Below are 144,179 nucleotides of genomic sequence, written 5' to 3'. Positions count from 1 at the left end.
CTAAAAGGTTCGCCATCACTGTCCTAGGAGAATGTGTAGACTTCAATTTCCAGACTCCCCCAGCCAGCCATGTCGATACATCCTCAAGTTGCCAAGGTGACAAACACTGGCTTTTGGGGATGGCCTGGTTCACCAAAGAAGACAATAAAAGTGCCATCCACAACTACCAAGCCTCATTTTTATCCTAACCTAACATGATGTGCAAGCTACTCAAAAGCTACGCAATCCTTATAGCTAGTTTAGAACCAAGCAGGTGTGCAGGGAGGCTTGTTTGACATCCCTTAAACAGAGATGGCTTTTCCTGGGAGAAGGCGGGTTGCTTTCAAATCCAAAATGTGGCACTATCATTTCAAATACCAGCTTCTCTTTCTATAGAGGGAAGGACTTTTAAAGCCGACAAGCACAGCCGGAGTTTCAGCCACTCCCCAGAATTCTTGAACAACCCCAAGCCATCCCAGAAGAGGGCCCCAAAGGATGATGGTCAAGATAACGCCTTGTGGCAAGATGGGAGGCAAACAAATTTAATAAATAAATAACTGAAAGAGGAAAATGAATGTTTGATGGTTCATTGTCAGGCACAAAGAATCAGGACCATTCATAAGGTTGCAGCCTAGCAGATTTATTCAAGCCTGTACAGAAGAATCTAGTCAACTAAGGCTCAACACTAAATTGGCACCAGAGAAAGGTCAACGGAATTCAGGAGACGTTGGACTTGTGGCTACGCAAGGACTCTAAACTGACGGCGCCTTTAACTCCACCCCCCCCCAGCTCTGCCTGCCCCTCTCCTACATTTATTCCACTTTAGCCTGCTGCCATCAAGGAGATTCCTTTCAAGAAGATGCCCAGAGCAAGTCCTACATTCCACGATTCTCTAAGAATCATACCACTTGGTTCTTCAGAAATTTGGGAAGAATTTAGCCATAGGATCTGATTTTTTTTCTCACTGCTGTGAGTTGATCATCATGGATGCTAGAGCCAAACACGAGGAGCAGTTGCATCAATGGCATTTATTTTAATGTTAGTGAAATTGTAATGTGCTGTAACTGAAATCAAAACACATTTGATTTTCATCTGCTTTGCTCTGATCCAAATTTCTTTGAAGGTGCAGCCACTGGCATATTTCTCAAACACTCATCTCTGTCTGTCTGTCTGTCTGTCTGTCTGTCTGTCTCTGTCTCTCTCTCTCTTTCTTGCACGCACATACAAACACACCCACATATACACAGAGACATATGCACACACACACACATACATACATACATACAGAGAGACATATGCACACAACACACACATATCACCATTCCCACCACGAAGCAAAGAATTCAAATCTCAGAATAACATGACTGAAGGCACTTAATTCATTATTCTGTTAGAAATGTTTAAATTTCCAAATATCCAGATCTTATCCAACTCAACATTTGGAGGCCATGCAATTGAGGGGATCATTCCAGTTTTGAAAAGAGCCACAAAACCCCCCACCTCCTGCCTGATTCTGTCTCCCTCTGCCATTCCCCTCTCTCCTGGGTAGATCTCATGCATTGACTGCTTCAGGCAGTGAGATCTCTCAGCCTTGGCTATTTTGCCGTGTATGGACTTCAACTCCTAGAATTCCCTGGCCAGCATGACTGAGGAATTCTGGGAGTTGAAGTCCATGCTGACTGGGATCTTCTGAGAGTTGAAGTCCAGATTCCTGAGGTTGGGGAACACTGCCTGAAGGGATGTGCAGATTACCCCTTTGTGCTGTAAAGGTCTGCATTCTTAGCAGACATAAAAATTGGATGCTAGAAAGCATCTCAGTCATACAGATGCTGGCCTTGAAAGGTTGGAAAATGAGGGCAAATGAAAGATGTTGGCCTACCTATCTGATCCCAGCTAAAGCTCCCCCATTTCTCAACCCCTCTTGGGATCAGAGACCTTTTCAGGTCCTTCATTTGCTTAATAACAGAGGCAGCTGAACAAACCAACAAACCAGAATCTTCAAGAAAGACCATCCATAAGAGTAAGTCCGTTTTACCCACTAAAGAGAAAGGGCGATGTGGCTGAATTCATGTAACATGCTGAATCAGACCCATGACTAAGATTAGCTAACAGTAACCATAGTTAGTTTTTCTGACTTGGGCAAATCCAGGCCATTTGGTTAGATCTTCTAGATCAAGACATTCTGTAGAACCACATTCAACGTAGTGCGGGAACTTAGCATATCCTACTTCCTACCAGCTTCATCCCTGCCGATGCTTTGATCTAACAGAACTTTAGAAAGTGCCTGGTGAGTTGTGATGAGTTGTATTTATGATAAGGGTTCAAGCTCTAAAAATTCCCAGCTAAGTGCATGTTTGATAAGCATCACAGTGGTTTCTCCCCTGCTCTAATTCACCACTGTTAATATTATCAGAGTCCATGAATCTCCTAAAGATCCTCAATCACAAATCACTCTTGATTTGCTTGGGCAAGCCACCTGAAAGATGTCATTTGGCTCACGTGAAACACAAAGAAAACCCCACACTGCCACCTGACTTGTTTCAGGCGGCATTTTCAAATCTATCCTAGCCAGAATGGCCAATGCTGAGAATTCTGGAGATTGAAGTCCATGCGTCTGGCTATTGCTAGTTGGGAAACTGGGGAAATTTAAGATATGTGAAGTTCAGGTTTGTTTTCAAGGGCATAACAGCAGTTGGAAAGAGGTAGATGGATACTCACCCCACTTCTGCCCCTGAGAGGCAGCTCTAGCAGAATTTCAAAGTCCTTCAGAGCTGCCAAACTTGTTTGACCAGAGGAATGCAGTATAAACAGCATCTCCCAAGATGGACAGCAAGTCCGAAAATGCTAGAGAATTCCTGGAGGCCTGGCATTCTGACACATTGGCAATCAACAGGTACATAGAGATAAACAACATCTACACGCCGTTCAAAAGAGACAATCAAAAAGCCAGAAAGGGAACAAATATGACTAAAACGCTTCCTTATTTGCAATCAACACCCAGATGAACAGAGATTGACACCAAGATTAACACTAGACCAACAATCAAGAAGCAAACAATAGAGAGAGAGGTTCTCTGAGGATGGGCTCCAGCACAAGTCCAAAAGCTTGGAAGACTAAATCTATGGTCTCAATGACCAACTCAGATTAGCTCCTGCAACATTATCCTGGGTCACGCATATTTGCCTTCATTCAAAGCAAACAATATTCCAGTCGAGGAACTGCCAAACAGGCTAACCATAAACAACAGTCTAATCAAGGAACCGCCAAGATCACTCCCACCAATATTGACAGGGTAAGCCACTAGAACATAAAATGAGAGCAAACTCTACTCTTACCAGCACTGATGATGTTATCTAGTTAGGTGATGAAATGTCTGCAAGAAAACAATCAAGCTCAGAGAACACCAAGAACCCCACAGAGCACCTCCAGCTTCTCTTTTGGATTTGTTTCAGTGCCAGGTTGACCTGCTTCCACCCATTCTCAGGTCAGAAGGAAACTCTACCGACACAAGATTAGCAGACCCTGTTTTTAATTCCTGTTGAAGTCTCTATTCTCTTCCCAGTCGCTTTTACTCCTTTATCTTCCCTCCAAGGTAACAGGAGACAATGCCTACAGGTAGTTCACACTGTACAACCATTCCTTTAGCAACTGTTCAGAGTGACAATGGTATTGAATGTGACCTACAGCCAGTCCTTGCACTTACGACCATCACAGCATCCCCATAGACACGTGATCAAAATTCATGTTCAAAGTCAAATGACATTACATCGATGCATCTGTTCCCCTGAACTGAGTAACCCCTCTAAACCAATAAAAACACCCCCTATCAATTCACTCCTACGTAGCATTCTGCTTTACTTGTTTCAGGAGGAGTGGTTGAGCTTTGGGTAAACACAAAGACACAAATAAAAGTGTTGCCCTGCCAGGGGATGTCACCCTACACAGGATGAGATGGGCAGACGTCAGCTCCAGGCCTGTTTTAAGGATGTGAAATGCGCACTGGTTAATTCTTAGCGTTGCTGTGTTGAAAGAGCCAAGCTTCGGGGCAGAGAGTGTCTAACTGACCTCTCTTTCGGAGGTGGCGCATTCAGTGAGGCTGTGCCAAGCCTTGAGACAAATTGGAAAGCTCTCAAAGAAAAGCTGCAGAAATGATTAAAACGTCTAGAAGGCATTGTCCTAGGAAGGAGGAGAGGAGGGGTTCGGCCTAAGGGTGTGAAAGAAATGGCGGGTGGCAGCTCTGAGAAGAAAGAAGTGCCCCAGTGAGAATGATGAAATGTTTAAACGCGTGCCAGGAAGAAGAACTGTCTTTTGCCATCTCCACTGGGTATCACAGGACACGTGTGGTGATGAGTTCAGGAGGGTATTAAAAGGGGGAAATGGGCTCTCTCCGAGCTACAACGTGGCTGGGAAAATTGCTAAAAAAGCCTTTAAAAATGAGCGGGGCAGAGATGCAACATATGAGACCGAGAGAAAATGCTTTGTGCTGTAAATAAATTGCATGGCACCTTCTTGCAAGAGAGCAAACCAAGCTGGAGAACACAAGGGTCAGATTGCATTTTTTTAGACCAGAGGCATCCAACCTGGGGATTTTAAGACCTGTGGACTTCAACTCCCAGAATCCCTCAGCCAGCATGAAGTTGGCAGTTGAAGTACACAGGTCTTAAAGTCCCCAAGCTTGGGATTTTCTATGCAACAATATTTGTAATCAAAAGTAACAAGTTTGGAATGTACCATTTAAAAAAAACAAAGGCAATTTGAGCAGAGAGGTTAACATAATCCTCCCTTCATAATTATACAAGCATTATACAACCCTCTTTGCATTTATAAAAAAAAAGACTGCTGATGTGTGTAGCTTTTTTTTCATGGAACAACAGACCCGCTGAATCTTTCAACAGTGTCCCAAGAAGAGACACAGCCAGATAAAAATGAGATAACACCAGGACTAAGATAGAATTGTCTGAAGTACAAATAGAATCTAAACTAAATCAACAAAGTCCTCAAAAATATAATAATTGCCCCCATTTTGCCGTAATGACATTTATTTGATGTACCCAAAGATTTCTGGAGTCTCAGATTGTGAATTTCCCTTCCCATTGTATTTATATTGTGATTGATTGCACCATCAGACAGATGTTTAGACTGGATTTGCCATTTTAACCACCTATCAATCCTTCTCAAGGACCTGAGATAGGCAGTTGTTGTTTCATATTGATAAAAGTATCATCGCGGCTTGTAAGATGTTCCAAATAAAGCTGCCTTTTGTGATTGACTGATGGTAGTTTTGTCAATGTCGATAATGTTCAAGTGGTGTTCCAGATGTTTTGCGAGGTACCCAAGGTGCCTATTGCTGTTGATGGTATCTTTACTTTCTTTTGCCACAGCCATTCTACTTACCGTATATTTATTGTCTTTATATTTTGTTATTTCCCCCCCCCCCAGTTCTTTCTCTTCTATTCTGCTGTCTCCAAGTAATGCCAAGTCCACAATCCAGACTTTTTTGCCTTTCTTATTGACAATTGTTAAGTCTGGGGGTGTTATGTGGCAGGTGCCTGTTTAAATTCTAAGGCCCCAGGGCACTTTAGCTTCTTTGTTTCCTAATTCTATTATTATTATTATTATTATTATTATTATTATTATTATTATTATTATTATTATTATTATTATTGTTGTTGTTGTTGTTATTGTTATTGTTATTGTTATTGTTATTGTTATTGTTATTGTTATTGTTATTGTTATTATTATTATTAAACTTTTATTCATAAAACATGAAACTCAGTCTACTGAACACCCAAACTGACTGGCACTAATGGTTGACACGGCTTGCTGCCAGCATCCTAGGTATCAAACAAGTATCTCCTTAAAATGTAAGATGTTCCGAGTAGCACAGTTTTTTGTAGCTTTGCTGGCGTTATTGCAGGAAGCTGCAATTTCTTGATCTATTTTGCAAAGTTTTTGGACATAGTTCCCAGTGCCCCGATGACAATGGGTATCCCTGTTACATGTTTCATCCATAACCACGCAGTTTCGATGGCCAGGTCGCGGTATTTCATAATTTTTTCCAGTTCTTTTTATCATCATCATCATCATCATCATCATCATTATTATTATTATTATTATTATTATTATTATTATTATTATTATTATTATTATTATTATTATTGTCATCATTGTTATCATTATCATTTCAAATTGTTTTTGCAATCACCTAATCTCCACATATAATAAAGCACCAAGAGAGCATTATGCATTCCTAGAAATGAGGTGTAAGCATTTGCAAAGGGCAAGTTTTCTTCATTTTCCTATTTTTGTAAAAAAATAAAAATAAGACATTAGAAGTGAATATCGGGGAAGCGAGTCCTCCTTAGACTGCCCACAAATTGCATCTGCCATTGTAATGTAGCAGCAACAGACTTTCCCCACAACCTTTTGTCTTTTACCTCTTCTGATTTGTAACTCCTGCCATCTCCAGCCAGTGCCTCCTTACAGGACAGCCAACTCGTCATGGGACAAGAGTTACACGAATATCAAAGAAATCGTGGAATAGACTCATTAAAGAAAGGATGCCAAAGGAGTGGCAAAATGAAATGTGAATGACAAAATAATTTTGTAATTATTTTAAATAATCAAATTGAATTGTTGAGTTGGCCCGTGGCGAGTTGGCCATGGCGAGTTGGCCCAATTCAGATTAAGAATGTCACTGTTGGACTTCAAGAAGAAGCAGCTTCAGTCCTTCTTCTGCCTATTCTCTTTCTTTGCAATATTGTGCTGATAAAAGTGTGTATGAAGCAACATATGTAAAAAAAAGGGGGGGTCAGTGAGACAGTTGTAGTCACTATCTTGGCCTTGTTTAATCTCCTGCCATAAGGTCCCTGTTGTTGACACTTTATTTTACAATAATTTTCCTCAAGCTGCTCATTGCCCAGACCTTAATTATGTGCTGAAGTCTTACCAAAATATGGCGAGCAGTCCTGACCTCTACCTGCCCACCTGAGTCACGGAATGTATGTCGTTTACTCCAGAGGAGAGGCTTGCAAGGCCTCTCTGAGCTTGCCTGGGGTTTTCAGATGGTGAATCCCGGCTGTATAAATTAGATTAGGAACTCGGAAAAGATCTAGGAAGACAGTAATCACCCTTTGCTATTGCTGCCTAAATATCCACACCCGACATCTACTGTACATGGAGAGTCAAAAAACTCAAGATGGCATCCATGGCCACAAGATCCATATCCATGAATTACAGACCAACAATCAAGCAGCAAACAATGCCCCAATCAAGGAACTACCAGCTGAGACAAACCGTGAATAAGAGCCTAATCTGGGAACTATCAGAACATTCCCACCAACAGTGACAGGAAGGGCCTGGCCTATAAACAGAGATTAAACCAGTAAAAGAGAATATTTGTAGCTGAAATATTGAAATGAGGGCTCTTGATGCTCACTGAGTTTGGTGGTTTTCTTGCAAATATTTCATTATCGAAACTAGGTACCACCACCACCATCATCATCCCTCAGAGAGAAACTCCTGCTTTCTCATAACACTGATGACGTTACCTAGTTGGGTATTGAAACATCTGGAAGAAAAAACAACCAAACTCAGATCCATATTTTTTTCCTTCCGTTCAACGCAGATAGTCCTTGGCTACCAACAGTTCATTTGGTGACTATTTGAAGTTATAATGGCACTGAAAAAAAGCGACTTGTGACCATTTTTCACACTTATAACTGTCGCAGCATCCCCACGGTTGCGTGATGTACATTCAGACGCTTGGCAACTGACTCATATTTATAACGGCTGCAGTACCCCGGGGTCACGTGATCCCCTTCTGCGACCTTCTGACAAGAAAGTCAGTGGGGAAGCCAGATTCGCCTAACAGCTGTGTTACCGATCTAACAACGGCAGTGGTGCACTTAACAAATGTGGCAAGAAAAGCCGTGAAATGGGGCAAAACTCACTTCATGAATTTCTCACTTAGCAACATAAATTCTGGGCTCAGTTGAGGACTACTTGTAGTGTCTGATTCTTGGAGATTGCTTGGACAAGCCCCTGCAGTTTTCTTGGCAAGGTTTTTCAGAAGTGGTTTGCGTCACCTACCTCCTTAGGCTGAGAAAAAGTGACTGGCCCAAGGCCATTCAGCCACCTTTATACCCAAGGCAGAACTAGAACTCTCAGTCTCCCAGCTTCCAGCCTGATGCCTTCACCACTACTTGTCAAAAAGAGTCAGGGCTTTGACCGTGTGGTTGAGGGGTGGGGAGCAACTTCAATTTCCTTTACCACCCTCTGCAGTCAGCCCTGGGCGGGGAGACTTCATCTCCTTTCATCATGCAAGTTTCCAAATCTGGAAGATCAGCCACATGCTTAATTTGTCCCGCCCATGTATGAGTTATTTTTAAAACATCACACAAAGATAAATATTGTTTGTGTGTGTTTTTTTTTAAAAAAACCCCACCATGTTAATAGCTTCACAGTTGCATTCTGAATTGTCGATGCAGGCCAACTTCCCCCACCCTCAGTAGATACACCCATTCCTTCCCAACAGCCAGTCATCTGGCAGCTATGCAAAAGTAGTTAAGCATGAGCTGATTGAGATGGTTAACCACCTAAGGACGCCTTTCTTTTAGTGACACGGAAAACTAGTCCCTGCAGGAATCCTACTTCTACGGGAAGGCGGGAATGTTTTTAAAAATAATTTCACCCCATCTAAAGCAGCTCAAATCAAGGAAAAACAATTATATAACACATCTTTCTGGCCAGATGTTCTGTTTTGTCCCATATTAGTACTGGTGTTTTTTGGGGGTTTGTTTGTTTTTTAGTCTCTGGGGAGAACATATGTTCCTTATTTCAATTTGGGGTGAGGACAGATCAACATTTTTGAAAGAAAAAAAAACCTAGTGGTTTGAATGTTTTTAAAAGGTTGCTCTGCATAGAGGAAGGAAGATAGCACGGAACTCATTATATTCCGTGATTATTTCTGGAGAATGAATGTATATTTATTCAAGGAAGGAGGTGGAGCTCCTATGAAACAGACACTCCATCCCAAAACTAACATTGATAGAATTTACATCAGATGGCTGTGGCTGCTGCCTCATCTCACTTATTTTGGCTTCAGAGAGAAATTCAACTAGCTTTAAGTCCACTTTCTTCCTGAGTGGGTGAAGTGTGACCCATCACACCTGGAGAGAATTAGGAAGAGCAGGACAGGGACAGGCTTTGCCATGTTTCTTAACCTTAGGAACTTTAAGAGGCATGGACTTCAACTTCAAAGCAGGCTGGGGAATTCTGGGAGTTGAAGTCCATACCTCTTCCCAAGTGCCACTATAGAGGAGCATCCCCACCCTTTTTGGCACCAGGGACCAGTTTTGTGAAAGACAATTTTTCTGTGGACCAGGGTGGTGGGGCGGAAGAGGAGTGTGCAACCTAAATCCCATGCATGCACAATTTTGCTCGTCCTCCACTCACTTCCAGCTATGTGGACCAGTTCCTAACCGTCTATGGGCCAGTACCGGTCTGCAGCCTGGAGGTTGGGGACCCCTACCATAGAGAGTACAGTGGGGCTAACAGTGACCTACTGATGGGAGACAGCCTCCCACTGAATTCAATAGCCCTTAAATCCAGAAAAGAGAGCCAGTTTGGGGTAGGAGTTAAGGGTATTAGATTAGAAACTGGGAGACTGAGATTTCCAGTCTTGCCTTAGGGCGGGAATCGATCTGGGTGACTTTAGGCCAGTCACTCTCTCTCGGCCCTTAGGAAGAAGGCAATGACAAAAACCTGCACGAACCTATCCGGGCAATCATCAGGAGTCAAGATGGACTTGAAGGACCTCTCCCTCTCTTTCTCGTTCCCCAAAATATGAATAGGGTCACAGAATCCCATCTCAGAGATGGATTTGGTGTCACTGACAGTGATGCGCTCTCTAAAGTCCAGGCTCTTACTCAGAAGAACTAGTCTGCTCACCAGCCTTTCCCAAATCAAGAAACCTTTGGAGATGCTCTTCAGACTCAGACTGAATTTTAGAGAAGCTAAAGGGGAAGGGAGTGAAAAAGAGCCTTGGTGGAGCAGTGGGCTAATGCCTCCTTAAGTAACACCAGCTGCCTGCAATTAGTGCAGGTTCGAGTCCCACCAGGCTCAAGGTTGACTCAGCCTTCCATCCTTCCCAGGTAGGTAAAATGAGGACCCAGATTGTTGGGGGCAATAAACTGACTTTGTAATAATGCTGCTTGGGGGGTGTATGAAAGCCCTAATAAGCAGGCATATACATAGAATGAAGGCTACTGCTAAGTTTGTAAAGCCGCCCTGAGTCTTCGGAGAAGGGCGGGATATAAATGGAATTTTTTAAAAAAAGACATTCCGTCTTAGACACCTTTGAGGGAGGATATGTCTGAGGTCAAACTCTTAGGTCTATATCTGCCACTTCCAAAGAGAAGGCAGACAGTCTGGCAAGATTCTTGCAACATAGGTGATCAACAATAAAATATCTACTTGGGCCTATCCACTAGTTTTTCTAGTTGCCCCTAGTTGCTTGCGCCTGACATTAGCAGTAGAAGCAATTGTTCAAAGAGAGAGTGGACATCCCTTCATTTGAGAGATGCTTTCTTCACGGGGACTCAGGGCTGAATAGCACCTCCCAATACTACCGGCCCTCCATCTGCCATGGTTGCCAATCACCTTGGCTGACTATTCAGGTTGAGAATGAAGGAGGTTGCAGACTAACCCTTCTAGAGGGCCCATTGGGGTTGTGGTAGAAGGCTGATGAAGATGAAGGTGATGTTGATTAGGATGGTTAAAATGGAAGAATTAAAGATGGAGAGAGAGGAAAAGAAAACTGGAATACAATCTCCACTCATTTGGGTAGAAATCAATGAAAATCTCAAATCTTCTCTGATTTGAGAATCCTAGCCTGGTTCCCAGGACACATTTAGCTTGATTACTTAGTTAGGACCATTTGCAAAACTAAATTCTAACCAAGGAGACTAGGCTCACAACAATACCCGAGCCACACTATCTAACCACAGTTCAACCAAAGCAAAATGCCCTTAAATTTTCACACACACACACACACACACACACACACACACTGAACTGCTGAGAGCCCTAACTGGTGGGCATCTTTGTTAGCATCTCTGTTTAATCAAAGGTGCTCTTTCAAAAAGCAACTGGACTTTTTTTTTTCCTTGAGGAAGAAGTACAAAACATTTCGTTTCTCATCCAAGAAGCTCCATTGGTTGTGATGTCAGGGAGGGTGGAAGGATAGGTAGAACAGTTGAAATTGGATGGCAAGAGGGATAGGAAGGATTGTCTTTTTTAAAAAAAATAATATTTTATTGATTTTTTTTAACATAAACACCTTGGTATTTGATAAACAGCGTGTTGTCTGGGTTTATATTTACAAAGTAATCACTAACGGTTAGTTTTTATATTCCAAAATCCACATAATAGCTTGCATTGTATTTCTTGGTAGTCATCTGGTCATTCACACTCTCCCTGAGAGCTCATGAGGCCATTTGGGGATTTATCTTTGCCCTCTGGGTCACCTGAATCAGAGTGCAATTGGTTGTGGAATCTTCTTGGAAGCGCTGCAAGGACTGCATTGTAGACTGGAGATACTGTAGGTGGTATCTTATCCCTCCCCCCTTGTTGAGAAAGGGCTGCTCAATGTTAGCATAAACAGTCTCTTTTACCCCTCTTTCAAACCAATGATCCTCTCTATCCAAAATGTGGACTTTGTTGTCTTCAAAAGAGTGACCCTTGTCTTTCCAAAGAGACGGCTGGATCTTATCCCCATGGGTTTGATCTCCTATGTTGTGCCATCGCAACTCATGAAGTTCTTTGGATGAGAAAAGAAAGATTTTGTGCTTCTTCCTCAAAGAAAAAAAAAACAGTCCAGCTGCCTTTTGAAAGAGCGCCTTTGAGACAACCACCGGTATGGTCTTGATGACTGAGAATCTCCGCAAACATCTCCGTTTACATTTATAGACCAGACCGGGCCCCTTCCAAGAGATTGGGGTGGGGGGGAATTGGGGAAATAATAGTCCCAATTTACAAAAAGGCTGACAGGAACGAGCCAGGTAACTGTAGGCCTATTGGTCTTCTGTGCGTTGTCAGCAAACTGTGTGCTAAAAGTTGGAACGGAGCTCGGACCGACCTGAGCCGCCTCGCTTCGCAACTATTCGCCTTTCTCGCCCGTCTTCCCAGGAAGAAGCCACCGCGACGAAGGAGCTTAGGGGGGGGGGTGAGACAAGGGGGTGGCGAATTAAACTCTTCCAGATTTTTTTTGGGCGATCTCCCCCCTCCGAGACCAGGTGTGGGGGCTGGAAAAGCCGCAAAATGCAGCGGCGCCAGGGCGCCTTGCGCCCCCCACGCGCGTTTTTGCAGAATTCATTTTTCGCGGCTTCCGTGTCCAAAAGCAGGAGAAAAAGCAAGCCGAGAGGGCCGCTTCCTCCGATCACATTTCCCCGGGAGGAAGCGCCCTGAAGTCCACGAGACCTCTTCCTGCCGAGATCTAGGTCGATTTTATCCGAAAAAAGGCGCAGGTATTTATTTCACGTTTTCCTTGGAGAGATTCTCTCTTAGTTTTGCTCAAGGGCTGGATTCCGAGTCCCCTAAGCGCCCAGGGCTGGAATTCACCTTCATCGTCAGTCCCATGCGGGTTGAGGATGACGGGAGAGCGGAATAGATATTGGGAAAGATTGCCAACAAGAAAGTTTTCTTTAAAAAAAAAAGTCCTATTTTGATCTAAGTGATTTTTCCATTTTGCTTTCTTGTCCACGTTGGCTCCCTTTTCTTCTCACCTGAAGTAGACCCAGACCCCTTCTCCAAGGGAAAACCTTGAAAACATCTGAAATTATTCTCTGAACTTGAAATTATCCCTTCAGCTATTGTCATTTTCCAATTTTCCCCAACACACAAACCCTAAATAATAGATTTTTTTAAAAAAAGAACCAGCATGCACAGCCACTTCTAGTTTTAAGTAAAATCTCTAAAAATTTTACTTCTCCAGATCTTTTCATCATTAATTCTCCAGATCTTTTCATCATTCCAAAGAGAAACATCCTTGAATGCTCCACCCTCAATTTTCTGTATAGGAACTTTTCCATTTTTGTTTTTAACTTGAAGCAAGGCTGTCCCCTCTGCCATCCACATACGGCTAGGAAAGTCACATGAGTCCTGCAGACTGACAGAATGGAGCTCCAATTCTCATCCATTCAGAGGGAAACAGCTACAAACCAACGAACAGCCCTTGGGAAGCAGCTCTCTTTAACTGTGTTTCTCAATCTAGCAACATTAAGACGTTGTGGACTTCAACTCTCAGAATTCCCTATGCTCACTGGGGGATTCTGGGAGTTGACCTCCACACATCTTAAAGCTGAGAAACACTGCCCTTTAAGTAGGGCTGACCTCCAGGTAGCAACCTCCTCAGGCACATTTTTGCTCTAGCAAGCATATACATAACAAGTGTGTAGGGCATTTGTCACATTTATTGGGCTGTGAGTTTTGTGGTTTACTGTTTTCTCTTTTAGGAGCCCGATAGGCTATGATCTTTTTATGATGAAATACTAAGAATCCTTTTTTAAAAATATATCTCCTAGGAAGATGTTTAAAATAGCACACATAATTTTATCAATGGCTAGAAAAATGAGCGAGAGAGAAAGGAATGCAATATGTACTATGTAACATCAAATATATAGTAGTAAGAAGAAGACTATCGGGTGAAGAGAAGATTTAAGAAATATATTATTAACTAACATATTGATTATGCAAATATAGAAACTGTATATATATACTAAGTGTGTGTGTGTGTGTGTGTGTAAGTTTTTTCCGGTCAGACCAGTTTGATTGATGTCCCTTAGGTTTTTTGAACTTGCTATATTGCAGTTCTATTGTTAGGATTTCTTTTGCCTTGCAGCTCCAACCTAGGAGCGTTAAGCAGGGCTCATGTATCACAGTAGCATATATATACATATATATATATATATACATAGAGTGTGTGTGTGTGTGTGTGTGTGTGTGTGTTCTAAAATAAATAAATCAAATAAATGTGGCTATTGTGAGGAATGTGAAGACTTGGTATAAATGTGGGATGGATGGATGGGTGGAAGGATGGAAGGAAGGCACTGAATGGGAGGGAGAAATGAGATGGATACAGAAAGAAAGAAAGAAAGAAAGAAAGAAAGAAAGAAAGAAAGAAAGAAAGAAAGAAAGAAAGAAAGAAAGAAAGAAAGAAAGAAAGAAAGAAAGAAAGAAAGAAAATCCTAGATGAAAGCTGGGGCAAATTTCACAGAGAATCTGAAGAGAATTGCTCATCCTAAAACCTCCTTTCAAACTACTGGATTTAATCCACACACTCTCCTCTCCAATGCCAGTTTTTTCTTCTCTACTATCCTTGCTGCACTATTGAAATTGAAGTCCCTCCCTGGGCTTAAGCATTTGGAAGCCCTCATTTCTCTCAAAGGCTCCCTCCAGAAGGGTCTGAAAATGTCTGAGACACTGACGTGGACCGCATGGGCGGCCTAGGCTGGAGCTCTGCCTTCAATATATATATATATATTTTTCTCTGTAGTTTTCATAGCTGAGACTTTGACAAATATCTGAAACGCACGTGTGACGAAATGGCACTTTTGAAAAAAAGCTATGACAAGTCTAATGCTAAGCTGGATTCTGCTTTCCAACGCATAAATGGCTGTGCTCAGCAGACCTGGGAGCTATCTCACTGCGGATCAAAAGGACTTTCATAAGCTGTACAGGAAGTCCTCAATTTGCGACCACAATTGGATGCAAAGTTTCCACCGCAAAGCAAGACCGTTAAGTGAGTTTTGCCCCATTTTACAGCCTTTCTTGCCACAGCTGTTAAGTGAATCACTGTAGTTGTTAAGTCAGTAACATGTTGTTAAGTGAATCTGGCTTGCCCATTGTCAGAAGGTCGCAAAAGGTGACCCTGGGACACAGCAACCGTCATAAGTACATGCCAGTTGTCAAGTGTCTGAATTTTGATCACATGACCATGAGGATGCTGCAATACAGTAGTCATAAGTGTGAAAAATGGTCATACTGTAAGTCACTTTTTTCAGTGCCATTGTAACTTCAAACGGTCGCTAAATGAACTGTCCTTTAGGACTGCCTGTACTTTTGAGTAATCTCTACCTGGCAGGCATCACCATAAACCCAGTTTGCTCTCTTCCGGCAATGAAGAAAGAACGATTGGCAACTGAAATAATAATAGTTTTATAACTTAGCAAACACAGCTAAGCCTTATCCCCAAGCACAGCAACTTCAGCTCCCATCTCCCACAGCCAACATGCCTTTTAGAAGTGGAGTCTGGCACAACTGAAGGAAACTAGATTGAAGAAATCTACTACTTTCACTTTGCGGGAACATGGAAGTATTTTTATTTATTTATTTATTTTAATTCCATTTATATCCCACCCTTCTCCGAAGACTCAGGGCGGCTTACAAGCTTAGCAGTAGCCTTCATTCTATGTATATGCCTGCTTATTAGGGCTTCCACACACACCCCAAGCGGCATTATTACAAAGTCAGCTTAATTGCCCCCAACAATCTGGGTCTATAGGTTGTATAATGGTACTGTAGAACTGTGGGCAGGATTGTCAATTGATTGAAATCCCGAGCCCCTTCCATAAAACAAAGACTTGTAGCTTAAGCTTTAAAGCATCATTTGTAGACATGGTAATATAAATCAGGGATAGGCAGTCTGAAAATTCCACGTTTGGGACTTCAGCTCCCATCGGCCCTAGTAAACGCGACCAGTGATAGTGGATAATAGGACCTGTTGTTCATATTCCTTGCCCCTGAGGTACATTAAATGGTAGTACTAAAGATACTATCATATGAACAGCCATGGGTATTCATAAGAGATGATATCATAAGCATTAGGGTGTCATTCTGCAAGCCTTGTGATCTGCCTCTTTGCAACGAGGTCAGGTCGGTGATGTATATTGTCATGCCCTCCCCTCCTGCAGTTGCCCATGTTCATAACAATGATCTAATCTACATTAGGCTTAGGGCAAGGGAGATCCTGAATCTGGGCTATTTTAAAGTTGGGGTCATTGTCTAAGGCCATCATGGAGGTGAGGATGTCAACAAAGCATTGGAATCCAGGTGCCCCCAACTCAACCTGTTTACATGAGATTTAACTGGAGTCAGACTGCAGGCGAATCCATCAGGCTCTGAGGTCCTGATGAGTAGATGGTGTCTTGGACCACGCACAGTTTGTGCCCTTTCTCCTCTCCTCTACAATCTAACTGTCAGCCACAGGAGTCCAAGGAGGAGATAGACAGGGATGGAGAGCTTCTGAGATAGAGCTACTGTATCTGGAATGAAACATTAGAGACAGGCCATGGGAGGCCACTGTAATGCTATGTGGGACCTTTGGAGACTGCCCAAAGAGATGCTGTCAAGGGAACAATCAGTTAAGAGACAGGATGGCCCAGAGCTAGCTAACAGGAGGGCTGAAAGGTTCAGAAGAGACCCTCCCTAGCTTCTCAAGCTGTAAAGGGGAGAATTGCACTTTCATATTTGCAAGAGTCTGTCAACAAAGTGGAATTAGCTCATCTGGTTGTGACTTCCGTCTGGTTTGCCCCACGGAGCCAGCAGCCACAAAGAAAACTTTTGTAGGGCAAACGTTATCTCCATGAGAGATAAGAAAGCCAAAATGCAGGACAGAGGTGTCCGGGTGAAGGAAATGTGAGTTCAAAAAGTGAAGAGGGTGACTGCAACTGTAGGGCTGAAGCATTTATAAATGGGCAGGGCACCATGCCTCTTAACGGAGAAGGGCTGGGTGAGGAATTCTGGGAGTTGAAGTCCACATATCTTAAAGCTGCCAAGATTGAGAAACACCGTGTTTAAGGTGTTTGAAACAAACAAACAAACAAACAAATTGGTATGAATTGTAACTTTCTTTTTGTTTTTATTTGACTCTCTACCCAGAGCCATCTAGCTGTGGATGGACAGTCATATGAAGGCATAAAATCATTTTTTAAAAATATGGTTAAATTCTATGCATGAGAGTGAACTTAACAACGTCCCCCTGCTCCTCACACCCGGTTGCCATCCGACTGAAAGCCTTAATGTTTTGGTTTTGGTTCACAGCAAAACAAAGAATCCAAAGCTGGCTCCTGGTGCACCCTATTATAAAGGGCTCTAACCAATCAATCAGCCTGGGCCATGGTTGATTAATGTGGCAATTTAAGCTATTGAGGCTTGCACGACCCAAACTGGGCAGCTGCCATTTCTCATTTTCTCATATAAACCAAGATTTTTGTGCTTTTTTTAAAGCAGGAATTTAATTTTTATTTAATTTTATATTTAATATTCACTCTTATTTTATGCAGTGCTACTTAAAACCTCTCTCTCTCTCTCTCTCTCACACACACACACACGCACACACACATGTTCCTATCTACACAGCAACTATAGTATTTGTATTTGTGTAAAAGTAACAGAAAATATGCCCACTATAATGACAGCATATTATAAAACTCACTTAGAGACCTAAACATCAGTGTTACTTTTTAAAAGACACTCAGTGGGACAAGAATGTTTGTTCCCTCCACAGAAAAGCACACCGGTGATTCCCTCATTGGGAATGGCCACAAAACTCTCTGAAAGCTGATACCAATTTTTTTTTAAGTGAGAAAAGGGAAAGAATATTAAATGCTAAGACTCTGCAGTGCCTCAGATAGGGATCCCCAAAAAATGCTTTAGGAATGTGAATGCAACACTGTCTGCAACTCTTTAAAACGGCTGCATCTTTCTCCAGTATTGCAGCAGTCCCATCCTCAGCAGAAAAACAGCAGCTGGCAACTATATTCATGTGCCAAAGGATTTTCCTGGAATCACATCTCAGGGGCTCCACAAAGCCATTCAGTACAAAAATGAAAAGTAACAATAGTACCGCCCACTGCCTTGAACTGCATGTAAATGAAATCTAGCTTTGATTTTCCCTTGGCACCACCCTTGACTTATTGATATGTGCTGCTGACTCACGTCACTCAAATGCCAAATGTGATAATAGGATAGGATAGGATAGGATAGGATAGGATAGGATAGGATAGGATAGGATAGGATAGGATAGGATAGGATAGGATAGGATGGGATGGGATGGGATGGGAGGGGATGGGAGGGGAGGGGAGGGGAGGGGAGGGGAGGGGAGGGGAGGGGAGTTGGAAGGGACCTTTGAGGTCTTCTATTCCAACCCCCTGCTCAAGCAGGAGACCTTACACCATTCTGGACAAATAGCTTTCCAAACTCTTCTTAAAAGCTTCTAGTGATGGAGCACCCACAACTTCTGAAGGCAAGCCGTTCCACTGGTTAATTGTCAGGAAAACTGAATGTCATTGCATTCCACTAACCTCTGTGCATTTTTATACATTATGCCCCCATATAGGAATGTTGGCCTTGGATTTTACAAGTACAAGAATATTTGGGGGAACCTAGAGAGGAAGAAGAGTTGTTTGCCTCCTGAGAGTTCGGCACAGATTGAGCAATATTCCATTATCCCTACTGGTTGAGTTTCCTGGAAATAGCAGAAATCACAGAGTAATTCTGACATCAGGCTGAGGTTTTCTTGGAGTAGGAAGCTTCCAGGTTGGCATGACCACAAGAGGGAGGTCACATTCTTGTGAGACATTCCTGGTGACCGGCAACTGGACCTTTTATTTCAGGACCTTTTAGGAACTGTATGCAGCTTTAGAAAAGCAAACGCCCAGCCCAATTTGGGATAGTGGTTAGAAGGTTGGGTGAGGAAAGACGGGGTCAAGTCCATGCCCAAGGGCAGGGGTAGGCAACCTTGGCTCTTTTAGGACTCGTGGACTTCAACTCCCAGAATTCCTGAGCCAGCCACGCTGAGGGGAAAGGGAGAGGTTTCTAAGCTGAGCCAGGCTGGCTCAGGGATTCTGGGAGTTGAAGTCCACGAGTCCTAAAAGAGCCAAGATGGCCTACCCCTCCCTGCCCAAGGGTCTCCCCTCACCCTATTTTACAAGACGTGGGGAGAAAATGAAGGGAGATTCAGTCCCATCTAAGCTGCTCTGAACTTCTGGAGAAAAGGCAGGACATCAGTCTAACGCAACAAGAAATAACACACCTCCCCCCCAAAAAAAATAACAAGGAAAGCTTGTTGAGATTTACAAATTTCAGATGCTCTGCTTCTTCCTCCTCCTTCCCAGTTCCCTTTTTTTCCTCTCCCCCCCCCATCTCCTCCCTTCTCGTTCTGCCTGATTTTCTGGAAAGCATTCAGTAGGCTTCGCTCCCAGACAAATTATCTCCACATTACAAGAAAACAAATAACATTCACCTCAGTCTTAGAAAAATCGTAAATTTGATCTGACAGCAGAGAGGAAGCAATCGGATGCCACCCCAAAGTTGGGAGGGCAGTGTCCATCATCCCTTGCCAAGTTAGCTACGGCAGCCAGCGCAGTGGGAAGTGTAGCCTAATGTTTTTGGGTGGCCCTGGATAGTGAAATCCTGAAATAGTTTTTTAACTGGTGGGTCAAGGACTCCTCACAACTGGCTCCATACCCTGCCTGTAGTTACCTTTATTTAACTGTGTTTCTTAAGTGAGCCTTTGGGCCACATTAAGACACAAATCATGATTTCACAACCTAAATGGTTAGTTTTACACAACCTGCTAAACTCAAACCAAGATAAATTATGCTTAATGTGGTGCAGGACCTCAGCCTTCGATTTTTCACGGACACGGCTTCAAAAGAGACCCCCGGCAAAACGGAGTTTTGGCTTCCTGCAAATCCACTTGGCTAAAAAGCAGGGAGGCCAAGATAAAGTTCCTGAAAGTATCAGGCAGGTTCCTAAGAACTGATACCAACTTCCTGTTCTGGCAAGGATGCTGGCACAAGCTGTAGCAATTCACATCTAGGTTTCTCCAAAGTCAGCCACTAAGTTCAGAACGCAGAGAGGGAAGAGATACAAAGCCGAAGGGAGATCAAGGGCTCAGAGGCCGAGCTCAGTCGCCGGGATTTCTCTTTTACGAACACTTCAGACTTTCGGATTCCAGACCGAAGCTGTTCCCCACACCAAATGCTCCACACCGTGGACGTTCCCTTACCTTTCTTGATCACCGACTGGTCCAAAAGGTTCATATTGGCCTCATCCACCGCCTGCAAGAACAACGGGCATAGATAATCGCTCAGCTCCACCACACGGAGTTCTGGTGAGGATTATGAGCTTAATCCATCTGAAGGGCTTTTGGCCCTCCAGACATTTCAAATGCAGCTAAAAATGAAAGTAATGCAGGGCTGGTTACGGGAGATCATCTTAGTCTAGATCTTCAAAGGTGGGGCTTCTAAAGAGGGTTTCTTAGAAGAAGACAAAAGTTTTTTAAATAAATAATAATAACAACATAACCAACTTCCTCAAACCTGGGGCTTCCTTGCAGAGGGCTTTCCCCCCCCCCAAAAAAAGAGTGAAAAATGGCCTCTTCCATTTCTCAAGCAAGTACCAAATAATTTGGCACTGCGCGATGGGCATTTTGAGGGAGTCATAGAAGTCAGTGACTGAACTGACCCATTCTCTGATTTCAGCTGAAACATCACTCCTAAACCCAACGGTTGAGAGAGAGAGAAAGAGAGAGAGAGAGAGAGAGAGAGAGAGAGAGAGAGAGAGAGAGAGAGAGAGAGAGAGAGAGAGAGAGAGAGAGAGAGAGAGAGAGATTTTTTTTAAAAAAAATCCTCCTCTATTTCTTTAAATGACTTGTTACAAAAATCCAAACTGTATTTTCTAGAAAGGCGGAAGAGGCAATCTGGCCTCGTCTAATTGTTTCTCCCAACAACAAACAAACACCTAAGGCTTCTGAGGGGAAATAAAGCCCTTGAGAGATTTCAAAATGGCAGAATTCAACTAAAGGCATTTTTAAGCTTCCTTCATTCCCCCAAAGGAAAAAGATTCCTCCATCTGTTTAACCCTAGCACCGAAGCCACTGGGAACCGATCTTGCCATTGCACCGTTTTAGGAACAGTGAAGTCCTACCGACTGAAAGAGGATTTAGTCAAATGCTCACAGACTTTGCCAAAGCAGGAGTGTAATTTTTAAGGCATGTTAGTCGTGTGTGTGTGTAGAGATCCCAATACTCTAATTGTATGAAGCATGGGCGAAAAAAGTCTGTATGGGTTTTTTTTTTGGAGGGTGGGGGATGAATTCCCCAATAAGTTTCGCTTTCTAGATTTTTATTATTATTATTATTATTTTAAAAAATCTAGCTCCGTTCCTGGAATTCGAGTAGGATTTTTACTACGGTCACAGATTACAGGTAGAATTTATTCTTGGTAGAATTCCACGTTGTGCATTAAAAGTTTGCTGCAGAAAACGTACCGCGATGGGAAGTTTTGCCTTCCCCCCCCCCATCCTCCCCTGGCCCGCTTTCCTAGCCAGCATTTTTTTTTTTAGTTTTCTCACATGTACCCGTCAGTTTTTGTTTTATTTTTTTTCAAAATGGGATTCTTAAATGGACCAATTGCCTTTTCATTTGAATAAATATTATTCCTTGCAACCAGCCATATTTTCAAGTAATTTTTTTTTTTGCCTTTGGGGAAATTGTTCCAGGGGAGGAGAGCATACAGCAGCTGCTCAGAAAATGCAAAGGCAACTGCAAACCAGCGTTATTTGCTAGAAGAGATTTATGAGTTTTATTGCCCAAAAGGGGCTTCGGGTCTATCAACAGGACAAAATGCGTTGCTGTCACGTCTGTTCTTGTTTTTTTGTTTTGTTTTTTTGCGGGGGGGGGGGATCCAGGATGGAGAGGCTAATTCGGAGTAAAACCCTAAAATTGAAGAGAGGGGATCGGGCCAAGGAAGAGAAAGATTTAAAGGAAGGGCAGATGGAAAGTATTTCTCGATTTGAAACAAGTACATTCGAAATCACAGAACATTCTAACTCTGTAATTACAGACATCATAGAACGCAGAATAGATTATGTAATTATCTATTCATCTATCAATGGATAGATCTATGGATGGATAGAGACAAATGAGATAGATAGATAGATAGATAGATAGATAGATAGATAGATAGATAGATAGATAGATAGATAGATAGATAGATAGATAGATAGATAGATGGATGGATGGATGGATGGATGGATGGATGGATGGATGGATGGATATAGAATTTAAAAATGCCAAAAACTATACAAACGTACACAATCCCTGCCCCAAGGAACAAGTTCCACAGGGAATAATGGGAGTTTATTTAGGATCAGATAGCAATTTAAGGACAATTTAACGCAGGGTGATCCACAAGTCCCACTGAGTTAAATAGAAATGGCACTGCAGCTTTTATTTTTTAAAACGAAACAGGAAACTGAGTTCATGGAGATGGGGTCGCGGATCAATCAGCCTGTTAAAATCTCATAGAGTTCAGCGAGAGAGGGATCTTGTATTTCTTCTGATCTTGACTAAAACTTCCGCTGAGGTCCATTTAACTGAAAACGGCTCGGACTTTGGCAGGAGTTTGCCTCCTCGTTCGAAACAGTCGCCTCCCGAGAGAACCGGGCGATATAAGCACCCACTTTCCTTGCCTCGCTCCCCGCGCTCCGACCACGTCGGGATACAATTGCCATTCCCCGTAAGGGGGTGGGATATGTATTTATGTATTTGCAACCCAGTTTATCGTCACTGCGAAACACTGCTTAATCGGACAGAAAGGAACACCAGTCAGGAAGTTTGGGGATATGATTTACACGGGAGTAAATATGGGGCAATTTAGAAAACGAAGTACTAATTCAAAGGCATCGGCTTTGGCCCAGGGCTCGCGTTCCCGGGTCAAGAAAGCAAAATAAATAAAATAAAAATAAAAATTAAGCCACGGTTAGATTAAACCAGGGCCTAGTTCGTCCGCGAGCAAACTCTTAATTGCTTCGAAGCGCGGAAAGCCGAAAGCTGCTGGCCGGGCCTTCGTTCTCCTGGATCGGGGCTCCTTCCCGCGGCTTCTGATTTCCTGAAAACTGGCGAGTTTTAAAGTTTGTTTGCCTGGGAAGGGAAAGGGCTGGTTTGGAACCTAGACCAAGAGAGGGGCGAGAGAGGGCGCGGGGGGGGGGGGAGAGAAGAAACGGGCGCGCTGGGGAAGAAAGCGAAAGAAGGAAAAGGCGAACGAGACAAAAGAAACGGCACTGCGCGCCACCCTCCTGACGACCTTGCCTCCTCGGGAGTCAGCTTCGCCGACTTTTAAGCAAACTTTATCCTTTCGCCCCAGAAACAGGCGTAAAAAATTAGCCTCCCCAACTCACGCCAGCTTATTCACACACACACACACACACACACACCTTTACCCTTTCTTAATTTGGTTTACGCGGTGGAAATAAGCAGATCGAAGTTGAACGAGTTGCTGGATTCGGTTTGGGGAAAGTATCGCAATCGAACGGTTAAGGGGCTTTACGGGGGGGGGGGTTTGTTCCAGCTCTGGTGCTCTCTCTTTTTAAGACGGAAAGGGCGCTTTCTCTGGAACGGCAGGAACGGCGGGCGCTGGTCCCGAAGGCTGCTGCGGTCACCCAGTTTTTTTTCCCCTGCGTTCGCCTACTTGTGGCGGAGTGGGAGCAAACGGCAGGATCCCCCAGGAATCCCCAAGGAATCCGTAACTGACCCGCCAGAAAAATGCCACTGGACCGATTAGGAATTCTTGCTGGGTGAATAGAGATACCCGGAGAAATCTTTTAAAACGGGGCCGCCGAAGAGCCCCGAGTATTCTCTCCTTCCCCGCCCCCCCCGTCCCCCCCCCCGGTTTTCCCTTCCAGTCCGCCGCGTTTGGCGAGGCCCGGTACCTGGATGTCCTCGAGGCTGGGGTGAGCCAGAGCGTGGAGTCCCAGCGGCCCGTCGGCCAAGGCGTGCGCTCCGTCGGCCAAGCCGTGGAGCAAGCGCGGCATGCCCGGGTAGTCCCTGCGCGGGTCCAGGCCGAGGGCGCGGTGCGTCTGCGAGAGAAGGCCCGCCGCCGCCGCCGCCGCCGCCGCTTCTTCCTGGCGCGCCCGCTGCGAGGGCCAGCCGCTCTGCTGCTGCTGGTGGATGGGGTTGAGGCCTCCATAGGGGTCCCCCAGGTGAGGGAAGGCGCTCTCCTGGCTCTGCGCGTAGGGCAGCGGCGGCTGCGGATAAGGCGGCGGGAAGTAGGGCGGCTGGAAGTCCGAGGCCGGCGTGTGGCACAGCGGAGGAGCCGAGGAGTACGCCGCCGCCTGGTTGAGGGACGACAGCTGGGAGAGGCGGCCGCCGGCGGTGGTCCCGTTCAGCCCATCCGAGCGGTCCTGGTGGGGGACATCAAGGGGAGGGAAAGGTCACCACGCAGCCACTCGCGCTCGGGCGCAAGTCGCCGGTTTCCCCTGGCTCCAAGCAGCGCGCGTCGCCAGGGCTCCCGGTGGCTGCGATGGCTCCCTGAGGCCCCGGCTCGCAACACCTGAGCCTCAAGGCAAGGCGCAGCCTTCTTCTCTGCCCAGCCGAGCCCCGCTCCTCGCCTTCTCCCCCGGGCGAGCAAGCGAGCCGAAGAGCGCGGCGCGCTTCGGGGCTTGGCGCGGCCGAGCCTTCCTCAGGGCGAGCCTTTTGCTTCCTTCCCTGTTCGCCTGTCTACCCCGGAGCCGGAGCAGGCAAACTTTGCCGCTGAAAAAGAGCCGAGGCGCAAGCGAGCAAAACAAAACAAGGCGCCGTTTGTAGTCTCGCCTTGCCGGCCTTGCCGCGCTTTGGGGACCGTTGGGGAGCCCGTCTGGAGTCCTTCTCTCCCCCTCCCTCGTTCTGCCTTCAGTAAGGGAGGCCAGCAGAGACCCGCAGGCAGGAGTCCCTTCCCCCATGCCCAGACATAGCCCGGCTTTTGCGAATAAGAACGGCGGGAGGGATCCCTGTATTTTCGCTCAGCCTCCGTGCGCCGCAAATAATCCGAATTACCCTGCCAGAGTTTCTTTCGTTCCTTCGGCCCCCTTTTCCCACACCCTTCCACTTTTGCGACCGATTCTCTGCGCTTTCCTCCTTCCCAACCTGGAGGGAGGCGCGGGGGGGGGGGAGGTTGAACCACCAGCTAGGTCACGGTTACCGGGATCCGACATCTGGGACATATTAAAAGACGGAGCCTCTCTGAATCTGGAGCTGTAAAGGGGCTCTCTAAGTTGCTTTTCGAAGGATCCCGCCCGGGAGAGGCAAACTTCATTCTCCTCTTCCTCGCTTCTTCCTTCCAAACGCGTCCCCGCACACCTCACCAAGGAAGCCCCCAAATCTAACTCACCATCGCGGAATACGTGTGCACCAACATCTGCGCGGTAGCCCAACCCCCAGATCGTTTTAGGGGAAAGCCTCCAAACGGGGGGCGAGAGGGAGAGGCGCCGCTAGCAACCCCGACAGCTACCAGAATCTGCGCCCCCGTTCCACCCCCAAGAAAAGTATCCGTTAAAGACGAGCGGCGAGCGACGGCGCGTTCATCGAGGATTCTTCCAGCGCGTAACCAACGGAGCTCTGGGCAGGCAGAGCGGCTCCTCCTTTTCAACCCCCCCCCCGACCTTTCCCCCTTCGAAGCCTGCGCTTGGCTCTCAGCTCTTCCTCCCTCTGAACTCAATACAACTCCATGGACTCCAGTTATAGAGGCGGGGGCGCGCGCCGAGCGTCGGGAGCGCGCCTTAAAGAGACAGAGAGCGCTCCGGGGGTGGACTTCAAAGCGAAAGCGCCACTGCGCGTGCCTTGTGCGTGTTGGGTGGGGGGGGAGGGCGGAAGAGCGCTCCCACTCCGCTGCCACGCGCGCCGGATTAGTCTTCCGAGTGCCCCCAAGGTGTGCGGCGCCTGCAGCCCCCACGATCCGCTCCGAAAGCAACCCAGAGCGCAAAGGGGCCGACGGCCCCGTTTCCCCCACACACACACACACACTGCCTTCCCCTCTGAGCGCAGCGCTGCGGGAGGCTACGCTCATTTATTTGCAATTGATTTGGGACGCCGCGAGATTTAACGCGCAGGAAGCAAGGCGGGTGCTTGCAAAGAGGAAGGCGTCGGCTGCCGCGGCCTTCTCTCCGGTAGACACACGCTGGGCTCCCAGCTGCAGCTTTCGGACCAGGTGGGGAAACGAAAGGAAGCCTTGACTGCACGCTAAAACAAGAACCCGAAGGGACAATTTGCAGATCGGCTTTGGCTATAAATCAGCCAGCGGTGGCGGAGAATTGCCCGCAGCTTTCTTTTGCCGGGGTCCGCAACAACAGAAAAAAAAGAAGACGGAACTGGCTGAGGAACAAGCTCTCCTGCCTCCCCCGCACTTAGGAGGAGCGTTTCTTCCCCTCCGATTCCCCTCCCCGGCCGAGCCCCCCCCCCCTTCCTCGCTTCGCTCTGGCAGTGCGAGAACGTGGTGTTTCCAAACGGGGACAGCTCCTTTCCCGGGATCTGAAAAGTACGTCGATTGCTGGCCACTTTCCTTCAGTTTGACAGCGCATTAATTCCCCCGCACCCTCCTCTTTCTCCCCCCCCCCGCGCGTGCCACCGCCCCCCCCTTCTTTTGCCAGTCACTCGTATGAAGGACAAAGCACCTCTCGGTCTGCGCCTGTTTCTCAGTTTCTCAATTATTTCGCCGGCAAGAAAAGAAACGCGGGGCTGAGCCGGGAGAGAAACGTCCCCTTTTGCCCGCAGATCCCGCTGGATTCATATCCGGGAAGCGCGTCCCGCCTTGGGAACCAGCCTTCGGCAGGTAGACCCCGAGGTTCGGCCGTGGGATTGGGGGACAAGCGAGGGGGGAGAGAGGCACAAGAGGAACAACTCCCCCCCCACGCCAATCCTTCTGCTTCTTCTTCCGTGGCGAAGAAAAGATCTCGGGGGGGGGGGGTTGCGTGTGTGTGTGTGTGTGTGTCACGGCTAGAGGGAAGCGAAGGCTCTGCAGCCAGCGGCGAACAAGCCTCGATTCTGCCCGCTTGGCTCAGAGCGACTCTGGGACAAAGCCGGCTCCCAGCGCGAAGGTGACACCGACAAGCTATTGGCTGCTCTGCCTCTCACCCGTGGCTGGGGTTGATGGGTCGCACCATTTTAGGGAACTTGAGGCCTTTCTCAAACTCGGGCTGGGTTCACACGACCCGCTATTTACTGTCTGAACTTTTTAATGATGTTTTTAAGCGGAATCAGCGGCCGATAGTCCGGTAAGGAAATGGCAAATATATTAGAAATAAAATAAACTTGGTTTGAGAATTAACCCGATGTGTGGATTGGCAAGATACACGAAAGAATAGTTATTACAAACGGGCTGGGTTAGGGCAACACACCCTTCCCCAAAACAACCAAGGTTAAAAATATGCGTGCTTATCACCAACTTGCGCGAATGTGGCCTCTAGCTTTGCCTGGGGAGTCTTTCCCCCCCCCCTTCTTATCTCAGTATTAATGGTCACCCCTCCCCCCCTTCCTCCCACCATTGAATTCAATGGCTTGTCAACGAAGAAATTGTCCCTGGAAAATTCCCGACATCATTGGTGGGACTTGGGTTTCCTACCTTGACTGAAAAATACCCCGTCCATTTAATCATTGCTATCGTCGGCAGCGACTAGCGGAGTAAAATCCCCAAGGATTCCTTTCCTTCCTTAATCCTTTCTGGTGCCGAAGAAACTTTGGAGAAAGTTCCATTTATTTCTGGGACTCGTTATTCTACCGCCCCAGAAAAGCCCCGAATTGTGTCGAGAGGTGCAATAGTCTTAATCCCTCACCGCGGAAACGCTCAAGCTGCTATTTTTTTCAGTTACTGAACATCCTTTGGGATTTAAAAGTTTCTCCCGTTCCCAACTCCCTCGCCACGGGTTATTAAAAAAAAAAAAGGAACCGAGACAGTATTTCTAATTTGCGGTGGTGTGTGGGAAGCAGCGATCCACTGTCCGGGGAATCTGCTTTCCAGTGGAACTAAACATTGTTATTCGGGGTGGGCATCGGGTCAAGCCATCCTAGTGGCGAGTGGTGTGTCTTGGTTGACTGTATGAGTTTTGCTATTGTGCTTTCTACATTACCAGTATATGGCTATCCCACTAAGTTAAGACAAAACACTGTAGCTTATTCAACAAACTTAAGTAAACCCTGATCTAGAGCTGTATGTGCTTTGGGTAATTGTTGCTAAAGAGTTTTGGGGAAGGAGAGAGAGCTTATTCAAGACAAAATATACAAAAAAAGCCCTGGCCTCGGTTCAATTCAAACTCAATTCGCCTTTCAGAACCACGTGATTCCTGGTTATTTTAGCCACATGGTGGTGTGTGTGTGGGGGGGTGATACTCAAAGAAGGTGCAATTCACACATTACTCAGTGCCCGGAAGGGTCGAAGCACAATGCACAGAATCAAACACAGCTGGCTTCAGGCTACACACCTAACATTGCAAAGAACTGGAGATCTGTGCCATGCGTGATGCCCGATCACAAAATGCCTTTTGTTTCTATTGCAATTGACTAGCAAGGCGAAGGAAGGAAGGAAGGAAGGAAGGAAGGAAGGAAGGAAGGAAGGAAGGAAAGGAAGGAAGGAAGGAAGGAAAGGAAGGAAGGAAGGAAGGAAGGAAGGAAGGAAGGAAGGAAGGAAGGAAGGAAATAATAAATGAATGAATGAATGAATGAATGAATGAATGAATGAATGAATGACAGGTAGGAAATGACAGGTAGGAAAGGAAGGAAGGAAAGTTGACTGGCGACAATGTTGGGAAACTAGAAACAAGGAAACCCAACTCCTGACCTGGAATGTGTCTTTTCCTTCTTTATTCTCTCTCCTGATCCACTCTCACAGGAAATCCAAGTCTGTCTAATGGGTAAAATCAGCTAGAGGGTCAGAAAGTTTTTAAGAGCTTCTGAGCACTAGGACAAAGGCTCCAAGATTTAATTTTAAAAGGGGTAAGATTTTGATTGGATGTTTCATTTTTTTTAACTGCTGGAAAACAATCTATATGAAGACAACTCAGACCATACTTTGTTGACAGCTGAAGGAAGGAAGTGTTTAAAAACCACAATTTGCATTAAGAATGATTTTTCATACAAAACAGCCTGATTCCTGAGGCTGGCTGCGTTGTCGGTTGAATCTTCAGCATACCAATGCAACAACTTTTCAACTGCATTTGCACGTACAGACGTGTACATAATTGTACATGCGTGTGATCTGCTGGCTAGGAGGCAGCCAGTGGTAGGTTGAGCCAGCGCAAGAGGCTCCTGTATCCCACACGGGAGGGGGATAATCTCTCCTCCCTTACTGGTGAAGATACAGGGATGATGTTCATGCTGCAGGAATTGACACGCATACAGCGTGTAGCCTAGTTCCAGAATTTAATCATTTTCTGGAATTGCACAATACATGAAGCCATAAACTAGAGGGGCTGGTCTTACCTAACGCAGAGAAATGTAAAAGTTAAACTAGCCAAAATTAGCCTTTGATGGGAAGTCATCTGCTACTATTTTAGCTGAATGAGCCACGCATTCTCTCTGTCTGCACAAAATGGAGTGGGTTTTACCCACCCACCTACCTATCCATGTGTTTTTCCAAAGATTCAAAACTAATCCTCCTAGCCCTCAGCAAAACAGGCTCCAAATCTACAAAGAAGGAGATACAAAGATATTTTGGCCCAGTCATTACCAACCGGAATTGCTTTGAATTATATAAATTGGTGTGCCTGCTGGAGTCCAACACATCTGGAAGATCAAGAGATAACTCCCTTCTGCAAATAATAATAATAATAATCATACTGAGGTGTAGTATTTGCAATGTATATTCCTCCATACCCTTGGATAAATGACGCATTACAAACTCTAGCTGGCCAGAATACTTTAGACCAGGGGTCTTCAAACTGGGCCCTTTTATGACTTGTGGAGTTTAAGTCCCAGAATTCCTCAGCCAGCCAACTCTGGGAGTTGAAGTCCACAAGTCATAAAAGGGCCCAGTTTGAAGACCCCTGCTTTAGAAGACCACTGCTATACACCATTAAAAGATGGTTATTGGTCTTTGTTCACAAGCAGCTGTGGGACACTCTGATCATTGTATGATTCACCTTGTACCTGTTTACAGACAAAGGCTTAAAAACCACAAAACTGACAATGAAATCGGTGAAGTCTTGGGCTGAGGAGGCAAAGCTAAAACTACAGGCTGGCTTTGACTGCACTGATTGGAAAGTTTTTGAAGATACCTCTGGAGACATGGATGGACTCACAGATACTTTAACATCCTACGTTAGTTTTTGTGAAGACCTCTGTGTGCCGGCTGGCCAGAAACCTGCAAATACACAGTAATAATAAGCCTTGGCTCACAGCTAAACTCAAGCAGCTACGGGGCGGCGCTACAGAGGATACAGAATGCTGTACAGTCAGGCCAGAAATGTATTGACAAGGGAGATCAGAGCAGCTGACCTGAATGTGTTTCCTTGAAGGTTTGAGAGGAAACCACTGTCAGCTATGGCCACCATCTCCATCTCAGATGCACCAGCAACAGCTAAGCCTCCTACAACTGACCTCATCTCTTTGCCTCCCCCCCCCCTCCCCACACCTCTGGTGATCACAGAAAAAGATCTAATTCACAGACAAAAGTTTGGAAAGGCTCCAGGCCCAGACAAAATAACTCCTTTTTGCTTGAAAGCTTGTGCTGACCAACTGACACCCCCCCCCATCTTTAACAAATCCCTAGAGATGTGCTACCTTCCTTCTTGCTTCAAGTGCTCTACTGTCATCCCAGTGCCAAAGAAAGCCTCCGTCAAGGAGCTGGATGACTACAGACCGGTTTCTCTGACATCCAGAGTTATGAAAACCTTGGAAAGGCCAGTGCTGGCCCACCTGAAAACCGTCACAGACCCACCACTGTTAGATCCCCTGGCAATTTGCCTACCCAGCAAATAGATCAGCAGATGATGCTGTTAATATGGCTCTGTACTACATCCTACAACATCTTGAATCTCCAAGGACCTATGCAAGGGTCCTTTGTGTAGACTTCAGCTTGGCATTCTTTACCATCCTTCCAGATATTCTTCTAATTAAACTGATTCAGCCAGCCGTGCCTGACCACCGTTGTAAGTGGATTGTAAGTTTTCTAACAGACAGGAAGCAGCAGGTGAAACTAGGCAAAATCACATCAGATACCTGTACAATTCGCACAGGGCACCCCCAGGGCTGTGTGCTCTCTCCACTTCTCTTCTCTCTCTATACCAACGACTGCATCTCAAAGGATCCCCCTGTTAAAGTACTGAAGTTTGCAGATGATACAACAGTGATTGGCCTCATTCGAGACAGTGACAAATCTGCATACAGACGGGAGGTTGAACAACTATAGCCTTGTGGTGCGGCCGGAACAATCTTGAATTGAACACACTCAAAACTGTAGAAATGATAGATTTTAGGAGAAGCCTTCCTATTCTACCACCTCTTACAATGCTAGACAACACAGCATCAACAGTAGGGACCTTCAGGTTTCTAGGTTCTATAATATCTTAAGATGTAAAATGGACACCTAACATCAAAAATGTCATCAAGAAAGCATAAGAAAGGATGTTATTCCTGTGCCTACTCAGAAAGCTCAGACTGGCCAGGGAGCTGCTGATACGGTTCTACAGAGGAATTATTGAGTCTGTCATTTGCACCTCTGCAACTGCCTGGTTTGTCACGGCAACCAAACAAGACACAAACTTCAATGGATAGTTAGAACTGCAGGAAAAAAAAATTGCTATCCGCCTGCCTTCCATTGAGGACCTGTGTACTGCCAGAAAGAGGGCTGTGAAAATATCTACAGACCCCTCACGTCCTGGACATAAACTGTTTCAACTTCTTCCCTCAAGATGACGCTGTAGAGTAGGAGTCCTCAAACCTGGCCACTTTAAGACTTGTGGACTTCAACTCCCAGAATTCCCCAGCCAGCATGTTTGAGGACCCATGCTAATAGAGCATGGCACACCAAAACAACTAGACACAAGGGTGGTTCCCTCCCCTCCCCCATGCCATCACTCTGCTAAACAACTAATTCCCACAACACTGTCAAACTACCTAATAGGGCTGTATTATTATTATCCTTCTCATCTTTCCCATTACCTATTTCCTTACATTCTTATGACTATAACTTTGTTGCTTGTATCTTACAATTTATATTGTTTTATTTAGTATCCTAGTATGATTTTTCTTGACTGCTTATTTAGTCTCCTATGACTATCACTAAGTGTTGTATCTTATGATTTAAGATGATGTATTTTATGATTATGATCGTGATTTTTCACTTGTTGCTTATATGTACACTGAGAGCTCATGCACTGGAGACAAATTCCTTCTGTGTCCAATCACACTTGGCCAGGGGTAGGTAACCTTGGCTCTTTTATGACTCGTGGACTTCAACTCCCAGAATTCCTAAGCCAGCATGGCTCAGCATGGAAACCTCTCCCATTCCCCTCAGCTTGGCTGTCTCAGGAATGCTGGGAGTTGAAGTCCACGAGTCATAAAAGAGCCAAGGTTGCCTACCCCTGCACTTGGCCAATAAAGAATTCTATTCCTGTTCCTATTCCTAGTGCCTCTTAACATGGAGGTTCCCTTAGTAGGCAGGGAAACGAAGCATGGCTGGATTGCAAAGAACCCAGCCAGGCTAAGAAACAATGGCAGTTATACACCACGAGGCTTCTTTCTCTCTTAGGTCTTAGGTACCCACCATTTCCTTTAAACAGGGAGCCTCATAAATTTAATTCTGCTTAGCATATGAATTAAAAGCCATTGGGGACCTTGCAGGAACAGTCTTCAAATTTCAAGCAGTGATTTCCGGATTGGAAGACGGAGAAAAAAGTCCATGCTCTCCCAGAAGCCTTTTATAAAATTATCCAGTGGAAACGGAAGTCCCGATGAATGTAATGGGGTGCAGGCTTATGCAGAGAGGTGTTTACTTCTCAGGAGATAGAGCAGAGCAGAGGTCTTCAAACTTGGCCCTTTTATGACTTGTGGACTTCAACTCCCAGAATTCATCAGCCAGCATGGCTGGCTGAGGAATTCTGGGAGTTGAAGTCCACAAATCATAAAAGAGCCAAGTTTGAAACCCCTGTAGTAGAATTCAATGCAGCCTTTCCCTGTAGTAGAGTTTAATGCAGCCTTTCGTCATTCACTTCCTTGAATTTGGTACAGCGGGCTTTCAATTCGGCACCACACCGATAGACTGCGTCTGCGCTACATGCTTAAGCAGACCTGTCAAAGTCCTAGTAGTCAGTGGATGGATTCTTACAATACTCACGTCTTGGTTAGTTTTGACCTTGGCATGTTTGGGTGAGTTAATGTGTTGAACCCAGCTAATAATTAACTTCGGACCTGACGAATGGCATCAGACTCAGAAACAAGCGTGGCATTATTAAGTGAGCTTGGTTTAAACCAAGATGAGCATGGCTAGTTTGGACGAAGTTCTCCAAAAGTCTTTCCAAAGTGGACTGGGGGCCCTACAGTTATTGTAGTCTTCTCGGCGCTTCGGCTGGCTAGCAAAAAATAAATTGTCCTGACGGTGAAAAGGGAGAGAAAAACTGAAGGATCTGATTGGGTGATAAGTAGCCAATGGTTTGTATTTCCTCCTCCACCCCCCTCAGGGACGGGCACATCCCCCAGGAATCCACCAATGGCGGATCAATGCTGAGTCGTCACGTGAGGAGTTATTGGAAAGCAGAATGAAGTTTGCGGCGCATTTAAGTACGAAACCTGCTTCCTTGTGGGGGGGGGGAGTTTGAAAAATCTGCTTAAGTCTTGTTTCGGGGGTACCAAAAGACCAGGGGTTGGCGGTATATAAATTTAATAAAATAAATAAATAAATAAATTAAGACGGAATAAGACTGTACTGGCGAGTCAAATGTAAACTTGGCCTCGATTTCCACATTTCCTCCTTATGCTGAACAGCACCTAAGACTTTACAATAATTGTTTTTGTCTTTCTCTGTGTGTGTGTGTGTGTGTGTGTGTTAAATAATTTTTTATCCCTGGGTCTTTTGATGGCTTTTCTTTGTACCTTTCCCGGCCTTATAATGTTTTTCAGTGTCAATGGGTTGGTGGGCTAAGTCATCAGCCATTTCAATTAGATCCACACCTGGGGAGGGGAGGGGACTCCTGCATCGGAGAAAGCGTAATCCAGATTTCTCAGTCACGGAAAGGAAATAAAGCAGGGTAATGGTACCAACAACGGTCGTCAGCCGGAGATCTCCTCGGAGAAAGCGCCCAAAATACACTAAAAGGCGCACAGCAGCTGATTGATAAGTCCAAATTAAGCTTGTCCTGAACAAGACGCGGGAAAAAGAAAACTTAAGTTCGGAAAAGCTTCGAAAGTTCTTTCAGGCCTCCGGAATAACCCGAAGGAGAAGCTCAGTTTCCATTCCAAGCGGAGTCCCTTTTGAAATCAGCGGATTCCTTTCGGGTTGGCGCTATCTGTCCATTTACGCACCGGCACGCGTTTGCGTGTCAAGATGCCGGATGATCAGACGTTGTTTGGGAATCAGCGGGTGAAAACGAAGGGTTTCCCTCGCAAGTTTAAAAAATAAATAAATCCCATTCTCTTTCTATCGGCACAAACACCACGCAGCGATCCCCGGGGCTCGCAATCCGGAACCGCGCAGACTCCCGAGCAATCCCCACCGAAGCCAGCGAGCCTGGCGCTTTTTCTGCCAGTCGTCCCAAAGGCACTTTTTTTTTCAAAAGGCAACTGGACTTTCTTGGTTTTGCTTTAAGACGTTTCGCTTCTCATCCAAGAAGCTTCCTCAGTTCTGAAGTTCAGAACCGAAGAAGCTTCAGCAAAACCAAGATAGTCCGGTTGGCTTTTGAAAAAGCGCCTTTGGGACAATAACCAGGATGACTGAGAATCTCCATAGACCAGGGGTCTTCAAACTTGGCCCTTTTATGACTTGTGGACTTCAACTCCCAGAATTCCTCAGCCAGCAAAGCTGGCTGAGGAATTCTGGGAGTTGAAGTCCACAAGTCATAAAAGGGCCAAGTTTGAAGACCCCTGCCATAGACTTTCTGCCGGTCGGCTGCCCTCAGCAACTCCTCCCCGATCCTTCCTTAGTTTTTCGCCCCGTCTCAATAAATCAGCACCGCGCTCGGGACCGGGTCGCCAGGCGCTTCTCACAGCCGGGCCTTTTCTTGCGGCGGGCTTAGAGAGAGGCAGGTGGCCGGGAGACGGCGGGTTGAATGGGGTGGGGGGGTGGGGAGTGGGGGTATCACCTCCCGACTACTCGTTTCCCTTCATTTCTGTTATCTTTATTACCCACATTAATGGCACAGGTTAGTGTTGGTAGCACAGCCCACCTCAGTAGCCCAAAATAATACAACAGTAATCGCGAGATGTGAAAATTCGGCACAACGGCAAGGAGGTTGTAAGTTGAAGACAACTTAGGTCGAAAAACGAGGCACGGAGGAGGGGGGACGGAACGGACGTTTCGGTTACTCTCTGCATTTCTCTGGGCCCCTTTTGAAAGGAGAAGAGCGACTAAAAGACTCGCGGAAGGCTCCGGGCCAAGCTCGGGAGAAAAGTAGCTCGGACGATGTCCAGAAGGAGGTGAGAACCCGCCACCCCCTACACACACACACACACACACACACACACACACACACACACACACTTTAGAAAATGTTGACCTTGGGCCCGCTGCGTCGCCAGGAGGGTGGAGGGCAAGCAAGTCCCTCCGGGGGAATTTTCAAGGGCTCAAAGGCAGAAAGCCACCCAGCCCCCTTTACTGGGGGGGGGGAGAGGGAGGGCAGTTTCAGCAGGGTGAGGGCGGAGGGGCAAAAGGCGCCGGCGAGCGGTTGCGAACGTCCTGGAGGTTGGAGGCGTTTCGGCGCAGGGGATCTGCGCGATTTCCCAGATGTTCCTTTTTGTCCGCTGGGCTCCCGAACTCAGCACAAAACAGTTCTTATTTCGTCGAGTGTTTGACCTTGAAGACAAACCTGGTTTTCATATCAGTTCACTGGAGAAATGTTTTCTCAGCTGGAGAAATCCTGACCCAGAAACTCTGTAGGAAGGAGATTTTGGCGGATAAAGCGAGTAAAGGAAGGAAAGCGCCTCTTAACGGCATGATAGAAGCTTTGTTTCCTTCCTGTTCGTAACACTGTCAAGAAAGAAAGAAAGAAAGAAAGAAAGAAAGAAAGAAAGAAAGAAAGAAAGAAAGAAAGAAAGAAAGAAAGAAAGAAAGAAAGAGACAGAAAGAGAGAAAGAAAGAAAAAGAGAGAGAGAGAGAGAAAGAAAGAAAGAAAGAAAGAGAAAGAAAGAGACAGAAAGAGAGAGAGAAAGAAAGAAAAAGAAAGAAAGAAAGAAAGAGACAGAAAGAGACAGAGAGAAAGAAAGAAAGAGACAGAAAGAAAGAGACAGAAAGAGACAGAGAGAGAAAGAAAGAAAGAAAGAAAGAAAGAAAGAAAAAAAGAAAGAAAGAAAAAGAAAGAAAGAGAAAGAAAGAAAGAAAGGAGAGAGAGAGAAAGAAAGAAAAAGAAAGAAAGAAAGAGAGAGAAAGAAAGAAAGAAAAGAGACAGAAAGAAAGAGAGAGAAAGAAAGAGAGAGAAAGAAAGAAAAAGAAAGAAAGAAAGAAAGAAAGAAAGAAAGAAAGAAAGAAAGAAAGAAAGAAAGAAAGAAAGAAAGAAAGAAAGAAAGATCATTTCGTCCAAGTTAAATGGCTGTTCCATTACGGCAGACCGTGTCTTTTCAAACGGCGCCCTGGCACCCTCCACAAGTCGTGGATTTCAAAGCCCATCATGCACGGCTTGAGGGCAGCTGCAGCCCCAGACAACCGGGGCAGTGTCCTGCCTTGGAAGGCTTCTGAGCCCGAGCAAAATACTGTAATAGCTAATACCGTAATATTAATGTGCCCGGTTTTTTTGAGACCCAGGATAACCAAAAACTGGGAAAGAGTTTCTACCATCCGGTCCCTACCCTTGCACCCTCCAACCTTCACTCCTTCCTACCCGAAGAAAATTTGGGGGGGAGCACGGGCGTAAAATCCCCTGGCTGGGAAGAAACCCCTCTTAACACCCGCCCAGCCAGACCCCTGACTCTCACTGCAAGAGGGGGGAGGGGGCAGGCAGGCAGGGGGCGCCCCCGGATTAAGCGCCCCGATTCTGCCCCTGGACCGGGGGTGGGGAAGAACACCCCCCCACACCCCCAGGCAGAGGCGTCCGCAAGCGCGAACCTCGCCCGGCTCACCGCAAGCAAAAGCCGCGGAGTCTTTCTCGAGATGGGCCGGCGCAGCTTCGCTTCGGCCCTTGGACGCGCAGCGCTGGCAAGGCCGAGCGGCCGGCGAGCCTCGCTGAAGCTCCCCGTTTCGCAGCGCAGCCCCCGGCGCCGGCCGGAGAAAAGATGCCACTTCGCGGCCGTTCCGCGAAACTCTTCCGCAGCTGCCGCCGGAATTTAACAGCAGCTGGTCGGTCTGCCGTCGGCGGGGCCGTCCGAAGCAACACCGGCGGTGGCGGCTGCTGTGGGGCGGGTGTGCGGGGGTGTCTGCGCGGCGGTGGATGGAGGAGGAGGTTCACTCCGGGCGCCCCGTCCCAGCCAGATAAGCCCTTCTCTTCCTGGCGTCGTTGCACCCCGTCGGGCGGGCCGAAGCAGAAGAACAGAAGGATGCTGGGCCGTCTCCCTGGGGCGGGCGGGGTCGCCTTTAGAGACCCTCTACGGGGGAGGGTGGGGTCCCAGAGGGTCATTTCCCTTCTTGTCCATGCTAGCGGAGCTTTGGGGGGGGGGGCAAAGGCGGTGGGGCTGAAGGCACCTGTTTCAGCCCTTCATTTCGCCCTCCGGTGCGGGGTGGCCCCCAGGTGCAAAGCAGAGCGCCTAGAAACGCCCCGTTAGGTAGAAGACAGTTGTGCATTGAAACCTGAGCTTTGTCTTTTTTCCTTCCTTCCTTCCTTCCTTCCTTCCTTCCTTCCTTCCTTCCTTCCTTCCTTCCTTCCTTCCTTCTTTCTTTTCTTTTCTTTTCTTTTTTTCTTTTCTTTTCTTTTCTTTTCTTTTCTTTTCTTTTCTTTTCTTTTCTTTTCTTTTCTTTTCTTTTCTGGCTCACACCAAACACTGGACTGGCCAGGGCAGATGGAAACTTTCTTTCAGGAAAGACAGAAGAGATTTTTTTTCCCCACCACCACCTTCTCTCTTTCTCTCCAAAGTGGAAAAATGGATTCCTTTGGAGTGAAAGGTCTCTAGGGGACTTCTGAAGAAAGTGCCTAATCTTGAAAAAGTGGGACAATTGTAGGAGTTCAGGCTGTATAGTGTGACAGCAAGGGGATCTTGGCGGCATCTAAATCTGACGGAGGAAAGGATGGGGAGGGCAGGGGAGGGCAGAGCAGACGGAGAGGGAGAGCCTCTAACTTCTTAAGCAAAAGTGGTTGTACATGAGGTATTTTTTTATATTTTGCGACCTTTTTTGCCACTCTTATTAAGCAAATTGCTGCAGTTGTTAACTGAATCCAGCTGTCACTCTCAGCGAATTTGGGTTCTCCCGTTGACTGTGCTTGTCAGAAGGCTGGGAAGGGGGCAGACTGCAATCGCATGAGGATGCTGGGACCCCTGCAGAAACACTTCAGTTGCTAGGTGCCCAAAATCTGATCGTGTGACTGAGAGGGTGCTGCGACAATCAGAAACATGAGAGCCAGGTGTAAGCCACTTTTTTTGTTGTAACGTGGAGCGGCCGCTGAATGAATGGTTATGTTGCTAAGTGAGACATTTGTTACATGAATTTTGCCCCATTTGACGACCTTTCTCGCCCCAGTTGCTAAGTGAATCACTGCAGCCGATAAGTGAATAACTTGGTTGCTAAGTGAACCCGGCTTCCCCACGGAGGTCGCAAAAGGGGATCACGTGACCCTGGGACACTGCGACCCGTCGTAAGTAGGAGCCTGTTGCCCAGTGTCTGAATTTCGATCACGTGACCCTGGGGATGCTACGAAGGTCGCAAGGGTGAAAAAAGGTGACAAGTCCCTTTTTCCCGTGCTGTCGTAACTTTGAACGGTCAGTAAACGAACTTTGTAAGTCGAGGACCAGCTGTGCTGTGCTGTTATCCAAGCCCGGGTTGAATTGGTGGCTGATGGGAGATCCCTTTCCCCTGAAGCATTTCCTTCTGGGTTGGGATGTCTTTAGACTTCCCGCCGTCTCCGTTTGAGAAAACAACCGTGGTGTTTCCTTCCTTTCATGCAGTCGGCGGCGTAGGTGCGAGTAAGAACCGCTTTATCCTCAGCTGTAATGCTGCAGGATGTGCGACAGACATTAGCAAATAGGATCCCACATTAAATTTAATTTCATTCCACTCTGCCTGCCTGGAGCAACGCTTCCCTTCATTTTCATTTTTTCCCCCCCTCTGAATTCCCACATCTCCAGCCTCTTTGAATTCCAGGTTTAATTAACAGTGCTCATTAAATGAATTTCATTCCTTTCTTTTAATATTACTCTGCCACCTGTCTTTAGACATGGAGGGACGGCTGTTTATTCTAATTTATTTCTATTAAATATGGTGTTATAAGGAACCAACGAAAGCATGGGGGGGGAGGAGAGGAGGGGGGAGACAGCCACACCAGGGAGAGGGGGGGCCCTTCAGAAGAGGCTTTGCTCTGTTCCTAACACCCGTCTCTTCTCTTCCTCTGACAAAGAAAGCTAAAACGCCTTTTCAAGGAAGGCCTGTGGAAGTCTATTTTCCAGCAGACCCCTTTCATTTGCTAAAATTAGATCAGGCATGCTGTATTTTGCAGTGATTTTCCACATCATTCTTAAAACCTGTTACCCACTTAGGCTGCGTAAAGGCTGATCTTTATTCACTGGGAAAGAGCTGGAATGAGCTTGACAGGGATGGGGCTAACACGAGGGGGGGGGTCCTTGGGAAAGTCAAGATGGCATCCTCTGTAAGCCGCTAAGCCACAAAGGAGGCATCCCTGCAATTTTGCTTGAAAAAGAGAAAGATGGACTACGGAAGCAAGAATAAGGAACAATTACACCTTCCTCTACTTGTTCCAGGTTGCCTTACATTCCCGCACAGAGCCTCCATATGCAAAAGCAATATTCTCCAAATACAGGTAGTCCTCAGCTTACAACAGCTCATGTAGTGACCGTTCAAAGTTACAACAGCACTGAGAAAAGGGACTTATGACCGTTTTCCACACTCACAACCATTGCAGCAACCCCATGGTCACCTGATCAGAATTCAGACACTTGGCAACTGACTCATATTTATGACCGTTGCAGTGTCCCGGGGTCACATGATCCACTTTTGCAACTTTCTGAGAAGCCAAGTCAATGTGGAAGCCAGATTCACTTAACAACCAGGTTACTGACTAAACAACTGCAGTGATCCACTTAACAACTGTGGCAGGAGAGGTCGTAAAATGGGGTAAAACTCACTTAACAAATGTTTCACTTAGCAACATAAATTTTGGGCTGAACTGTGGTCGTCAGTCGAGGCCTACCTGTATCAGGTTCTGGAGCAGAAAAATTTGGAGATTGTATCCAAATCAGCAGACATTTATACGCATTTATAGTGGTTTCCAAGGGAATTCTTCCAGTTGGATGCTCTGGAAAGGATTCCTTGATGTGTTTCCAGTTTGCTGCACCTGGTGGGCAGAATCAGACAGTCCATGATCTGGTAAAGTTACTGCACTAAAACTCCCAGCATCTTGAATTATTGGCCATGCTGGTTGGGGACATGGGGAATTATAGTTTGACAACACCTGGAAGACTGTATGTCTCACATCCTGAACTGTGCAACTCAGGGGTACCTGCAGGGTATGGTCAAAAAAATGAAGCTCTTTTTAAAAAAATGTATGTTATTGTCAGGCCCTGAGGAATCAAGAAAGCTATGTGGAATTACTTCTGAGCAGTTTCCTTTATTGTTCCTCACCTACAGACAGAAATCTTACCAATCTAAAGCAACTATTTGCATCTCTGTAGATACGCTCTGAGCATTGTTAGGGAGGAGCCTTCATAACTCTCTAACTCCCAACCAAATTATTGAAGCTTGGCTGTCTCTTTGCCCTCTGGAATTCGGGCTTTCCTTCCGGAATCCAGACTACATCCCATCACAGTTATGTAAGGTTTGTTAGAATGGGTGGAAGTGACTTAATGACACTGGAGATGATCTCTGCTCCAGAGGTTCGAGTCCTAACACTGTATGTCAGGGTAAGCCCCTGTCACTCCCACAGCTTTTGTCCACCTAACAGTTTGAAAGCATGTTCTATGCAAGTAGATAAATAGGTACCACTTTGGTGGGGAGACAAGCTGGTGCTCCGTGCAGTCAGTCTGATTCCTGACGGGCTTTGAACCTTTCTCCTGTATGTGAGGTGGCTCCAGGAAGGGAGAGGGCCTTGGAGAGAGAGGGCCTGCAGGAAGAATTGCTCCTCTTTCTTTCTGGTGCTAAGCTAGCTCGCCTTCCTGTGGCGCACCTTGGGAAGCAGCACGAGCATTTCTTACAACAGCCAAACTACGACTCTGCAATAGCATTGTGGCATCCTGGCTAATGTAGCAATCCGTATGCTGCTAATAATAATTGGAATGGGTGGAGCTTCACTCCTACCATTGCAAAACACGTTCTTGCCTTTTTTGACTATACCCTGCAGACATCTTTGGTGCAAATGAAGAAAAAAAAAGTACCCAGCACTCTTTAAATAACCTTTCCCCAAGATATGTGCTATTCTGCTATATGGATATGCATGGCTGGCATTTTGCCTACTAGAGTCTAACATTTGCAAGATGGAATGTTGGAGCAAATTGCTTTTGAAGGCATTTTAACTCTGGGGCTGGCTTAGATTCCCAGACCCAAAAGACGATGCAGCCCAGAAGCTGACTCTCAAATTCTGCTGTATTCAAGCTGTTCATTCTTCGATATGTTATTTACCAGCATGATGCTTTCCACAAAGGTCATTACTGTGTGTTTTCCTGGAAAGGCAACCGTGTTTATACTTTTTAGGAAGTCAAATTTGGCATTTTCATTTCAGTTGAGTTGTGTCACCACAGCCCAGTAGGGATTATTCATTAACCATGATTTCACAAACTATGGCTTAGAGCTGTGTTTCTCAACCTCGGCAACTTTAAGATGTGTGGACTTCAATTCCTAGAATTTCCTAGCCAACACTAGCGGGGGGAAATGTATAAGAGTTGAAGTCCACACATCTTAAAGTTGTTGGGCTTGAGAAATACTGGCCTCGCTGTGGATATCCATGCTATCTCCTAGGAACTGGTGCCTTAGGACAGGGGTCCCCAACCTTGGCAACTTTAAGACTTGTGGACTTCAACTCCCAGAATTCCTCAGCCAGCAAAGCTGGCTGGGGAATTCTGGAAGTTGAAGTCCACAAGTCTTAAAGTTGCCAAGGTTGGAGACTCCTACCTTAGGACACCCATGCTGTGGCTCTGCCTTCAAGCCCCCCAGTTTGCCTGTGTGTTTATTTGTGTGGTGTTAAGTTAGTCCTCGCCACCCGGAAGTGGACTAAACTGCAAATTATAGTTTTCAGACCACAATAGCAAGGTGTCTGCAATGCAGGTAGTCCCCAAACTCAAAATTTATGTTGCTAAGTGAGAAATTTGTTAAGTGAACTTTGCCCCATTGTATGACTTTTCTTACCACATTTGTTAAGTAAATCACTGCAGTGGTTTTGTTAGTAACACGGTTGTTAAGTGAGTCTGGTTTCCCCATTGATTTTGCTTGACAGAAGGTTGCAAAAGGGGATCACGTGACCTTGGGACCCTGCCATCCATCATAAATAAGGGTCAGTTGTCAAGCATCCGAATGTAAACCCCATGACCATGGGATGCTGCAATGGTCATCAATGTGAAAAACGGTCACTTTTTTCAGTGCCGTTGTAACTTTGGTCACTAAGTGAACTGTGGTTATGTCAAGGGCTGCTTGTATATTGAGCCATAAATCACGTTGTGGCTGATGGCATGTGCGATTCCATCTTGAGCCCTGGTACAGAAATTGGAATAAGCCATTGTTTACTTAGGTAGGATAGGTTAGCAGTCAGAGTTAGGCAACCTCGGCTCTTTTATGACTCGTGAACCTCAACTCCCAGAATTCCTGAGCCAGCATGGCTTAGCTTGGAAACCTCTCCCTTTCCCCTCAGCATGGCTGGCTCAGGAATTCTGGGAGTTGAAGTCCATGAGTCATAAAGCGGCCTAGGCCTAGGCCAGGGGCAGGCAACCTTGGCTCTTTTATGACTCGTGGACTTCAACTCCTAGAATTCCTCAGCCAGCATGGCTTAGCTTGGAAACCTCTCCCTTTCCCCTCAGCATGGTTGGCTCAGGAATTCTGGGAGTTGAAGTCCATGAGTCATAAAGCGGCCTAGGCCTAGGCCAGGGGCAGGCAACCTTGGCTCTTTTATAACTCGTGGACTTCAACTCCTAGAATTCCTCAGCCAGCATGGCTTAGCTTGGAAACCTCTCCCTTTCCCCTCAGCATGGTTGGCTCAGGAATTCTGGGAGTTGAAGTCCATGAGTCATAAAGCGGCCTAGGCCTAGGCCAGGGGCAGGCAACCTTGGCTCTTTTATGACTCGTGGACTTCAACTCCTAGAATTCCTCAGCCAGCATGGCTTAGCTTGGAAACCTCTCCCTTTCCCCTCAGCATGGCTGGCTCAGGAATTCTGGGAGTTGAAGTCCATGAGTCATAAAAGAGCCGAGGTTGCCTACCCCTGGAACCGTTAGCTCTATGGCAATCAACTTTGTATATTCTACTTAGCCAGAAGCCGTGCCTTATACACAGCACAGGGGTTCGGTTCACACAACCTGCTCAGCCAAAATAAAGCAAGTTTTGAGCAGGCAGGCCCACCATAGATGCAAAGGGTTCAGCTGTGCCACAGGCCAATGTCAGGGCAGCCTTCACAGTTCTCTCCCTTCCTTCTCTCTAAACCTCTGAACAGGGAAGATGCTGCAACTGAAGAAATCCACAGAAAGTCCGGGGCAGCCTTTCCCGACCAGATGTGAATTATGGCAGCTGTCCTCCCTTTGAATGACTGAATGGGCCAATGGCTTAGAACAGGGGTCCCTAACCCCAGGTCTGTGGGCCGGTACCGGGCCGCAGCATGCCAGCAACCGGTCCGCACAAACAAGCAAAGCCCCATCCGTCAGATGCAGGCAGCACGCGCACCCTCCGGTCCGTGGAAAAACCTCTCTTCGCGGATCTGGTCCCTGGTGCCCAAAAGATTGGGGACCTCTGGCTTAGAAAGGAAGATTTTGCGTTTACTTAACATCAGAGTGACCTCTTGTGGTAAATGTTGGTAATGAACTTATTTATCCCACCTTGAGTTTTACAAATAACTCAAGGTGGCAAAAGTATTTAATACTCCTTCCTCCTCCTCCTCCTCTTTCCCCCACAACAACAAACCTATGAGGTGGGTTGGGCGGAGAGAGGGTGACTAGCTTGAAGGTCACCAGGCTGGCTTTCATGGCTAAGGAAGTAGAACTCACAATCTCCCGGTTTCTAGCCTAGTGCAGGGCTAGGCAACCTCAGCTGACTCAGGAATTCTGGGAGTTGAAGTCCATGAGTCGTAAAAGAGCCGAGGTTGCCTACCCCTGGCCTAGTGCCTTTAACCGCTAGTCCAAACTGTCTCTCCTGAGCTTTCTTTCTTTCTTTTTCTTTCAGGGCTTTTCAACCTTTTCACCCACTGTACCACTTTTAAGATAGGGCAACATCCGAGTGCCACCAGTCGCCTAGCAAGGTGTCAAAAACTTGATGACAAAAAATAAAATAAACAAATAAAAGGAAAAAAGTGATGAAGTACAGGTGGTCCTCAACTTACAACAGTTCACTTAGTGACTGAAGTTACAATGGCACTGAGAAAAGTGCCCCCCAAGCCACAGCCAAGCAAGACACCTGCCTGCCCCCCCCCCCCCGGTGGCGCTCTTCCTCCTGTCTGAGGTTTTCATTGTGAGCATTTCTGTTGAGGATTGGCAGCAGGGGTGGGGTGGGGGGTGTTTGGTTTTTATTTCCCCCCCTCTGCTGGGTGGTTGCTGCAGGTTTTGGTCACTTCACATGACCCTGGGACACTGTGACCATCATAAATAGGAATCAGTTAGCAAGCATCTGAATGTAAATCACAAGACCCTGGAGATGCTGCAACATTCCAGCTGATCGGCGCTTCTTCTGGCTCAGCAAAAGCGCCAGGATCAGCGCCGAACTCCAGCTGGAGCCTGGTGCTGATCCTGGGGCTTCCACTGAGCCCTGACAGCCCTGCAGCTCCAGCCGTCTCTCGCTCAGGCTTGTGCGGTGCTGCCACCGGTTCAGCTCATTCCCTTCCCCCGCTACCACTTTTCTAGGATGGTTACGTACCACCTGCCAGGTGGCAATGTACCACAGATGGTACCCGTACCACTAGTTGAAAAGCCCTGGCCTAGAAACCAGGAGACAGTTGAGTTCTAGTCCTGCTTTAGGCATGAAGGCTACCTGGATGACTTTAAGCCAATCTCTTTCAGCCCAACACACCTCAAAGGGCTGCTCTTGTGGGGAAAATGGGAAGAGGAAGATGTATCATGTATGTTGCCACCTTGAGTTACTTAGGAAGTAATAAAGGTGAGGAAAAAAATTAATAAATATATAAATAAAATAAAGATCAGAGGGGAACTATAGGAAGATGCTCTTTCCGATTGTCCTGTGTCCTTACAAGGCTGGACCAATTAAAACTAAGGATCTGTCTTTTTCCACTGCTGCTTTAATGCAGATGTTCGTACCATTCTTATTTTCCTTCTACTTTTCAGGGTATAGAGACAAATTTTATATTCATTTAGTTTTTGAGGACGATGTCTTCACAAGGTTGCTAACTTCTGGCTGCATTCAGGCAAAATCCAGCAGAAATGGATGATGGAAAGTATTAATCAAACCTGATATATTTTATACCTGCCATCTGATACTATCTGTTATTAGTGTCATAGTTCTTAATGGTATATCCTGCTGGTTTTAGCTTTGAGGTACTCTTATTGTTTTTATTACAATTATTGTTTTAGATTAAGTGTTGGTTTACAGTAGTTTTCATTTTCTATAATTGGAAATTTATAACTTTTATTGTTTTGTGCTCCACAGTAACTGAGATTTTTATGTTCTATGCCACTGTTGTACAATGTTGCACTTACTGCCTACATAGTTTAGAGGCCAATAACAGGCCCACGTAGTTGTTAATTTGCTACTTGGGTAGCCAGCCTACATTTTTATCAAGCTTGTCAAGGATAAAATAAACTTGGTTGCAGAATCACTGCTTCTCTTCTCATTTCTAGCCAGGTATGTTGGTTCCTCCAGTTGTAGTAACTTTGGCTAGCTACCGAGAACAGGCTTGCAAATCTCTGATTTCTTTCGCAGTATCCTTTTACTATTTTATTTATTTATTTCATCTTCATCATATGCAGGCAGACACTCCTGAGTTTGTCTGCTTGGTCTAGGACAGGGGTAGGCATCCTCGGCTCTTTTATGACTTATGGACTTCAACTCCCAGAATTCCTGAGCCAGCATGGCTCAGCTTGGAAACCTCTCCCTCTCCCCTCAGCATGGCTGGCTCAAGAATTCTGGGAGTTGAAGTCCACGAGTCTTAAAAGAGCCAAGGTTGCCTACCCCTGATATAGTGATTAAGGCCTAGAAACAAGGAGACTGGGAGTTCTAGTCCCACCTTAGGTGTGTAAGCTGGCTGGCTGGCATCCGGCCAGTCCTTCTCTCTCTGCCCAACCTGCCTCACAAGGTGGTGGTTGTGGGAAAAAGAGGAGGAGCAAGGAGCATTGCGTCTGTTCGCCACCTGGAGTTACAAATGGGATAAAAAGAAAAATCTAACGAATCCCTTTAAACTTTCAAGTTTGGAGTGGTGGATCAGCGGTGATGCCCCCCCCCCCCGCCGCCCCCAATGAACAAGAGGAGGACAGTCAGGCGTTCATAACAAGACAAACCACTTTTATTTATTGAACTGGAAAACACCAGGAGAACAACTCAAGGCCAGTTTCACAGGCTGAACCATTCTCCAACTCAAGAACACAGTACCGCAAGAGTTACCAGCTGCATGCAAGAGCCCACATGCTGAAGAACACGAAGAAGCAAACATCCACAATCCAGAGAGTCTAAATCCCCGCTTTGATATGTTGGCCCTAGGAAACCCCCGCCCCTTTCTTCTTTTGACAGGAATGCTGCTTCAATCCTCTTTAGTGCCCAACCTCCCTCCTCCACCTGCCCCTTATGACTGGGGCAGGAGAGGGAGGGGAAAAAAAACGGGTGTTTGCCCACCTCCCCGGACTGCTCACCATTTCTCTGTAGGAGGATTTCTTCAGGGGAAACCCACCCCCCCAAGCTCTTCTCCTACTTTTCGTGGATAGAACAGTCCCAAGCAGGGAAGGGACATCAGGATTGCTTTCAATGCATTTTCATGATTGTTCTTGGTTCAGATCAGGGCTTTTCGAGCTAAGCAACTTTAAGGAGGGTGGAGTTTGTCTCCCAGAATTCCCCAGCCAGCATGGCTGGCTGGGGAATTCTGGGAGTCAAAGTCCTCCCACCTTAAACTTGCCTAGTTTGAAAAACACAAGTTTTAAAAATTGTTGTAAGCTGCTGGGTGTAAGTTATTATTATAAACATCTGAGAAACCACCCCCTTCCCCCGCTCCCCCACCCCACCCCCCAGCCCGTGCCCTGCCGCAACCCAAACAAAATATTAATTTGGCACCAGCTGCCTTTTGAGAAAGTATCATTCTTGGTCATTTGATTTTTCCCTGCAGATTATTTTGGGAAGATTTGTACCGTTCAAGGTGGGATAGACATAATTACATTCAAATAAAGGTGTGCCAGCATTTCCTCTCTTCTCGAAGAGGAAAGCTTCAACCATGGAAGAGTCCTGAGACAAGAATTGGTTTGTTTTTGAGGCATTTCCAGACTTAAGGAAATTCTTGGAGCCTATCCAGTTATGAGAGAGGTTAGCAAAGGACACTTGGGGTTCAAACATTATGCCGAGGTCATCTTTACATCTTCAGGCTAGGGAAAAAAATAAAAGAAAATCCAGACTCCCTTTAGCATCTGTTGAATCTCTCTCCAGAGAAGAATCTATCTTACTTCACAGTGCGTTAAGAGTCAACGGAGTAGCACTAATGTGCATTGCAATACATTAGGCTTGATGCTTTTTTTTTTTACTGCCAGCAAGTTAAAACTTTTGCTTCATATTACTCTACGAGATCACAGAGAGCTACAAAAACATGCATGGAGACATCATTGGCCTTTTTTTTTTAAAGTGGTGGTCCCGTCTTCATGGAACTCCGAGCCACAAATATTTGGCACCTCTTCAGCTATTTATTCTTTTTCTTTTTCTTTTTTTTTAAAAAAAGGGCTTTAAAGATTCCCCCTCCCCTCCCAACTTGCCCCAATCTTTGAATTAACACCATGTTGGGGGCTGGATAATTCAATCGTTGCATGATCTTCGTCGTCATTAGCCCTATCATAGATTTTGAGTCGCTTCATGATAATCTTTAAACTTTGCAAGAGTTTGCCTCTGTTTGTGTTTGTGTGTGTCTGTGTGTGTGTGTGTGTGTGTCTGTGTGTAATATATATCATATCTGCCTTGGGAGTAGTCCTCTGCCACCTGGAAAGAAGGCAGAAAGAACCCCCTGCCCCAATAAATAAATTAAATAAATACAAAGAATGGCAAAGAAATAAACCGACCTCTATTACATGGGATAACTTTGTGCAAGCTACTAGGGAAGAAGAGAGGCCCGACATACACTATCTCCCCTACCACAGAGCTGCCCCCTGCAGGACACAGAGGGAAGCTGCAACTTCTGGGAGAACGCACCTTTCTCCCACCAGCACTTCCCGAGCATGCTCACTGCTCGGAGATACACTGTTCTAAGGCGGCCATGCCATACAGACTGGCCAGCTCCAAACCCCGGTGTTGCTGGATACTCTCCAGGCATGGCTGGCTGGCTCTGGCCAGCTCCACCAAGACCCCCTGGTAAGCCCTCACCACCTCCATATCCACGGAGGACGGGACGACGCGGCCCAGCAAGGCCAGGAGGTCCTGCAGCCAGCCGGAACGCAGGACGTCCTGGGGCAGCCACAGGAAGAGAGGCACGCAGCTAGCGAAAGCCTGCATCCCCAAAAACCACAACTCGCGGATGGCCGGCCAGGCGGCCTTGTAGCTGGGCGAAACGCCGAGGGTCACGATCCCCCCCTCGGTGCTGGCTTGGGCCATGTAAGCTTCAGCAAGGAAACGGATGGCAGCGCCAAAGAAACTCTCCGCTTCAGGGGTCCCCTGGAGACCTGCGAGGGAAAATTCCAAGAATCAATTCAAATCTGGATGGCTGGGAAGAAGTTGGACCCTTTGCTATGCAAAGCAGAGAAATAGTTTGCTGTTTCTGCTTTGGTAAAATACTTCTCAGATCATGGCTGGCTTCCTTTCCATAGCACTGAATAACAGAGTTGGAAGGGACCTTGGAGGTCTTCTAGTCCAACCCTCTGCTCAAGCAAGAAACCCTATACCATTTCAGACAAACAGCTGTCCAATCTCTTCTTAAAGAGAAGAACGCTAAGCACTGTGCCTGCACTAAGGCAATCAATCAACTCCCAATTTGCAATGGGGAAAAACCCAGAGGGCATCATTAAAGTGTATAATTGTTAATTTCTTCACTGATCGGCAGGTCTCATTAAAGCACATAAACCCGGAACTGTGAACAGTTCAAACTGCTATCGAAGTAGTCCTCAACTTACAACTACCATTGGAACCAGATAGTTCCGTGAGTCACATCTAATTTTACAACCTTTTCCCCCCTGGTTGTTAAGGAAATCATTGCAGTTGTTAAAGCCGTTAAGCAAATTTGACATCCTGCATTGATTTTGCTTGTTGGAAACTGGCTGGACAGGTCATAAACGGTGATCACGTGATCCTGGGATGCCGCAACTGTGGTGTATACAATCCAGTTGCCAAGTGCCTGTATTTTTATTATGTAACCATGGGGACGTTGCAATGGTTGTTAAGTGCAAGGACCAATCATAAGTCACTTTTTTCAGGGTCGCCGTAACCTTAAAATGGTCACTAAATGAGTGGCTGTAAGCCGAGGACTACCTGCACAGGTACAATTATATTTGCTGAGGCATGGGAAAAAATGCAACTGGCTAAGATGAAATCTGAGGCACCACACTTGTCTGGCACTGCCTTGGTGATCTACGCACTATTTTAAATACAAGGAATGTGTACTGGTTGTGCAAGCGCCCACCCACATTAATGGGAGCCCAGCCAACCACCACCGAAGCAAGATTAAAACCGCCACTGCTTTGGCCTCTTCTCTGCTTCCAATGGTTTAGTTCAGTCAATAGAACTTGAGGTATCACCACTTGCCTGGATAAGCAAAGAGTTTCCGGGCCATCATTAACCCCAGCGTAGCCAGGTTGGCACTCAAAATGAGATGTTCTCTCTGTGGCAGCAGAGACGGAAGAGATTTCAGCACCGTATCCATCAGGGCTGAGAAACAATCTTCTCGGCTATGGAAGGGAAGAGCAGAAGAGGTGGTATTTTCTGAGTTATTTGCAATTCCTCCTTCTTGCGCGATATTCTTAGGACTTCTAAATTTTGCTCTCTGCTTCAGCAGCACTAGGAGGATTTGGTATAAAGGTTAAAACAAAGGAAAGGCAAACCCAAAGCCAGTTCTTGCTCGAACTTCATCAGCAGCAATCCAAATTGCAATCTCTTGAGTTGGTTTTTCACACTTTTTATTTTATCTATATATTGAAATCCTGCCTAATTCTGGACCGCACATAGTTCAACTCATGCCAAGAGCGACAAGGGAAAGAACATCAGGAACATGGGATTTTAGAAGCAACCCAAATACAGTGGCATTTCCCCCAATGGACCGCATTTCAGTAGACTCTCACAAATTCAAACACATCCACAGAAAAACCAACAGGACACAGGGTGAGGGTAGAAACCAAGTCCTATAAAAGACAGGGCAGTTATGGCTCAGGCATGATAAGGCTTCAAATACTTAGAATATTTTAAAGGCCCTTGTGCAGAATACAGAATAACTGAATTGGAAGGGACCTTGGTGGTCTTCTAATACCACCCCCAGCCGAGCTGGAGAGCCTATACCATTCTGGGCTGAGTTGGACAAGTTGATCTCAATGTTCCTTCCTAGCCTACGATTCTATGTTTGGGAATGGAGGTGTTTGCAGGAACACATCAAGATGCTTTCAGCGCAAAGGGAGCTGATGGGGCTTACAGAACTGCCTGCTGTCAGAAACTCTGCAAAACATCAGCCCCAAACACAGTTTCATAATCACAGCAGCTGAATGTGCTACAAATGCTTTTTAGATCTCTGTGTTCAATGTGCAAAGATCGCTAAGAGCAGCCAGGCACATGGGGAGTCGTGTGCCCACTAGCTCTCACGGATTGCTGGCAAACGCCTACGCAGGAGCAATTAGCATCAACTGCCTGCAGAGTGCTTCGCTTAAGCAACAAACCGAAGCGGACCTTTCTAACAAGGAAAGGAGTTGCTTACACCTCCACCTCCATACATTACCTGATTAAATCGGGAGCGGTGACAACGAAATTCAGGAAAATCTCGCAGGAGGTTTGAAGACTGGCTTCAATAACTTTTGAAGCAGACTGGGATTCAGTGTTTGAAACAAAGGTCTCCCAACGGTGCAGGAAATATTGGCACAAGAGAACAGGCGCCCCCTCCGAAATTAGGATCTCACGGGGGCGATCTTCTGCAGTCAGGTGGCTCAAACCAGGTAACAGGAATCTAGAAGGGGAAATACAAGGCCCTGGCAATGAGTTTAAAGCCAGAGAGTTTTGAACTAATTGTTCAGTCAAAAAGCCTACAAACAGCCTTCCATATGGACTTTCCTTCTGGATTTAAAAGGCAGAACTAAAAGATCTTTGAGGAAACGTTTCCGTGTTGCAAAACAAGGTGTGTGGGTAACCTGCTCAGTCAAATTATGGTACCTGCATCTCAGGGGTTTGAGGATAATAAAGTACTGAAGAATTGCTCAATTGCAATAGAACAGAAAAACTAGCAAGAACAGAAAAACTAGCAGGAGTTGAAGGTAAACGAATCCAAAGATAGTGGAGTCGTTACAGACGTGGTTTCTCCAATCCAGTTCAGGCACAGTGGCAAGAAATTATATGGAGGGTACAGAAAGAAGTGGACAACCATTTCTTTATATGCGGGCCTAGAATCATCATTACAAATTGCTGTACACTCCTCTTGATGCTTGCTGCCTTTATAATATAACCACAGCTAGTGATTGCAAGCTGTTGTAATTAACAAAAGCAAGAGTATTAGATATCTTAAAATACAGTGTTTCTCAACCTTGGCAGCTTTCAGTTGTGTGGACTTCAACTCCCAGAATTCCTTAGCCAGTCTTGCTGCCTGAACCCAAGGAGCCCAATAGCTTAGTATGAAGAATATACTAGTGACAAGGAATGCTGGGAGCTGTAGGTCAGCATGAGGCAGGGTGAGACATAATCCTCATCCTGCATTTAGAAGAGGAACTAGGCACATAAGAATTCATTTACAACATTAATAGGAGGAAGGTTCTCCATAAAAGTCAACGTCAGCCTAACAATCTGCCCTGGGATTGGCTGAGAAATCTGAGTACTGGGCATACAAAACTGGACATCCAATAAAATATCCACGGCATTTAAATGTCACAGCAACTCTCCCACGAGAGTCAAGCAAATGACTCTGTAAAAGATGGCTGTGTGGCTTCCCTAGTGGACAGCCAAATCTCTCAGATCACCTCTCTGGGCATCCTACAAGCCCAGGATGGAACCAGTCCAAGGCAAGGCAAATCATCCACAATTAACATTCTAAAACAGGGGTGGCAAACTCGCAGCGTCACGTGACGTGTCGCGATGGGGTGGGTGCGGTTTCGGCATGACAGATCCGGCCCATGGACCGGCAGTTTGACACCCCTGTTCTAAAAAGAAACTTGACTTTACTCCCCTCAAGAAGCAAACCTTGGTCAAAACATTTGGGAAAGTTTTCAAAAACAGAAGAGCAGGTAGCTTTATCGTGTTATAACGGATGCAACTGAGGCTGGGAAGTGGTACGTTTATGCTGCAAATTTGAACTAGGGTTTGTTTTTTTTTTGCCTTTCGGACGATCCATTTGATCTTCAGTTGCAAACAAGACAGAACTCCGGGTGACCCTCAACTTACAGTCCTCAATTGTCCCAGGATGATGTCATCCCCTTTTGCCACCTTCTGACAAGCAAAGTCAATGGGGAAGCCGGATTCATTCAACAACCATGTGACTAAGTGAACGACTGCAGTGATTCACTTAACAACTGTGGCAAGAAAGTTCAACTGGGGCAAAATTCACTTAACAGCTGTCTCACTTAGCAACGTAAACGTTGGGCTCCATTGTGGCCGTAAGTCGAGGACTACCTGTATTTCCGTTCTAACCCTGGGAACAAGGGGGTCCTGAGCCAAAAGGACAGGAGACGTACTGATCTGCGGGAGAGATATCCTATCCATTATTGTCTTTCAGCAAGCATCAGGATTTTTCACCTCAGAGCGTCTCCCCGCCACAGAGGCTCAGCGATGGGGCCTTGTCCAGCCTGCTCCTTTTCAGACTGCGAAGCACTGCGCCGGCTTCTCCTCTCTTCTTCAAACTGCACCTTGGCGTAATAAATGAGGAACGGGAGGAGGTTGCAGATCTCCTGCTTGAGGAAAGAGGTCTCCTCAGCCAGCCAGGCGCCCAGGATTCGAACAGAGGCAAAGATGAAAGGATCCTCCAGCTTCTTCTGCCCAACCTGAGTTGCAGAAGAAAAAACAACAACACACGCCTTCAAATGCCACGTTCACAAGGCAGGAAAGGGCCGAGGCAAGAAGGGTGAAAGAGCAGGCACCTGTCGGGCCATAAATGTCACACCTGCCCCAACTTAGGCCTTTAGGAAAGAAAGACACCCCCCCCGACTCCGTTTGGTTGAAGTGACAGGTTCTTTTACTAAAATTAAGTGGCTGCGGCGAAAGCACTGAGTTTTTTTGAACGGACAGGTACTCAGGCACTCAGCTGAGAAAAACAACTGAACTTTCCTACCTTTGTGTTGTAACTAAAATGATTTCTCAGGGCCCAAAGGGCTTCTGACAACTCAACTGAAACAGAAGCCCTAACGGGACACATTTGGGAAGAACTGCCCCTTAAGACCCCCCCTCCCCATCCCGTCCTATGGCCAATTTCTCTTGGGCGCTAAACGTTTGACTTGCCAAAATTGCCTCTCTTGCAGACCTTACTAAGACCTTACTAAGGTGACCCACTTCCCAGCCTCCCATCTAAAAAGGACAATCAACCACCCCGTGCAACGGGCTCTTCTTTTACCTGTCTCAGGTAATGTATGACAGCCCCCAAAGCTTCCTCCAGGATCCCCACCAGCTGCACTTTCTGGGTGTCTTGCAGGAGAGAGCCTTTCTCTCGGGTGCATTCCACAATGGCCAGCTCCATCAGGACGTAGCAGGCAGCCATCAGTTCCCGCTTCTTATCCACCTCCGTCAGGTCCAGCTCCTCCAAGGTCAAGCGGACCTCCACGCAAGCCAAGTTGATCAAGAGGGCAAAAAATTTGCTGCCGGAACTGCCGGCTGGGATCCAGGCTGAGCTGCAGGCTTGGGAGAGGCAGGCCGAAAGCTTCAAGGCAGGCTCTCGTTGGGAAGTGCTTAGCTTGCTTGTTAAGATGCTCGACAGGCCTCGGTAGAGGAGCAGGAGACATTCAGAGCCAGGGGGGAGGAGAGGAGGCACGAAGCGGGCCAGCACTTCGCACAGCTGGAATTTGGTCATGTCTTCGGCCTTCTGGAACTCCGCGCTGAGGACACTAAGCACCCCCATGAGGTCAGTCGTGGCTCTCTGCCAACACTTGGATTCCGCTGACGTCAGAAGCCCCAGCAGCAGCTGAAGGGCCTGATCGTAGCCATAGCTGTGGTTCACGTAGGCCTGGCAGAGGGCAGAGAGGGCACCCCTGTTGATCAACTCTCTGGGACCCTTAGAGGTAGCCAAGATAGCTCTGAGGCATTGGTAGGCATCATCGATCATGGCGCTGTAAGAAGCATCTCTGGTCTTGGCTGAAACCACGTCACTCAAAATGGGAATTTTGTTCAGCATCTGCGGATGCCGGGCTAAATCTGGATCGGTGCAGAAACAGGCCAGCAAAGTGAGACCCAGGGCTTGGAAAGTGTGCTGGGGGCAGCCCTCGGGGGGATCCTTGGAAGTCAGAAGCCGGTTTGGGAATGTGAAGCCGACAGCATCGAAAATCCTTCGACGGGCTTTGGAATTGATTTCTCCTGCTTTGATCGCTTTGGTCACCTGAAAAAAAGAAGCAGGAGGTATCAAAGGGGGGGAGGGGGGGAAGAAGGGGCAAGATTTCAGCTCTTTGTCAGGTGGACAACTCTTATGCTGTCTATGTTTGATTTATATGAGAAGATTAAACTGTATAATTCAATAAATGATCTAAATAACATTCAAAAAGTGCTAGACCTATCATCATCACATTTTACAGGTGGGACCCAGGTGAGTTTATCTCTCAGATAGCTAGCCAATTACTACTGAGTAGCTAAAACAAACAAGGATTTCCTTCCTTCCTTCCTTCCTTCCTTCCTTCCTTCCTTCCTTCCTTCCTTCCTTCCTTCCTCCCTCCCTCCTTCCCGGTCATTTTCTCTCCCCCGGGCAAGGCTAGAATCTTACCAGAAGCAGAGCTGCAAATTGTTCGCTATCATTGCTTGCATCGCGGAATACATTCAGGCATCTCTCCAGGGTACAATTCTTGCTGCTCTCACCATCATCAACAACAATTCCCGAGTTTGAGGCCATGATGCCAATGTTGACTCTTAAAAAAAGAGAAATGGAATAACTCAGAAAGACAAAGAGGCTCCACTCCAAAGTAATACTGGACAATCAAGCATGAGTCTGGCTTTCATTGTCAGGAAGTGGCCCTTTTTATTTCCTGGGATGGCCATCAAAGCAAGATCAAGCTTGGCCCAGTTATTATCAAGAGAAGGAACAGCTGCAGGCAGTTTGCTTCTTCCATCCTGCCAGAACGAACACTTAGCTCCAACAACCCACAATCCTACTGCTGACAAAGTAAAGACCACTTTGGTGTCACCCATCTGCCGAAGGAACAAGAACCGTCAATTGTTACGTAAGGAACAACGCAAGCAAGACCAGGGCAGCCCACCCCAAGTTGCCTTAAATAACAAGCTATAGCTCACCACTGTATCCGGCTTTGAAGAATGGCCCTTTTCCTCCTTTCTTTTACACTTTTGTTTGCAGGCCCGGTGGTGGAGGTTCTCTCTCTTTTGACGCGAGCTGCTCTGGAAAACAACAACCCTGTTGTTGTTCTTTCTTTTTTTTTTTTAAGAAAAAAGAACAATGACAAAGAATTTTGGGTGAGCAGAACTGAGCGAGTGTGCTAGTGCACACTGTCCAATAAATAGGATAGCCAACCTTCAGCGTTAAGTCCACAAATAGATCTGGGGATCTGCAGAACTTGTAGACAGATTTATGTTACGAATTAAGGAACATGATGACACTATTTATTTGCAATGTGATCTGAAGGTGACGGACTAGTCTTTTGTCATGTCAGAAGGCTTTCTGGATCAGCCACACACCAGACCTCTGCAGGTGTGGTGGCCCAGTGAAACTGTCCATCCCAGTGCTTACTGTTCTCTCTCTCTCTCTCCCCCACCCCCCGGGTTTTGGAGGTCTCACAGGAATTCCCCAGCACGTCTTGCAGGTAGCTCTATTCCCCTCGCCAACCTCTGGAATATGGTGCTGGCAAGAGCAGTAGATAAGGGTGGTCCCAAGTGGCCTCTCCTTGCAGATCCCTGTAAATCCCTTGGTTTACTGAGGAGTTGGAGCGAGGGTGGACAAAATTAGAGTAAATCTGATGGCTCCTGGGTGCATGTCCACATTTGTCAGTGCACCATAAAAATAGGTAAGTTTTTAACTGCTCTGCACTTCCTGGGTCTGCAGAGCTGCATCCAATGACTCTGTTCAGTCTCTGATTTAGGAGGCTGCTGTGACATATTTACAAATTATTTTGGCAGATAAAATTGCTTGTATTCTCCTCAGCTGGTTTCTTCTTGGAAAGAATCTTGGCAAAATATCCTGGCAAGGGATTCTTTGGAGCTTGTGCAGACCAAGGATGTGGAGTGGGACTGTGGCAATAGAAGTTCGGCCACCTGCAAGTTCGATTCATGATGCAACTGGACTATTCATGCAGCCGGATGGGGCAGGTGGGGTTGATTTCATGAACATTAGGGAAGGTTGTGAAGAAGGTAATGGGATCCAGTTGTACAGGGCCTTAGAGGAAATAAGATTTTCTTGACCTCTTGCCATCAGGATTCAGACTTGGCACAGGATGTGAATGGCATGCTGGTAAAATGATCTTTGTCAGGACTTAGATGGAGCGCATACCTTTTGGTCCTGCTAGACCACTCAGTCATGGCCTTCTTCTGGACTGCCTACAAGGATCTGGGCTTAGCAATGGTGATTCTGCTTCTCCCTAAGTGAGCAGTTCTAATGTGTGCATGTGTGCAGGCGTGAGAGAGAGAAAGAGAATTGCATATATGTGTGAGGTTCCAGTCTTCTTTCTCATGTTTAACATCTAGATCAGGCGTCTCCAAACTGGGTCACTTTAAAACTTGTGGATTTCAATTCCAAGAATTCCTCAGCCAGCATTCTGAGAGTTGAAGTCCACAAGTCTTAAAATTGCCAAGTTTGGAGACCCCTGATCTTGATGAAGCTGCTGGAGCAGTGTCGAGGGAAGTAGGAATGGCCTTGAGGGACAGGAGGAAGACCAGCTACAGAGACAAAGGTCACAAAGGTCGGATGAAAGGAGCCTGAGGCCAGGACAAGAATTTAACATGAGTAAATGTTTCAGACAAGTCCCTGTTAGTTCACACGAAGATAAAGGGGAGGGAGGTGCATGCAGATCCTGTTACTATAGCTTTACAATAAAAGTAGCACTGACCTACAGGGAACTGGTTTCCTAGTCTAGTCTTCCTGAAAGTGCTGACAGGGAGGCCACCTATGAATTGGGAAGAAGATTCCCATCCTCCTTTATTAAGGTGGAGGGTTTTTGTTTTTGTTTGTGGGCCTTTTAAAACCAGGGAGACCTGTCCACCATGACTCCTGCCCTTGTCTCCACGTAGGTAGACTACTGGAACAGGCTCTATGTGGAATCGCCTTTGAAAATAACTCAGATGCTTCAACTAGTGAGCAGCTTTGTCTGTTAATTGGAGGGAACAGATTCAGCAGTGTAAATTTACGGTGCTGCACTGGTTACTGGTTTAGTTCTGGGTTCCGTTCAAATTGCTGGCTGCCATCTTTTTTTGTTTTTTTTTAAAGCCAACTTTAAAGCTCATCACGAATTGACACTTGCAGGACTTTGTTTCTTGCCCTTACTTGGTCTCTCCCACGTGGCCTTTAAAGGAGGGCCTGTTGTCAGGCCCAAGCCCAGAGAAGAGACAGTGAGATCTAGTCGAGTCCAATCTTTTATGTGCTTGCAGCTGACAGAATCTTGCCAAGCTAAAGCTATAGCTTTATAAGCTATTAGATATATTCTGACAGATTCTAGGATGTGGCTACCCTGAACTTCTCCCCTCCGCCCATCCATCTCCAGGCTGCTCAGTCTCTTCATCTGGGTCTCTTTCTGAGAAAATGCCGAGTTGGCCACGTCCTCCCCCTCTGCTGTTGTAGGTGCATACTCCATCCTACCTGTGGAAGGTTCCCACCCAAATGAAGGTGTGGTGGGGAGTGGTAAGGTACTTTCTCTGTGGCTTTCTTCATTTTCTGAAAGTTCTTGCCTGCCAAGAAGCCACCAACCATCTTACTGTTCCACAGGGCTCTTGGGACACGAAAGGCGAAATGGCTGCCTTCTGTTAGTTAGATAAGAGTCATGTAATGTTTGTGTCTGTTACTGTTTCTTTTGGCTGTAAAGTGCACTGGCTTCTCAGAAGTGGATGGTCTTTAAATATGTATATAAATAAATATTTATAGACTCAGGAACCCAGGAATTTATCAAAAGCAGCAGAACACGGCTATTCAGAAAATCTGTTTCTGTTTTCCCCAGAGTTATTTTCCGGCAAGCTAATCCAGGGAGAATAATTGGGATGGGATGGGATGGGGTGGGGGTGGGGGGAGAAAAGGGAGAGCTTTTCAACTGGTTCTATTGTTAGACAACCATGAGTCATAAACCTTTGTACTGGTGCAAGACACCCTGATCTACTGCTTCTGAACTCCTGCCCATTGCTCACCTAGAAATGTCTGCAAAACATTGTTAAAAATAATGCTCCACATAAACTGTTAAAAATAAAATCAGCCTAAGATTTAAGAATTATCTTCACTGCTATGTAGAATTCTAATTCTACTGGATGTTCCTTTACATATAAAATATTGCCAATATATTGAGCCTTAGCCACTATAACTTCCTTAGAATAGTTGATTTATATTGTTCAAACACTGTTGAACACAATTTGGGAAAATTGCAAAATACAGCAAAATACAGTTGCAACAGTTTTATTTCAGATATCTGAGTGATACGGTTGCCTGACAATGAAGAAAATTAACTCAACATTTAACATAATGTTTTAACATAGTTCAAATGATGTATGAAGCTGTATACAATGTCTTTTGAAAACATAATATGTTCTTTTTCTAATACTTAAGTCCTTCTTTCCTCTTTTGCTTCTATCAACCTTGCTGTAGTTCACACCCCAAAAAATATTCTACAGTGTATAATGGTTCTGCAGCATATTTCACAGCAGACCAAGTAAAATAGAAAGAGCTCCCTTAAGAATGGAGCGTGGAAGAGATGTGGAAGCTCATGAGGGCGATCCAACCTAGAAATAAGGAGAAATTTCATGACAGTGGGAATTATTAAGCAGCAGAACAGCTCACCTCCTGGAATTGTGAGTGCTCCATCACTGGAGGTTTTCAAGAAAAGATTGGACAATCATTTGTCCAAGTGGTATGAGGACTCCTGCCTTGGGTGGAGGGTTGGACTAGAAGACCTCTAAGGTCCCTTCCAACCCTGTAATTTTATGAATGGAATTTGTGAAATATAGCTTTAAAACACTGGAGAGGGAGTATTGTATATCACAGGGAAAGGCTGAACATAAGTCTAAGCAATAAAGAATTAACATTAGCATAACATCCTAAATATTCAAGAAAGGAAATCTTTTGGTCTTTTTATAGTTGCTAGTTTAATGACCAATTTGGAATGTAAAACTCCAGCCCATATTTAAAATAGGTTTTGCCCTTGGAAGATGGAGATGTTGTTATTTGCTCAACCCAGGTGTGAGAGCGTCTGTGTGCACACGCACTTTATTCTTGGATGCTTCTAACTGAAAAGAACGGAACAAATAAAGATGTGACATATTAAGAGATGATAAAAACAATCTAGGACTTCATCCATGCAGAAAGATGGCAATAGTAATTCTGGCATCAGCTTTTCACCATAAGAAAACACAGAAATGTAGGCTCTTTTAAATTCAGGTCTTTCTGACAGGAAAAATATGAATCTTTAAAAAGCTGCCTGGCAGATCCTAGGCTGACAAAATGTGAAGAAATAAATATCAACATTATTATTCTAACACCAGAATCCAGATTCTGGAAGGAAGGATGGCTTCTAAAAGGGATGGGGAGAGTAATTAAGACAGAAAGTCTTCCTCCTGTGGACAGAATCAAACTCAGACTCAGGCTGGAGCTGCTGAGGATATATAACCTTGGACCATCCTGTTCTAATTAAGTTGCTTCTACCACCTTAACAGGAATCAATGGAATATGCTTGTATCATGTAATTAAGGGCATCTCCAGATGTGCCCAAGCTACCCCATCTCTGTCAGAACTGCATTGGTGATCAATTAGATTTTAGATGAAATTCAAGATGCTGGTTTTCACCTTTAAAGCTGTACATGGATTGCATGTTTAGAGAACTATTTTCTTCCAGCTGTTTGCTCATCCAACAAGATCTAGTAGGGAGACCCCATCCTTGAGGGGCCATAGGTCTTTTCCTGCAAGTGTCCCCCTCATTTGGAACAGTGCTCTATCTGGGGTACCTCAACACCAAACCTATTTGCTGTTCAGGAAAGTCATTATCACCTGTTTTGGAGAGCCTTTGAATATATATGATAAGGTGTGCCTCTTCCTTGCAGCAGGCAATTGTTATGGCTATGACTGTTTGCCTTGGTGCCTTAATGGCAAGCAAGATTGACGGTTATTGGATTGTTTTCCTTGTGATTTTTTCTATATAATTTTGTATAATTTCTAAGCCACTTAGAGCCTTCTTGGAACTGATCAGCATATAAACTGCAGTAATAAATTAATAAATATGTATTTTCCTCCCTTTGCATTTAGTGGATTTTTACTCTTCTTTAAAGGAAGCTCTCAGAAGGCAAATGTTTTAAATGTTTTAAAAACAAAACTAACTTGTTCAATACAAGCAAAATCAAACATACATACATATACACACATATAACAACAGGGTCAACAGTAAGATCAATAATGCATTTTGGGAAAAGTATTTAAGAAACACATACAGAAATAGGAGAAGCAGAATGTCACAAATATGAAGCCATCACAAAGAGTTGCTGTCCATGGTACTAATGTTTCTGATCAGAGTCTTTGGTGGGCTAATAGGAACCTGGTTTGAGATCTATGTTAGGGCCTGGACAATAAAAACAGACCAGGGGTAATTTTATAGCTTACAATCAGCTTTTGAGTGCAAAAAATTTCCTTTGTGCAGAGCCTCCGCTCACTTTTCCAAACAGTTGCTCTGCAGAGCAGTCAAAACTGGGTTGCTGGTTTACTGTTGGTAAGGGCTGAAAAATCAGCAATTTGCAGTAAGTGGTTTGGCAGATGCCTCAGTAATGATTGTTATGAGCAACGAACTAGCAATTGTGTTTTAACCTACCCATATAGCCATCACTTACAGTTCAGTGTATAGTTACAAATAGGTTAACGATGGTTAGATTAACTACAGGCAAGCACGAAAAGAGAGAAAGAAAACCATCTTTTCCTTCCAGCATCTCTGTGCAAAAACCACTGCATACCCGTTGTTCACCCAGCAGGCAATCAGTGTTCTTCAACAGATTTGCCTGGTGGGAGGCTTCTCTTCCTTTTCTCAGTGACCCTAATTAAAATCACCAATTTTTCCCCAGCAGGAATGCAGCTAATTGCAATTAGGTTGCAGGAGAATCAAAAGCCTCACTGCTCCCTTTTCTCTTCCAGTTGTGATTGGGGGGGGGGAAGGGAGAAAGAGGACTGATGGGCATCAGTGGCAGGGTATCAAGCAGATCCCCCAAATGCTGTTGCAGGCAGCAGCTGGTGCAATTCAAGAACCTGACCCCACTGCGCACTCCATGGGTTAGCCATCATCCTTCCAAGCTGCATTTCCTTCACCTTGGCAACCAGCCCCACCGGATTCTCAGGAGCCCACCTGCAGAACCCACAACCCCACCATCCAAACCAGCCCCACAGACGTCGGGGGGGGGGGGACTAACCGCTGTCAAAACTGGTGCAAGAGAGGCAGCCAAAGGCTGGACCGCTGCCCTTAAGAGCAACTCTGCCCAAGCAAGCAGCCGAGGACCTTTGGAAACTGCCCCCCACCCTCTGAAACACAACCGAACCCCCTCCCCGCCCCTCCGGACGCCATTCGGCGTTTGACAGGACAGCACGAATCCCCAGCAAAACTCTTTCCATAAAAATGCAGCAGGCGGGGTGGGGGGTTTCAGATTCTTTTCCCCCCCCCACACACACACACACGCCGAGGCCACTGGCTTCCACGCAGCCAAAGGGCGGAGAAAAGGGGAGCTCGACAGTTTTTTTGGGGGGGTCCGTGGGGGGGGGGTCGGATGGAGGGGGATTGCAGAGCGGGAGGGGGGGCTCCCCAGCCCCAGCACGCCTCCTTCTAACTGCGACATCAGGCGGCAGAGGCCAGATTTCCCCCCCCCTCCCCGAAATGCGCCGCGGCAACGGCGTGCGCTAGACCAGGGGTCGGCAACCTCGGCTCTTTTATGACTCGTGGACTTCAACTCCCAGAATTCCTGAGCCAGCTATGCTGGCTCAGGAATTCTGGGAGTTGAAGTCCACGAGTCATAAAAGAGCCGAGGTTGCCGACCCCTGCGCTAGACCGAAGGGCACCCTTTGGGAGGCTCAGCCCCCCCCCCGCCACAGCCCCCCTGGTCTGTCCTCCCCCCCCGCGCCGCCTCTGGGCTTCTTTCCTGCTTCACTTTGCCTTCCGAATGGCCGCTCGCCTCCCTTCCTACCTCCCAGCCGACGGCGTGCTTCTCCTCCGGCTCTCCCGGATGGCATCTGCCAGGAGCGAAGCGCGGGCGCCGAAGGACCGTCTGCCGCTCTCTCCAACGCAACCGCCTGTCGGCTTTCCCGCTCTGCCCTCCCCTCCCTACCCCTCCCCCCGCTCTGTCTCTTTAGCCAATTCCTTGACGTCTTGCTAACCCGGCTCCCAATCACCGGTCGCCTTGCTGCGACCTCTTCGCGAAGCCGCTGCCGCCATGCCACTTAAAGGCAACGGCAGGGTTCTCCCTCTCTTCTCCCTTTTCCTCCTCCCTCTCCCCCCCCCTCCCGCCCGGCCCGGTCTTTCCGCTTTCCCTTTTGAGGAAACGGAGGGCGGGGAAGAAGGCGCTCGGGCAACCATAGCAACGGCGAGAGGATTTTTTTTTTCTCCCCCCTCCTCTCGTTCCGACGGTCGGGAGCGCCCATTGGTGGAGAGGCCGGCTAAGGCGTACGTCTCTTTTTTTTTCTTTTTTTTTTTGCGTTTCCGGCTGAGGGGAAAGGAGCGGAGGGGGCGGAGCGGGGCAGAGAGGGAGCGAGTGAGGCGTTGCGGTTGCTCTGCCTCCGAAACTGAAGGATTGGGGGGGGCTGTTTAAAAAAAAATAACTAGGGAGGGAGGGGGAGGGGCTGACCAAGCTGCCGGGGAGCCTGCGGCCTACCTCCCGGCCCCGGCGGCGGTAAAGCCGCAGCCCTGAGGAGGGGACGGGCAGGGGGACCCTTCCCTCCAGCAGTTGAGCTCAGCGGCCATCCCAACCGCTGGCTCCCCGCCTTTTCACCTGTCAGTCAGCCAAGAACACCCGTCCCCTCACCGCGGCCCGCCATGCTCCCCTGGTAAGTAGCGCCTGCTGGCTCGTCTTGCCTCGCGCTTCCTCAGCGCGCCTTCCCTTCGCTTGGCTGCCTTTAAGTCGCCGCTCCCGGGGCCTCCGTGACTGGGAGTGCTGGGGATGAGAGGCCCCTGAGCGGCGGCGGCGGCGGTTAGGGAGAGGTCCCGAGTTTTATTTTTATTTATTTATTTATTTATTTTAATCCCATTTATATCCCGCCCTTCTCCGAAGACTCAGGGCGGCTTACAAGCTTAGCAGTAGCCTTCGTTCTATGTATATGCCTGCTTGTTAGGGCTTTCACACACACCCCAAGCGGCATTATTACAAAGTCAGCTTAATTGCCCCCAACAATCTGGGTCCTCATTTTACCTACCTCGGAAGGATGGAAGGCTGAGTCAACCTTGAGCCTGGTGGGATGCGAACCTGCACTAATTGCAGGCAGCTGGTGTTACTTAAGGAGGCATTAGCCCACTGCTCCACCAAGGCTCCACCAAAGTTCACGTGTCCCCCCTACCCCCCCACCCCGGGAGCTCTCTGGCCGACTGTCACTGGCACCTGCCTACCTGTCGTGGGATCGGACCAGGGCAGGCGGAAGCGCGGTGTCCTGGGAGGCCAGTTCGCTCGTCGGAACAGCTTCTTCCCCAAAGCAAGAGCCGGCCCCTGCACTTTTGCCTCTCCCTCCCCCCCCTTCCGGGAAGAGGTAAAAATCTGTATTTTGGTGTGGGTCCTTGGGGATTGTGTTGCCATTTGTTTCTGTCATTGACCTGCAAAACAGAAAAAAAAGTTTGTCTCCCTGAATATCGGTAGAGCCTCTACAGCACAGACATTTAAACCATAAAACAGTGCAAGTAAAACGTGAAGTTTAAGAACTGGGGGTGTAAAAATAGAGTAAGGTATCATACCAAGTGTAGAATGTAAGGCTTATTATTCAGATTATGTTGCTCACACCATTAATGTCACTTAGTGAATGCAATTTGCAGTTTTTTTTATTAGTCTGTTGCTTTCCATACTCTAGCTTGACTTTTACACCACTTTAATACTTTGGAGTGAGGCGGTTTATAACTCTTATAAATAAATAAATCCACCTTGAGTTCACAAACAAAGGGGATATTTTTATTTTTTATTTTATTTTAATTCCATTTATATCCCGCCCTTCTCCAAAGACTCAGGGCGGCTTACAAGCTTAGCAGTAGCCTTCATTCTATGTAAATGCCTGCTTATTAGGGCTTTCACACACACCCCAAGCGGCATTATTACAAAGTCAGCTTAATTGCCCCCAACAATCTGGGTCCATATGCAGGTTATGATGATGCCTGTTGACCTGCAATGTCTGAACTGAAAAGGTTTATATATAATCAAGGGTAGCAGAGACAGATGTGCCTGGCCATAGCTTCCAGCACCACAGCAAAGCATTACTGCACATTATGGAAACTTGGAGACCCAGGAATTGGTTAATCAGCTCTCCAAGGTTTTCAGGGCCCCTGTGTCTCCAGTATCCCTTTTTCAAAAGATGCTGAAAATTGAGTCTGGGACTTCATTCAACAGGATAGTTGCCACTGAAGAGTGAATAGTTCTTTGAGAACTAATAAAATGCTTGGGCGCTACTTCTGATATTTAACAAATGTGTTATAGAGAATACAGCTCCTACAACCTATTAATTTTACTGTACAAAACTGAACTAGTGCAGAACACTGATGTCTATATCACATGTTATGTTTGTCTTTTACTGAAGTAAAAATGCGGGAAATTTAAGTTGGTACCCTTTTTGTACAAGTGGGAGGAATTGAACTTGTTGGCATAACAATTAGGAAAAACAGGTATAGCCTTGTTTTAAGGAGCCCATATAGAGGTTATGTTGGATGTAGATTGCTTTTAGGCCCTTTCTATGGGTATTGTTAATTTGTATTGGTTTTTGTATGTTCTTTTTTATTTTATTTTAATCCCATTTATATCCCGCCCTTCTCCGAAGACTCAGGGCGGCTTACAATTTAAGCACAAACCAATGTGCTTAGCAATAGCCTTCATTCTATGTATATGCCTGCTTATTAGGGCTTTCGCCCCCCCCAGCGGCATTATTACAAAGTCAGCTTAATTGCCCCCAACAATCTGGGTCCTCATTTTACCTACCTCGGAAGGATGGAAGGCTGAGTCAACCTTGAGCCTGGTGGGATGCGAACCTGCACTAATTGCAGGCAGCTGGTGTTACTTAAGGAGGCATTAGCCCACTGCTCCACCAAGGCTCCTTTTGTGGTTTGATAGCATTGTAGTTTCTTTTCATTGTAAGCCAGCCAGAGTCATGCATTTGAGATGGGTGGCTATATAACTCAAAAGAATGAATACTAAAATTAACAGTCAAATGGGAACTTATTTCTAACAAATATAATTTGTTCTTTAATATATATGCAACCTTTCCTCCTGGAGCTCCAGGCAGTGTATCCATCTTGAGTGGATTAATATAATTCATGTAGTTATTGGCTGAATACCAGTAGGAAGACAGAAATGCTCTGTGTCCTCAGAAATGCTAGAATACACTCTGACTGGTAGCTGAGACCTTATTTGCATGGATTAAAGTGATCAGATTAAATATAAGTTCTGAGCCTGCTTTTTCTTTTAGCTAAATAACTCTTATACGGTGTATTGTTATTTTGATGGGTAGGTACCTATTTAGCTAGATAGGTACCTACCTGTCAAGAAGACTATGTCTCTGTAGATTGTTGATTTTGCTTTGCTTTTGTCCAAGCAGTCTGTCTGGGGTGGATAGTACTATTTTGACTGGAAATTCATCCACTCCTGCTGCAGTAGAGTTTTACAATGGGGTTATATTTTGATTTTCTGTAAGAGTTACTTTTCTGGACTTTCCATTTATCCTATCAGAGCTTGCCCAAATAGTTGCTTAAAGAGACCCAAATAATAGATTCTGTGACAGACAGGACCAGCTCTAATTTAGAAATAAGATTTTTTACATTTTTGATTTAATTTCTTTGAGAAGAAAGGAACTCCTTGTATTTAAGTTAGCCTTTTATTTTAAATTCTGAGAAAAATTTGTGAGTATCAGAAATTTCAAAAGTAGCATCCCTCAAATATCAACTGTTTAAGACTGAGGAACCTTTCAAATAAGGATATTTTGCTGGATACAAATTTTTTTTTGGTTAAATATTTCAAAGCTGTTAAAAGCTTCCCTAAAAGAGTTGAGTAAAGTTAGAAGGGGATTTTTTTGTAACTGAACAGTAAATCATCTTTGCTGTATTAAGAGCTTTACAATTGTGAAATAGAGTGTTCTGCTAAAACACTAATGAACCTAAATTGAGTCAAGTGAGCAATGGTATATTGATGAATAATGAATATGCATCCATTTGCATAGACACTGAGGGAAGCTTTTAAACTGCATAACAATCTTCTTTTCATTTATTAAAAATCTAGTGTGTTGATAAACACATATGCATATGCATATACTATATATGAAAGTATACCTTGTGACTTTATTGCTATTGTTGCAAATGCAATTTTAAGACCCTAAATGATGTATTGAATATGTAAATACATTTAGCAACATGTTGGTTTCTTATTTTTAAAAAGTCTTAGTGATTCTCTCCTCACTTTAGTTCTAGTAGCAACTTCTTTTTGCTGGTGGCTTTCACCAGCAACATAGCGTAGGGTGAAGTGACTAAGAAAAAAAACACAGCATGACTGAGAGATCCCAAATGCTATTATTTTAATAAAAAATTGTGTTAAGTTATTCATACATTCAATGTACTGAGTAATTTAGAATGTGACCCATACTTCAAAACATCCAGCAGCAAATAAACAAATAAATCCTCCAAGAGTCCTTTTACAGTTTAACCTCCTATGTGTATCTTTAAACCATGCTATAACTCTTTAATTACAACAAGCAAACAAGGTGATTTTTTTTATAACAGCCTGCTGCCTCATTAATAACAAAAAGATTTAAAAAACAGCTGGAGTTAAAATTTGCAGGTGTCTAGATATGATTAGAACTAATACCTAAATTTGCCCTTTTTATGCAACCTGAGTATGTGAGCTATTATACCAGATGAATATCTGGTTTTGCAACAAGGCAATTCATTGTGCCACGTAGATAGACTTCCAGATTTACAGAAGGCGGAACTGAACTTTGATCTCTTCATATGTTCTCAAGGTGTTTTAATGAAGGCAGGCATAGTAGCAATAACCCAATTCTGTTAGTCATCCTAGCAAAACATAAAATTGGATGCAAGGCACAGATGAATCCAGCAGTGTTATGATATAGGTAAACTAGACAGCTAGCTGTCATAATTTAATGACTACCTGCCAAAAATGGGAGTTCAGGCTGTCAGATGTCTTCCAGCATTGTTGACTCCTAATGCAAGCTGAAAATGTACCCTAGAATCCTCTGCAGTATTTCAAGAGAGTTTCAAGTGAACTTTCTGTTCATATGCAGCTACTGAAGCTTTGCACTGATTCTGGCATGGCCGATCCCTTATGTAATCCAATAATGTGATGAACAGGCTATCCAAATCATCGGGAACAAACCTTGAGGTTTTTTTCTAGGATAAAACCAATCTAACCCAGTGCTTATTGTCATGTGGATATGTTGTTCTATATAGGAAGGAAAAGGGAATTTTATGATATTTCAGTGTATAAATTGATTTAAATTGCTAGTAGATTCTGGAATCAGCAAAATGTACTACTGAGGCATTTCAAATGCAGTAATGAAGTTTCCTAAGATTGTAGCTGCTCTTTTATTATAATTTTGCACTGTTTTTTCCCCCCTCTACTGTTCGTTTTCCATGATGAACTGCAATAACCAGATTATAAAATTTGCCTTGTTTTGGGAAAGAACCAAAAGTTCAAGTTACATCAGATTTTGATTCCAGGAACTAAATACAATAGTTTTGCTAGTGGCCTTACCAGACAATGCAAGCCTTTGTGGTACAAGAAGAAGTGGAGGGGGATATTCTCTTCATCTATGTTATGATCTCGTCACCAAAGTGTATACTTTTATTACCCATGGACTGTACTGTGGTTATTTTACTAGAATATAGCTCAGGGTTGCATAGTGGTGGTCACCTCTGAATTTGGTTCTTTTCCATCAGATGTTTTCATGTTTGTTATCAAACTAGGTAACATTCTCAATACTAGATAGGAGTGGGGTTTGCTCTCTATTTATTTACAGTGTTAGTGAGGGTGTTGTTTTCACCTTAGTAGTTCCTTGATTGGGTAGTTTTTTGCTACTTGATTGAGTTGGTAGTTCCTTGATTGTTCACTGCTTGTTAGGTATTAATCCTATTTTCAGTATGTTATTTTTTTTGTATAGGCATAAGACTAGGGCTGCGGTGCCACAGGTGGCACGCAGAGCCCACTCTGTGGGCACGCGTGCTGTCGCCCCAGTCCTAGGCCTTCAGCTGAGTTTTATAAAACCTTTTTGCTTTAAGCCTCCACCGCCATGTGCAAAAAAAAAAGATTCAATCAATCAATTTCAACTTCTTGCAGGAAAAAAAAGATCTTGCAAAGTTGGAATTGATTGATTGAACTTCTTAGTCCCATCCAGTCTGCCGTTACTACACCCACCCAATGGACCACACCCACCCTGCACCCGACGATACATAAGTGGGTTTTGGGTTGCAGTTTGGGCACTCGGTCTCCAAAAGGTTCACCATCACTGGACTAGGGAAATTCATTGAGAATTAAAATAAAGGTTCTTGATAGAATTATTCTTTCTATTCTATTCAGATCCTTTGTAGTGAAGACATAGAAAAGGGACGATAAATACCAACTGTAAGTTAAAGATAAATGTTGGTCCAAGCTAAGCAGAATTCCATTTAAGATCCCTGGTGGCGCAGTGGTTAGAATGCAGTACTGTAGGCTGACTCTGCATTCCCACTGCCAAGAGTGTGATCGTGACAGGCTTAAGGTTGACTCAGCCTTCCATTTTTCCGAGGTCAGTAAAATGAGGACCCAGATTGTTGGGGGCAAATATGCTGACTCTGTAAACTGCTTAGAGAGGGCTGTAAAGCACTGTGAAGCAGTATATAAGTCTAAGTGCTGTTAAAGTTTAAAAAAGGAACATGCCTGAAATCAGTACAATTTCTACAATACAAGTAGGTCCTTGACTTACAGCAGTTCATCTAGTGACCATTTGAAGTTACAACAGCACTAAAAAGTAACTTATGACCCTTTTTCACACTTATGACCATTGTACCATCCCCATGGTCACATGATTTACATTCGGATGCTTGACAACTGGTTCATATTTGTGATGGTTGCTATGTCCTGGGTTCATGTGGTCATCTTTTGCAACCATCTGAAAAGTAAATTCAGTGGGGAAGGCAGATTTACTTAATAACCATATCACTGATTTACAGCTGCAATGATTCACTTAACAAATGTTGCAAGAAAAGTCATAAAATGGGGCAAAACTCACTTAGCAACATCAATTCTGGGCTCAATTGTGGTCATAAGCCGAGGACTACTTGTATCCGCAATTAAGTAAGTATAGAACTGCAACTTTATCTAACCTTCAGTTTCTCACTTTTCTAGTAGAAAGAAGGCTTGCCTAACATTACTTTTTCATTGCAGTTCAACTGGTTGCTTGCTCCAATTTCTGTCTTGTTTTCTGGATGGTGCTAGGAAGTACAAATAAGCAACTGGTAACATTGAGTTCCACATGTTTAGCAGATGGGCTGAATTTGTTGAAGCATAGGTGGAGCTAGGAAACTCTGCATGGATGCTTTTAACTTTCAAACACAGAGTCTAAAGCCCCCATTTAAAAGCCATTGAATTAGCATGCTTTGCTTTGAGTTTGCTTTGCTTGCATTGCATAATTTTGTAATATGCTACTGTTCCCAAATGTGGGCTGGTTGCAGTACTGAGTATTTTGATATGTGAAGACAGCTGGCCATCAGTAAACAAATGTCAAGCAGGAACCCTTTTGGATTATGTGGGCAACTACTTTGAAGAAATTAGAATTTGCCACATGTAGTTTTTTCCTTTCATGTATTTGTTTTATGTTTGAAGATTAACTGATTTTATAACTCATCATGTGGTCACAGGGGACCCTGCCTTTAACCTAAACTATGTCCCAGTTAAGACATCTGTATGGGATTTTAAAAGATAAATTCAGGAGCAAATCTTGGGACTTGATGATAAATAGTAGAAACTGTTTTTTCTGCTTTGTGTGTCTGTTCATTGTCTCAATATCTAGATATAATTGTTTCCTAAAAGTGATTGCATTTGGAGATCAGAATATATATATATATATATAAATAATTGTATATATTTTATATTTATAGAACTCTGTGTCTGTCTGCAAAGGCCATGGAGAAGAGTTTGGAAAACAGTTTCAGCATCAGCCTTCTGAATCCACTGGTAATCTTCTTTAGAAAATCTGCCAAGTGTCTGGGCCGTCTCCCTCTAATCTATGTATTTGTCTGCCTCAGCGCCCTCTCTTTCTGCACAGGTGAGATTTTATGCTCCTTTCTGAGATACTTACAATTGTGAATGAATAAGGATATACCAATCTGTGCAGTGTAAACATATCTGATTTATGTTCTATAAATTGTTATCAATGTAAAGCTTGGGAACACCCATTGCTAATATGAACATCGTAGGAGGAAAGCCATGTTAAGTCTATTAGTAGTCAACAATCAGAAGTATCTGCTAGCATCTTGTTACAGTAAGAAATTTTATTAAATGCATATACCGTATATACTTGAGTATAAGCCGAATTTTTCAGCCCACTTTTTGGGCTGAAAAATTCCACTTCGGCTTATACTCCAGTCAACAAAAAAACTTACCGAGGACTTGTGCGCGGCCGAGGCTTTGGTGCTTTCGGGATCGCCCGCACCTCTCCCAAGCCACCGCCGTCCGAGACCTGCCGAAGTTTGGGGAGGTTTGGGGAGGTGCGCGCGCACCTCCCCAAACTCCGCGCCTTGCCTGCCTGCTTCTTTCCGCAGCGGAAAGAAGCAGGCAGGCAGGGCGCGGAGGAACGGAGACTTGCCGACGTTTGGGGAGGTTTGGGCGCCTCCCCAAACCTCGGCAGGTCTCCGTTCCTCCGCGCAGACCTCCCGACGTTTGGGGAGGTTTGGGCGCCTCCCCAAACCTCGGCAGGTCTCCGTTCCTCCTGCCGACCTTTGGGGAGGTTTGGGCGCCTCCCCAAACCTCCCCAAACCTCGGCAGGTCTCCGTTCCTCCTGCCGACCTTTGGGGAGGTTTGGGCGCCTCCCCAAACCTCCCCAAACCTCGGCAGGTCTCCGTTCCTCCTGCCGACCTTTGGGGAAGTTTGGGCGCCTCCCCAAACGTCCCCAAACCTCGGCAGGTCTCCGTTCCTGTTTGGGGAGGTTTGGGCGCCTCCCCAAACCTCCCCAAACCTCGGCAGGTCTCCGTTCCTCCGCGCAGACCTGCCGACCTTTGGGGAGGTTTGGGCGCCTCCCCAAACGTCCCCAAACCTCGGCAGGTCTCCGTTCCTGTTTGGGGAGGTTTGGGCGCCTCCCCAAACCTCCCCAAACCTCGGCAGGTCTCCGTTCCTCCGCGCAGACCTGCCGACGTTTGGGGAGGTTTGGGCGCCTCCCCAAACCTCCCCAAACCTCGGCAGGTCTCCGTTCTTCCTGCCGACCTTTGGGGAGGTTTGGGCGCCTCCCCAAACCTCCCCAAACCTCGGCAGGTCTCCGTTCCTCCGCGCAGACCTGCCGACCTTTGGGGAGGTTTGGGCGCCTCCCCAAACGTCCCCAAACCTCGGCAGGTCTCCGTTCCTCCGCGCAGACCTGCCGACCTTTGGGGAGGTTTGGGCGCCTCCCCAAACGTCCCCAAACCTCGGCAGGTCTCCGTTCCTGTTTGGGGAGGTTTGGGCGCCTCCCCAAACCTCCCCAAACCTCGGCAGGTCTCCGTTCCTCCGCGCAGACCTGCCGACCTTTGGGGAGGTTTGGGCGCCTCCCCAAACGTCCCCAAACCTCGGCAGGTCTCCGTTCCTGTTTGGGGAGGTTTGGGCGCCTCCCCAAACCTCCCCAAACCTCGGCAGGTCTCCGTTCCTCCGCGCAGACCTGCCGACCTTTGGGGAGGTTTGGGCGCCTCCCCAAACGTCCCCAAACCTCGGCAGGTCTCCGTTCCTGTTTGGGGAGGTTTGGGCGCCTCCCCAAACCTCCCCAAACCTCGGCAGGTCTCCGTTCCTCCGCGCAGACCTGCCGACCTTTGGGGAGGTTTGGGCGCCTCCCCAAACCTCCCCAAACCTCGGCAGGTCTCCGTTCTTCCTGCCGACCTTTGGGGAGGTTTGGGCGCCTCCCCAAACCTCCCCAAACGTCGGCAGGTCTGCGCGGAGGAACGGAGACCTGCCGAGGTTTGGGGAGGTTTGGGGAGGCGCCCAAACCTCCCCAAACAGGAACGGAGACCTGCCGAGGTTTGGGGAGGTTTGGGGAGGCGCCCAAACCTCCCCAAACAGGAACGGAGACCTGGGGAGGTTTGGGGAGGCGCCCAAACCTCCCCAAAGGTCGGCAGGTCTGCGCGGAGGAACGGAGACCTGCCGAGGTTTGGGGAGGTTTGGGGAGGCGCCCAAACCTCCCCAAACAGGAACGGAGACCTGCCGAGGTTTGGGGAGGTTTGGGGAGGCGCCCAAACCTCCCCAAACGTCGGCAGGTCTGCGCGGAGGAACGGAGACCTGCCGAGGTTTGGGGAGGTTTGGGGAGGCGCCCAAACCTCCCCAAACAGGAACGGAGACCTGCCGAGGTTTGGGGACGTTTGGGGAGGCGCCCAAACCTCCCCAAAGGTCGGCAGGTCTGCGCGGAGGAACGGAGACCTGCCGAGGTTTGGGGAGGTTTGGGGAGGCGCCCAAACCTCCCCAAACAGGAACGGAGACCTGCCGAGGTTTGGGGACGTTTGGGGAGGCGCCCAAACCTCCCCAAAGGTCGGCAGGTCTGCGCGGAGGAACGGAGACCTGCCGAGGTTTGGGGAGGTTTGGGGAGGCGCCCAAACCTCCCCAAACAGGAACGGAGACCTGCCGAGGTTTGGGGACGTTTGGGGAGGCGCCCAAACCTCCCCAAAGGTCGGCAGGTCTGCGCGGAGGAACGGAGACCTGCCGAGGTTTGGGGACGTTTGGGGAGGCGCCCAAACCTCCCCAAACGTCGGCAGGTCTGCGCGGAGGAACGGAGACCTGCCGAGGTTTGGGGAGGTTTGGGGAGGCGCCCAAACCTCCCCAAACAGGAACGGAGACCTGCCGAGGTTTGGGGACGTTTGGGGAGGCGCCCAAACCTCCCCAAAGGTCGGCAGGTCTGCGCGGAGGAACGGAGACCTGCCGAGGTTTGGGGAGGTTTGGGGAGGCGCCCAAACCTCCCCAAACAGGAACGGAGACCTGCCGAGGTTTGGGGAGGTTTGGGGAGGCGCCCAAACCTCCCCAAAGGTCGGCAGGAGGAACGGAGACCTGCCGACGAGCCTTGGCCACACAGGGTATTCCTGTGTATTCAGGCTTGCAAAATGGCGGATCGAGCCTCTGCTGGCGGCAGAGGCTTGCAGAACGGCGGATCGGCTTATACTCGAGTCAATAACTTTTTCCAGTTTTGGGGGGTGAAATTGGGGGTCTCGGCTTATACTCGAGTCGGCTTATACTCAAGTATATACGGTACATATGTTTTTTTAAAGTGAGCTTTTGTTCCTGAAAGGTGTTGCCTTTTAATAAATATTGTAAATATGTCTGCATCTTGAATACCATTATCTTGGAAATTGTCTCTTGAGATACTTTTAGTTAGACATAGAGCTTCCCACATTATACGATTTTTAGCCAAAGTTTGTTAAGTTGGCACTTTATCTACCTACGCCTTCGGACCATCTGTGTGCTCTGAGTTTTCACACAGTGTTTTTTCTTCTTTTGAAATACAAAGCTCTAAATGTGCGTGTCTGTTTCTTGTGAGCATTTGGGTACACCTCTTCCAATATAAAATACATGGCAAATGATGCCAATTATATATGTTGTATGTGCTTAATATGTAGTGCTTTTTTATTCCACATACTTTTCTTTCCACATACTTTTCTTTACACACACACGTGCGCACGCGCGTGCACACACACACCATAGGGCAGGGGTTGTCCTATGTGCCACACAAAACTGATGAGGGGCTATTGGCATATGTAAGATTGTTTTGGAGAGAAATAGAAAAGGTCAATACTTAATAGTAAATATTTAACTTTCAGATTAATTCCAGATTCTTAGAAATATGCCACAGACACTTGCTACCCTCTACATTCTCATGTAAATAATTTTGATATAACTAAGAAAGTAAAAGCTTTAAGATACATAGGAAATATTGGGAAATTAGATGAAATATCTAAATAAAAGTTATTAACAAGTTATTTTAGTAATGATAAGGACATTGTACAAAGATTTAACTATTAGTTATTAAGGAGCTACAATGATATGATTCAGGAATAGAATTAAAATGGCTGAATAGTTGTGTTTCATTCAAGATTCTTGATAAGAACATCCTTATATAATGCCATTGGGTTCAAAAAATGATCTGTAAGCTGTGAAAGTGGCCCTGAAAATGGAAACTTATATCACATGTTGACTTAGCAGGTACTTCTCAGTGGGAGAAAGCTTTCTCTTTAAGCAGTCAGAGAAGACAGATCAATGATTCAGGGGGGAAAAAGAGAAGGAGTTTTAATATCTAGCCTTTATTTGCAAGGTAAAATTCAAAAAAAGGTATTGCAAAGAGAACTTTTGGAGAAGAAATCAATTTTATGGCCTATGGAAAATTGCTAGGACAACTTGTTAAGCCTTTCTTAAAATAGTACAACAATTTATCTTAATTTTATCTCAACATTTTTATCTTTTCCAAAAAATATTTCTTTTTAAAAAAATATTATCAACTGGAAAACTAGTATCTTTAAAGAAGGCTCTTTTAAACTAGCACTGTTATATGGTAAAATGTCTCTTTTCCTCCCAACCTCTAATAAATTATCTGGTGTCTTTTTTGACATTGGGTAACTGGGAAAATTGATTAAGTTGATATGCAGTGAGTGAGTCATTGATCGTTAGCATTGCACATACAAAATCCAGTTGATTTTAAAGTCTCTTCAATTTATTATCTTTATTTTTGGTTGGGATACACAGTAAAAGTAGAAATCATAAATTATTTAGTTTGAATTCTCTTTGTTTCTTTGAGATTAGTTTTCTGTTTCCTAAGTTCCACAAAATTATGTTTTAGTGCTGTCTTTTTTTGGTGTTTTTTTTTTAAAAAAAGCTTACAGCAGTTAACATATTTCAGGAATATTCTAAATCCAGAACTAAGAAACAGTTGAGGGAATGAATACCATGTACTACAATGCTATTGCCTGCTTCTCAAGCATGTTGTTTGTACTAAAGAGTTGTCCTAATTCTTATCTTGCAAATACACTTTTCCTTGTTTTCTTCAATTCTTCCCCTTCCCCTGTTAGCTCTTAAGCTTTTGTGGGGAAAATGTTGACAACATTATGGCCTTGTTTCATATTTACAAAAAAAAAAAATCCTTACAATGACATTTTTATTCCAGATCATCATGTACCAAATTTTGTGCACATTTCAAAATATATACCAAAAGTTTTCTGACAAGCTAATCCAGGAAACTTTTATAAAGTTTCATAATTCTTTTTAAATTACTTTACTTTAGAAGGCTTTCTCTAGCAGATTGTACTGGCACAGTCTGTCTCAACCTCTCTCCTTTCAAGATGAATAAATGTATTCTCGCAACAGACAAACTTCTGTTCCCTCCTGGACAACTGGATATTGTCTAGCGCTTAGTGTATTGCAGATTAAAAAGTCCTGATTGTTTTCAAATAGGGATGTGATTCTAAATTGTTAACATCAGTATTTTTCCAGGTGGTTCCTCCTGAAATTAAATATACTTATGTGAAGGAGGAATTTATTAATATGCCCAACTGCTTTTCCCTCTAAGCTGATTTTATTTTAATCTAGAATTAATATAAGAGTAATAACATAGGGTGAACTATTATCATTGTCCCAGTGGTATCCAACTGTGATCTTTGCCCTGGGCTGAGTACAAGTGATGCTGTACAGGTGCTTACCTAGTGCCTGGAGGCTGTGAGGGTCTTAGTGGAGATGAAAAGGTTGGGGATTCTAACTCTTGAGCTCGACAGAGTTGGTGCACAATCTGGGGGTCATCCTCGATTCACAACTTCTGCTCAAGGACTAGATGGCAACATAGGGACTTTGCATTGATCCATCTTGTGTGCCAATTGTGCCCGTTCAATCTGAATGGCGTCAATCCTGTTGGTCTTCTGGAAGGCTGTAAAACTCTGGCTTTTCCTGTGGGCATTAAGCTGAGTTTTTAATTGATCCCAGTAGAGGTGTATATCATAATTATAATTGAAAATGAGTAGGAAGCCTCAGTTAGGTAGTATACATTTGTGTGCAGGTTGTGCATTCATACTGTAAGATGAGGCTCTTGAAACCTAACCTCATACCTTGTGTAGACCTCAGTGCTTAAAAGATTCCCCAGTAACTCTCCTTTAAGGGCTATGTTAAAGCTGTCACATAATCTGTAGAGATTTTGTGATGTGACTCTTTAATAGGCAAGCTTACTTCCTTGGTGATTATTCAGGAAGTCTAACATGCTATTATGTGATCACAGCATATTAAAGCAAGCAAAACTGCTTTAGTTTGAGAAGCTTCTAAAGCATATTGAGAGTTTATATAAGAAATTAAATACTACCGTATTACAGCTCAAGCATAAGACTTGAAAATCAGTCACTTCACTGGTAGAGTAATGAGATATAGTTGAACATTAATTTGCAGAGTCCTTTACACCAGTCTTACCATCCTGATGATCTACTCTATGCAGACTTCAACTGTATAAATTGTTAACTTTTCTTTTGGTGCTTATTAAGCACCTTTTTCAGGGAAGTTTGCCAAGACCAGAGAAAAATTCAGAAATTTGTTTTATAATATGGCTTTATTATTTGTAGCTTAATATGTTGTTTCAGCCAAAACAAAAGAGAAAAAAATACTCTGATGTGGCCAAATAGTTTAAAAGTTAAGATGTTGGAATAGGAGCAGAGAAACTCAGGTTGAAATCCAGCTTTGGGTACAGAAGACAGCTGGGTGATCTTGGGCCAGCCATTTTCTCTCATCCCTAATCAGCATCAACTCTGGAACAAGCCCGGTGATAAACAACCCCCTTGTTGCTTCATGCATTGATAATTTTCAATGCAAGAGCACAGTGCAAAACAAACTGGAATTTACTGAGACAAATGCTAACATAAGCACAACAGATAATGGCCACAAACCGAAAACTTTAAAATTAAGCAGCTGGCAAGAAAATATAATTAGGAATATTTTGCTTTGCCCAACTATATTCAGAAGTTACGGTAAATGCTCTTCCTTTCATTTCCTCCCTACCATTCCTTTTTCAAGCTGGCAAGAATATTGTGTCCTCTTTTTAATTACACTGTAATGAATTGTTAGGGTGCTTGGCAAATACAACATCTTGTAAGAATTTAAATTGTTCTTTGCTGCAAGTTAGATTTGCCCCAATGTGTGCTGGGGGCCTGGTGTGAGAGATCTCTAAAGAGCTTTTGCAATAAATTCTGGCTGTCAGTTCCCCCAGTGTTAATAACATTCATTTGTTGTAGTTCTACTGTTGTCTTGTAGGTGAATTTTGAAAACTGACTGACTTCCTCCCTCCCTCCCTCCCTCCCTTTTGCAATTGACTGATGGTGAATTTGTCAATGCCAATAGTGTTCAAATGGTGCTCCATCTGGTTTGGGATTGCACCCAAGACACCTATTACCATTGGTACTACCTTTGCTGCTGTTTGCAAAGGAAGCAAAGTTGTTCTATTTCTATTTGCAGATCTTTGTTTTTTTTAACCTTCTTCACTTCTATTTTGCTTCCTCCAAGTACTACCATGTCCACTATCCAAATTTTTATGTCTGTCTTATCAACAGTTGTTAAGTCTGGGGTGTTGTGCAGCAGGTGCCTGTTTGTTAGAATTCCAAGTCCTAGAGCACTTTAACTTCTTCATTTTCTATTACTTTCTCTGTTTTATGGTGACAATAGCCAGTTTGGTGTAATGATTAAACCACCAGGCTAGAAACCAGGAGACTGTGAGCTCTAGTCCCATATTAGGCAGGAAAGCCAGCTGGGTGACTTTGGGTCGGTCACTCTGTCTTAGCCAATTTCACCTGAAAGGCTGGTTGTCATGGAGAAAATGGGAGGAGGAAGTATTATTTATTAGGAGCCCTTGATTGCGCGATGGTTAGAATGCAGTATTGCAGGCTAATTCTGCCTACTGCCAAGTGTTAGATCCTGACTGGCTCAAGGTTGACTCAGACTTCCATCCTTTCAAAGTTGGTAAAATGAGAATCCAGATTGTTGGGGGCAATATGGTGACTCTGTAAACCACTTAGAGAAAGCTGTAAAGCGTTATGAAGCTGTACATTTATTTATTATTATTTTTATTTTAATCCTATTTATATCACGCCCTTCTCCGAAGACTCAGGGCAGCTTACAATCTAAGAAGCACAAATCAATGTGCTTAGCAATAGCCTTCATTCTATGTATATGCCTGCTTATTAGGGCTTTCGCCCCCCCCCCCAAAGCGGCATTATTACAAAGTCAGCTTAATTGCCCCCAACAATCTGGGTCCCCATTTTACCTACCTCGGAAGGATGGAAGGCTGAGTCAACCTTGTACATAAGTCTTACGTGCTATTGCTATTGTTATATTAGTCACTTTGACTTATCAAATGATGGGATATAAATGAAATACATATTCTTAAGTGTTGCAATGAGGATAAAGGATGATACTGAAACGTTCTCCCCGGGGCCACCTTAATTGAAGTGACATTTGATACAAGAACTTCCCAGTTCATTACAATGGCATATTTGAGATTAAGAAAGAAAAACGTAAGCATAGAAACTATACCCTTCTATTTAATATTTGCCTTTCTATTTTTTGCCTTTCATTTTGATGCAGTCAAAATCTTCTGGTGAAATAATTAGCACAACACTGAAAACTGCAGGAAAAATCCATAATGCTTATTTCTGTAGCAAAGAAGCAAAATGCCTGTTATTCAGAAATAAAGACTGCAGGATGGGGGGAGAGAGAAGAACATTCAGGTGCTTTCTAGTTCTGCTAAATTAGAAAAAAAATCCCTTTCCTCTCTTTTAGAGCCAGGTGAAAACTGATCCCAGGATAGTTCTGGAATTTGACAGAACAGTGAAGTTCAAGATAAGACCAGTTAGCCTTTTTCCCCACTCCCAAATTCACGATGTGTAATTGGCTAACTGGGAGCCTGGGTAGAAAACAAGATCTGTCTTCCTGCTAGTGACAGGAATTCAAAGGTGATCCAAAGATAGAACTGAAGATGAATGGATATGATTCTGCAATGATGACTTGTAGTGTTTGTACTGTGTTTATATTTTTGCCTGAAATCAACCTTGCAGCATATTTAACAGAATAACAGAGATGGAAGGACCTTGGAGGTTTTCTAGTCCAACCCCCAGTCAAATGGCTGTCCAGTCTCTTTTCAAAAGCCTCCAGTGATGAAGTACCCACAACTTCTGGTGGCAAGCTGTTCTCACTGTCAGGAAATCTCCCCTTAGATCTGGATTGCTTCTTTCCTAGGTTAGTTTCCAACCATTGCTTCTTGTCTTGCCTTCTGGTGCTTTGGAGAATAGCTTGACTCCTTGTTCTTTGTAGGAAACCCTCAAATATTGAAAGCCTGCTATCATGTTGCCCCCAGTCCTATTTTTCACTAGACTAGATATATCCAATATCTGCAACCATTCTTCATATGTTTTAGTCTCCAGCCCCCTAATAATCTTTGTTGCTCTTCTTTGCACTCTTTCCGGAGTCTTATTTCCAGAGTCCAGAAATTACTTATTTCAGAAACTGCAAGGTAGTGGGGGCACCTGAAAAAAGAGCTGGAGAACTGGTGTAGTGAATGGCCATACAAGCTCATAAGAGAGGCTGGAGGTTTACTAGCTCAAACAATGGAGGTACTGCAACATGAGCTGATAAGGCTAATAACTCTACATATTGTCTGAACAAGAATCCAACAAAAAGGCCAGTTAATGAAAGCAACAACCAGAAAAAAATAATGCAGTAAATATTCTGTACTTCTGGAACTCAGAACAGCTCTGAGGCCCTCAGAGAATTAATTGCCTCTTGAGTTTTCAGGGAAAGGAAAATAGGCTTGGCTGAAGATGCGCCAGGATAATGTATCCCTGAAAGACAGAGGAAATGCAGCGTATTCTATAAGAAAATAAGGAGAAGAGCTGTGGAACAAACATGTCTGATAACTCATGCCAAAAGCTTGGGTTAGGAATATAGCAGAATAATTTCAAGATTTATACTGTAAAATCTACTATCAATTATCAGTTCTAAGTCATAGATGTGATATCAGTGATACTTCCAGAGCAGATACATTGTTATCACTGTATATTTAGAAGATGTATGAAGAATGCTCAATCAGGAGGTTCAGTTACTGTTCTTATTCAACTTTCTGGGCCATAGTAGAGAATTGGGAAACGGCAGAAGTACGGAGCAGGTATAAGACTAAAACTATTCAAATGATGTTAGTGGAAGATGATTGGATTGTGGTCCGAAGAATTTCCGATGTGGTGGAATCTCTAGCTAGAGTGGGAGGAGGTAAGAAAAGGGGGTTGACTTTAGAGTCCGTACATCACAGAAAGCATCAGCATGGCAGTCTCTACCCTGAAGCCTTATGTTCCCAAGAAAATGCAGACAGTCTGGCAAGATTCTTGTAAATGGACATTGCAACAATAACTTTTGATCATCTCACATCCTGGTTCTGGTTCCTTGAGCCTGACACCTGATGGACTGCTAGTACAAAATGAGTTCCATCTCACAGGACTGATAAAAATATATTTGACTTAATCAAGAAGGCATTAGACTGAATTCTGTGGTGTTATGAAAAAGAAAATAGTGATGTAAGGAACTCAGATAAAGCCTTACACTCTATAGAGGAAAGTGGGTATGCTTTTTTTTTTTAAAAATATGACCTACTTAACTCAGTAAAAGAAACCAGGAATAACATTGGCTCACAAGCTTCACACCTGTGTTTTCTGTACATTCAGAATACAAGAAATAAGCAGGATGAGCTTAAACTCTGAGTACAGGAAAGCAAATATGATTTCATAGGAATGAATGCACTTGTTTAATAGAGCAGTTGGCAGATACAGCTGTTAAAAAGAATGAAAGCAATGGAAAGGGAGGTGAAATTGCCCTGTGCATTAAAATATCTATGCTTCTCCAAAGAATCAATGAATGAACTTGCAAAAATGTATAAATCACTGTATTAAAATATGTGGTTGTTGTTATCGACCAGAATGAAGCATGCTTTCCAAACTAAATCTTTCAAGGAAACATGAAGCGGTACTGATGGAGAATTTTTATTACCCTGGTAATATTAGAGAAAACTATACAGACCTGCTTGCCACATACAAACCTTCTAGAAAATTCATTATATACTGCCAACCTTTATAGGTTGCCCACTGATCCAGTTCCTGGTGCATGAACCTTAAAGAATACTGTTTATATAACACTGGAATGTTCGAATTTCAAATAAAGCCAAATATAATTTAGTATATATGTCATCATTTGAATAGGAAATCATTTGAATATCATTTGAATAGGAAATCCTTAAGCCCAATTCCACCATGGCAAAAACAGGGATGGGGTTGGTGGGTGGGCGGAGGAAATATAGATCAATGAAAAATTTAGCACTGATCTGCAAACAAATGAGTTAGTTACAAGCAGGAAGTAGAAGCGTGACAGATGAAGATATCCTGAATTGTAGAGAAGGTGCTACAAAAGCCAGAATGCAGAATCAGTTGAGTTTAACAAAGGAGGGGGAAAACAACCAAAATACCTTTGTGTTCAAAATTTTATGGAAGTGGAAGAGATATACCAGCTGCTTAGTGAAAATGGAAAAATGCTAAAAAATAAGAAAGAAAAAGTGGAACTGCTCAACTCCTCTTCTTGCTTGTTTTTCTAGAAGAGGTTATGTAATTGTAAAAAACAGGGTTAAGGGCCAGATCCTTAGTTGAGACTAACAGAATCCTTGTTAGAGCATATCTGTTTAGTGCAGGTTCGAGTCCCACCAGGCTCAAGGTTGACTCAGCCTTCCATCCTTCCGAGGTAGGTAAAATGAGGACCCAGATTGTTGGGGGCAATAAGCTGACTTTGTAATAATGCCGCTTGGGGGTGTGTGAAAGCCCTAATAAGCAGGCATATACATAGAATGAAGGCTATTGCTAAGCACATTGATTTGTGCTTCTTAGATTGTAAGCCGCCCTGAGTCTTCGGAGAAGGGCGGGATATAAATGGGATTAAAATAAAAATAAAATAAAAATCTCCAGGGCCTAATTAACTAATTTAATAATCGAGCGGGAGTAAGAAACTTGCCAAACTTTTATGTATGTTATCCTTTGAATAATTCTGGAAAACAGTATCGGGGGACTGCAAAAGGCAAATATTATCTGTATCTTGAAAGGAAAACCCAAGAACTATATACCAGGCACTAGAAACAATGCATTAATTACCAGAAATCAGCTTGCATTTGTCAAGACAAAATCTTATGAGGCTAACACCTTTTTAGGGGGTTAGTTATTGTAATGCCATAGATGTAATACAATTTAGATTTCAGTTTGACAAAAGTATCTTTTGACTTTCTGATTAGTAAGTTAATTAATTCAACATGATGTATCATGACAATTGGATACATGCCAGCTCAAAATTCATAGTGCTTAAGTTTTTTTTCTTCAATAGTCTTATATGTTGTAATAGCATAGTTATATATTCTACATAGAATATTAAATACTAAAATGTAATACCAAGTATCACGGTCCAGCATGCAAGAGCATGGATGTTTGTCAGGAAAATAAGTGGCTCTGGTTGATTATACAAATGCCACACGATGCTGGGGAACAGTGAGGTCATTTTAAGGTGTTCCAGGCAGTCAAGTATTTGTGGGTGAAGATGTGAAGCACTTTTGCTGTTTTACTTTTTCATCAGTTTATATTCAAATATAAAGCTTTTCTCCCATCTTTTCAGCTCAAAGGAGATTTATTTATTTATTAGATTTATATACCGCCCTTTCCCGAAGGACTCAGGGCGGTTTACAGGGTATTTAAAACAAGAAATACAAAAGTTAAAAACAATTAAAAAATTACATCAATCCCTGAAAAAAAAGTAAAAACCCAAACATCCAATAATGTCTCTTGAGGATAGTGTTGCAAAAACGCTTGGTGTTATTTGTGATAAAATGGAAGCACAGTAGAATAGGACAAGTTGGTGAGGTAGAAAACATTACAGCACTGTCACTCCACAGGTTTGGGAATAACAGATCAGTTCTCTTGAGAAATCAGATATTCCTTTCCATAGAATTATTTGTATGTGCACTTACGGAAACAGGGAAACAGACCTAAATTTGTTTATTAGTGTCCATCTAATTCCTCATTCTTCTATAGTTCAGAAATATGGGCCCTGTTAATTACATATTACATATGTTGTTGTATTATTATGATGCTGAATCATTATCTGATTACCACATTATGGTAGTGCAGTCAGAATCCTAAAAGCAGTTGAATATAGATGAATTAGTATTTCTGACCTGGGACAAAATGACTTTTTAATCATGGTCTAGACCAGGGGTAGGCAACCTTGGCTCTTTTATGACTCATGAACTTCAACTCCCAGAATTCCTGAGCCAGCCGTGCTGACTCAGGAATTCTGGAAGTTGAAGTCCACGAGTCATAAAAGAGCCAAGGTTGCCTACCCCTGCTCTAGACTCTAGAGGTCTTGCAAAAACACCTGGGATGACATGAAGATAAGGAGCCTTCTGATCGAGCCTAGATTAGAATTTCAAAACAGCACTGTTTAGTCACAGTTCCGTAGATAACTTGCCTTTCTTTCTACTTATCATTTAACATCATGTAGCACAATGAAATGCCACCATTGATTCATATTGAAGAGTAGGAGGGTTATGTTTAGTTTTTATTCTTGGATTCTAGTCCTCTTAATATCCTGGTGCAGTGAGAAAAAGCAATATTCTGTCAAATAAATATGCTGTAGTTACTGAATCTAAAATATGCATGTGTGAGCTCATCATTTTTTAATGTAATGAGGAAAAAGGAGCATATTTTTGTCAGTGATACAAAATCCTAATCAATGAAGAGATATTTTATTTGTCACTAAGTAGATGGAATTTATCACCTCACAGAAAAATGGCAGCGGCAACATTTTTTTGTTCAGAAAGGAACTAATTATAATTCTAGTGATATATTGCTGTTATTGAAAGTTTCATTTTGGGACTAAATAAGCTTATATACCTCAGTAGATTTGCAGTAGTTAGTGTAATATATTTGACAATATTTTCACGACTTACAGCAAGCACAAGGTATGTTGAGAGGCAGTATGTTGCAGCTTCAGGAATATAGCTAGTGAATAAACTTTCTGGGACATTTTTTTTCTATTGGAAAAATTCAACTAGGCAAGATTGATTTATTATTATTTATTTATTTGATAGATAAGGTAGCCTAACTTCATAACAAAGTATCAGATTTGGGTGTTGGTGCTCTGACTCCATAATAGTATGTTCAAGAATAGTTCAGCCTTTTCTCTGTTATTTTTTAGCATTTTGCCATTTTTCATTGAGCAGCTGGTATTCTGCTCCCTTTTTCTCCCTCTTATTTTAAACATAAACATTTTAATATAAGAGAGTATATTTGGTATAGTGTAAAATTGTTGGCCTCAAAATGAGAAGACTGGGAGTTCCAGGTCTCCCTTAGGCATGAAACCAATTGGGCAACTGGGCCAGTCGCCTCTCAGCCCAACCCAACTCTGTTATTGGAAAAATAGGAGGCAGGTGCACCAGGTATGTTCTCCACCTTGTGTTGACCAAAAATATATTAAAAGGTGGGATAAAAATATAATGATGGCAACAACAACAACAACAACCATGTTCCTGGATAAGAAAAAGGAAACGATTGATTTTTGTTGTTGCTGTACAGGTGAGCAAACCAACCACTGGTGATCATTTTGCCTTTGTTTTTACTGCTTCTTTAAAATGATTGTAATTTTACTTCTCTTTGCACAGATGGAAGCTGGAGCAGAAGTGCTTGCCAGTCTGGAAAGCCTTTGGAAGAGGGCAGTTTGAGGTCATCAGACGGTGTCCAACTTCAGCTGCTGGAAGGATTGCATTCTATCCACTCTTGTCAAGCTGCTTGTTGTCAAACCCCAGCCTGTGATGCATTTTGGCTCATGGGGACTGTCTGCATCCAGGTGAACTGTACCAAGTCTCACAAGTGTCAGGAGATCAGAACTGACATGGTGGAGCCCATCCTGGTCTTTGTAACAAAATCTGATCTTGATGCAGATTCCCAACCTGCCAAAGAGAGGCAAGCCCATCGTCCCAAATGGTTGAACTGGAGGGAGAGACATCAGAGTAAATCAAGGATACAGAGGTCCTTCAAAGAGCTGCCTGCTCACGCATTGCATTTAGGAAAAGTCAGGGGAAATTCTCTAAAGCGAGACGTGGACTCCACCGTTGGAAGTTCTGTAAACCATCCAGTTCCATCAGAAGACTTGGATAGAATACCTACTCACAGGGATCTTATAGAACCACAGTCTTCAAGATCGGAAGCAAATCTTTCAGGAAATCATACTAAAGTAGAAAAAATCCTCCTGCCAAATAATAAGGATTCAAAAGAACTGAAACCCCAAAGCCCATCTTCTTCCAACAGTGATAACATTAACAGACAGCATGACCTTGGTGGGAGTAACTCCTTGGGGGTAAGTGAATCCCCGGAAAGGCAGTCATGCTACTCAATCCAATGGCAGTGCAGAATTTCTATGATCTTGTTCTCTCTCTCTGCCTTGACTGTTACCCAACTAGTTCATTTGACCTTAAAAATTAATCCGTATCCTGTTGATCTATCTCTGTATAGGGGATTGTTTGCTTCTAATAGTAGACTTTTATATTAGAGTAGCATCTGTATTCTTTTAACCCGTCAAAACTGGGCAAATCATACATACTTCTTCTATCTAAGCAAATCCTGAAGTAGGGAAGGCTGGGCTGATTTGACCCAACGTCTCTCTAAAATTAAGGCTGACCCTAACCCAAACTCTTGGCTACACATTTGCCAGGTTTAGTTTCAACTCTAGGGTAAAGAGGAAGTATGGATTAATTTGCAGCCATCAGAATGCTCTCCATTCTCCTCTGCAGCTGCAAGGTTGAGAATAAAGCTTGTTGCTTATCAACATGTCTCTTCACACAGCAAAAATAGCAAACAGAACTATTAAAAGCTATAAATATGTTTCCATTTGTTTGGCATATTGCTTCAAATGTTGCAGATGTTACTGAAACAGATTGTGTCAAAATATAGCATTTTATTGTAAATTACTCTTCCATTGTATCAGTATTAACCATTCTATAGTAAAGCTTTCACTAAAAGTTTCCTGAATTGGGAAATAAATTTACTTTTTGTCAACTTGTGTGGCCTCAATCAGAGGATGGCTCTAGTCTAGATGGCTTATACCATAGCATTAAAATATCTGATCAGTAACAGCCAACAACAGACAAAATCAAAACAGTCCACAGCACACTGGGAGAATATTTAATATTCTTCACCAGAAACTCCCTTTGAGGAGCAGACTTCTTCTTCCTATCCCAGGGCATGACAAAAAAGCTAGGTTTTTGCAACTGTGGAGACGTCCAGTAGGATCAGAGTCATATCCTGCTTAATCTCACCTATTGCAAAAAGACTGTAATTCATGAAATCTGATATTCCCATATAGCTGGGTGCAGTATTGACAGGGTGTGGTCACTTTGCAGCTGTGACAAGAAAACTGCCAACCTTGCAGAACAGGATATAGATCGGAGCCAAAGGACATTTCAGGAAATTTGGAAATGGCCCATTTCATATGGGAAACAGCTACATGGCATTGCTTTGTCTTAGCTGTCCTTGCTATCCCTCTGCTGTCCCTTGACTTTTTAGTCACCTGGGAATTGTTCAGCTTTCTTGTCTTAACAATGCCTTAACTCCTGTCCCTTAAATCATGAACATCTGGCCTCTCACAAGAGTTTATTACTCTGGGATGACAGAAAGATGACACTGTGTTCCCTGTGCTGAATCCTTCCTGACCTGAGCATTAAATACACATTTCAGCTGATTTCAGCTTAAGCATACTGCATCCTTTTTTTAAAACCACATCCTGAATTATCACTTTTCTCTTGATATTCTGATAACGACATTTTGCTGCTATTCCAGCCCATGTTTCTGTCACTTTCAAATTTATTAAAAGCTGGGCTTTCAAGGTATGCAAGGTTTTCAGAAGCAAAAGCCTTTATAATGTGAAAATGTGGAAATCAGCCTTTCTTATTCTTATGTAAGATTCAATTGTGATCCTGACTTTTGAAGTGTGTTTCAAGCTTGCTGTTTTGCTTCTCAGGGTAACTTAAAAGTGAGGCCTTATAGCACAATGTTGTGCCATTTTTATGTTCTAGGAAAAATTCTCAAATTCATTGCTCCAATAAGCCTGGAAAAAAGTGTCTTGTACTGTTAATTAGATCTGTTGCCAGGAGAGAGCATTTTCAGAAGTGACTGAAGGATTATTAAAACCTTTCTGTTCCTGCTTTTTCCTCTTGTACTTTACACTGCTGCTGTAAAAGCTGCTGGTCTGAAACTGAGCATCTTACTATTGTAGGGGTGGTAGGGAAAAAAATGTAATTCTGAAGAATGGGAGAGAAGAAAATAATACGTATATTTTTTAAAAACCAACGATATACATATAATAGTAATGTTTTCTTGAAAGCGAGCTTGGTACAGTGGAATCAGGCTAGAAACCTGAAGAGTTCTGGTGAGTTCTGATACTGCTCTGGGCACAAAGTTAACTGGGTAAGCTTGGGCCAGTCTCTGTCTCTCAGCCCTAGGAAGAAGGCAGTGGCAAACCACTTCTGAAATTTTGCCAATAAAACTGCAAAGGTTTTTCATTTTTAGCTACTAGCATTGCTTGATAAATGATTACAGTAATATAAGTAAGGGCAAATAGTGAACTGAGAGAAATGAAGAAAATTTAAAATTATTATTCTGTTATCGGTGGAGAGATCCCAAGGACTCGCACAGATACTAATCTTTACATAATGAGCCTAAGAAAAGAGGGAGACCTTTAATATGTGCAGCTAGTTATGGTGATTTTAAAGCTTCTGTGTGGCCTTAATACAACTAATGCCCAAAGTGTTGTAATAAACAGATTAGTTTGAGGTGGGAGGCAGAAGGGGTCACATTTCGAGAGACGTGAAACATTTGAGAAAGCAACCTCACAATGTATTACAAGAGATAAATTTAGAGTGCAGGAGATTCTGTGGATTCCTGTTTCACACTGCTATTTTTAAAAAAATATTGTTCTTGCATCAGTTTAATTAACAAAAAAATTAATAGGATTAATAAAATAAAATTAATAAAATAAGTCCAAATGTCAGTATGTGAGCTGGACAGTAGAGACTGATTCAACAAGAGAAATGTGAAGCAGACTTGTCTGCTGTTTCACTGCAGGAGGACTGCAGAAACAGCCTATTAAAATTCTGTGGTTGCTAAGATAGAAAAAACAGTAGCTTTAGCTTTATTCCTAACATTTATTACAGCAGTCACTTCTACTCTTCATGGATTAGTTTTTTCTGACTCCATTCATATTGTGGGACAACGAAAACATGTCTATTTTATCCTATGTTTTCCTTTCCTATTTTCTAAACGCCATATTTACACTGCATTTGTCTTTTTCTGAGTTTGTTAGAATGTGCATCGAACCTCTGATAATATGACAAAGGACAGGAAACACTGTTCATCCAAAAGGCATACTGAGAAATTAAGAGGAAGGGAATTGAGTTTTGCCAGTAATGAAACACTGCAATTTGAGAGCTAGAAAAATACAGTTTGTAGAAAATAAACTCTTATAAAAAGTAATATTTCTATTTATTGTATGTTAATTCTGCCCGTGACTTTGTCAGTACAGACAAAGTATTCAATTGCTTTGAAACTCATCGAATTTGGTACTCAATGTATTTTGACGCAAAAAATTTGTCCTGGTACTCATTGTTTGGTACTCAACACACAGGCTTGGTGTTGGCTTTCTTGTCACTTTCTATTCCTTATGAGAAAAAACTGTTTGGTACTCATCATTTTTGGTACTCATCGCACCTTCCGGAACCAATTAACGATGAGTACCAAGGTACCACTATATCTAAATCATGGCTGGATAAAACACCCTTTTATTTTGATTCAGAATTTGCTGTTTCTTGAATAATGCTGGTATAATTTTCAACCCCAAACCCACGTAGGAGCAACAGAACATTTTTATATCTTGATAAGAAACTACAGAAAAATGGCAAAAAAGCAGTTTGAATATTTAATTCGCTAGATAGACTATTTCTGTCACTAGCTCTGGATCTGTATAGATGTTTGTTCTATTGTGTTGACATACCAGAGATTATCCAACTTGTCCTCCTGGTGCTATTTTCTCTCACTGCTTTGATGATAGTTTGTGTTGGGGGAAGCAAGTGCTATTCTCACACAATAACAGTTGGAATATATTTCAAGGACAAAGCACTATCAGCAACTAGGAGAAGGTGCATCCTCCTTATAAAAACAGAGAAAATCCTGTTGGGAATTTTTAAATAGACTTGACTGAAAAAAAGATTAAGATTGGTTTTCTATTGAAACCCTCTTATGAAAATTGACAGAATAGTAGTCAAACACCTAAAATGCAAGGGGCGCACTATGATTTCTTGATTTCTTCAAGGGACTGATGGGCAGAACAGACTGGAGGGATAAATAGCATCTTAGAGAAGTTGGAAGCCATTTTTGCTCCAGCGAATCAGGCAAATCTATATTAAAGCAAGTGGTGAATATTATGACCACAACTGAACCCAACATTTCTGTTCCTAAGCAAGACTTTTGTTAAGTGAATTTTGCCCCATTTTGTGACCTACCTTCTCACAGTTGTTAAGTGAATCACTACAGTTGTTAAGTTAGTAACACAATTGTTAAGTGAATCTGGCTTCCCCACTGACTTTGCTTGATCAATCAAAAGTTGATCAATTTTATCTTCTAACTTCCCAAGTCACACATTTAATAATAAAAATAAATTATTTCTATCGCAATAACATATGCTGCATTTTTCCTTATAAATATGGTACAGATCATAGATGTTTCTGGATACTTCAATTTAAGAATTTGACTGATGCTATATAAAAAGGATCAAGAAAATATGCAATTATACAGATAAGCCCAGTGAAAACTGAAATGTCCGGTTCTTGCTGCTCCAGGCAAGCCGTTGGAATGGGGAAGGTCTGTGAAAGAATTTCCTGATGAAAGAAAGGAAATTGTTTCCATCTGTTCCTTAGATTTGTTTACACTAGTCTGATCACTTTGTGAGTAAAAGAATATTATATATTACTAAAACAAACCCCTCGCTCAAATTCTTGACCATGAAGACGGAAATCCTGCTTCCAAGCAAGATAAATGTTGAGTGAATAGAAAATAAAATTTTATTTGTCATGCTTTAGATAGCTAGCATAATCTCAATACTTATGCTATCCCGACATTAATCATCACCCTAGTGCTCCCCATCCTCTAAAATAATGTTTCTCAAACTTTTTTCTCCTTTGTCTCCCATCAGGGCCTGGATACAGATACGGAACATAACTGATGCATTTTCTCACATCAGCAATATAGTATTTGTGATCTAATACGCTTAGTTTCCTTTAAGAATCCTAGGGCCTCAGTTGAGAACCATTGCTCTACAGCACCTCAATTTTATGTACCTCAACAGTTCTGTAAGAATCAACAATCACTTTCTTTCTTTCTTTCTTTCTTTATTTATTTATTTATTTATTTATTTATTTATTCATTCGTTTTATATACCGCCCTTCTCCCGGAGGACTCAACTTGGCCCAACTCTATTTCTTGAAATATCTCGCATCTATGATACTATAATATATACCCAATATTCACTATTAGACTGGCTGGCAGGTCTTCTAAATAGGATTTCTCAGTGGTGATCCTCAGTTTTATAACTCTGTATGTACTGTATACCATATGCTTAAATAATAAGTATTTCTAGTACAAGAGTACAGATATTTCTATAATCCTTGCTATAGTTCTAAAAAATAAAATTCAAATTCTGTTACAATTCCTACAATATACTGTTATAGCTGTACTGTATTCTACATTTAATTGGATTTAATATAAATGTTATTAGAAATCTGATTTATAAACAAAATGTTTATTAAACTAAGAATATTTAGGAATAATTTTACTTCGTAATGGCAGTATTTATCTCTGTAATTCATGAATGGGATATAATTTCTGGGCAGCAGAATGGAGGAAATCCTCTAAAATAACAATTGAGAATTAAGTTACTTACTAAGAGTTGAACTTGTTACTTATTACAAATTGTAATTGATATTTATTCTCACAAACTCTCCGTCTCTCTCATATAAATTCTAGGCCCCTACAGGAGTTTCTACACCGTATCCCTCTTCGGCAACCACCTTCCCCAGTCCTGTTGGGAACTCTGAGAAAACCAGGCCATCCAACAATGCTTCCATCCAGACCGTCTCTTTAGAAAAAGCCATCCCAACTTCTAATAGTCTTCAGGGAAAGGATTTGGGGAAGGTGCAACAGGTTTTCCCTGTTCCAACTGGCACTCCTATCAATGGCAGTGTTACTGCAGTTCTGACCGAGCCTGCTGTGGTACCTAGTACTCCTGCCCCAACACCAGGTAAGAGCAAACTTTGGCTGAGGAGATGCCATACATCCTTCTTTAAATGTTCTTGGCCAGGTTCCAAATTCTGGACTCACCTAACACTGATTTTGTCAACAATGCTTGGAAGGTAACTTTTATTTCCTAATACTTTTTATAAAAAGAACAACTTCTGTTAATCTTAGTTCATAAGCAGACAAAGCTCTGTTGATACTGTTGCACTAGATCCAAAGACAAATTATTCAGATATTGTGTCAGGTCTGTGATTAAGGGGGCATACGTTTTGATTATTTTCTAGTTTGAGTTTCTACTGACCCAATACGTTTTAAAAATTCTTGTGTGCAACTAGTATCCTCATTTTAGCCTCCTAAAAACACTGAATGAAAAAAAAGATTAACTCTTTCTCCACGAGTTTATTCGGTATTCAGGAATGTGAACTGTGCCCTGATTTTATTTGAGGAACTTCTTAAAATCCAGATGTATTCTCATTAATATGTTTTGCTCTTCTTTCTTTGTGAATGTTGGCTGTTATTTGTCTTCTTCATCTGGCTGTTGGAAGGGAGCTATTTAAAGACAGTAGTATTGCTTTCCTTAAATTGAAACAAGATTTGATTATCAGCTTCAGTGCTAACTGTCTATACCCAAATATTCAAAATACTACAGAGTTATGGTTCTGTGAGCTCTGACTACATACTTGGGCTTTAAAATGCTCCTCAGTTTCCAACTCAGAATTCTGACTCTTTGCACATTTATAGAAGTCTTGAGTTCCTGGCACTGGGGAGAAAGTGATGAGAACCTGTGGGTGGTTTTGGGGGAGCATCCCAGAAGGATGATTGAGGTGCCCTTTTTGTTTTGTTTTTATGCGTTTTACTGTGTTTGTGGTTTTATTGTTTGGAACTACACTAAGTTGTTCTCTAATAGTAGCAGTCATGCAAGTCTTTTGAATAAACAAATAAATAAGTTCACATTGAATAAATCAAGATTCCTGCGTCTCCTTGTCTGTGAAATAAATCTCATATTCTCTCCTGAAATGTATCTAGTGTAAGCTGGTCTCGTTGGTTCAGGGCACAATGTCAAACTAGTTCCTCCAAAAGAGCAAAGTTTCTTATCTTCAGAAACTTAGCTTGGGGTGGAACAATAACATAGTTTTGAGAGATGGGTATTATCTACAAGCCTGAGATTATAATGTACAGTTCCAGAATATTGTAGCTTATTAATTCAGAAGCACTTGTGGTTAATGGTTATTTGTCTATAATTACCTATTATTTTATTACCTATTTTATTTTTTTAAATGAGTAGCAAGCTTAAGACAAGCACCCCATTATCAAATTCTGATTTAATAACCAGTCTCTGAAACCAGTCATCTGTAACTAGAAGTTCTAGTTGTATAAAAGCAGAAAGATATTTTAGGTCCCTTCATAAAATCTATGCCTGAGGAGGGGAGGAGCGGAACATACATGCCCAAATACCAATAATTCTTATGTACATTGTAAACTATGTCTGTTAATCATTTGTTGCAGAAGTCTTCGTATATTAGTCCTGCGTACTATTTCAGATGTCAAAGGAGAAGCATAGCACTTGTTGGCAGCTCTTTAAAGCAAACAATCCTTTCCCCTTTATCTTGTGCAGCTGCAAAGGGAAGATAACTAGTCTCAGGGAAAGAGGCAGCTGCTTTAAGAAGTTGCCAGTAGGTGCTACATGAGCATCTGTGTGCTCTGAAACATCTGTTTTCCCTCTGAATGCAACCTATTGCACATTATAATGAAAAATACAAAATGTGAATTGTCCTCAATTCTGCTCGGTGTTTGAATGTTAATTTTCTTCCACAGTTATTAAGAAATTGGCAGTTTCTGCTGGAGACAGTGTCCAGGTGACCCTGCCAAAGAATGAAGTGGAACTGAATGCATATGTCCTACCTCCACCACCTAAAGGTAGAAGCTGAACAGTCCAATTCAGAATTTGGTAGCCCTTGTGAGTTTGTTTGGTAAATGCATGTAAGTTCAAGATGGAAGATGAAGCTAAGAAGCCTGGCCAAATCTATTTTGGCAATCAAGACTTATTCACATAAATATGGCAGCTTAAAAAAAAACCATTCTGCATAAGTCCCACATTGGCATTACCTTTTGAATAATTTTGACATGCATATTTAAGGTCTTTATCTTAATCTCTGATCTTCTTCCATTAGGAAGTAGCTATTCCTATGATTGGAGATTGATTACGCACCCAAAGGATTATAGTGGAGAGATGGAAGGACAGCATTCACAGATTCTCAAATTATCCAAGGTGAGTCTGCCTAGAAAGATTTACGGGTTGAAAGTGTCATTGTACAAGGTTTAGATGGATTTGGCAATGAATAAAAGCATTGTTGTCCAAGTGTTTACCTGATCATAAAAAGGTAAAGGTAAAGGTTCCCCCGCACATGCGTGCTAGTCTTTTCCAACTCTAGGGGCCAGTGCTCATCTCCGTTTCAAAGCCGAAGAGCCAGCGCTTGTCCGAGGACATCTCCGTGGTCATGTGGCCGGCATGACTAGACGCCAAAGGCGCACGGAACGCTGTTACCTTCCCACGGTAGTGGTCCCTATTTTTCTACTTGCATTTTTACGTGCTTTCGAACTGCTAGGTTGGCAGAAGCTGGGACGAGTAACAGGCGCTCACATTCGACCCGCCAAACTGCCGACCTTCTGATCGACAAGCTCAGTGTCCTAACCCACTGAGCCTACTCTCCCTCTATTGCCCCATTTGCAAGAGGTTAAACGTACGCAACAGGAATGGAAAAGCAACAGATTTAAGGATCATGAGAATGTAAAAATTCCAGAATGAGGATGCAGTCTAGTTTAACATGCATTACTTTTCTTTAGTGTATGTGAAGAATGCTTTTAAACAATAACATGTTCAATGGGAGCAGTATATAAAGCAGTTTGAAGCTTCTCAGTGTTTTCATCCCGTATTATCTGAGCTTTTCCTTGGCTCCTAAAAGTTCCCCAAGCATGTGGCAACATCTTTTGCTGCCTGAAAATCATGGTGGAGGAGTTGTTGTAACTGGTGGAAAGAGAGGGGAATAGTGTTATAACAAGACCTGCCTCAAACACACTGCCCATACCGTATTTCCCTGAAAGTAAGGCTACCCCCAGAATAAGCCCTAGCTTGATTTTTGGGGGTGGGCCTAATATAAGCCCTATGCCTAAAATAAGCCCTAGTTTTGTGGCGAGGCACACACCTAAAAATCAAGTTAGGGTGGGGGTGGGGGGTTGGATCTGCAGCCAGGCCTCTCCTTGCTGGCCCACTTCTTTGGCATCTTCTCCAGCCAGGCCTGCATTTCTCAGTTACAGGCCTTTTTCGGAAAGGCCTGACTGTGAAATGCAGGCCAGAATGCAGCTGCTCCTTTGGGCCCAGAAAAAGTGGACCTGCTGGGCTGGGTTGTCGCTGCTCGAGGTGAGTAAGACATCCCCCCAAAATAAGACCTGGTGCCTCTTTTGGAGGCAAAATTAAAATAAAATAAAATAAGACCTGGTCTTATTTTCGGGGAAACGGGTATTCTTTAGGATGGATTTTTTTAAAAGATATCATGATACTCTTGTCCTTTTCCTTAACAATCCCTGCTCATTTTGTTTGGCAGCTCACAGTTGGCCTGTATGAATTCAACGTAATAGTAGATGGTGATAACGCACACGGAGAAGGGATGGTGAATGTGACAGTTAAACCAGGTATGCTCAGTGATTGCATCAATCTCCTTCTGTCCTGCATTGTCTTCCCAGGTATTATTCTTATAGTTTCCTGCCTTTGTAATCATTTGAAAAACAAGTAGGTGGCCCAAATTATCACCGACCTGAATATTTTCTAAGCAAAACGTTTGACTCAGTTTTGAGAGAGGAAAAGGAGTGTGTCATTATCACATTCTTCCCTTTCTGTGCTTTGTGTGAACTGCAGCAGTGCTCCTGTTGGTGGTTGTTATATAATTTCTTTGGCAATGCTTCTTCATGAGGTGAGATCATACCCAGGGACCTATTTGAGCATGAATAATAAATATAAACCACTTTCTGCCCCTCTGAAAAAAAACTATAAGCTTGTCTTGCACTGCAGTTGCTCTCGTGGGCTTTGTCCAGTGATGTAATTCTTTGAAAAGAGACAGGCTAAATTCTGACAAGACAAGTTATAGTCAGCCACCACGTTCAGAACACAAAACTCACATTAGGGCCTTTGGGGACAAAAACACACAACTCTGAAATCTTATTATGACCAGTATCTAATCGTTCTGTGTCCTGATTCCTTTAGGAGTTCTTATTCCCTTCCTTTGCATGGACTCAAGAGAATCTCTCTCATGGGATTGGTTCCATCTGTCTGATGAAGTGGGCTTGATGCATGAAGCTTATATGAAAATGAATTAGCTAGGATGCCACAGGATTTTTTTTTACCAGCAGTCTAATAAGGCTGCCTGCTTTTGGAAGTGTTTACTGTTTACCACTAATTATTTTAAGTTAGGTAATACAACATTGATGAAATGGTCTTGCCTTGGTTATGAACTGCAGGAGCTCTACAGAGCTTTTCTTCTGTCTTGTTATTTTAAATACTCCCTATTCATCAGAATATTTGCAGGGCTCTACTTGCAAAAGATGATTCTTTGTATATGGGCAACCAGAGTGGATATCTCTAATGAATTGCAGCGGGCAGCTGATACTGCTAATCCAGAATTTAGGACTACTATGTTCAAAAGATCCATGTACCTATTTTGTACTTAGAAACTAATTTAACATCTGGATACTACAAATATGAATATGAGGGCATTTTAAATATTTGCAGCAAATTGAGGACACTCTTGCCTCCCTGTCCACTCTTTGAAGAATGTTAGAAGCTTCGTCCAGAGGCTGGAGAGAATTCCTATTGTAATACTATCCTAACTTAATGGCAGGACTGTTCACCTCACCCCAAAAATGCAAGAGCAGTGGGGAAAAAGGCTGTGATTTCAGCTAGTTGTATAGAAAGTGGGTTTCCAATTTGCAAACAAGAGGATTTAATAAGTAATAACTTAATCCTTACAATGGTTGTAAATAAGAGGATTTTGAAGCTGGAAAGTTGCTATAGCCACTAAATGAATTTACATTTTACAAACATTTCTAGATAATTCAGACTTTTGAACAGATTCTTTGATTAATCCTAACAATAGCCTTTAAAGATAGACTAGCACATTGCACAGTGAACAGGAAAGGGTCTCCGAGCTCCAGTGGGTTCATCTTAAGGTAGTCTAGCAAGCACAATCTAGAAGCAACATTGGGGTTTTTGTAGTTCTTATTTCTACTACTATGCTGCAATTGAATGAAGTGGATTTCTAAAGGAGCTGGCAAGTGCCACGAGTATCTTGTAATTTGTTCCTAGGGAAATTGTCATATTTCTTTTGTCACTGCAGAGCCTCGAGTAAATCAGCCACCCGTGGCCATTGTGTCACCCCAGTTCCTGGAGATATCTCTTCCAACCACCTCAACAGTCATTGATGGCAGCCGTAAGTACTCAAATGTCAGACCCTGGCAACCAAAGACACTCATGGATAGATATTTACTTTATTGTCTACCACCTACAGTATCTTATAGGAACCTCCCCCGACTGCTTGCCTTTCCCTGGGAATGACCAGTTAAGGCTTCATGGAACTTGAGGGAGCTCAACCTTATGCCACTTGCGGTTGTGTATTGACTCCAAGCTAGGCCCTGGCTTGACCTACAGGCTAACGCAGTTTCCCAACATGAATGCCATCATTGCAGTCTGCTCCTGAAATCATCAGAAAAGCTAGGGAAGGCAACAATAATTCATTAAGAAAAAAGGGGCATGACAGAGGCGTGTCCCTTGGAGCACTTCAAGTGTTACTCACGACTTGACTTCCTCAGACTTCCTATCTACAAGCCATCACTGCCAAACGCGTAATTTAATATCTGAAAGGCTCAAGGCTTTATGCTACTTTCACAGGAAAACATTTAAGCACTGCTTTTCAATATCCCAGTTCTGGTCCTAAACATCATGCTGCCATATTTTCAGGAAGAGATTCTGACACCTGTTCAAAAATCAGCTTTACTTTCCCTTTTCCTTTTCAATAACAAAGAAAGCCATCATAAAGGATTTCTCAAGTGTATTCAAATGGCTGCATATGATGAGGATATAAAATATCCTCAGCTTGTATGTTATCTCTTTCTACTAAATTGCTTTAATTCCTCAAAGTATGCCAGCCTTCTATACTCTTGCCTCCCCCAAGTACAGGTAGTTCTCAATTTGCCACCATTCATTTAGCAATTATTCAAAGTTACAAAGGCATTGAAAAAGTGACTTAAGACTTTTTGCCTTGCACTTAGAATCACTGCAGTACCCCCATGATCAAAATTTATTTATTTATTTATTTATTTATTTATTTGGTTTATATACCGCCCTACTCCCGAAGGACTCAGGGCGGTTTACAAGGCAAAATTTAAAAACAATACAATATAAAATTAAAATTAAATTAAATTAAGTGTAGCCCCCCAAAAATTAAAATCACAATTTAAAAACATTAAAACCCCTCAGTCCAGACCAGATAGCTCAAAGAGCCAGGTTTTTAGGTCCCGGTGAAATGAACGAAGGTCAGGGGCAGTCCGGAGTTCCGTTGGCAGTTGATTCCATAGGGCAGGCGCGCCCACAGAGAACGCCCTTCCCCTGGGGATTGCCCGTCGGCAATCCTTGACCGGCGGTACCCTGAGGAGGCCCTCCCTGTGGGAGCGCACAGGACGATGGGAAATTGACGCTGGCAGCAGGTGCTCCCTCAGATAATCCAGGCCCATGCCATTTAGGGCTTTATAGGTCATCACCAGCACCTTGAATCTCACCCGGAGGGCAACTGGAAGCCAATGCAGCTCGCGGAGAAGAGGTGTCACATGGGAGTATCGGGAGACTCCCATCACAACTTGTGCGGCTGCATTCTGCACCAGCTGAAGCCTCCGAGTGGTCCTCAGGGGCAGCCCCATGTAGAGAGCATTGCAGTAGTCTAGCCGGGAGGTCACGAGTGCATGGGTGACTATGCGTAGGGCATCTTGGTCCAGATAGGGCCGTAACTGGTGCACCAGGCGAACCTGGGCAAAAGCCCCCCTGGCCACGGCTCCTATATGATCTTACAAACTGAGCCGTGAATCCAGGAGGACGCCCAAGTTGCGGGCCCTATCAACGGGGGGTAACACCTCACCCCCCATAGTTAATGATGGAAAAGATTGGTTAGTCTGAGATGCCGGTATGCACAGCCACTCAGTCTTGGCAGGATTGAGACGAAGCCTGTTTCTCCCCATCCAAACCCGGACTGCCTCCAGGCAACGGGACATCACGTCGAGGGCATCACTGGGTTGGTTCGGGGTGGAAAGAAAAAGCTGGGTATCATCAGCATACTAATGATACCCCACCCCGAAACCACGAATGAGCTCACCCAGCGGCTTCATATAGATGTTGAAAAAGAGGGGAGAGAGGACCGACCCCTGAGGAACTCCACAAACAAGAGGCCTCGGGGCCTGCCGTCAACACCGACTGTGAGCGGCCCAGGAGGTAGGAGGAGAACCACTGTAAAACAGTGCCCCCCACTCCCAACCCCCTGAGACGCCGCAGTAGGATACCATGGTCGATGGTATCAAAAGCCGCTGAGAGGTCTAATAGGACTAGGACAGAGGAACAACCCCTGTCCCAAGCCCGGCAGAGATCATTCACCAGAGCAACCAATGCCGTCTCCGTGCTGTACCCGGGCCTGAAACCCGATTGGTACGGGTCCAGATAATCAGTTTCCTCCAGGAACAGAGGGAGCTGAAGTGCCACCACGCTCTCAACCACCTTCGCAAGAAAGCGAAGGTTGGAGACCGGACGATAGTTGTTCAAAATAGCCGGGTCCAGGGCAGGCTTCTTGAGGAGGGGCCTTACCACCGCCTCCTTCAAGGCGGCAGGGAAGGTACCCTCCCTCAAGGAAGCAGTTATTACTGCCTGGAACCAGCCTCGTGTCTCCTCCCGGGCTGCATATACCAGCCAGGAGGGGCACGGGTCCAATAAACACGTGGCGGAACTCAGTCTCCTCATGATCCTGTCCACCTCATCTGGGGTCACAAGATCAAATTCACTCCAGGTAACATTCTCTAGACCGCTCGATTCCTCCCCATCAGTCTCTGCCCAGTCAGAATCCAAACCGGCTCGAATCTGAGCGATTTTGTCCGTCAGATGATAGCTAAACTCCTCGGCCCGCCCCTGCAAGGGCTCCTCCCTCACCTCCTGGCATATATTTACGTTGGTTGCAGTATCCCAGGATCATATGATCACCATTTGCGACCGTCCTAGATGGCTGCTGATAAGCAAATTCAGTGGAAATCCTGGTCTCAAATGTGGTCATAAGTCAAGGACCCACCTGTATATTGGGACTGCATCTACTTGCCTTTTCAATCAAGTCAGCCAAAAGAATTCTGGAGACTGCCTCAAAGGTGCTTCCCCCCCCCCCAAAAAGGCAACTGGACTGTTTTTTTCCTTGAGGAGGAAGAAGAAAACATTAAGGAGGGGTCAAAGTTCAACAGAGGGGGAGGAATAAGATACCATCTGTCTCCAGTCTGCAACACAACCCTTGCTGCAGTTCCAAGAAGATTCCACAACCAATTGCACCCTGTGATCCTGAGGGCACAGATAAATCCCCAAGTGACCTCACACAGCTCTCAGAGAGAGTGCTAACGATCAGGTGACTGCAAATAAACACAATTTTTCCATACCCCCCCCCCGTCATCCTATCAGCACCTGTCCTGCCATCCTCCACCATCCAGTTTCAACTGTCAGTACTTATCCTTCCATCCCCCCTCCCAACTGAACTGATGAAGCTTCTTGGATCAGAAGTGAAACATTTTCTTCTTCCTCAAGGAAAAAAACAGTCCAGTTGCCTTTTGGGAGGAAAAAAAAGCAGCTTCTCTCCATGGGCTCTTGATCATCCACTGAAAATTTAATGGTTGCTATAGCATCATTATGAGGGACGCAGTGGCTCAGTGGGTTAGGACGCTGAGCTTGTCGATCAGAAGGTCGGCAGTTTGGCGGGTCGAATCCCGAGTGCCACGTAGCAGAGTGAGCGCCTGTTACGCGTCCCAGCTTCTGCCAACCTAGCAGTTCGAAAGCACGTAAAAATGCAAGTAGAATAATAGGGACCACTCCGGTGGGAAGGTAACAGCGTTCCGTGCGCCTTTGGCGTCTAGTCATGCTGGCCACATGACCACGGAGACGTCCTCGGACAAGCGCTGGCTCTTCGGCTTTGAAACGGAGATGAGCGCCGGCCCCTAGAGTTGGAAACGACTAGCACACATGTGCGGGGGAACCTTTACCTTTACCTTATAGCATCATTCTTGGAAAATAATAATTAAATGTTGTGGCTTGTGAAAGGGTCTATAACTACACATCAGCTTTGGACTAATTTTTAAGTAGATTTGACTACTGTATTGTATATTTATTGAGAAAATGGCTTGTAAAATAAGACACACATTATCTGTGTTCACTGGATCAGAAAGTACTGATGATGACAAAATAGTCAGCTATCACTGGGAAGAACTAAAGGGGCCTCTTCGAGAAGAGAAGGTATCTGCTGATACAGATGTTCTGGAATTGACCAACCTGGTACCAGGAAATTACACATTCCGGTAAGTCAAGGGATCCTGTTTCTGACTGTGAATCCAAAATACAGTGTTACTTTAGAGATTATATAATAAGCTTAGCAACTAAATTAGTTCCAAGAACAGCAACGCTGCTTTACCCACAATGTTGTTTTATTTTTTGTTAGCCTGTGTAGGTGGTCTGCTTATATAAGCATACGCACCTCAGTTCACAACATAATCTGGCAAAGCTGCTACTAACCTCATTCTGGATCCAGGTGGCTGTTGCTGCATTCATAAAACAGTGGGATCCCACATTATGTTGTTTTTAGTGAGTTATGAACATTAGTGAAAGAATATCCAATGGCTCATCATCCCTCACTGTTTCTTGCTAAATCTTCTCCCTTCCTCCCTCTCTTCTACTGGGCCTGCATCTATTTAAAAAAAGTAGTATTTGCATACCTGTTTGTTTAACTGAAGTTTAAGATGGATATTCTTGAGGGTTGTCAAGACACAGCAAATGAATAACAAAATAATGAGGATACATTTAAATTAGCTTCTTTTGTAAAAACGTCAAATTTTCTAGAGAGATTCTTCAGCAATTCTCTGTCATTTGGGCTATCTGTAGTTCTAGGTTTATCTGTTTTTATGGTTGGGGGGGTTGCACTCCACTCTAGTGTCCGTTGGATTTGGGCAGCTATCATAAATTTAAATAAGGCATCAGGAAGGGCATCCGGCCAATAAACACTCAGCTCCGTTCAGTTGTCCCCCCTCTACCACGATAAAAGGGATTATAGTGTCAAAAATAGAATAAACAAACAAACAAATAAGTATTATTCAATTTTCTTTGAATTTAGTCTAGCTGGCTTCAATTTAATGGCTAAAGAATATCTGTTATTCATTGGTATAGCTGCCATTTGATTTGTAAAAGAAATATTTTAAGCTTAAAAAGCTTTTTCTTTTGATCAGTGGTAGGATGATATGCTTCAGATGTTCTCATCTAAAAAGCTGTTTCCTGGGTTGCTTTGCCAATGATTTTAAATAATTAACTCTTTGCGTGGCTCTGTTACAGACCCCTCCAAAAGCGAACAGACACATTATCAAATAGCAAATAGCCTATATAATGCGACGGTTTAGATTTCATCTGTGCATTTGAAACCAGCAGTGAATCTTAGATCATGTGCTTGCCTTAATTGCCAAGTTGTTTCTTTATGCTTTTTTCATGCTTAGCAAGGCTTTTCAGCTGTTTCTGAAAGGATTTCTTTGGCACTTTTGAGGAACACTTTAAAAATGTATTTACTTTGGCAGTGAATACTAGCTTGAAACTGGTAATTGCAAGGAAGCCTTATTATTCATGAGACTCATATATAGGGCCCACACTAGGCTTCAGCAGATATAATACCAAATTATTAACAAAACCTTTTTGGTCACTTCCACCCACTTAATTCGAATTGTTCCTTTAATTTCACCTTATTTATAGTGCATCGGCAAATGCTTAATGATATAAAATTGCCACACCACACAAGCCTTATGCCCTCTGGCACTGAATTCTGATATTTCTTTTAAATGATTCACAGCATTAATATTTTAGCAGATTTATTAATAGAATATCCAAGGCTACAGATGATATAAAATAAAAATTATGAAGCTTGATATTAATGTACAAAATAGCAGTACATTCGATATAGTTCCGCCAGTATAAGGCAGTCTCCCAAATCACAGCAAGAAAGTGGCAGTAAAAGCTTTGATTAAAAGATCATTCATACAGGTAGGTTTTTGAACTAGCCAACTGCATATCCATTAGGGAAGAGACCTGTTCAACAGCAGCCACTATTAAGAAATCCCCTGAGCCCCGGAGGCCAGCCAGACTTTGCTAATTGAGGTTTGGTGCCTTGTGGAACTTCTTGGTGCCTTGTGGAGAATCACAAATGATACATCTTCATTCAAAGAGTGGAAATTTCCATATTGCTTGTTAAATAGCTCTTTACTTTCCCTATCTGTGAATAGAAATGCAGGGCTTCAGAGTCACTCTGTAAAGTTGTGTGTCATGCAATTGGCCAGCAGTTAGAGCTGCTCCCAGAAGTACTAATATTTGCTTAAATTTCAGTTATATGCAGCATGGGAAATAAATAATCTTTGTAGCCAGGGATGTTGCCACAGATGTTCAAATTAAGCACCATCTCAACATTTCAGTCTATTCCATTAGGAACTAATAAACGCAAATGAAAAATGTCGGAGGTAGCATGCTTCTGATTGCCGGATTTAGCTCTGATCGCTGCCTGCAAAATTGTTCCCTTTCCTCATTATCTCTCCTACTTTAGCCTCACTGTGGTGGATTCTGATGGTGCTAGTAACTCCACCACCGCTAGCCTGACAGTAAACAAAGCCGTGGATTATCCCCCTGTGGCAAATGCGGGTCCTAACCAAGTGATCACTCTGCCTCAAAATTCCATCACCCTTTACGGAAATCAAAGCACAGATGACCATGGCATTGTCAGCTACGAATGGTCCCTCAGCCCCAACAGCAAAGTGAAGGTAGCAGAAATGCAGGTAAGATCGCCAGGACTCCCATTTAAATGACTCTGTAAACATTTCCTTAATAGACTTTACAAGGTCAGCTTGAAAAAAATTGCACTAATCCTTGTAAATGTCTGGCAGTTAGGGTCCAATATTTGCTTGTATAACAATTGATTCTATATCATTAGGAAATAATATGATTCTTAATGTTAACATTTGTGTTCAAGACACACTGGGCAGGCTTTAAATTGGCTGCAGTCACGTGCCCCTTTTATTTTCAGGGAATTTTATGACCTAATGAATATTGATCTCCCTCCAATTTTTGATAAATTTAATCAAAATAAATGCACTCTAGTGGACACTATGGTTCAATCCATAGAAAAGGTTGTTAGGTGGTTAGGTTCTCTCCCGCCAATGTCATTGCATTTCTGGCTGCGTTGGTTCCTGTTCCTCTCCCAGATCAGAATTTATTTATTTATTTATTTATTTTAATTCCATTTATATCCCGCCCTTCTCCGAAGACTCAGGGCAGCTTACAAGCTTAGCAGTAGAATTGTCAAGCATATAAGTGCCTAAGGCTAGTTTTCTTCACCAAATCTGCATGATATCTAAGTCTCCAAGAATAGCTTTCATTTAAGTGTATTCCATAGTTTTGGGGGGAAAAAGAGATAAAAGTGTGCTTATCTGAGGTGAAAACCTTGGATTCATTCTGGCCATCCAAGATAAAAAGTTTAATCAGCCTTCCTTATCTCTTCCTCCTCCTCCTCCTCCAATTCATAGGGGGTAAGGACTTCAACTCTGCAGCTCTCAGCCATGCGTGAAGGTGACTATACCTATCAACTGACAGTGACAGATTCTGCTGGCCATCAGTCCACTGCTGAAGTCACTGTGATTGTACAACCTGGTATGCTTTCAAAACAAATTGTTTTGCATAAGGGAATGCAAAATGCAAATCCCTATTACATTCCAGAAACCTAGTTATGAAGATAGTCATGGACCAGATGTAGAATGGGGATGGTAGTCATGGGACGCTTCTTGAGTATCATCCGGGGTGCATGCTTTTAAATTACTGTTGGTGCAACCAATGACAATTAAAAGCCCTTGACTTCTTTTAAAAGTCATTTTCCCCAAATAAATGTGCACACTCTGTCTCCCCACCAATCCCCTCCCAAACTACTTCAAAGAAGAAAAAGTCGCATTTGAAACTCCCTTGAGTTTTAGAAATAGCATGTTGCACAGCATGAAAAAAAATCTAAAAATTGCTGGAGAGCAAAGCGCTAAGCTTGTACAGTAGTTTCCATACTGTATATTGAAGTCTTTAATGGAAACCTGCTAAAACTGCAAAACCTACTTTATGGGCTCTTTATGTGTTACATGTTAGGTTGAATTGTAGGCTTATATGGAATGGAAAACTATATTATGAGACAATGTGTATCATTTGCTGGATATGCCACTGTCTAGGTCAAGATCTTATAAATATAGAGAACTAGAAGGCTGGGCAATTCATAGGCCACATGCATCCCCACCCTCATTTTTCTGATTCTAGAACACCCTAAGATCATTATCCCAAACCTCAGCAGGATATTATCTATTTTTGATGGCTATTTTGATTTTTTTAATTTTATATTTTGACAAAAAAAGAACACAAATAAGTCTCTGAATCTGAACAGGCAAAATACTGATTTTGATTTTTAAAACAGTTCACATCCTCAAAAACCAAAAATAATAAAAGAACAACAGACAGGCCAAAAATATTGACCATGTACCCTCTAGAGAACTCAGAATTATGTCACACCCTTTTCCCTTTGGCTCCCAGGAGCTCTCTTTGCGTGTGTGTGTTTGTGTGTGTGTGTGTGTTTGTGTGTGTGTGTGTGTGTGTGTGTGTGTGTGTGTGTGAAGTGCAGCTCCTACCAACAAAATAAATGCCTGTTTTGTAGAGAGAATGTTATTGTTTGCTAATGCCAAAAAAGGTGATCCAGGTTTAAGTTCTCACTGTTGTCTTGGCCACCTACAACCTCTCAGTTGGATTTACAGAATATGAATTGTTTGCCCAGTAGAAGCTGCTTATGTTAAATAAATTTATAAATCCCATAAAAAGTCAGTGAAACAAGATATGGCAGCATCCAAGTAAATTTTTAATGTGTAACTTAACTTTATATTTTACAGGCTGTTTATAAAAAAAATCCATAATTCAGGACATTGAATGTGCCTTGCATGTAAAAAGGGCCCTGTCTTAAAGCATCACGACTGGCAGGGATAGAGAACAGTCATATTTGAAAATCCAGGGGGGCGGGGGGGAGGGGGAGAAGGAGGGTTGCCAGTATGGATTCCAATGGGTCAGATAATGGTCCAACTTTCTATAAATCAATTTTATTTGGGTTTATTCCTCTTTATACCTCTCATTGCAAGCAATCTGTCACATTCTGGAGTGTCTTTTCAATTCCTGTCCTTTTACTCAGAAAACAATAAGCCACCCAGGGCAGATGCTGGTCCAGACAAAGAACTCACCCTGCCAGTGGACAGCACCACTCTGGATGGCAGCAAGAGCTCAGACGACCAGAAGATTGCCTCCTTCCTTTGGGAGAAAACACAGTATGCCTCTCTTTTCTCCCATACTTGATGGTTGTTCTTTTGCATGAAAAAGAAATCACACATTTGGTCTGCTCTGCTTTTGAGTGGGGATCTTGAGTTAGGCCCGAGAATCCATAAGTTACCTGCCACCTCCCAGGCTCACTTGCCTTAACTATTGTAGATTATCTTGAGAGAGGTGTTGAGTACATAGACTAGTGACCTGGTATTCACACCAAGGCAACCTTCTCTGGATTAATCAAGACTTCCTTCCATATGTGGTAGAAATTTTTTCTGTCTAGGATTAGGGGTAATCATCTTGGGGGCAGGAGGGAGAATCTTAAAATAAAACACAATTGCCATGGGATTTTCATGACGTGATTAGTGTTGACTTCAGGTTCCCTGAAACCTAGATTGAGAAACAGATCTTTTTGTTATAAGAGGTTGGTGGGGCCAGTCATTTTTCTGGAGTCTCTTGGGAGGCTTTCCTGGCAGTCCTGACAAGAACCTAGTCTCAGACTGGAATAAAAGCTTGTCTCAAGCCATTCGTTGTTCTTTTACGTTTGTAGAACTATGCTGACTTTTGACCTAGCCTAGCCTAGAAGTAGCTTCCTACAGTTGCAAAATGCCAAAGATTCGGAAAAATCAGGAAAATTCTCTTAAGGGCCTCGTATCCCTCCTTCCTCACAAACCTGTACAATTTGATATTTGGTCTTTTTTGGTGGGAGAAATCCGTGTTTTTACTAACTGCACCTTATTTTTTCCATAAACAACTGACTGGAATCAAATTATTTTGACTTTATTCCATTCACTTATATGGAACAAGAAAAAAAGAATTATGACCAATGTTACCAGAGAGAGAGAGAGAGAGAGAGAGAGAGAGAGAGAGAGAGAGGAAACACTACTCAATATGTTTATTTCTTCCTGAACAGACCAAATAATTCTCCTGGCGTCACCTGAAGACTAGGTCTTCCTCAGGTGTCAAAAGGAGTAACTGTCTCTCTTCCTTTCCCATGCAAGCATTTCTGTCAAGTTCAGCTTATTTCTTCTGTGCCAGGGGTCCAGATGGTGTGAAACTGGAAAACGCCAACAGCAGCATAGCCACAGTCTCTGGGCTTAAAGTGGGAACGTACAAATTCACACTAACAGTCAAAGATGAACGGAATTTACAAGGACAAAGTTCAGTTAATGTCATTGTGAAAGAAGGTGAGTAGCAGGTAGAAAGTCATAATATTTTAATGGCCATCAAATCAGATGGGCCACGTTGGCTGGGGAATTCTGGGAATTGAAGTCCACACATGCTGGCTGGGGAATTCTGTGAAGTAAGTTCGCACATCTTAAAGTCACTGAGTGAGAAACACTAAACTAAACCAACACCCTGGCTGTTATTGTATTCTGCAATTAATTTGTCCTACGAGAACTGGTGGGAAGTCTTTAAAAGTATATTTCTGGATTATCTCATCTTCCTTAGTAATTAATTGATAAGCTTGAGAGAAATTACTGATCATATTTTGGCTAGCTCTGTAAACCATATGGTTGATAATTCAGTTGGGTTTTATGCTGATGATGGACTCCATGCTGGAATGAATATTCCCACTATCCCTCTCCTGGAGTATCTTCACCTGCTAATACCCTTTGAACTCATATGTCTACTGATCCTTTTTCTTTCTTTTTTGTCCAGAGATAAATCAGCCTCCTGTGGCAAAAATTGTGGGGAACAGCGTTACCATCACTCTCCCTACAAGCACGGCAGAGCTTGATGGGTCCCAATCTATGGATGACAAAGGAATCGTCACCTTCCTGTGGACTCGGGATGAGAGCAGCCCTGCAGCAGGGGTGGGTAATGAGAGATCTGCTACTACATCTTCTACAGGGCTTGTGCGATATGTGAGACTCAAGAACGTTTAGCGATATTTTGCCAACTGCATGAACGTCACAGCAGCTCATAAGCTAGGGACGATCCAGTATATTGAATTTTGTTTTCCTTTAGAGCAATTTTCCTCAGTCAGTTGCCCTCTAAATGGGTTGGAAACAACTCCCATAAATATTGTACAAGAGAAGTCTGTAAAATCTGTATCAAACTAATTAACCCCAGGGGCCCTTTGGAGCTCTCTAATAGAAGATAACCAGAAAGGAAACAGCACATCCTGAAGCTACACAGCATCATCTCTGTGTAATGGTTGCTGTATCAGTGAAATACCCTTGCTCTGTCCTTAATTTTTAAATCTATTTCACTGTTAATTGGCCCTTGATAGTTGCTCATCTTGCCTGCAATTGTATTTAGTCAGTAGGACTTCTTGTGCTTCCTTCAAAATTCCAGGTTATTATTATTATTTTTTGAAGCAAGTAGAAAGAGGCCTCTTCTGCATTTCTGGTGCTTTACAATTTATGTTGTTGATCAAAAATCACATAAGGATACCTGGGTTGCTTCCAACTTCTGCTCCACATGAAGGAGAGAATCCATTTTGCTATAGTGTGTGCGTGTCTTTGTGTGCAATGCTTCTAAGAACTTGAATTCTGGAACTGTTTGAAGGATGCTCAAGACCTTTCTGGATCTTGAATTTCTGCTTTGTTTCCTTTTGGACATTTGCTTGAAATACAGGAGGTGCTAAATAATTCGGATCATCATCCCATTCTGTTTCTCTCCAACCTGGTGGAGGGAACGTACACCTTCCATCTAAAAGTGACTGATGCCAAAGGGGAGAGTGATGTAGACCGAGCCACTGTGGAAGTGAAACCTGGTGAGTGTGCCCATTTCTGTCATCATATCTCCCAAAATGATTGGCTCCACATGAAGCTTATGTGGAAAGGGGAAAGTGATTCAGACACTGTACTTAGGATCTTACTATTATGTGCTAATAACAAGTAACAATAATATAAATAACTAATGAAGGAGCAAGGTTGGTAGTAAGAAGTATACCTGAGCATCCTATTCCAAGCATGTAATCCCCAATGTTAACAATCATTACAAGACATAAATTCATCTGTTCCAATTGGACCTTGAAATGGGCCTTCATGGATGTGATGAAATCTCAACTTTAGGCTGCACAGTTTCTGTGGTTTTAGCTGCTGCGCTTCATCCATTTTAAAATCTAAGACCCTGCATTGGGTTTCACTTCTAGTAGCCCTTGTTTACCGACTGTCCCATTTAGCAACCATTTGTAGTTATGACAGTGATAAAAAAAGTAACTTTACGACCAATCCTCAGAATGTTATCACCTTTGCATGTCTTTAAAGCAAAGGAAAGCTGAAGTAAGATCACAAGCACAATTGTAGCTTCGTGACAGCTTCACTTAGGAATATAGTTGTTAGTCCCAATTGTGGTCATTAAATGAGGATTACCTGTATATATGACATAGTTGGGTTAGTACTCTGTAAGTTTATATTACTCAAATCATATTTCTAGGCACACAGTGTGCAAACAACATGCACCCCTTTTCCTCCATCATTTTATGCAACCCACATAGCTTTCTCCAACTGAGATTCTGAATTTCTCTGACTTGACCGCTGAAAGGTTGCATGGCTCCTAACCTTTAGGTGGAGAAACACACAAAAATATTTATTAATTAAATGGATTTATATGGCTGTCCAACCTGCATGTAGTTACTCCAACAAAGGAGCCAAAAAAAAGTCCCCCCATCTTCCAAATTCAGAAAAAAGTGGAAACTACTAAACACACACCCGTAAGTGACAGAGCCACTTACTCTAAGTATCTCCCCCACACACTCCAAATCAAAACTTTGTCTCCTCTGTTCTAAACAACACAAAGCTTCTCCAAGTTGGCTTCATCTGGAATGGAGCAGCTGTCTCTCAGGAGCCATCCTTCATGTTCTTCCCTGAAGATTTTCCAAAGAATGAATCTTGGGTGCCCTGCCCATTTTGGCTAGCTTTGTGTTAAACTGAGTTAATGCATAGATGGCCACAGCAGACCAGTTTTGTTTTTCCTTGGCCTGTTTTAAATGAGATTCCCCCACCCCTCACCTCGGCGATAGAGCAAGTTTACATTCCAAACTCACCAGTGCACGTGACGCATTCTAGCACTTACTTCAGCACTCTTCCAGATCCTAGGAAGAACAACCTTGTGGAAATGATCCTAGATGTCAATGTCAGCCACCTGACGGAGCGGCAGAAGGGCATGTTCATCCGTCAGATCGGGGTTCTGCTTGGTGTCCTAGATTCAGACATCACAGTTCAGAAGATCCAGGCTTACACTGAGAAGAGGTAAGAAACGAAGAACCACACTTTCAACCCAGCTTCCTTCCCATGGCGATTATCTTGGAAATTAAATCAGAGGATGTCCCCCTAACCTGGTGCTTTGAGTTCTTGTGAAAAGAGGTTGTGGGTGAACATCAGTTAGGCAAGGAGGTCCCATTAATGGACCTGTTCTGAGATAACTAACGTTTGAATATCCCAACTGGCACTAGCCCCAGCTCCCCCTCATCAAAGTGATAAAAAGCAACACTTTCTTTTGACATGCTCCAACTGATCTATTTTTAAGGCTGCAATATTGTGCGCCATGGATTTCTTGTAGCAGAGGTGGCCCAGGTGCACTGTATTGGGTGGGCACAGTTGTATATGCACAGTGATATCTGTACTGAACACCCCTGCCCTCAGCCCCTCACATTGTGAGAATACAGACAAATTTAGAGGGCCACGGGCCTATTGGACACATAGATGCTACCAGCCAATATGTATTTTAGAAGTTTGTAGTTTAAGATGTTATTTGGTTTCTAGCCAGCCTAGTTTGTAAGTATGTTGCTTAAACACAGCAAATTTTGTTTTATCTAATAAACCTGGTAACACCCGTTCCCATGACTTAAGTTTTGATGAATCCACTCCTGAAGTGCTTTGCTTTCTTCAAGTAGATTGTTAATAAACTTGAAAAAAAATAGGAGCATCAAATATTTAAGCCTATAAACTGTTTGGTACCTGGTTTAAAAAAGAAGAAGTGAAAACAGTGTAGATGGTCTGTCTGAGGCCTGAGAAAGGGGCTTCAGTCCAGCATCAACTGCGTGATTTTGTTGAGCAACATGGTGGCTGAGGAAAAGGCAGTTAGCTAACACGAAGCCTCACCTCCCTTTCATACATACAGGTACTGTTAGCTCTCATTATCTGTAGCCTCACTTATCCATGCTTGGTAAATAAGGGTCCAGCCCTCAGTATACATGGAAAGGTTTCACATGTCTGCAGTTTGAATCTTTTCTTGTTAGTTCTCACCTGCAAAAATGGCAGACGGGCTTTTACACAGGCATAACGTATGTTTTAAAAGATTGGAGTTTGGTCATCTATGCAATGTGTTTGCTCTTCCTTAGGTTTCAGAGGAAAGAGGATTATCTTAAACACAGGGACCACATGGTCGTTGGGCAAGAAACATTGGGGAAGTTCTTGAAGATTGTGTATTAAGGAAATAACTTCCACGGCGCCTTTCTTCCCCTCACGAATTGCAATTCTGCTCATCAACCCTTTTCTCTTTTCTTCTCTTTTTCCGTTCCCAATTTTCTTCCCTTTGACAGCACAAAGTTGGTGTTCTACGTGCGGAATCAGCCTCCTCGCCAGATCTTCAAAGGGCGCGATGTTGCATGGACCCTCAGGAGTGAATTGCGGAAGCAACAATCAGATTTCCTTATCTTCCGTGCGCTGGAGATCAATACCGTCAGTAAGTCAGAGGATACTATAGGAGACTCACTTTATTCTGTTACATCCAGAAATCACGTTGCTGCCGCCTAGCGGGACCTTGAAAGTGTGCCTTTCCCATGGCAGCTTCGGCCCTGTACACACCATTCCTCTAGGGCAGGGGTAGGCAACCTCGGCTCTTTTATGACTCATGGACTTCAGCTCCCAGAATTCCTGAGTCAGCTGACTCAGGAATTCTGGGAGCTGAAGTCCATGAGTCATAAAAGAGCCGAGGTTGCCTACCCCTGCTCTAGGGATCCAACAGGCTTCAACTCCCTTACCTTCCTGAAAGCCATCACGATTCTTCCTCCGAGCACAGGGTAGGGCGAGGTTAGAGCTTGAAGTTGGTGCTGTTGGCTGCATTGAAGGAGATTAATTATGGCAGCAGGTTTTGATTTTTGGTTTTACTGCAAACAAACAAGAAGGCAACGCTCAGTTCATGAATCCACCTGCTGAAGCTTCCGTTTTGCCCTTTGGTAAAATGCATTACAGGTAGTCCTTGACTTACAACTGAAGTAGTCCATTCACTTACTGACTGAAGTTATAACAGCATTGGAAAAAGTGACTTATGACTGGTTTTCACACTTAGCATCCCCATGGCCACATGATCAAAATTGGGGCCCTTGGCAATTGGCAGGTATTTATGACAGTTGCAATGTCCTGGGGCCATGTGACATCATTTGTAACCTTCCCAGTTGGTTTCTGACAAGCAAAGTCAGAAAGGTTATTTCAGTAAGCACATCATCAGAGTTGCTCTGTGAGGGAGATCTTCCATCTCCAAGTTTGATATATAATTAAAATAAATAAATCTAAAAGTCCAGGTCTTATGCATGCATCTGGCTAGGAAGCTAGCTTGCTTCTATATATCAAATACTCATTTAAATTAACAGCGAAAGCTAGAAATATTAAAAAATGCCTACTAAAATCACCTGTCCCAAATCTCTTTTGAAAGATACACTTTTAGGACTTTCTTAAAACTGAAAAAGAGGCCATTTCCCACAACTTTTGTATCTCTGTTTTTTAATCACCCTGTAAACCGCCCTGAGTCCTTCGGGAAAGGGCGGTATATAAATGTAATAAAATAAATAAATAAATAAACTCAGCAGGGATCACACTCCAGAAATCCAGTTACAAGGATTGCCACAAAATGAGCCCAAAGTAACCCTAGGTAAACCTCCTCAGTTGAACTCTGTGAACAAGGGAATCAGCAGAAGGTGTTCTAGATCTTGACATCTTTTCAAGTAGTCTGGACCAAAACCATAGCGCTGATAATAATCAATGCTGGCTATTTATCTGGGAACAAACTGGAAGCCAACATAATTCTTAACATAGATATAATGTGATCTTTTAGTTATGGCCAAGACCAACCTAGTTGCTGAGTTCTGGAACAGTTGAGGTTTCTGAAAATCAGATACCATATTAAATGGAAGCCTATAATATTTATTTATTTATTTATTTATTTATTTATTTATTTATTTATTTATTTATTTATTTGTTTGTTTTTATAAACCGCCCTTCTCCCGAGGGACTCGGGGCGGTGTACAGAGTAAGGTAGGTATACAGATTGAACAATAAAAACAATAGTAAAAACAAACTGGGACCCCAATTAAAGCTATCAGGCCAGGCCGGACTGCTGGAACAGGAAGGTTTTTTAAGTCGCGCCGGAAGGTGCGGAGGTCGGGGGCCATCCGGATTTCGGTTGGTAAGCTGTTCCAGAGGGCTGGCGCACCCACTGAGAATGCCCTCCCCCCGGGGGCCACCAGCCGACATTCCTTGAGCGGTGGCACCCTGAGGAGGCCCTCTCTGTGGGAGCGCACATAGCCAATCAAATCTCTTATGACGCATATATGGGGAAGAGATGGAGTTGTACATCAACCAAAGTTGATCAAAATGGATGCCTTCATCTGCAAAACATGCAGATTTGCCTCAAACTGCATATCTGTTTGTTTTCTGTTAGAGTATAACCATATTCACAATTAGGATCAGCCTTCCATCCTTCCGAGGTAGGTAAAATGAGGACCCAGATTGTTGGGGGCAATTAAGCTGACTTTGTAATAATGCCGCTTGGGGGGGGGGCGAAAGCCCTAATAAGCAGGCATATACATAGAATGAAGGCTATTGCTAAGCTTGTAAGCCGCCCTGAGTCTTCGGAGAAGGGCGGGATATAAATGGAATTAAAATAAATAAATAAATAAATAATCATCTCTGGAAACGTGTTCCTTCAGAGTGAGTTCTTTTATTTAGTCTGGATTTTGTTTATTAACCCCCAACTAATCATTACAGACTGTAAACAGCCAGGCAATACTTGTGTTTTATTTACACATCCATGCTATATGGACAAACAACCATGAGAAATATACATAAAGGCAGCATTTGTATTCCCAAGCAGCCTCTGTGCCTGTCCCTGGTACTGTCTTGCCTCCATATTGACTAGATTTTCCTCCTCCTCAGCCTGCCAGCTAAACTGTTCAGATCACGGCCTCTGCGACTCTTTCACCAAGCGTTGTATTTGTGATCCTTTTTGGATGGAGAACTTCATCAAAGTGCAGATTGGTGATGGTGAAAGCAATTGTGGTAGGTGGACATCCCAGTTTCATGACTCTGCTGGACATAGAATGAGGTTTGCTAGAGGCTGTGTCAGGATGCTGCTTACATTTTAGGTGTGTCTAGATTCTGCTTACATTCTCCTTACTCCAGAAGAGGGTAGACAACAGGAAGGCCTGGAGGAATGTTGTCCATGGGTTCGCGATGGGTCGGACACGACTTCGCAATTAACAACAACAAGATTCTGCTTACATTTTAAATCTTACACTCTGTTAGAGGGAGAAGAGAGTTAGCGGCTGACATAGAGCACTGCTGTTGACTTCTAAGATTGTGTTTCTTGTGTCTTAAATGCTCTCTAGGAGAGGAAGGGTCACTGAGGTCATTCATCCTTGTTCCACAGGAATGTTCAGGGAAGACCACACTAATTACACTTTGCCTAACCTACAATCTGTCAGTAGCACATCCTGTTAGGTCAATTGGGATATCCCTTCCAAAAGGAGATGGGAGAGTAGTCACAGTAGCTACTACCTAAGATAGGTCAGTTTCTCTGGGGTGTGAGGCTCTGCTGACATTCCCTTAATTCAGCCAATCCATTTACAGTATTTATCCAAAAGGACAGTCGAAGCGTCTCCCAAACACAGAAGGTCATTAAAAAAACACAGTCGCAGAATATCCCAATTTTTTCAGTCTGATCTCTTGGAGCAAGTGGGGCCCGTTTAATTTTTAAGAAGGAAAAAAGAAAATTCACAAGATTGCCAAATTTCACGAGATTCCTGTGTTTACCATTCTTCCCTGAAATCCCAAGGAGAACGGGTGAAGTAAAGAGAGTTGGGCTGTTTCTTAATTTGCACATTCATACTTCTCTCTATGCCTAAAATGGTTCCTGAATTCAAACCCGAGTTTAAATTATCCATTATTAGCTGCAGAGAATCTTGCTAAAGACACAGGCTCTCCTGTGTGATTTCTGAAAGATGGAGACGTAAGGCTGGTTTTGATCTGGAGTCAGAAGTATAGCAGGGGATTGAGAAGACTGGCCAAGCGAGGGCAGGAAGTCAAGATCCTAGTCCTGGTAATCCAGACATTCCATTTCCCCCCCCCTGCTAACTAAGATCCCATTACTGCATTCACATCTTCATGCTGTGCCCGAAGGACTTGTGAAATTTCTGTTACGTCTCAAAAGTCAGACAGTTCGAGAGCCTTTCTATGCTTCTTCCAGAGTGGAGCGTGCTCTACGTCGTGATCGCATCCTTTGTGATTCTGGTCTCCCTTGGAATCTTCTCCTGGGTGGTGGTCTGCTGCTGCAAGAAGTGAGTAAGCTCCTGTGCCCTTTGCCGGGGTTCCCCGGGCGAGCTGTTAATCTTACTCTGCCCTGCCTGAGTTCCAACCTTTTTTGTTTGTCTCCTGAAGGAAAAAAGGAAAAGCCAAAAGGAAGAGTAAGTATAAGATCTTGGACGCCACGGATCAAGAGAGCCTGGAGTTGAAGCCAAATTCCAAAGCAGGTGAGACCTTAGAGAAGAGGTTCGTGAGGACCAAAGCCTGAGGCAGCCTGTTGTTTTTTTTTTCCCCTCAAGGGATTATAAATGTCTCCGTGAACCTCAGTTTAGATCTTTATAGGTAGTCTTCGACTGGCGACTGCTTAAGGACAGTTTGAAGCTACAACGGCCTCGGAAAAAGTGACTTAAGACCTGTCCTCGAAGTTATGACTGTCGTACCACCCCCCAAGGTCATAGGCTCGCAATTTGGGAGCTCAACAACCGGCTCACGTTGATGATGGTTGCAGTATTTTGCGATCATGTGATTGTGACTTATGGCCTTATCAGCCTGGTTCCAACAAGCAAAATCAGTTGGAGAAGCCAGATTCACTTCATGACTACTGTGATTCACTTAATGACTCCCGTAAAAAATGGTTGTGAAATCAGGTCCAACCACATGATGTAGGTCCTCATTCCGGCTAGTGTGTGAAGAGGACCAAGCCTGCGATTCCTTTGCTCTCTTTCCTCTAATACACCGTAGCTTGTAATCTGGAGATCGAACGCTTTTGTTTCCTCTGTAAAGAAACCTTTATTCTGAAAGAGGGATATAAAAGTAAGAATGGGCTTGAAGTCTCTTCCATTTGCATGCTTGTTTGTTTTTTGTTTATCACCTTTTTAAACTGCCCATCTCCCTCACAGCGGGACTCTGGGAATATGCCATACAATATTAAAGTATAAAAACATATTATTATTATTATTATTATTATTATTATTATTATTATTATTATTATTATTATTATTATTATTATTATTATTATTAATTTATTTATTTATTAAACTTATATACTGCCCTTCTCCCGCAAGACCCAGGGCAGTTTACAAGGCAATTAAAACAACATCACAATACAAAAATTAATAACAATTAAAATAGATTAAATTATCCTTAATTAAAAATCTAAAACCCCTATAACTCTGATTAAAAACCCAATTACAATAAGTTAAAAAATTAAAAAAAATCCTCAGTCCTGGCTGGAAAGCTCAAAGAGCCAGGTCTTCAGGTCCCGGCGGAACGAACGAAAATCAGGGGCAATCCTAAGCTGTACAGGTAACTGGTTCCAGAGGGCAGGCGCGCCCATATAAAAGTCAAACATTTAAAAGAGGCAAGAATGATTAAAACACAATATAAAATTACTTGAAAGGCGAAGGGAGAGCTTTCAGAGTGCTAACCTGCCCCACGGTTGTGTGCTCCTCTGGGCTCCCCACACAAGGCCACAGAGCCAGGTCTTTGCTCCGTTTTGGAAGGCCGGAGGGGGGGGGAGGCTGCCTCATCTGGGGGTGGGGGGGTGGGAGAATATTCCACAGGGCAGGGACAGTGGAAGAGAAAGTTCTCTTCCTGGAGCCAGCCAATCAGAACCTCTTGACTGATGGGATATACAGCATACCTTCCCTGTCCAACCAGGTCGGATGGGGCTGATCTAGGAGGATGAAGATAGCTCCATAGGCAGCCTTTTGTTTCCTGATGTTTCTTGGTTCGTTTTTAAAGGCAGCAAGCAGAAGTCCCAGGCCCAGAACACCAGTCTGATGCATTCAGAGTCGGAACTGGACAGCGACGAAGCCATCTTCACTTGGCCAGACCGGGAGAAGGGAAAGCTGCTCCATGGCCAGAATGGTTTTCTGAGAAACGGGCAGGGGATCCTGAAGCCGAAAAAACAGCGAGAAGAGATTCTATAGCGACAGGCCTGTGTCACAAAGAGTTGGCAAGTGATTCAGAGGACCAGTCTCTTCACCCTCGGTTGCACGAGGAATCTTGGGAGTACCACTGCTGGAGAGTCCTTCTCTCTTTACCGATAATCTCTAAGAAAATATGGAGTCAAACTGCCAGTACTTGAAACCGAACTCAGAAGGGAAATTTAATTTTGGCAAAAAGAAGCTGTGAAACAAAGACTACAAAGGGCAGGTGCGGTTCTGAAAACATGCAGAACTTCCCGGCCACTCCTGTGAAAAGGCATCTGTTTGCATAGGGCTGCAGTGCTGATCGGAGGCTCTTCTTGCCAACATCTGTTTGCCACAGAGTTGGCAACCTTCTTCACACTCTCTCCTGTGTTGTTTGTGAGAACACACTTTGTAGTTTGTCTTGAAAGCTGAGATGCCTCAAACTATGTTTCCCCCCCCCCTAATTCACTCATAGGAAAACCTTCCTGATTTATGAGCTTCATTTTCCAGAAGTGGAAGAAACCAAGCATTGTCTCCATGACAAGCAAAGAAACTGCATGTTGACTATGATGGTAAAGGGTTATTTCCCCTTTTTAAGTTTTTGCCAGGGGTGAGAATTGAGATGGAGCCCCCAGATCAGTGGTTGCTCTGGCTCTTTCCTCCACACTCTGCGTCCAGCCTGAAAGTTTTTCTCACTGATAGTCAGTCACACTGTAAAACAACAGGCTCCTTTGCCTGTGAAAAACACTGATGTGTTGTCTTGAAAAAAACAGAAACAAACCCCCACCACTTTTGCACAAGTTGAAAAGGAGGAGGGAGAGGGTTAAAAGACAAATGCAGGCACATTGATTCCAATACTGCCCAGTGGATCAAAGCCTCTTCCTCTCCTATTGTAGCACCTCTTTATTTGTTGTTAATTCCATGCACATTGTGTGCTTTCCAACAAAAATGTTGGTTATCCCATCTCAGATCTATAAAGGCACCCCCCCTTTTTTTAAAAAAAAAAACCTAGAGCAAATACAGGCATCTCCACCGAACATCCCATTTGGTGGAAATCACCAGTTACCAGGCAATGTGAACCAGCTCCCTTTCCTTCCCTAAGATGATGGAAAATGCTTCATAGTTTCATTAGGGGCATGTGATTTACTCTCGCTCATCTTTCTTTCCCCCTCTTATTATTACCTGCTTTATTCATGTCCATGCTCTCTGTTTCACACTTGGTAAACATCCTTTTTTCCCTCTAAAGAAAAAACAACAACCCCCTAATTGATTATCCCTTCCATTTTTCCCCTCTCTTTCTTCCCTCCTCTTAGTGCTGTCACTGATGAATTTGCAAAGGGCAAACCATTCTAAGGACTTACACTGTGATGAGAGGGATCCTCATTTTTAAATTGTAGAAGTTCAGATTTTTTTTTAGGATTAGGATGGCCAGTTGGTGGCCCGGGAGCCAGATACCTCCTGAACAATTATGTGGTCCTCTAGAGCAGAGATCCCCAACCTTTTGGGCACCAGAGACCGGTGCCATGGAGAAAGGTTTTTCCATGGACCAGAAGGGGTGTGGTTTTGAATACTGCCTGCATCCTGAGGATAGAGCTTTGCTTGTTTGTATGGCCCGCTTGGTGGCATGCTGCGGACCGGCCCTGGTCCACGGATCGGGGGTTGGGGACCCCTGCTGTAGAAGGTGAATGGTTTACTATATTCTTAATAAAGTCTTTGGAAGTAAGGGGGGAAAAGTTGATAATGTTATGTAGGCCCCAAAATGTGGCCTTGAGGACACTGATGTTGGCCAGGCTCGTATCTGGTGAAGAATCATTTTTTCAAGTTCTCCTGTTTACATTGCTGCACTACTGATTTTTTGGAAGATGAAGAATAAATATGCTGCTCAGCCTGTGGGGGCTCTTAACCCCTTTGAACTGTAATCATGTCTGCCCTTGTCTTCTTTTCCTTCTTTCCGGTAGTAGAGGTGGAATTCTTGAATTTGATGGTTCCCTGAAAATGGAACAACTTTGTCCTAAGCAAAGGCAGACCAAAGGTTGGAATGGGGTCTACGTGGCCATGTGGATGTGTTCAGGAGGAAGATTTACTTCCTCAGCAAGCACACCGAGAAATTCCTTGATAGTACTGGAGAAATGAGGACTTTTAGGGCCTGGACATAGAAAATCTCTGTCCAGAAAAAAATACCTCTTCAAAAAAGGGTAAGGTCTTTGATCTCTAGAACTCACATGGGCAGCTGTAGCCTTAAATTATCCTTGAGAAAAAGGAGCCGTATATGATGCTACAAGCCTATTTTGAATGGTTTATTGTACTGAAACGTAGTTCCTTTTAGGTCCCTGTGGGTAAAAGCCAGCTTGGTGTGGTGGTTAAGGTGCTGGTCTAGAAACCAGGTGACTGTGAGTTCTGGTCCCACCTTAGGCATGAAAGCTGACTGGGTGACTTTGGGCCAATTAGTAACTCTCAACACGATACACTTCATAGTATTGTGGAGAAAAAAGGAGGAGGAAGGAGTATTAGGTATGTTCATTGCATTGAGTTATTTATAAAGTAATAAAGGAGGGATAAAAAACCTAATTATCATATTAACTCTCAACTCAGCACCCATTTGCTGAAAATAATGACATTCCCAACCATCCTATTGCTTCCAAAAGCTGGGTGTCCTTGGATACCAAGAAGCAGATGTGCAGGTTCTGCAGCACATTATAGTGATGTTCCAAATGTAACAGATAAAGGGGAACAAGCGCCTGCCCTGTGGGCCAGGACTGGTGGGCAAGAAAGTTCTGATGCACATATGGGGGCTCTGAGGAGAAGACACAACTTGGAGGCTGGACAATTCATATTCATGAGCAGTAGGCTTTGGCTGTGAATAAAGAGGGATTTGGACTTCATGAACAGATTAACATTAACATAGGTTTTATACAGGGAGTTGACATGTGCAGTCTTAAAACAAACTAAGGAGGTCTGGTTTGTACCCAGAGGGCAAACCACAATTCCAGGATGAGGCAGTGGAGAGAAAATCTTTAAATTCCATCCCATCCCTTTAGACGTGTTCATAAAGTCACAGGAACTGAGGTTGACTCGGTGGAATCTTTAGTTTTATTGTTTGCGAGTGGGGAATAGCCCCTAGGTGGGGAATAGCCCCTAGGTCGGGTAGGCAACCTCGGCTCTTTTATGACTCATGGACTTCAACTCCCAGAATTCCTGAGCCAGCCAAGCTGGCTCAGGAATTTTGGGAGTTGAAGTCCATGAGTCATAAAAGAGCCGAGGTTGCCTACCCCTGCCCTAGGTGAATGGAAGGAGGGAGATGACTCTAGATGATTTACTAAGTGCAGGGTTGTTGGCACAGGGGTCAAGATAGCAGCCACAACCGTCCTAGAGGGTCACAACAAATATTAAAATGATGAGGTTCCAGTCACATAGTTGTGCCTACCATCTTGACTTCTTGGACATCCACATTGATATCCTGAATAAATATAACTGGATCTTTCATCCTGTCTTGCTGGAGAGTTTTTTCCAGTCTCAATTGAAATTTTCAACTTTTAGTTTGAGCCTTTATGCAATTATTGGTTCATTATTTAAAAAAATGTCATTGGTCATGGGAAGGGTAAGGAGATGAAAGAAAGTGTTATCCTTTACAGTATTCCAAGTTTTGTAATAGATGTACTGTATTTCTCATCCAGAAGTGTGTAGCTATTATAACTTCTCAGTTCTTATAACAAAAGAAGATCAAAAACAACAAGTCCAGCAAATAAGCAGATGCTGGCCCTAAACCTATTCCTGGCTAGCTACATCATGTAAATAGGAGTAAGGTTGAACTTGAGGAAGAGATCTTAATTCAACGGCAAAGAATGGATTCAGGCATCAGACAAGACTGTTTTTTTTCCACCTATTTCCTGAGTTCACACACAATGCTATGTCATAGTTTTCAAAGACAAGCAATGGAGTCACATAACATTCTAAGCCAGACATGTCAAACACAATGCCCGGGGGCCAGATCCGGCCCGCGAAGTGGTTTCATGTGGCCCGCGAAGCCATCCTGGAAACAGTGAAGGAACGGCCCCCACTGCCTTGGCCCTGGCTCAGAGACCCTCCTCCTGCCAGAGACCCTCAGATCTGTCCCACTCCTGCCCAGGCCCCCATAGGCACCCTTGATGCCAACGATGTAGAGCTGGCCACGCCCACCCAGTAGGCCATACACACTCTGGCCACGCCCACCCAGGCCATACCCACCCAGCCCCTTGAGGGCAACCGCAATGCTGATGTGGCCCTCAATGAAATTGAGTTTGACACCCCTGTTCTAAGCCAATGTCAAATCACTCATGACTTACACAATGTGTGAGTCCAGTTATACAAGAAGTAACATTTGACCATTTAAACCCAGTTTCACAATTGATGTCATAAATGACACAGCAGTGTCCGAAGTGTAATCTTCATAGTTCTGACTGCAACCCAAATTGTACATTGCTTTTCTTCCTTGTATAGTTGAATATTGTTAACCACTTACTATGCATTCAGAATCTATGCTCACCTTGGGAACTGCTCTGCATGGTTATGCATTATGATTTCCCAACTAAAGATTCAAAGGTTATAACTTTCTTGTATGAGGAAGCTTAAAACAGATGAGAGAGGCCATCTTTAGCCGGAAATCACATTTCATTATTTCCCTGCATTTATGCATTCTAATATTTTTGAAGTGTATTTGCATCTCTGACCATACATACATTTAAACTTTGGTTAGAATTCTGCTTTAAATTGATATCTGGTTCCCATCTTTTTTTGTCTGCTGGTGACCAGCAATTTAATGTGCCTCTATTTTACTTTTTTATTACTCCTATTTACTAAGCGTACTTAGGGTTCAGATATTGCTAACTTAAATATCTAATATGAATTTGCTTCTCTACTGCTTTGATTTCTGATATTCCTAAAAAAATTTTTTTTCCAAAAGATGGAATAGCTCCACAGAGCCAATGTGTCACATAAGAACATTCCATACTGTTAACAAATGTTTTGACTTTGGTTCTTCTGCTCTATTGTTTAAAAAGTAAGACTATTATTATTTTATTGCTGCCCTAGATCAATAATCACGATAACATAAAACAGCAAACATGCATATCATGCATTTTAAAAAGCTATTTCATCTGAAGTATGTTTTATTGTTTATTGACCAGCAGTTTTCAGATGAAATAGATAATAATGCAACATTTGGTTCTAGAAATAATCAGTATGTTGCATGTACCTCTTAGGAAGTGGATTGTGACAAACTGTGTGTTGCCTTGCAAGATAATCTAAGAGTAGAGATTTTAGCTTGGGAAAAATAATGAAACATACTTGGAATCAGACTTGGCTTCATTAATACTTATGGACAATTGACTGAAATATGCCCAACTCCTCTATAAAAATAAAATAAAATACAGGTAGTCCTCAAGTTAAAACCATTTATTTATTTATTTATTTATTTATTTATTTATTTATTTATTTATTTATTTACATTTATATACCGCCCTTTCCCGAAGGACTCAGGGCGGTTTACAGGGTGATTAAAAACAAAAATACAAAAGTTAAAAACAATTAAAAAAATTATATCCGTCCCTGAACAAATAAAACCCCAATTAAGATTAAAACTAAAATTAAAATTCTCAGCCTGGGCCAGAGAGCTTGAAGAGCCAGGTCTTCAGGTCCCGGCGGAATGAACGGAGGTCGGGGGCAGTCCTCAGTTCCACTGGCAGCTGGTTCCAAAGGGCAGGCGCCCCCACTGAGAAGGCCCTATCACTGGGTGTCGTCCGCTGGCAATCTCTTACCGGTGGCACCCTGAGAAGACCCTCCCTGTAGGAGCGCACTGGACGAAGGGAGCTTGATGCCGGCAAGTGACCCTTCCAAGTTACAACACTGAAAAAGTGACTTATGATCATTTTTCACACTAACAACTGTTGCTGCATCCCCATGGTCACATGATCAACATTCAGATACTTAACAACTGACTCATATTTATAACAGTTGCACTGTCCTGGGGTCATGTGATCCCCTTTTGCAACCTTCTTACAAGCAAAATCAATGCAGAAGCCAGATTCACTTAACAACTGTTAAGTTACTAACTTAACAGTTGTTACTAACTGTTACTAACTTAACAACTGTAGTCATTCACTTAATAACTAGCAAAAAAGGTGGGGCAAAATTCACTTGACAAATGTGTTGCTTAGCAACAGAAATGTTGAGGCCAATTGTTGTCATAAGGTGAGGGCTACCTGTATTAATTAACGTCCCAAGGGATTAAACAGAAAATGATCATAAAAAGATGTTACAGAAGCTCATTGGAACAGAGTGAAAAGAATAATGTGTCTTTGCCATAGAAGTGTGGCACTAAAGCACAAAGGTTGCCTGGTGGGATGATGAAGTGAAAGAGGCTGTGGGTGGAAAACATATATATAAAAGACTGACGGCTGCAAAAGATGCGAAAAAGAGACTATATCACGTCTATAGAGATGAAAGTAACTCAAGAATATAGTTAGAGAGGTATTGTGATTGAAAGTAAGAAAAAAGCAATTTTTATGCTAATTAGAAATGGGTGAAAAGAACTAAATGAGAAGCTGCCAGGAAAACAAATAGAATTAAACATAAAAAAGGGATAAAAGTATTTGAGATGAAACTGAAGTAAGGGAATGCTGGAAGGAGATTTGTAAAAGCTCTATGGTGATATGTTGAATGCTAGAAATACTAGTTTCCAAGAAAAAGATAACTAATGTGAGGGGCATATGGTGTAAGTAGAGTAACAGGTAGTTTGCTCATGAAGTGCCTGTGTTAGTAGTTTAAGATGCGTGGGAAAGCTGGTGTACTGGTGCTTGCGCATCAAAATAATGTTGCTGTTCCTTTTTCGAAGTAGCAAGAAAAAAATGCAAACACTACCAGACGATTGGTTTATTATGTGTACCTGGGAAGATGTTTGGTAGAATTTTTTTTTTATTAAAAGAGTTTTACAAAAAAATTTTACAATACGTATCCCCAAAACCCACCCACCCCAAACCAACCCCCTTCCCCCCCCCACTTCCCAGAGCTGAATACAGGGTTATAGATATAATAATCATATTCTAACTAAAATTATCCATTATAAAATTAACCAAATTCATAATGTGCTTTAACTCCCCTCCCTCTAAAATCTACTCATAAGCTAAGTGGAACTTTTTAGTCCCATATTTTTTCTGAATATAATCTATCCATCTTCTCCAAACTGAAATATATCTTTCTTGTGAATGATCCTTCAAATAAGCAGAAATCTTAGACATTTCTGCAAGATTCGATACTTTAAACACCCATTCTTCTATAGTAGGCAAACTATCCTTCTTCCAGTATTGTCCCACCAGTAACCGTGCTGCTGTTATCAAATTCAACATCAGATTGGTTTTTTTAGTATCACAATCTACAACAATACCCAATAAAAACAATTGTGGAGAGAACTTTATCTTTCTCTTAAAAATCTTTTGAACGTTCCACCAAATTTTAATCCAAAAAGCTTTTATATTTCTACAAGTCCACCACATATGAAAATAGGTGGCATCTAAACTACCACATCTCCAGCATGATGTTTGGTAGAATTTTGATGGTGAAGCTATGAGAAGAGACAACAAAGTTTGGGAACTGCCAGGCAAGAAAAGTGAGAACAATTCTTTCCTCTTTAGGTCACAAAGAACTATATGAATATGAGAAAGTTTATTGTGCATTTGTTGATTTAGTAAAAGTGTATGATTAAGTGAACAGATTGGAATTATGGAATGTTTTGCATGAGTATGAAATAGAAGGTTAATTGATGAATGCATTAAGAGTGGGACTAAGTGAGTAAGAATAAGCTGAATGGTTACTGAATGCTTTAACATGGAAAAGGGATTAAGACAAGATGTTCCCTTGGGGTTACTTAATATATTGATAGAGAAATGCATAAAGAATACTTATGGTGATGTTAGAAGAATATTGGTTGAAGTATACACGCACATATACTTTTGTATTCTTGGCTGACATCTTAAATTATATGGAGGGAACGCTAGATTATTCAATGAAATAAAGAGCATGGCTCTGAAAATTAAAATATATCAAAGACAGTTGAACTCAGAGAAATGGAGTCAACTGTTTAAAGTTATATGGAAATGGCAAAAAACAAGTAAATAGATGAATTTGTGTACATTGGTAGAATGTTTACTAACAACGACGACAAAATGGAGATACTATTAAGAAGTTGCAAATTGGGTGGAAAGATAATAAGTAGAATGTGGTGTGGTGTGTTTGTGAAAGAAGAGAAAATAACTAGAGTATATAAGAGTTTGTAGGAAAGAGTTTGTATGGAAATGAGAGTTGGTTACAATAGGAGGAACTAAAAGGTATCTGAATGCAAATGGGGTCTTTACAGGTAGTAAAGAAAGAAGAATGACTACAAAGTGTGAGATCCCAAGAATATGCAGATTTATATACATATAAGGAGAATGCATTGAAAAACAAATATATGAAGAGCGAATGGGTAAGAAATCTGGGAAGAGCAAGAACTCTAAAACAAGCACGGTTAGATGAAGTTGATCAAGGAGCAAAAGGCAATGTATAAAATGGTGCAGGTAGTCCTTGATTTACAACCATTTGTTTAGTGACCCTTCAAAGTTAAAACAGCATTGAAAAAATGACTGATAACTATTTTTCACACTTAACAACCATTGGGATCAAAATTCAGACACTTGACAACTGGCTCATATTTATGACGGTTGCAGTGTACTGGGGTGATGTGATCCTCATTTGCCACCTTTGGACAAGCAAAGTCAATGTGTGTGGGGGGGGGCAAATTCAGTTAACAGCCGTGTAATAACTAGTGATTCACTTAACAACTGTGGCAAGAAAGGTCATAAAATGGGGCAAAACTCATTTAACAACTGTCTCACTTAGTAACAGAAAGTTTGGAGTCAATTGTCGTCATAGAAGCATACTACCTGTATATAAAAGCAGTGAAAGTAAGGATTTTTTTTCTAGGACTAAAAGCTGTGGAGAGATCTAATGTGCTTAAGTAAAGTACTTTTAGCTATGTTTTCTTATCTCATGTTTTAAGTCCTTCTTTACTCCTTTTCTATATTTCACATAATAGGGCTTTGTCTGAAAGGGAATGCCATGAGAGTTGGCTATGTATGAATTGTAAAACTGCAAATGCTCAGCTTTAGGTCTAGTAAAAGGTAAAATCACACTGGTTTGTCTTGCCTGAATAAATCTTTACAAAACAAAAACAGCTTTGCACAAAGCCATCTCTTAATCAAGCAGTGTGAAAGGACATGACTCACTGTTTCCATCTCTCCTATTCCACACTTAATAAAAACTAACTATCTGAATACTTTGCTCATGAAGTTTAAAAGCAACTCACTTAGAAAGGCAGTGTGTAAATATATTAATATATGAGTCAAATTAAATCCTTTATAGCAGCTTCCATGCTTAACTCTTTTTCCCAGTTTAGCCAGTTTGGGGGAGGAGGGGTTGCATATTTTATGAACTAACCAAATAGTAAGCCACACCCCAAATAACCAAGTTTAAAATTAATCCAAGCTTGGAAGATCTTTTACTGACTTGCCATGTCAACTGTTTTGTCAACACTGGATTCTTCATTTTTTGCTGTTTAGGTGACAGATCCACCCAAAGCCAGTGCAGAGGTAGAAAAATACTTGGGGAATCTTAAATTATGTTTACACAATGCATTGAATGCAAACTGGTCAACCACATTTTGCTTTGCGTTTTATGACCCTCTTAGTTTAATGTATCATGCGAACCTAGGAAATTGGGTTGAGTAAATCCATGGGGCATTTAAAGATGGGCCAGTAGACCCCGATCCTAATCCTTTTCATACGGTCTGGTCTCTGAAGTTTAGCCATCTAGATAAATCGAACCCAAGACCTTTGGTGCTTTTAAAGGTACAAGGTAAAAGAATCTCCTGTCCAATTGTTTCTCACTCTAGGAGGCGGTGCTCAAGATTCTCTGACTTCTCAGATTGTAAAGGCGATAGCGGGATATTTGTACCTTCAGACTTGCAAGATTCTGTTAATATACCCTTACCATAAAGTAGAATTTGCACGTTTATTCGTGTTTCCTGCCTGGACTACTTGGGAAGGTTGACAGCTCATTGACAGGATAGCACATGCTGATATTTGCTTCGCTCTCCGTGTCCATATTTGGTGTCCCCCTTCCACAAGAAAATAAGGAGAGGACCCTGCACCTCTGTCTTCCTGGCTGCTACTTTTATCACTTTATTACTTTAATATTATTACTTTAATAATATTCCTCTCTCTGAAAGGCAGAAGAACTCAAAAGTAACCAGCTATTCCAAGGAATCGCCCGTAAGTGTGACTCTCCCTTAAACAACCCAAGACTGCAAGCATCTTCGCCCCATCCTGACAGAAAGCTTCAGGACTGATTTAAACTCAGGCTGCCTTCCACTTCCTATGACACAAACATGACCCAGTAATTGTGCAAGCCTCATTCAGAAGAACACTAGACAGTGGGCTAATGCCTCAAGTAACACCAGCTGCCTGCAATTAGTGCAGGTTCGAGTCCCACCAGGCTCAAGGTTGACTCAGCCTTCCATCCTTCCGAGGTAGGTAAAATGAGGACCCAGATTGTTGGGGGCAATTAAGCTGACTTTGTAATAATGCCGCTTGGGGTGTGTGTGAAAGCCCTAACAAGCAGGCATATACATAGAATGAAGGCTACTGCTAAGCTTGTAAGCCGCCCTGAGTCTTCGGAGAAGGGCGGGATATAAATGGAATAAAAATAAATAAATACAAATAACAGGCATGGAGCGCACTGTGGATCTGACGTTAGTCAGGCAACTCAACCAGCAGCTTAAAAACTACCAGGTGGTATTTTTTTTATTCTTTTCAGGACCAAGTTTGGGTTCAGCAATGTGACTAATGATGATTCCACCTTTGGAAACAAACTCAAGTCATTCTGGCTTGTTTGTGAAACTATAAAAGCGATTTCCAGAGGTGGGCCATCACAAGATTTTTGAAAGATGATGCCGGAGCATTTGTTCCCCTCTTCCCCCATACGTGCGCAAGGCGACTGCCTCTGACTTGTCCTGATACAATCTCTTTTCCATTCCTTGTGCCAAAAGCGTGATTCTCTTCCCCCACACACTCTCTTCCCCTGCTCCTGCGTGCACGCTCTCTGGCTCTGAGTATAGTTAGCTGTGTAGATCCCTCTACCTTTCCTTATATAGCAGAGGCAAAACAGATTTTTTTTCACTCCCTTTATTAATAGGCGGAGCAGAGTTTGGAGGATCCTGCCAAAAATAGCAAGCAAACATTGCCTGGTTGAGGTGGGGGGGGGAATGAGATGGAGGAAGGGAAGAGCCCAGAGAGAAAAAGGTATGTCCCAGCCTTGTCAATTTCAGCTCTACTGGGTAAGCAAGGATGAGGTAGGAATTTCCATTTTTTTTCTAACTTCTGGTGTAAAAGGTCCCTCTTTTTCTTTAAAAAAAAAGTTTTTCTTTTAGAGCATTGCTAAATGGCTTTTCAGGCCCTTTGGCTTGCAATTGGGAATGCAGAGAAGGAGGGCCCGTGACTGAGAGAGTCTTGGAAAGGTCATGAGCCAACAGGGGCAGCAAACTTAGTTTTTCAACAGAGGTCCAGCTGGAGAATTTATTCATTCATTTGTTTCTTTATCGCATTTTTGAGCTGCCCATCTCCCTCATGGAGGGACTCCGGGGCGGTGTACAATAAAATATAAAAAGCAGTATATAAACTTTTTTTTTTAAAAAAAATAAATAAAATAAAAGGCGAGGTTGATTAAAACGCTTTTAAAAATTAATTGAAAGGGGAAGGGATTAGGGCTTTCAGGGTGCTCACCAGCTCCACGGTTGCATAATCCTCTGGGTTTTCCATGCAAGGCCACAGAACCACGTTTTGACTCCCTTCCAGAAGGCTGGGAGAGGGGGGGAGGGGGGGCTTCTGAGGGGAGACTGTTCCACAGGATGGGAGCAGTGGCAGAAAATATCTCTTCCTGGATCCCACCCATTGGAGTTCTTTAACTTTCTTCGACTGAAAACGTCCTCAGACATGGTTTCCCTTCAGGGGCATCCAGAGATGTAGAAGGCAGACAAAGTCAGAGGGAGGAGGAGGAGGAGGAGGAGGAATTTGCTTCCTCGTGTCTGTCTGACACTGGATGCCCCATTCCAGTTAAATAGGGGAACATTCTTGCTGCTGAGTTTGGCCATCTTCGGAAGGGTGCCACAGTATTGTTTTTTTGAGCCAGGGCAGGAGGCTGCTCACACTATTTTTTTTTTCCTGGGGATGCTAAAATTGCTCGACTGGTCTTACGAACGGTGCAGCTCAAGTTTGGGGCTGTGAACATTTTGAGCCAATTTCAATTTTGGTAAGGATTCCTAGGAGAGTTACTCTCCTAGGAAGGGAATCATCATGTCAGGCAAATGGAAGTATTCTCAGAGACACCCTCACCCTCAGCTCAGGATAAGCGTGGGTGATCTGCATCCTTAGTATGTTTGGTGGTATGTTTTCCTTCAAGGGTAGCAGATTGGCATTTAAACCTTCATGTAAAATCACAATGTTTGCAAATCAATTTTTTTTTAAAGAGTGACAGAATACCGACAAGGGGAACTCTTATAACAAAATCTTCGCTCCATCCTTTAATGTTTCCTATTTGGGAGTCCAGCTAGGCTTGCCCAGTGTAGTCCGCTGAAGAAGAGGTGGAGATTACATTTCCCAGACTTTCCTTGGGCCAGACGTCCTGGGAATTCTGGGAACTTGGGCTGTACCTTTGGAATGTACCAAGTTATAGAAGATGGTGTTAGGTCTCCCTGACTGCAGCCCACACAGCGAGTCTTGTGCCTTTTAGAAGTTTCTTGTAAATGTTAAAACAAACAAGCAAACAAAGAACCCGCCAGCTTTGCAACTCAGAGCATCTCTGCGCTCAGAAAAATTAACTCTATGAAATTAAAGATTCAGTAGCTTCCAAAACACTTTAGAAAATTAGACCTGGCAGTTGTAAGCGGGACCTCCTGAGGAGATGGATCTGATTCAACACATGCGTCTAGGTAAGATGAGAGGAGATTGGAGCCATGCTGAAATCTCCAGGGCTAGAAATATTGGGGCAAGGAGTAGAAAACAACATTTCCCTTCCTGAAACCTCCTTTACGGGATGAAGATTCAGCCTCTTAAGGAAGATTCAGCCTTCAAAGGGAGACGATGCCAGTTGACAAGGCTCTTGACTTCTTCTTGCAAAGCTGCCATTGGCATCCCCTCTGAACTGATTCATGTTGATGCTACTTTTGGCCTTGTTCAGAGCGGATGCCAAACTAACTCCTGATTGACAGGCAGATGCAATATTGGCAGCCTTTCTTTAAAAGAGTCCATAATTCTCTTTGCAGTTGATGCTACCCTAGAGGAAGCCTTGGTACAATGAAGCCATGGTCCAGAGGTTGTCATCACCATCAACTGGGAATTCACTTCTCTATTTAGCAGTAGGCCTGGCCTAAGCAGGAGAAATGATTGCTCCTATGGAGGCCCTGCCCATAGCTTAGTGATCTTAAGTCCTGCCTAGCTTGGTGATCTTAAGTCTTGAAATACTATAACCCCACTCCCCAATTTGAATGGGACAGTTGCTGCAGGAATGTCAGCCTTCTCTTGGGCAGTTAAACAAGAAACTGTTAGAACAAACTTCCAAGGACACAAAAACTCTGATAAGATTTATTGCAGAAAAGCTAATGGAGCCATTATGAAAGAGTTCCAGTTGCTGCTGTGTATTAAAGCAAGCCCTATTTATATTGAAACTAAGGGTCAAATATTTGTAGTTATTTCTCCTGCCTGGATGCCATAAAAGGCTAGAAACTATTTTATTTTGGATAGGAGGGATGATATCTCTTGTTTTTGCAAAGGATTGTTATGTTATCAGGCTATTGGCTTGTGAATGAGAACTGACTTACACAAGTAGCCTCTTGTCGGTGGTACTTGCAGGGAGGTCCAAAGAAAGCCACACAATCAACGTCTCACCTCTTTGTGTTTGCAGGCAACATTGATTCATATACAAAAAGAATGGGGAGGTGGGTGCGTCTTGCTTCTTTTGATGCCATCCATGGCACTACTGCCTTTTTTTCATCAGCGTAAAATATTTTGATAACTGATATAGTCTTTTCCCAGTCTGGGGCTTTGCATTTGTGTAAGGTCCATACCAACAAGCCAGTTGGGAATGCTAGAGATTGCTCATCTGGAGGGCACCAGGTTGGAGAAGGTTGGAGTGAGACTAAGGGGGGAAAAATGGTACCTTCTTCTATTCCTATAAGGGGACTAGAATAGGGGGACTACAATCCCCCTATTCTAAAACACCTTGAATTGAGAATTCAATTTTAGGTCAGTGCAGTGAGGTGAGATTCTCCACACATCTGTCCACTTCTACACATCTCTTTTCCCTGTTTCCATGAAATTTTAGGCTGGAGAAAACCAGGGATGTGGGGAAAATAGCTTCTTCTGTTTTCCAAAGAAAGTCTTGGCTCAGAGCCGACTAATGGGAGGATTGGTTGAGCATGGATTGAGATGGTTAATATAATAATTGAAAACGAGTGGATGAGGAGTCACGATTTATAATAGGAAGGGAGAGAGAGAGAGAGAGAGAGAGAGAGAGAGAGAGAGAGAGAGAGAGAGAGAGAGAGAGAGAGAGAAGGAGAGAGAGAAGGAAGAATCCAAAGAATCACAGGATTCCATTGCCTAAGACGTTGTAACAGATGAGACGAGTGAATATACTCTTGCTTAAGATCCATAGAGACCTCAAGAACTTGGGATTTTGTTCTCAGGACTACAACTCCATTTAACTCTGGCCTCCTTCTCATGGAATTCAAGTTGGTACACAAGCAACTTACAAGAAAACTTCCAGCTAAGCATCTCCATACCTTTTAGATAAGACCCTGAATCTCTGTTGTAGATACCTGAACAAGCAAAGGAGGACATGGACAATTGAAAAGGAGAACAATTTGGGCAAGAGCAGGAGGGAAAGTTGTTATCTTTCTTGGCATCCCTGACTAAAATATCAGCCTTCCCAGGTAGAGACCAAATAGGAAACACAAGCAGATGAGCTAATTCTACTTTATTGTAAGTCAGCCTTAACAGAATTTTGCAAGTCCGAATGTACAAATCTCCTGCCATCTCTTGTGACAGACTGATAAGTTTGGGACATTCTTTTCTGAGTCTCTTTTCTCTGCCCGTTATGCAGCCGTGGGCTCCCCCCAATTTTTCTGATCACTCCCTAAGCGGCATCTTTTTCTCTCCCCCCCCCACCGACCTCCCATCTCCCAAAATCATTCCCACATACCATTACAAAAAAAAAATCATAGCAAAAAAAATTGTAAAAGAAATATACTTGGGCCTGCATGTATATGAAATTACTTTTTTTCCCCAGCATCAGAAAGATTGGTTTTTCAATCGCCATATTCCTCCACCAGATATTTATTTTCAACCACACACGCTAGCAATAATATAGAATTGACAACAATTGAATTTCACCCTACAAATGTACGATGAATCAATGTGATCTCCAGATGCCCCTGATCCTAGATTTAAAGGGTCAGGATTGAAACTGCTTGCTGGAATCAGAACATGAATAAAATGTAAATCTCCGGCTGTGGAGTCTGGTGATGGGTGAAGGAAGGAAAGAAGCAGGCAATTTACGAAGTCGCAAGGCACAAAAGTTTGGATCATTACTGTTGTAAAAACAGTCCCAATTTTTTCTTTTTTAAAAAAAAATTACTCAGGAAGCCTGTCAATATTTGATTTTAAGGCCGTGCCTGATGGATGGAGGAGATGAGGACAAAAAGGAGAATGTAAGCTCCTTGCCCTCGACTTATGACCACAGTTGAGCCCAACAATTCTGTTGCTAAGTGAAACATTTGCTAAGTAAGCTTTGCCCCATTTCACAACCTTGTCAGAGTTGATAAGTGAACCACTGCAGTTGTTAAGGTAGTAACACAGTTGTTAAGTGAATCTGGCTTCCCCATGGACTTTGCTTGTCAGAAGGTCGCAAAGGGTGATCACACTTACGACAGGACACTGCAACCGTCATAAGCACAAGTCAGTTGCCAAGTGTCTGAATTTCGATTATGGGACCATGGAGATGCTGCAACGGTTGTCAGTATGAAGAACGGCCATCAGTCACTTTTTTCAGTGTTGTCATAACTTTGAACAGGTCACTAAATGAACTATTGTAAGTCAAGGTCCACCTGTAGTCCTGCCCTAGGCATAGACGCCAGGCCCCTTGGAGACAGGCCTTGTAAATCCCAACTTGTTCAGCTTTCATATGCAAGAAGCAGAATGAAGCGATTGCCCTAAGCAAAAAGCATTTTGCCTTCTAACAGATCCAGGAGGCATCTGTGGCCAGCTTTGTGGTTCTCTGGCACCAGTTCCACCCAAATCTTGGCTATTTGCAACTCTGCGCAGAGCACAATTCCCTTTAAACTGGCCCTTTGGACGTGCTTAGGCTAGGAAGGTGCACAAGCTCGGGAGTGATTTCTTGGCAAGCGTGGATAAAAATGTGAAGGGAATTTACCCCTTTGCGCCAACCTTTGCTGATAAATAAAGCTTGAAGGCATCCATTAGCCCACCTTCTGCGTCTGTACAAACTTCCATTGGCTGTTGGGTGGAAAGGAAGGGGGTGTCAGCTACAGGGCTGCGTGGAGAAAGGTAGGCGGAACTAATAATTTTTTCTGTCTGTCTAAAGTTGGGGGTGCAGAAGAAGTCGGAAAGGGAACTCTCCAGCGCTTTAGAGGGGGAGGCAAAACAACCTTCTTTTTTTAAAAAAAAAAATTCATGGCTGCTTTGCACCTGACAACCCCTGCAAAGCTCAGCAAGCAGGTCCCTCTATGGCCCAATGGATGTGTGTATGTGTTTGTGTGTATGTGTGCCTGTGACTACACAAACATCTCTGAGAGAGAGAGAGAGAGAGAGAGAGAGAGAGAGAGAGAGAGAGAGAGAGAGAGAGAGGGAGATAAATCCCTCCCCTTCATTACAAGGAAGGAACTTCTCAAGCTGAACTGCCAGCGGTTTGCCACTGGCTCCCACCAGCCGGCTAGCAAGAAACAGAATGCAGGAGACGGTGAGGATGAACTGGGAGTTTTCCGTGGCAAAGTCAAGCCCGGTGCCGGTAAGCCAAGGAAGCTGTCTTGGCAGGCTGCAGAGCACAACCCCAAAGGCCCCTGAACAAGCAGAAAGGATGGGAGCATCTCCACCAGGACTGTAAGTGATGCTCTGGGAAAAGAGAGCTGGGGGGGGGGGCGAGCAGATTGCCGGGCACTGCAGAAGAGTTGGGCGTGTTTAACCTTCACCAGTACGGAGCTGATGTTGCAAAGCTTGGACATTAGAGATGCACCTTTCATTTGTTTCTCTCTTTTTAAAAAATGCAGAACAAATAATAACCTTGTGGACATGGTGAAGGGGGAAGCATGCACGTACAAACGGGTTTTTTTTTTTTTTGGAACTAGCATCCTTCAAGAAGCTTTCCGTGGATGTGTGCAAGTGGTTTTCCCCAAGGGGGGGGAGCAAGGGGGTTCTGCCTCTTCAAAGGGGGGGGTCATGACTGCTTTGCAGGTGGTCTGAGATGAAACCCCCCCTCTTCCTCTCTTCCTAGGCTACCAATCCCTGGGGGATGGAGACTTGCCCAGAGAAGGGAAAGTAGGGGTTAAAAAAAGAGGAAAGGTAGGAGGCAGGAGTTAATCTGAAAGAGGGTAAGGTCCCCTCTTCTCTGCATTGAGGACCATTTGCACCAGAGAGTTTTGCAGAAGTGTCCCCAGGAAAAGCATGGATCTCATTTAGATCTGTAACTTTACAGGACTTTTCTTCTTTCAGAATATCAGCACCGACTTGTGTTTGAGGACGCCATTCTTCCTGCTCTATGTGCAGATGGACTAGAATAAAATATTATATAGATAAGTAGATAGAGGTGATAGAGTAAATTGATAGATAGATAGATAGATAGATAGATAGATAGATAGATAGATGATAGATAGATAGATAGATAGATAGATAGATAGATGATAGATAGATAGATAGATAGATAGATAGATAGATAGATAGATAGATAGATAGATAGATAGATAGATAGATAGATAGATAGATATGCTAGAGATGTGTATTTGTGTGTGTGGGTACATATATATATGTATATATCCTTATTATAATACACATATGTACATATATATACACACACAGATAATCTTGTTGCTTCAAAGCCAGAATCTTTGATGGGTGTGTTAATTTTATTTCTGGAGATGTAGGCCTAAATTACCAGGAAAGAGGGCAAGTCTATATTTTTGACCAATAATGAAAATCTCTTACATTAGAAGTGCCATAAAATGAATTTTGTAGGCATGAAATTAGAGATATCTCCAGAGGATGGTTAGCAGTGTTGCTTTCATAGGGAATTCTTAAACAGAACATCTTGGGGGGGAGGGGGGAAGGGAGAGAGTTACTGGGACTGCACAATTGAAGCCCTGCCCCCTTTTTTGTGCGTCACACTCCTGTCAAAAAGGGCAGGACTTCAATTGTGCTATTCCGGATACCATTTTGACTTTTTTGACCACCCCATAGATCCAGATCTTGCTTAATATTTGAAAGGTTGTCTCTCACCCCATCCCAAAATGTAAACAAATAAGCATAGACATCAGGTTGCATCGGATTCTTAAATTTTTGATGGGCTTCCTAGGAATCTGATACGGAGAGAGATTGATTGGTTGGGCACTCATGAGCAAAAGGCAAGTATTCTAAAATAGAAAAAAGGATGGAACTTGGCTGCAATTGAATCTTGGCGTCATACTTAGGACACATTGGTAGGAAAGATGCTTAGGAGGTTTGCTTCTGAATCCACAAATCTTGTTGCTGTTGGAGCAGGGTGTGGATTTAAAGTTCTAGACTTGTTTTCTTGATGCTGTTCTGTTCCTCTGGCTCTTTTTTTTTTTTCCAAAGAGCGTTCATTTGATAAAGAGGCTAATGCAGTACCCTTATAATGGAATCGATGGAGTAAACAGGGAGTGAAGAGAAGGCAAAACCAGGAATTGGGCCAAAGCAAAAGCAAGAGCAAAACTTGGAACATCTCTGTTAAGTGACTGGCTGCAGAAACCCTGGGCTGAAGCTGGACGAGATGGAATTAAAAAGCAAGAGACTTCCTTTTATAGCAAATGCTGAGCAGTGAAGGGGAGTGGGGAGGTTGTTCTTTGTCCAATATGCCTTTGGCAAGTTCCCCAAGAAACTTCATCAATGCCTTGACTTGGCCAGACTCCATGTTGTTCTGCACACCACCAAACCTCATTCCAATGCGGAATCCTAAACATCCCATTCCTGAGCATCTTCTCCAGCGAGGATGCCTGAGTGTAGTTCTGCGGAAAAAATCTCACCTTCCTTCGCAGAAATGCTGTACAGTTCGTCCTTGACTTACAACAGTTCATTGAGGGACCGTTCAAAGTGATCACTGAAAAAAGTGATTTGTGACCATTTTTCACACTTGTGGCCATTGCCGCATCCCCAGGGTCACCTGATCAAAATTCAGAGGCTTGGCAATGGACTCATATTTATGACGGTTGCAGTGTCCAGCAGTGTCACGTGTTCACCTTTTGCAACCTTCTGACAAACAAAGTCAACGGGGAAGCCAGATTCGCTTAACAAGGGGGTTGCTAATGTAATGACTGCAGTGACTCACTTAAGAACCGTGGCAAGAAAAATCATAAAAGAGGACACAACTCACTTAACCAATGTCTCGGCAACAGAAATCTTGGACTCAAATGTGGTCGTATATCAAGGAATATACCTGCATTCATAATATGTAGCCCTGGAATTATCAGGATGACTGACAACTAGATTTGTATCTACAGCCACAGTAATTCCAAAAGGCCAGAAGTCTTCAGCTTATATGTCACCTTAGGTAAAGGTAAAGGTTCCCCCGCACACGCGTGCTAGTTGTTTCCGACTCTAGGGGCCGGTGCTCATCTCCGTTTCAAAGCTGAAGAGCCAGCGCTTGTCCAAGGACGTCTCCGTGGTCATGTGGCCGGCATGACTAGATGCCAAAGGTGCACAGAACGCTGTTACCTTCCCACCGTAGTGGTCCCTATTTTTCTACTTGCATTTTTACGTGCTTTCGAACTGCTAGGTTGGCAGAAGCTGGGACGAGTAACAGGCGCTCACTCTGTTACGCGGCACTCGGGATTCGACCCGCCAAACTGCCGACCTTCTGATCGACAAGCTCAGCATCCTAACCCACTGAGCCACCGCGTCCCTTTTTATGTCACCTTACCCATCTCTTTAATATAGTCTTTTTCAATTTGGCTACCATCCAGATGGGCAGACTTTAATTTCCAGGTTCCTGAGCTAGAATTGATATAGCTGAGAGCCTTAGAAGTTGGTCTACATCTCTGGATCACCATCTATACTCAACTGGAGAAGATAATGTTTCTCTAATGATGGGACAAAGTACAGTAGTCCTTGCCTTATGACAATTGAGCCCCTATTTTCTGTTGCTGAATGAGACACTTGTTAAGTGAATTTTGCCCCATTTGACAACTTAACGGTTGCAGTTAAGTTAGTAACATGGTTGATAAGTGAACCTGGTTTTCCCATTGACTTTGCTTGTCAGAAGGGACACTGTAACCATCACCAATATGAGCCAGTGGTCAAGTGTCTGATTTTTTTATTGCCGCAATGGTCGTAAGTGTAAAAAACGGTCATAAGTCATTTTTTCCAGTGTTGTTTTAACGACTGTTGTAAGTCAAGGACAACCTGTTCCTCCCTCCAAAGACTTCATGTTGTGGCTAATGGGATTTGATGTCCAGACAATTTTGAGGTCACCAGGTTGCCCAGTTCTGCTGCAACACCTTGCATGTGATTGCTATTTTATGAACCACAGGATAAGAGATCTCTACCCCAAGAATTTGACCATTGGAGATGAGGACAGCAGAGAGGAAGGAAAGAATGCAATTGCAGGTCAATAGAAGAGAATATGAATTCACTTCAATGACATGTATTTACTGGATGACTAAGGGTATGAGATTGCAGAGTGCTTTGCCAAGATGTTGTGGAAAAGCTGGGAGCTTGAACTGGAGCGTGCAGGGTGAAAGAGAAGCATGTGTGATCAATAGTCAGGTGTCCAAGGCACAGTTAAAAAAATATATAGAAGGAGCAGAAGATTCTGGAGCAGGAGGCACAAATACCATACCTAGGGCTGATTGATAATGGTTGATAAGCATTTGGGGTCAGTTGGCTCATCTGGAATTTTGAGAGCTTATTCTGTGTGCTTATGCAAATTAGCTGCTAAGGGGAGCCTAGCCAGTCACAAACATCTGTTTCCCCAAAGGACATACATGAGCTTATTCTCTGTCATTCACTTTTCTAAAACTCCACAGAAGATTTTCCATCTTCCCAGCTTGTGTCCATTTTTCTGGACAGGTGGATGCCCTCCCACAATAGAATGGCAACTAATCATCAGGTGCCATTCTGAAAAAATGCTTATGGACTCAGAGGCATTCTTGGCCAGAAAGGGGATACTAGACACTAGAGAAGGGGTGTCCAACCTTGGCCACTTTAGGACTTGTGGACTTCAACTCCCAGAATTACTCAGCCAGCATGAAATCCACAAATCTTAAGGTGGCCAAGTGTTGCACCAGAGCCTTATGGCAAGTTTTCCCTTATTGCATGGCAGAAGCATCAGTGACTGGGATGGTGGTGGAAGTGTAGAACACCATCAAGGGCTTTGAAAGTAAAGACAACTATTTGCAATAGTTTCCAGGGGTAGAAAGAAATCAGTTAAAAGGTTTAAGAGCTATAAAGCCCTGAATAAAAGCAGGGGGATTTAGGAGGTCTTGAAAGAGAAGATCAGATGGAGAAGACTGCAGGAGTCTAGCAAGAAATAACTAGGCCACAACTTCAATTTTCTTGACTGATGCTACAGGATGTATTCCCCCCTGCTCCCAATGAGGAATTCATGGAATTGCAAGTACAGCTATAATTTCTTTCTAAATATGCATGCAATAAATAAATGAAAGCAATACTTAACAATCAGTAGGAACAACAGTGGTACTTCCAGCTAAATCCATTTCAAGAATTCCTCATTTGTTTGCCTAGTTCTGTGGCTTCGTTCATCCAGCCCACCGAACTGGGTCAGTGGCTAACCTGCTGCCTGCATTTGCACATGAACATTCTAGCTTGCTATTGTGTTAAGGGTGTATGCTACACAAATAGTATAAATCCAGAAAATGGGATAATTTGGCAACTAGGTTAAATTTGTCATATGCCCCTAAATTCAGCCAAGAAAAAACAGGCATAATGTTTTCTTGCTGGTTTATAGGAGCCGTTTTCCAAAGGGGTATGTTTGTGTGTGTGTGAGAGAGAGAGAGAGATTCTCACTTAACATATTTCTGTAGATTCGGGAAATATCAGCTATGTAATCTTTACCCATCAGCCTTCTACTCCCATTCCTGAGGCTGATCGATCAGCACCAAATGTGCTCAAACTGACCCAGTGTTGCCTTTTTACTTACTTAAAGCACATCAGTGTAGCTGTCACCAATATCATCTATACTACACTACAAGAAGTGATCAACTTATGATCATTTGTTTAATAACGGTTCAGAGTTATGATGCAACTGAAAAAACTGACCCATGTTCTTGAAGACAGATGACACTAAACTGGCAGGAAAAGCCAAGATAGGCTCAAAATCCAGATGGATCTTGATAGACTTGAACGCTGGGCCCTGTCCAACCAAAAAGGAAATTCAGTATGGAGAAAAGTAAAGTTTTACACTTAGGTGAGAAAAACCAAATGTGCAGGTCCAGATTAGGTGAAACCTGGCTCAATCCACATGGAGCCCCATTTCCATCTGTCCTGTTTGCCATCATTCACTCCCTAGAGACTAAAATGGACAATGTGAAATTTGAGCGGGCTCCGAACAAGGAGTATATATCGGAGGTGGTGACCCTTTGAGAGCTGTATGCAACGAAATTTCATTTTGATGTATGCCGATTGGTGTACATTCAAAGTGACAATAAAGTTATCATCATCAATAGCAATAACTGTTAGGCATCTTGGAGTCCTAGTAGACAATCACTTAAATATGAGTCAGCAGAATGTGGCGGCAGCCCAAAAAACCAATACAATCCTAGGTTGCATTAACGGAAGGCTAGAATTAAGATCACGTGAAGTACTACAGTGGTACCGCTTTATAAAGCCTTAGTAAGACCACACTTAGAATACTGCATCCAGTTTTGGTCACCATATTATAAAAAAAGATGTTGAGACTCTGGAAGTATTGCAGAAAAGAGCAACAAAGTTGATTAAGGGTAAAACGTAAGGAACGGTTGCAGGAATTGGGTATGTCTAGTCAAGTCAAAAGAAGGATTAGGGGTCACAGCAGTGTTCCAATATTTAATTCCATTTATTTTAATTCCATTTATATCCCGCCCTTCTCCGAAGACTCAGGGCGGCTTACAAGCTTAGCAGTAGCCTTCATTCTATGTATATGCCTGTTTGTTAGGGCTTTCACACACACCCCAAGCGGCATTATTACAAAGTCAGTTTAATTGCCCCCAACAATCTGGGTCCTCATTTTACCTACCTCGGAAGGATGGAAGGCTGAGTCAACCTTGAGCCTGGTGGGATGCGAACCTGCACTAATTGCAGGCAGCTGGTGTTACTTAAGGAGGCATTAGCCCACTGCTCCACCAAAGCTCCACCAAAGCTCTTTGAGAGGCTGCCACAAAGATACTGGGCTTGTTGGCTGGAAAGCAGAGAGCCCAGGTTCGAAAGCTGAGCTCCTGCCAAACTAGCAGTTTGAAAGCATGTCAATGTGAGTGGATAAATAGGTACCACTTTGGTGGGAAGGCAACAACGCTCTGTGATGTCATGCTGGCCACATGACCCCAGAAATATATTTGGAGAGCGCTGGCTCAAAGGCCCTTGAAATGGAGATGAGCACCTAACCCCCTACTAGGCGACTAAAATCCACAGGGACACCTTTACCTTTACTTGCAGACAACCCTGACACTGCAATTAATCTAATGAAATCCCTTGTGTAATTTTTGCCGACTGTCCACTTCTGCCGTGTGGTGGAAATGTCGAGCCAGTGAATGTCAGGATGGGAGGAACAGACTCCAATTCCCTTCAGGATAGAGAGGCCTTGAGTTCACAAACCTCATGGTGCAGGACTGGTTCCTCTCTGACTCTAAATGGAATTGGATTCCTGTGTTCAGAGATGGTTCACACATTAGAGGTTTCCCCTGGACTCACACAACTCCTGCATGACTAGCAGGTGCCAGCTATGGCCAGGAGAACCTTGGCACGCCTATACGTAATTGGTTTGCCAATCACAATATTCCTGGACTAACAGTATCTGCCTACCATCACGCATGCTTTAACCTCCTCCTAAATGGATTATCATACGATGCCGCCCCTTGAAGAGCATTTGAAATCTACAGCTGATGCAGTGGTCCTGATAATGAAGGGGGCATGCCCTTGGCTTCCAGGTACTAACTACATGGCTCCAGTCCAAATTTTTGAGGGACAACCTTCACCTTTATTTATCTGCCCATCTAATCAAGATCAAATTAGGCAAACCTCTTCTAGGTCTCACTCCTACAGGATTGCCATCTGATAGAGCCATGTGGGTCTGTGTGTATAGGCAGATAGACAGATTAGATAGCAACAGCAATCACACTTAGATTTATATACCGCTTCATTATAAACACAATTGAGGCCAACATTTCTATTGCTAAGCGAGACGGTTGTTAAGTGAGTTTCCCCATTTTACAACCTTTCTTGCCATAGTTGTTAAGTGAATCACTGCAATTGTTAAATTAGTAACATACGTTGTTAAGTGAATCTGGCTTCCCCATTGACTTTGCTTGTCAGAAGGTCGCAAAAGGTGATTGTGTGACCCTGGGACACTGCAACCATCATAAATATATGCCAGTTGCCAAGCGTCCAAATTTTGATCTTGTGACCACAGGGATGCTGCAACGGTTGTAAGTGTGAAAAACAGTGATAAGTCACTTTTTTCAGTACCATTGTAAGTTTGAAGGTCACTAAATGAATGGCTATAAGTCGAGGACTATGTGTGATTAATTTCAACTGAAGCTTTAAAAATAAACATAGCTGATCCAAAGATATGGATTATTCTCTTTCAGTGAATGCCTGCTCTAGGTCTCTTCCCATCACAAGGCGTGACACAGCAAATGTCTGGAATGTGTAGCAAGGAGAAGGCCAGAGTTAAATAATGAAATCCAGCAGCAGTGAAGCCACAAGTACATAATTGGTCCTTGTTTCATCAATACAGTGTGGGGGAAGTAAAGAATCAACATCACACTACATGTAAACCTAGCCATTTGTAAGAAGTCATAATGATACCATCAGCATCATAACGCCACAAGATTAAGCACATA

The 144,179-nt window shown here is 43.6% G+C and overlaps 3 protein-coding genes across 6 annotated transcripts in view; 1 reads left to right on the top strand and 2 right to left on the bottom strand.

The window, feature by feature from the left end:
• Positions 1–25,225, bottom strand: part of TFAP2E (transcription factor AP-2 epsilon) — a gene marked incomplete at its 3' end in the record, with an annotated part of 73,550 nt that extends 48,325 nt beyond the window's left edge. Inside the window, exons 1-3 of the mRNA XM_081334413.1 lie at positions 25,191–25,225; positions 23,755–24,225; positions 20,051–20,102 (exon numbers count right to left, since the gene is read on the bottom strand). Of these exons, the coding sequence (XP_081190539.1) occupies positions 20,051–20,102; positions 23,755–24,225; positions 25,191–25,217 (550 nt within the window). The 5' untranslated portion in view covers positions 25,218–25,225. The remainder of the gene's footprint in view (positions 1–20,050; positions 20,103–23,754; positions 24,226–25,190) is intronic.
• Positions 25,226–46,710: 21,485 nt separating this feature from the next.
• NCDN (neurochondrin) lies at positions 46,711–63,163 on the bottom strand. Of its 2 annotated transcripts, none has more exons than XM_081335183.1 (8): positions 63,070–63,163; positions 56,011–56,112; positions 55,487–55,628; positions 54,134–55,108; positions 53,323–53,567; positions 51,326–51,550; positions 50,149–50,291; positions 46,711–49,073 (listed from the first exon to the last, which is right to left on the bottom strand). In XM_081335183.1, exons 3-8 carry the CDS (start codon positions 55,610–55,612, stop codon positions 48,637–48,639), a joined length of 2,151 nt encoding a protein of 716 aa, XP_081191309.1. In that variant the 5' UTR covers positions 55,613–55,628; positions 56,011–56,112; positions 63,070–63,163; the 3' UTR covers positions 46,711–48,636. The 2 variants fall into 2 exon arrangements, with proteins under 2 accessions (XP_081191309.1, XP_081191310.1); XM_081335184.1 differs by having other exon boundaries at positions 56,011–56,107; positions 63,070–63,140.
• A 537-nt stretch (positions 63,164–63,700) lies between these two features.
• KIAA0319L (KIAA0319 like) lies at positions 63,701–120,684 on the top strand. 3 transcript variants are annotated; one of them, XM_081335180.1, is made up of 21 exons: positions 63,701–63,925; positions 71,208–71,374; positions 86,018–86,712; positions 92,427–92,700; positions 94,512–94,613; positions 94,868–94,965; positions 96,299–96,386; positions 98,084–98,176; positions 102,194–102,326; positions 104,600–104,828; positions 105,576–105,699; positions 107,255–107,387; positions 108,421–108,569; positions 109,045–109,199; positions 109,966–110,104; positions 111,425–111,584; positions 112,877–113,019; positions 115,488–115,610; positions 116,797–116,887; positions 116,988–117,079; positions 118,596–120,684. In XM_081335180.1, the coding sequence occupies exons 2-21, from the start codon at positions 71,233–71,235 to the stop codon at positions 118,781–118,783; spliced, it is 3,351 nt and encodes a 1,116-aa protein (XP_081191306.1). In that variant the 5' UTR covers positions 63,701–63,925; positions 71,208–71,232; the 3' UTR covers positions 118,784–120,684. The 3 variants fall into 3 exon arrangements, with proteins under 3 accessions (XP_081191306.1, XP_081191308.1, XP_081191307.1); XM_081335181.1 differs by lacking the exon at positions 63,701–63,925 and adding an exon at positions 70,347–70,404; XM_081335182.1 differs by lacking the exons at positions 112,877–113,019; positions 115,488–115,610; positions 116,797–116,887; positions 116,988–117,079; positions 118,596–120,684 and adding an exon at positions 112,676–112,850.
• Positions 120,685–144,179: the final 23,495 nt, after the last annotated feature.

This window comes from Vipera berus (assembly GCF_964194415.1).
Source record: "Vipera berus genome assembly, chromosome: 9".
NCBI classification, from domain to species: domain Eukaryota; kingdom Metazoa; phylum Chordata; class Lepidosauria; order Squamata; family Viperidae; genus Vipera; species Vipera berus.
The sequence above is the reverse complement of the archived record's forward strand: the minus strand, read 5'-3'. Positions and strand labels throughout refer to the sequence as shown.

Bases quoted from the DNA above. Each gene is read 5' to 3' on its own strand.
- NCDN (XM_081335183.1), bottom strand. From the start codon at position 55,612: ATGGCCTCAAACTCGGGAATTGTTGTTGATGATGGTGAGAGCAGCAAG. The intron at 53,568-54,133 runs GTAAAAGAAGAG...TCTGCAACTCAG, and splicing joins TCATACATTACCTGAGACAG to GTTGGGCAGAAGAAGCTGGA. The intron at 49,074-50,148 runs GCAAGTGGTGAT...TTTCCCTCGCAG, and splicing joins GAAACTCTTTGCTTATCCAG to GTCTCCAGGGGACCCCTGAA.
- KIAA0319L (XM_081335180.1), top strand. From the start codon at position 71,233: ATGGAGAAGAGTTTGGAAAACAGTTTCAGCATCAGCCTTCTGAATCCA. The intron at 94,966-96,298 runs GTGAGTCTGCCT...TTTGTTTGGCAG, and splicing joins AGATTCTCAAATTATCCAAG to CTCACAGTTGGCCTGTATGA. The intron at 102,327-104,599 runs GTAAGTCAAGGG...CTCCTACTTTAG, and splicing joins CCAGGAAATTACACATTCCG to CCTCACTGTGGTGGATTCTG.